We start from the raw sequence: 144,179 nt of genomic DNA, 5'->3' as shown, positions 1-144,179 counted from the left end.
CAAAAGACTATAATAAATAATCAAGTGTGACAGAGATAAGAGAATGTGATTCTTTACAGTGCCTCCATTACACAAAAATATGGTTTCTAATTATATTAACATAATCTATATTGACTTTATCCTACATTTTACCTATGATAGTTTTAAATCAACATACTAACAATAAGGCTACCTAAATGGAGTTTTAGAGAGGCTTTTTTTTTTTTGTCTTTGGTTCTATTTGTCTTTATATCTTACTAAAGTATAAAATTAAAATACTGAGTATTTAAAATAGGTTGAAGTAATTTTACCATGTGGTTCTGACAACTTGATATACAATTAGATTCGTTTCCATTGGTTTCCAATTTTTATTTATTTTTTTTTAAGATTTTATTTATTTATTTGAGAGAGAGAGAATGAGAGAGAGCACATGAGAGGGGGGAGGGTCAGAGGGAGAAGCAGACTCCCCGCCGAGCAGGGAGCCCGATGCGGGACTCCATCCAGGGACTCCAGGATCATGACCTGAGCCGAAGGCAGCCGCCCAACCAACTGAGCCACCCAGGCGCCCCGGTTTCCAATTTTTAAAGACTGGTTGTTAATTTTTGTCTTTAACTATATAAAATTATTAAAAAAAAAAAAAACAACCCACGCATACCCCTAAAAAAACAAAGTAAAAGAAAAAAATAATAATAAAGTGCATACACAAATGCCTTACTTAATTCCATCCTGTTTCCTCTACCCTGTATCCTTCTTTCCCTCCTACAAAAAACAATTTTATTACATTTTAATTTATTCTTTCATTGTTTTATTCTGAAAATATAAGCAAATACATACATATATTAACATTCCTCCCCTTCTTTCCTCATATATTTTCAACTCTGTTTTCACTTTTATTTTTTCATCTAAAGTTCATCTTCAGGATCATTCCTTATCAGTACCTGGGGATATTCCTTGGTCCTTTTATACTTGTACATATTTTATGCTGTATGTTTACCTCAATGTGTTCAACCAGTGCCCTACTTATGGATATTGGATGTTTTCAGTCCTCTGCGCTAAGGTCACAATATATAGCCTTAAGTATATTCTTCTGAACACATACATTCATAACCACAAACAGAATCATTTCACATTGCATATTTTTAAGCTCAAATATGTACGCAGCAAGTTCAATAAAGTGCTATTGTTTCTTGCCCATAGCTTATATTTGGAAATAAATTCATCTGGCAGAATACTTTTTAAACATCCATGAGCCCTAAGCACTGAAGAGAAAGACAAAAGACACTGGGACCAAATCAAATCAAGGAAAAATTTCAAATGGAGAGAATGGAAATTAAGCAAGTCCATACCGTATGGCTTTTCAATAAAGAATGGTCAACCACAAAGAGTAATGTGGGGTTTTTGTTGTTGTTTGTTTTGTTTTGCGTTTTCATTTAAAGGAAATAGGAAAGAGTTTGAAAAGAATTATTTGGAAAATTTGATTAGGAAGCAATCAAATGTTCATCTTTAATAGAGAGCATAGTTGAAACCAAAACTTACGCTTCTTTCTCCTTTTTTTTTTAAAAGATTTTATTTATTTATTTATTTGAGAGAGAGAGAGAGTACAAGCAGGGGAGCAGCAGACAGAGAGAGAGGGAGAGCAGGCTCCTGCTGATCAAGGAGCCCAATGTGGAACTCGATCCCAGGACACTGGGATCATGACCTGAGCCAAAGGCAGATGCTTAACCAACAGAGCCACTCAGGCAACTCTATACTTATGCTTCAATAAGTCAACCTAATTCCCTCATGTTCTCAGCATCCTGAAGCACCATAAAGTACATAAGGTGGTACATAGGGCTGTATGAAGAACAAGACAAATGTGCTGTACTGACAAAGACACTAGGGAATCATGGAGGCTTAAAACACATGACTGAGAGGTTGACTGTGGAACAAACTGAGTGGGAAAGAATTAGACCAAAAAAGGACAAGTGGGTAACACGAATCAAGAGATAAGTACATCAGTGAAAGAAAGGAGTAAAATAATAGTTAATGATTAAACATAACTTTGAAATTAAGAGGACATTTTTTTCGTCAAATTAAAACTACTCTAAATGATTGATTTTACTTCTAAAGAAAGTAGTGGAAGACTGTCCAGATTGGAAGGTGTACAGTTATATTCAGTTAATCAGTGTACAATATAATATTATGCTTCCTATTGCCCCATATAGAACACTCCTCACCTTACAAGTCATACTTGGAAGCAGGCCCACTTTCCCACTTCATCTCTCTATATTTAGTATTTAATAAGCATCATGACAAATTTCCTTAATTTCCCTTTTCCAGCCACCACATGGAGCCTGCTTAAGATTCTCTCTCTCTCCCTCTGCCCCTCCCCCCACACACTATCCAGCCCGCAAATAGTTTCTCACTCTTAAAAAAAAAAAAAAAAGTGCTATTTTATGCTAGAAGGCAATTTGATAAATACAGATTTTTTAAATCAAGATTTTAAAGCAATCAAACCTTTGAAAGACAAAATATCCCATTTGGCTATTTTATTATCCATGTCAATTGCTGCATGTTAAATTTAGGTGTTAGATCTGACAGAAGAGACATTAGGCAGGTCTTCATAATTTAACTCATCATTTTTGTTCAGGTATGATTCAGCTGTCTGTTTCTGAAACAATCTTAACTGGAATACGTATTTACATGTAGAAAATTACTCATTCAGAATATTTCAACCTCAAACAGAAAGAGCTGCCATATTCAACATAGATATGTTGGAAATGTGATTATCTTAAAAAGCAAGTATTTTAATCTTACTTGAAGAACATGAAGATGCAATAAATTGAGTTCATCATAAGAAAATTAAAGAATTTCTGCTTTTGATAAGGTAGAAGTTTATACTCTGTCCAGAAGTTACAAGTCCAGAATAGTAAGACAATTCCATAATAATCAGGGACCCAGACTTTTTTAATATTGGTCTGCCATCTTAAATTTATAGCTTAAATCTCAAGCTCTAAGATGGCTGTTTGAGCTCCAGGTAGCATGTCCACATTTTAGCCAATGGGAAAGAAAAGGAGAAGAGAGAAGGAGGATATGTCCTCTTTTTAAAGGTCATGTGCCTGAAATCCCATTGGCCAAAATGTAGCTCCACCTAATAGTAAAGAAAGCTTGAAAACAAGACTTTTCTGACCATGCACCCTGCCTAAAATCTGAAGCTTTATGGCCAATAAAACAGGGGAGAATAAATACCAGGGAATAAAAAAAACTGTTTTTGCCACCACTCCTTTACAGAGGCTCAGACTATTACCAGAGAATCCAGACTGTAAACTTTTTCTTTCAGTTCATGGATTAAGATGATTACCAGGAAGAATACAGTTTTGGAGATGAAAAATAGCTGGGTTCAAATCCACCCTTTACCACAGAGAGAATTTACCAACTAACAATGGACTATTTAGTTGAAGAATATAACATGGTAAGAATAAATTAAAATGTCAACATTATAAATAATTCTCTGAATACTTCTATTGTAGCTAGTGCAGATAACACATTTCTGACATTTTTTTTCCCTCAGGGGGCCCAGAATTTAATCTTTTATCTTTAAACACCAATGAATAAACCCCAAAAATGTTGGCCGGTGGACTACCTTCAGAATCTATTTTTTTAGTTGATCAGAGTATTTATTTGTCTGATTCAGACACTGATATGTTAATAATTGCAATTCTTCATAGGACAGTTTTGAGCTTCTAAGCTTCTTGATTATGTGTCATGCCATTGAATACCCAATTCCAACAAAAATGACAGGACACTGAAATATTAACCTTATTTTTTTAAGTAAGAAGCTAGATCTGGGAGAGGCTTGTTAATTTTCTCAAATTCACACAGATATTGAAATCATAGTTCAATACTTTTTAAACCATACTGAATCCAAATGTAATACTACTTATGTAAAATCTACTGCAAAACTAATGTAAAGAATACATGTGTCTGTTTACTGATATTTTTCAAATGTCATGGTAAATTATGGATTTGTGGATTCTAGAAAGATGTACATAAAATTGGGGAAAAGATATCATGTTTTGTTTATGATAATGTATATTCTATGTGATTAAAAAAATAAGTGTAGTTAAAAACTACATTACATAAATAGAATGCAAGATGTAAAAGTGATGGGAACTAAATTTATTGGGAAACAAGAAAAAAAACTCAGCAGATGACTAATAGTTTATGGCGCTTTTGTTATGAATAATTAGTTCATTATAGTAATTAAAAATTTTTGAGTCAATAATCAGTTGCATGTAAATAAGCAACTACAAAAATGTTTAGCAAATGAAACATCCCTTAAACAATTTTTCATTTCTCATTATATAAAATCCATATGCAAAAAGAAATAAAGTCATAAACATAATCAGTATCCCATTAGCCCAAATGTTTAAAAAAAAAAGTTATGAGACCAAGAATAAAGAGAGCAAATAAAGAAATGCAGTATCTGCCTGGATCCTGGTTTTTCTTTCCATTACTTTTAGTCCCATTGTTTGAGCAGCTGTTTTCAAAGAAATCTAGATTTCATCTATATAATAGGCAATATTTATAATCCTAATGTAGTTTTGGTTACCAAACTGTCCTCTACTCCATTCCCCCACGCAATTACCAAGAGGAGCTTTCTAAAATAAAATTTTCAGATTTTAATATTGTTCAATATGAACTCATAATTTTCATAATGAAATCTAAACATGTTGCCATGGTGTTTATTACCACTTGTGATCTAGTCCTTGCTTATGAGTTTAGCCTTATCTCTTACTCTCTTTCTCCTACCCCAAACACCAATTATATTTATTTTTCTTCCTTCATTTGTTCAAATAAGTGTGTATAGAGTACCTAGTACACACCAGACAATGTTTTAGGTGTTTGAGAAATAAGGGAACAGAGATACCTGGCCTCTTGGAGCTTATATTCCCTTCTCTAACCCTGATTAAGTGACTGAAAGGTTCAGATAATTGCAAATGAGGATAATAATGGCAGTCCCCTCATCTATATACCACCTTATTTGCCAAGTGCTCTCTCATACAGTATACATTTGATCATCACTTGAACCCTCTGCTATAGCCACACCTTTCATATTTTGGACCTTTGAATGTTCTATTTCCTATGTCTGAAATGGGTTTCCATCCCCACTTCTCAGTCCAATTAACTCTTCTGGCCCTTTAAGACTCAGATTAATCATAACCTAATTTAGTAAGGACTACCTGACTGATTCCAAACCCCTGTCCTCAAGACTGGCTTCGGTGTTTCTCCCATGTGCTGCTATGGACATAAATCAAGTGCTACACATTTAATAAGACCAGTTTATATATTGAATTTATGTTTTATTTGAAGTATATTGGTATGATTTGGTTTTGGGGACCTGTAAACATAATTGTCCAATTCTGTAAAAATACCCAGTAAATACAAATCTTTTTCTGCTTTTCAGATTCAAAAACATAATTTTATAAGAAAAGACAACTCCTTCCAATATGAGCCAAACAAAGATATGCTCTTTTGTTAATGTATCTGTGTGCTGTTATGAAAATTGCCAAAAGATGTCTTAATTGTTTAAAATTCTTCAAAGATACATCTAAGGTTATGCACTGTTTGACTAATGATTCAAATAGTACTTAAAGATAGGGAAGTATATATGAATACGTTCTGGTGTAAGTGTGGGCAGTGATTTTTTTTGAATAACAAATTCATATGTGAAATAAACAATCATCAGGCCTAATTTTAGAAAGAAAAATGGGAGTTTCATATATGTTTGGCATATGATTATATATAAAGAGCATATTTATTAAATATTGAATCCAAAGCTGAGATACGGGATGAATGAGTCATCACAGCTTTTGGGGGGGGGGGAAGCTCTGAGAGTTTGAGTATGAGTAAATGAATTTAAATCTAAAAAGTTAACACTATAAACTGATATAAAGTAAAAATCACCTAATGATGGGGACATCCAAAACAGAAGCAGATTTCCTATAAACTCTAGAGTAATTGTGTTATATTGAGCTATCAACTGAAGGTTTGTGTCCCCCAGAATTCAAATGTTGAAACCTTATCAACAATATGATCATATTTGAAGTTGGGGCCTTTGAGGAGTGATTAGATCATGTGGGAGGAGTCCTCATGAATGGGGTTAGTGCCTTTATAAAAGAAACCCAGAGAACTCCCTCATCCCCTCCTGCCATGTTGAGGACACAGCAAAAAGATGGCAGCTTATGAACAGAGGAGTGGGTTCTCGCCAGACACCAATCTGCCTGTTCCTTGACCTTAGACTTTCCACCCCCAGAACGGTGAGAAATATATTTCTCTTGTTTATAAGCCCCTCATCTATGGTATTTTGTTACAGAAGCCCAACTAAGATAGTTGACAATGAGAAATATAAAGAATGTGGTCCCTGTGATGTTATAATCCACAAAAGTAATTTACAAATCTAAAGATTATGGTATGTTAACTTAACTGGAATTTAAATAAAAACTTGAAGAAAAAAAAATGTGTAGAAGCATAAAAAAATAAAGATTATGGGATTATTTAATGTAATTTTATATTCATTAATGTTCCCTATTCTTGACTCCCTTTAGAGTCAAGTGACTCTAAAGTCAACAGTGACTCATAGTCTTTCAAAAAGGTGGATCCTCTTTCTCTTCTCCCCTATCTGTTGACTTGCTTACTTGGCTTCATTTTAAGTATGATTCCAAAAAAGAACAGTTTAATCAAAAGATGATCTCTAATGTGAGTGACAACTGCTAGTCAAACACTAGAAATTTCTTCATGCAAGTCAAGACCACCTTTAAAAAATAAAGCTGCATGAACAATATCAACATAAGCATCAAAATTCTTCCTGGAGGAAATTTCAAGCTTCTATTTCATGACTTGCTTTTATGGGTTTAAGCACAAGCTTGACATTATGTGAATGCAGTTTGCTGTGTTTAATTACTATCATTATTATTATTATAGATACAGTAGTAATTATCTCTTCCTACTGTCTCATTATGTTTTGATCAATTCACATAATAAAAGTTTACTATAAATATAAGGTTAGGTAACATTCAAGAAAACATGTAATTATGGAATATATAATCATATACAATCTAAACAGTTGAACATTTCCCAACATTTCCAACAATTAAATGTTTAGAACGTAAAGAATTAGCTGCTTTTAATAACATAGGTACAATTCTAGAGGCAATGGCTACAGAAGGCTTTATTTGTTGACCTAAAATTACTTTACTTCTGTTATATTAATAACATCTAGGTTTCTCAAAAACCTGCTGGCAAAAAAAAAAAAATCTTTCCAGCTTTATTAATGATTCATATGGCAGTTTCTGAAGAGACAAGTCCCACAGAGAAGGAGCACTTGATTAATGACCTGGAAACACTTTTCCTTTTCAGCTGATTAAATAAAATTGACTGGATTTTTACATTTTTATAATAAAATGACCCGCAGGGCTGAGATGACACAGTGAAAGCAGCATGTTCACTCTTCAGCAGATTTTTATTTTGTCACTTGTAAAAATGAAAGGGCTAACCACCCAAGCAGAAAAATGCACTTTATCATTGTCCATGGCTGCCATGCTGACAAACGCTGCATACAAATATAAAAACATGGAGGAAAATAGATAGTGTTTATATTCAGCATGATTTTGTCTAATGATGACTAAAGTCTTACTATTCTTGGGCCTAGAAACTGTATTATTAAATTATTATTTAAAAATGAAAAACTAAGAATTAAAAAAAAAAAGAATTCCAACCTTTACCTGCAATCTTTAGAGGCATTCAATGTGACCATAATTAAGATTATTGGATGTCATTACTGTAATCTTTCTTGCTTCTGGGCCAAGGAGATTCTCTTTGGAGACCAAAGTCCTGTCCTTACTTTTACACTAATGGGCTCCCAGACGGCCCCAGGCAAAACTGTGAAGTAGGAAAAATGTTTTTTTTTTTTTTTCTTGCATTTCCCACAGCACCATCTTTCTTTCTCTCTCTGGATCCTTTCCAGAGCACTCTTCAGTTAGGATCTGACTTCCCTAACTTAGTATTCCTTCGTTGTTTCTTTGCTCCCTAAATTCTTTCTTAGTTGCCTGTACTTGTCTGCTCCCTTAAAGTGGTAGTTTTGTTATTTCCCACTTCCCTCCTCCAGACCTATGGCTACTATATCTGTATTTCTGTATTTATTTTTTGAAGTGTAGTAGTTCCAGGCCCATTGCCTCAGGGGATCTCAAAAGGAACGCTTCCCTAGCTGTTAACGGGGTAAAGGGAAAGGCCAGAGGAAACTCCTCAGGGGTAATTATCTTTTATACCAGAAATTATTCAATAACAGCCCTGTATTTAGCCAAAGATGTATGCTGTTTGACGTAATAATTAAATTCAAGATATTCCAACCAAAACCCATAAATTGTGGGTACTTTCAAAAACTCCCAAAATTTTTCTGCACAAGACTATCTTTCTTATATGGCAATGGTTATCTGAAGATGACTGAGATAGGATGTCTAAGATGAGCACAGGCTTACCACATCTTCCCTTCTCCCTAGTGCCACTGACACTGAGGCTAAGTGCCATTCACTTTATCTCATTTATGTCCAACCTACCTCTCTCATTGATACTACCTGCCTGATCTCCAAAGACCTTTGGTTTGAGTCCCCCAAGATCTAGGAGTTCTTTTAATCTCCAAAATGAAATTTTGCAATTTGCTCTTTCTATCCTCCTAGGGAGAAAAAAAAATGGAATCGCTCTTGTCATTTAACCCAATGCAATAATGGCAGTGGGATAGTTTCTAGCTAAAAGGAGCGGTATACTGGCTGCACCAATGAAAATTAAGGTGATAGTGAATATTTGGGGACAGGTAACAGTTTTCTGTGTCCATGGTAATACTCTGGCCTCTTAACTGGCCTGATAGTCCTGAAATCCAAATCAGTCAAGAAAGTAAGTGGATCATTTGAATTTGAAAGTTATTAAACTCAGAGAAGAACAGCATTAGATAATATACTTGATTTCATATTGTGTTTATTTTGTGAAGTTTCAGGATAATAGTGCAGGTGTTGGTGTCTAGTCACAAGAAAGGGAAAAAAAATTGAGAAATACTACCTGTTGACCTTGAGTTGGACAAGTATTCAATAAAAGCCACCATGCTGTGGTGCTATGTCACTCTTACTACCTCTCTCTTTTTTTTTTTTAAAGATTTTATTTATTTATTTGACAGAGAGAGAGACAGCGAGAGAGGGAACACAAGCAGGGGGAGTGGGAGAGGGAGAGGCAGGCTTCCCCGCGGAGCAGGGAGCCCGATGCGGGGCTCGATCCCAGGACTCTGGGATCATGACCTGAGCTGAAGGCAGATGCCTAACGACTGAGCCACCCAGGCGCCCCACTCTTACTACCTCTCTTGAGCAATCTATTTCTTCAGTGAACACATAAGAAGCTTTGAGGTTGACATACTGGAGTTAGAAGGGCTATATTCTTATTCTTACATCTTTATGATATAAAATGATATAGAAATGATGTGGGCAGTTTTATTATATAAAATTTACAGTACCACTAATTCAGTCCATGTTAACAATATAGTTTCATGTGATATATCTCTAGTTCTTACTACTTTCAGTGCATTTTGCCATGCATTAATTCCTCCAGATAAACACAAAGAAAAAACAATTTAAACCCTTGATGGCAGGGATTTAGTTCTACTTTGTAACCTCTCTATGACTAGCCCTAGAACCATACTGGCAAAATAGCCAACACCCAATATTTGTTATTTAGTGAAGATAGTGGCTGAATTTAAGGCAAATTCTCAGACTTTCCAATCATGAAGCATTTATATAGTCACTAGTATATTTTAAGCAACCTGATTATTTTCTCCCTTTCTGATTTGGTATGACCAGGTCAAAATCTTAGTTACATTTGGAAGGACAATTCATTATGAGTGTTCAGTGTTATGTACAATTCAAGAAACCCATCAAAATCATTGTATTAAGATCTCTCATAAGTATTACAGAGGTATAAAGAGGTGCATTAACATTTATTCATGAGTTTACCATCTCGTCATATTGGTAGACTTCTTTTACTTTCCCTTTACTTAGAACATCACTTAAAAAATACTAAGCTCCTGGGACACCTGGGTGGTTCAGTTGGTTAAGCGTTGGCCTTTGGCTCAGGTCATGATCCCAGGGTTCTGGGATCAAGCCCCACATCGGGCTCCATGCTCAACAGGGAGACTCTTCTCCCTCTGCCTGCCACTCCCCCTGGTTGTATTCTTGCTCTCTCTCTCCTGCACTCTCTCTCTGGCAAATATATAAATAAAATCTTTAAAAAAAAAATTACTAAGCTCCCACATAGAAAGCTATTTATGTAACTAGCCTTCATGCTATACTCTTGCTTCCCTACAATCTTTTCTCTGTTTAGTCACTAGTATATATATGACTCATTTCATATTTATTAAATATATTTATATAAATAGATAATATATAAATATATTTATTAAATATATGTGCACAAACACACACATACACACATGTACATGCACGCGTGCGCGCATATGTGTGTGTGTGTGTGTGTGTACAACCTTAAGTAAGGTTGTTGCTAAATCTTCCCAGGGTAATTGAAGACTGTTTCATTTCTATTCATTGCAATATCAGTTTGGCTGTTTTGAGTTACATAATGATTTTAGCTTTGAAGTTAAAGGTCAATCTCAGGGCAAGGAGCACTTTACTGTGAAGTTGGAAACATAAAGAAGTGTGAATAAAACTGTTCATGACCCTCTGAGTCTCTATGAGCCGGGACTTAAGCAAGAATTTGAAGGATGTCAAATGCACACTCACTTCAACAGGCCATTATAAATGCCATACAACTCTCCATAGCATGCAATAAGCCTGGTGACACTGGACACATGGTGGGGTGCCTGTAGCAAACCATGAGATAATTGCATTTACATGGAGATCTCTGAGCAGTGCAAAGCCTTTTATGGATTTCATTCTGAATCAATTTGTACAATTCCCAAATGTGTTCTGCCAAATTAGAAAGGGTAGATTATGTCCCAAGTTTTATAGATAGAAAAATGAGGCGAAAGAAAAGGTAGGTATCTTACTGAAATCCTCAGAAAACACTTTTAGAACTGTCCCTTTTACAGGACATTTTCACGCTGCTGCTTGCTCTTTAATCGAGAGCACGCCACCACTGGACAGACACTGAGGGAGGCCTCGGAAAACAATTTCATGCAGCTTTCACTCTCAGGTTTATAGGCTCTCAGAAAAAGTTCAGAAGTTCAATTTGATGATATAATAAGAAGTTCAAGGGTTCACAGTCTATCGGTGTAAGTAATACCATGAAATTAAAACATGTAGATTATTTTTCCCTTTCACACGCTAAGAAACATTTCTGTTTCTAGATGGACAGAAAATTCAGGAAGAACTCTGCTTAGGAATATTCCCATTTTTATCTTGCATAAAGTTTTCAAAGGAGGAATGAAAATGGAAAAATGAAAAAAAACAAAGTGAAGAAAATGAGAAACTCCTGGGCTACAGGGAAGTGAAAATGCTGATTCCACTGTCCTCTGGGTGTGAATCTTAAAGGACACGATCCACACAGGGATCTCAGGGACCTCAGGATTCAGCTTTCTGAATTTCTTTTGCTGGAGAAACCGTCTCCTGTGAGAAAGCTGCTCTTTCTCCCAAATGAGGTCAACACTGTTTCTGTTTTCACAAGTAAAAATTAAGTTTTGAACATTTCTAGGTATGCTAGTCACGGCTTTTTGGAATCCCTTGTGCTGTCACTGGCAAAACAGCTAAAGTCAAGGGAATGGTATGGAAAGAACTTCACTTTCATACTTTTCAAACACTAAAAACATAAATAAAATGTACTCAAACTTTGAGGGCTACTTTCTAAACTAAAATTAAAAGATAGGATTCCTAGTAACTTAGAATCTAAAAAAAAGATGATGCTGTTACCTTTAGACTAGAAATATAATGTGGATGAGTACTGGAATCAATCTCAGATTTATTTACACTTCAGTAATACATAAATTTCAATTTTTAGAACAAAATATTCTTATTGTTGGCTATTTTTTAACAGAGATTTCTGTTCCTACAGCATCTAGATTCCTGATTTTTGAAACTTAGAATACACGATGAAGTGTATTGCAAGGTCCCAGATCTTGACGATGAGCCACGATATGGACAATGAGACAAAAATGAATTATCTCCCTAGATTTGCACCAGGGTGGGGGCACAGGTTGATACTGAAATGATTCTGCATAGTCAGAGAGCCCACTTAAGCAACTAGAGAAGTTCTCTCTCCTTAAATCCTCAACTACAATTATAGAATGTGGGATTTAGTTATCCAGGACAGGCTTTTGTGAAATTTGGATGGGTACTATTTCTCCCCTGACAATATATGCAAAGCTGTGTGTGTGTGTGTTTCTTTGTGGAAAGAGAATACATAATGAAACAAAAGTAAGGCCAAGTATATGTGTTTGCCTGGAGGCAGCAGTGCAGTCTAGTGGAGCTGAGCTCCACCAAGGGGTTGAGGGATCTGTGCCTTAGTCTCAGTCTATCACGAAGCAATTGTTTGACTTTAGGCAAGTTACCTAATCTCTTCATGTTTCAGTTTTCTCAACCATGAAATGGGGGAAATAATACCCTGCACCTGCCTTTCTTAGTTCATATGGCTATAGTGAGGATCAAATAAGAATTTGTAAGAGAACCCTTTGCATTTAAGTGTTCTACGGACGCCTGGCTTATGGGGATTAATCCCTCTTGCTCTTCCCTATATGCCCTCCCCCTTACCTTTAACCCCCTCATAAATGCACAAGAATCCAACCCTTGCTTACAGACAATTCCCCATCTAATACTAAATAACATTGGCTTCATGTGCTAAATTCAATATTTTATAAAATTTCACATTTTTGAAATATGGAGACTATTATTAGGCTCTGCCCTCACTGGGTATTCCCATCTCTTCTTTATTTAGTAAATTTTCATCTACCACCCAGGACAGCTCCAGTCATTTCTTGGATATAGTCTTTTCTCCAAGGCCACATGAGGAAACTCTCTTTGTGCTTCCCCAGAATTCTGTTCAAGATCTGTATTACAGATCTTACTAAGTTGTAATGTGCTTATTTATCTACTGGGCCATCTGCCTCGCTAGGCTGTAACACCTTCTCTGCATTCCTCTTTAAATAAACCCCCAACCATTGCACAGGGCCACATCCATTGCAGGCACATGGTAAAGTAGTTGTTGAATAAGAAAAATTGATACTAACTGCACTTCTATGGAAAAAAATGTACATAAAATATGCTGAAATTTCCTCAGAAAATACAAAAATTTCTTGCATTTTTGCTATGTGAGCTACAATGCATATGCTACTAAATGGCATATGATTTTCCAGTAGGGAACATCTTGTGTGTTTATTTTAACTATACTTTATTATCTTTTGTAGCAGATTGTCTAATGTTTTTATTTTTTAAGAAAAAAACAATTCCTGGGGCGCCTGGGTGGTTAAGCAACTGCCTTCGGCTCAGGTCATGATCCTGGAGTCCCGGGATCGAGTCCCGCATCGGGCTCCCTGCTCGGCGGGGAGTCTGCTTCTCCCTCTGACCCTCCTCCCTCTCGTGCTCTCTGTCTCTCATTCTCTCTCTCTCAAATAAATAAATAAAATCTTTAAAAAAAAAAAAGAAAAAAGAAAAAGAAAAAAACAATTCCTTAAACTTGTCATATTCATCTTATTTCAGAATGGATCTCTTACAGATCTTACATGTACTTCCGTATATGTATTATTTCTGTTTGAGAACATTATATTCAGCCCTAGTGTCAAAGCATCCATTATACCCATTCTAAACATTACATATATTCAAATTTAATAAATTCAAAATCATGTCAAAAACTTTTAAATGAAAACAAAAAGCAGACTATCTTGATAATTTAACCTGCCTAAAATTGTCAAATGTAGACTAATCCTTATATTCTTCTCTCCCAAGAGTCTTAGCCTTCTCTTAGTCTCCCAAGAGAAAATAAGAGTAAAATTTGCCTCAATAGCTTGCTAAAAGACTAAATAGTAGTCTTCTCACCCCTAATTATATACTGATTAGAGCCTAATTTAAGCTACTCTACTACTAGACTCCCAAAGACCAGTCAGGAAAAATGGGCAGTCCCTCTAGGAGGATAAAATGGTAAAATTCTTCAAATGAGATCTGCATTGTCCATGGTTTAGCCTTCAGGACCCTAACAAGTTGTATCATCCTACCCACCCCAACCCCACTACTATTTTAGTCCTATTTACCAATCAGCAGGCTGATCCAGATATGCTCTCTTGAGGTCTATTCCTCCAAACTTAAGCTTCCTATTAACAGTGCCCCACAGTCTTATTGCTAGGATGTAGAGAAGCAGCTGTTTTGAGCATCTCAGTTTAAGACTAAGTGGCAAGAAATCATATGTATTGACATATTGCTGTAACATTAGATATACAGATATAAACTATATTCATATAAAAATTTAGCATTTCCAATTTGTTCCTTATTCTATTAAGCATGCCTGGTTTTTACAAAGAATCCTATTCTATAAAAAACTCACCATGACCCAAGCCTTGCTTTGAGGTAAGAGAATACTTACAAAGAAATAACTGTTCAGCTTTGAGGACTGTGACCCCTTTCATTCTTTCTGATTTTGAGGATAGATCCAGCCCATGTAGACTAGAAAATGAAGTGGAGAATGGAAATAAATCCCAGGACTTAAATCTAGTATAAGCAATGGGAGGTCAATTTAGTAAACTTAACTCAACAGCATAAGACTAATTGATTAAGGTATTCCAGAGTTGAGATGATAAAAATACAAATCCATCACTTAATCTCATAAGTGGCCACATTTCACTTCTTTCCTATGAAGTTAGCAAGAATATTTAATGTTCTACCTCAGTCTAAAGTTTTCTCTTACCCAACAGGGGAAGACATTTTCCTTCTACTCCAAATTTGTTCTAGCTCTAACTTTCCCAATACCAAATCAGTTAAACACTCTGATGTTTTACCCACTCGAAGTGCTGCTTTTGTCTCCATGTCTGGTGTCTTTGCTCAGACTATCTCTATTGCGTGTTCTCTTGGAGAATAACAACAATCTCCCCACCCCCACCCTAACCCCGGGTCCAAGACAATTGTTTAGTATGAAGACAACCTCAATATAACAAATCTAAGTATATGTAAGAACTAGAATTTGCATGTATTTTAATTTGTCGCAGAAATATTAAGAACTGATATTACCAATTTAAAAAGTATACCTTAATACTGAGCATGCTATAACTTTTAAAAAATTCTATTGAGTTTGATTAGAAAAACATCTTAATTTTAATGTCATTTAGGGCACTACTGTGCATAGTATTATTTTGGTCATCATGCATTACAAGCTCTGTGATGCTGTCCCTCTTTTTTTTCAAAATTAGTTTGTAAATCTCTGAAGATCACAGGACAATTTCAGAACTATACATTTTCCACTCTTGTTTTTTTATTTAGTATATTCCTGTATCCGCTTCAGCTAGAAGAGCTGTGTTTTCAAACCTCAGTGGTGAGCAAAAACTCTTCTGGTAATCTCTATCTCAAATGTTATTTTATGTCTAATAAGAAGTAAGATTACAAAGTAGTAAATTGTAGATGACCTTAAAATGTCGCCAAATATGATTAGAATTTATCCTGATGAGGACAAAGACCCCAGTTCTCTTCATTCATTCAGAAATATGTATCAAATATATACACAGAACCAGACATAATTCCTTCCTACATGAATCATACAATCTAGTGAAAATAAAATAATCACATAAAATATAAAATTATAATTATGGAAATGAAGAAGAAATACATAGTGTGATAGGAGCAAATAATACAAATTTGAGTTACAAAAGAAGGTTGAAGAAAGCATCCTTAAGGAATTAACATTTGAGATGATATCTGAAGAATGGCTAATACTTTATCTAAATAAAGAAGACACTAAGGAAAGTGTATAAGGTCCTAAAAGAAGACGACTATGGCTAGAGAAGAAAGACTAAAGAGAGACATGATTCAAGATGAGCTTGGGGAAAAAAGATTTATGCCTTATAGCTAGTGCCTTGTAGGTCAAGTTCAGAATTTGGTGTTTGTATCAAGAGCTATGAGAAATCACTAAGGGACTGTAAGAAACAGAGAAAGGGGATGGAGCACTAGGAGGAAGGGAGAAGATAACCATACGATTAGAATTATACTTTTAAAAAGATTCTTTCAGTTGTATGTAAACAGCCAACTTAAAGATGAAAGGCAAGAATAAGTGAGGTAGACCAGTTACCTGGTTTTTATAGTATCTAAAATAGGAATCATTGTAGTATGTATTAGCATTATTGCAATAAAATTGGAGGGAAATAAACAGATTTAAGAGATACTTAGAAAACAAAGTTAACAGGACTTGAAAATAGATGGTTAGTAGGTAAGTTTTAAGGAGATGCTTTAAAGAGACAGGTTTCTGGGCGCCTGGGTGGCTCAGTCAGTTAAGCAACTGCCTTCGGCTCAGGTCATGATCCCAAGGTCCTGGGATCGAGTCCCACATCGGGCTCCCTGCTCTGCAGGGAGCCTGCTTCTCCCTCTCCCACTCCCCCTGCTTGTGTTCCCTCTCTCGCTGTGTCTCTCTCTGTCAAATAAATAAATAAAATCTTAAAAAATAAAAAATAAATAATAAAGAGACCGGTTTCTGACTTGAGCTGTTACAGTTCAGTTCCATTTCCCCAGATGAATAACACTGGAAGAAGAACCAGTTTTCATGAGAAAGACCATGAGTTAGGAGCTATCAAGTGTGAGTTTTAAGAGTCACTGAAAGTAGCAGCACCAAAGTAATGGTCTTTTATGAAGATTAATTAAGCATAGGTTTGCAGGGTGCATTGAGGATGGTAATAATGGAAACAATAAAAGCAGATAGAAGACTATTGTAACAATCTATGTGCTAGATATCAAACTAGAAAGAACAGACTAAATAAGTAAAACTAATGAAAAAAATTTCATTATAAATTAAAATGTGAATGCATTTAGTAGATGATTTGCAAAGAGGAAAGGGGAATGGACTATTTAGATGAAGATCAATTGGAAATTAATTCTTCCTTTTCCTTTGGAATAGGATTATCTTATGGGAGAAATGGAATTCTAAAGTGCTTTACTGGATAATAGCCAATTTAAATTTTAGCAAATTAAAATGTAAAGAATATTTTAAGCATAGGGTGTGGTTTGAAGGCCAAGACAGAGAAAAATTTTGATCCAGTCGGTAAAGTCTGTTTCTGCTGCCTCTTGCTTCCTAGGTTATCCACCTTTTTCACCCCACCTATTCTCTTCTCCTCCCCTTCCCTCACTAGTCATTTCTGGTGACTACTGCAGCCTTCTAACTAAAGATAAACTCAGAAACAGAAGCAAACAAAATGTGTTTACCCAGTGCATCTATGAAAGATCTACTGAATATCTGATATTATATGAAATTACTCATATATTTTTAAGTTAAAAAAAATAAACTTGTGACTTCTTCCTAGAAGTGGAAAAGGTGTTCTCTCTGACTTAAAAAAAAAAAAAAGAACAAGATATGACAAATTGCCTTTTTCTGACTTTTATGGGTCCATGTGAAACAATGATGCCTGTAACTGTGGAGGCCACTTTGTAGTCATAGGGGCAGGCCTTGCAGTCAAAGCCAGAATGCTGAAGATGACTGAGAAGAAAGATTGAAAGAACACAGGTGCATAGTTATGACTTTAATTTTTAAACCCTAGAATGTTTTACCTCCCAATTACTTGTTTTGTAAGATGACAAATTTCTTGTTTTAAGTAATTTTAGTTGCTGCTTCCGTAAGTACCCTGACAATTTGATTCATATGAAAAGGTACTTTTTATTCCCTTCCTACAAACCTCAACCTTCTAATAGTGATAATTTTACCACTGACTAACTACTGAGTAAAAACCTAAATTACTTATAAATTATTAAAAAAAAAATAGCTATCTTTAATCCATATAGGATATTTGGTTTACAAAAGAGGAGTATGAACATATGTGGAAAGCATATTAAAAACCATAGCTTATACAGTTAAAAATAACCCAGTGAATTTATTTAACACTAGAAACTCAGTTTCTAATCTCTTATGAATTATCATTACAAAAACACACATCTTGATGGCGTATCTGTATCTATGTTTATATCTGCTTTAGCAATAAAGGTATGGATGATTTGTTTGAATTACAATGAGTTAACATCTTAAAGTCTAGTCATTGGTAAATATAGACCAGTAACACTACTAGTAAAAATGTGCTTTACTATATACTGTAGATTTAATAAAACATCCACAAAAGGCTAAATTTAAAAATAATGGTATTCAAATCTTGTTAATTAATGATATAAAAAACTGAACAAGAAGCCATTGAAGGCAAAGATTAATTCAAAATACAATGAAATCCCTGGGGCACCTGGGTGGTTCAGTTGGTTAAGTGTCCCCCAGGATCCTGGGATCTAGCCCTGATTTAAGCTCCCTGCTCAGCGGGGAGCCTGCTTCTCCCTCTCCCTCTGCTGCTCCCCCTGCTTGTGCTCTCTCTCTCTCTCTCTCAAACAAAATCTTTAAAAAAAAAAATACAATGAAATCCAAAGATATAAGCAAAAAATAATGATCACAGATGAAATGATACAACAAGATGAAACCACAGAAAGCTGAAGCCATACTCAAATTTATAATATGCAAGTTAACTTGCTTATCAACATTGACCCATAATTTGTACAATTTGCAATTGATACTGATGAAAGAAAACACGAACTTTGAACCTGGATTAATCAAAATTTTTTCAACCCCCCCCCCCCCCCAGAAAGAGAATTCTATCTCATACCTATGTTAAAAAAATTATATTAAAGAAAATTACATTCTATCGTTACTTTTAAAATTTCATCAATAAAATATCTGTGAAAATCTGTTCTCTTCTTTTTTAAGTACCTATATGATATTCTCTATTTTGCCTGTTGGCCTACAAAACATAAAACATTTACTATGTGGCCCTTTTCATAAAAAGTTTGCCACCCCTTCATTTAGTACAATGCCCGGAACCCTATTTGGTATAACTAAACAAATAAACAAACAGAAAACCCAATAGTTTAAACTCCTTAGGATCTTGCACAAAGCCTTTTTGACTTAACTGCTTTCTACTTTTCTTATGGCAGGTTCTACCACTTCCCACCTTGGACTTCTGCTCTAGCATACCTATACATATACATGCACAAATAATAAGATATGAGAAACCTAATGTTAATAGAGTCACATTATGTAAAAAATAATAATAAAGCAAAGTTTTGACTTCACAGGGTGTAATAGTTTCCTTATTGCTGCTGTAAAAAATTACCACAAATGGAGTGTCTTAAAACAATGTAAATTGATTTTCTCACAGCCCTAAAGGTCAGCAGTCTGAGATGACTCTTATGGAGCTAAAATCAAGGTATCCACAGCATCAGTTCCTTCTGGAGTCTCCAAGAGAGAACCCTTTTCTTGCCTATCTCAGGTTTTACAGGCTGTCAGCTTCCTTGGCTTGTGGCTGCATCATTTCAATCTCTTCCACTGTCATATTGCCTTCTACTCATTTTTATCCCCATCTCCCTTTAGACTCTTTTGACCATATTGAGCCAATCCAGATATTCCAGGATAATCTCCCCATTTTAAGATCCTTTCCTTAATGACATCTGCAAAGTTTCTTTACCCATACATGCTAACATTCTCAGGGATTAGAATATGAGCATCTTGGGGCACCTGGGTGGCTCAGTTGGTTAAGCGACTGCCTTCAGCTCAGGTCATGATCCCAGAGTCCCAGGATTGAGTCCTGCATCAGGCTCCCTGCTCAGCAGAGAGAGTGCTTCTCCCTCTGACCCTCCCCCCTCTCGTGCTTTCTCACACACTCTCTCTCTCTCTCAAATAAATAAAATCTTAAAAAAAAAGAAGAAGAAGAACATGGGCATCTTGGGAGGGCCTATTATTCAGACTACCACACAGGACATCTGAGCAATGACTTGTTTTGGATAGATAGCATTTTCTAGATAACTATTATTTTATCCTCTTACCGGCAAAGATCTCTTATTAGTTAAATTACATTGAATGGATATATTTCTGAAAATAGTAACTACTTCATGAGTTTTTATGCATTTGACTTTCTTGATAAGTTAGAGTTAACCCTCTAGATGTTATTTTACTGTGTAAAATATGATTATGACCACAGAGTCTGCTGATATGGGCAGGAAATTTTCCCCTAGATTTAATGGTCCCATCCTAGTTTTTTTGTATAGAGCTTTCCTCTATTCACTCATGAATAAGTAAAACTTTTCATAGTTTCTATATTTCTCCTCCTATTGTCTATCCCAATGATATTCAATATGGTGTCCCTGGACCAACAGCATCAACTGGAAATTTGTTAAAAATATAAATTCTCAAGGACCAACTCAGACCCGCTGAATCTGAAATTCTGAAGTTGTTATCTCAAGTTTCTGATAATCCTAGAGATACAGAGAACCACTAGTCTATCAATTATAATCATTTCCTGCAACTCTATCTGCTTGTAGTAAACTTTCTGCTCTTTGTACTTTGTTGTTTGTAATCTGTTGGGGGATTGGGAATCAGATGATTACTCTAGCTATAACTATCTTCAATATAAGACCACAGAGACTCTGAGTGAAAACTAGAAATTTCTTCTGTGAGTAAAGTCCCTAAACTTTTATAAATAATCCATTAACTGTCAACTGTAGTTACTTTGAATATTTTATTTCTTATTCTTCCATTAAGTCACTCCTAGACAATATTTTGTATATTTCATTAAATTCCATAAAGAATGGTAAAATTGAAGAGGTGAGATTAAAGAAATTCTACAGATTTTCCAGAAAATTTCCAAGTTCATGACATTATTTTTTAAAGGAAAATGAATTCTCAAATATATGACCAAAGACATACGTTTCTGTATTTATTCAAATGTTATTAAATATTTTAAACCCTCAATTATTTTATCCTAGGAGAAATAGGCCAACCTGAAAATATCTCATCCTAAAATGTGTCAGATTTTTGGAAAATGTGGTACTACAGACAGATAAATAACTGATTAAATATTATCTAATTGTATTGTTTCATGACTATAGCAACAACTACAAAAAAGAAGAAGTTATAAACTCTGAACTATGTTTCTGGGTACTAGAATTAAAGAGAATGAATTATGTTGGTTAGACAAAATGTTTTGAGAAGCGTATTATTGCATGCCTATAATAATTCAGTTTCCTTGTCTCTCAGAGAAATAACTCTGAGGCATATCCTATACAAATCATCAATATCTGCAATAGAAGTAAGATCCAGTTGCCTACAATGGAATTGGGATGATCATTCACCCTTCAATGGCTTTTGTCTCTTCCTTATCTCTCTTCTTCAGTTGTTTCCCAGCATCTTCAAATAAACTACTTACACCCATATTCTTGTCTTAGTGTCCATTTCTGGGGAAAGCCAACCTAAAGCATCACATAATTTGGGCAGAAAAGAAATTGCGGTTTTGAAATTTAAAATATGGCTTTTAAATGAATTAGTCTTTAAAACAGTGCCACTATAAGAAGAGATAAAAAAGAAGTAAGGCTATAGAATGAGGATTGAGGTATGACAACATTGGAGTGAAATTAAGCAAAAAATAAATTTCAGATGAATTTAAAAGAAAAAGACTGTTTCAATAAGCAAGTCTTTTAGACAATAAAAGAAGATATTCTTGGCACAGTGGTAGTCGTCCTATTGTTTGAGGCATTTAACTCTAGATCCTACAATGTGTTGTAAATAACAATGCCAAATGGCAGTAGATGGACACGATAACATAATAGGTCTTTTCTGGCTCTAATATCTATGATCGTATGATTCAATTCGAATACAGTAGTTTACTGTATCTCAAGTGTGTAATACACTTCAATGGTGAAGTGCTACAATTTCAATACTAATATGTTTGAAGTGACAGACATGTCACCTAAGTACCTAGTACAGTTGTTTGAAATGCTATAGAAAACAAACCTTCCCCTTGAGGATATATCTATATACATCTCCACCAGGCAGACATTATACCCATAAGCAGTTACTGGTCATTAACAAGACCCATATTAAATCTTTTAAAGCCCATGTGTGTGAAATTATTCCACAAAGAAATAAAGAAATGGGGTCTTCCTAGTTTCACGGGAAATAATATTAATCTGCACCAAGACACTGATCAAAAGGCATGTAGATCATTGCACTTTCAAGGGAAGTCTGTCTCCATCAACATCAAAATCACTGAACTGAGAAATCTACAATGTCTAAATGACGTTGGTAGTTTCGCTGTTATGTCTCTATTTAGTGATACAACACATGTGGCTAGCTTTTGAAACATGCCAGGTATGCCATTCCCAGTTGAAATAGGAACAGAAAGTTCTCTAGTAATCCTCTTTTTGATTCAGTCCACATATTGTTGCTTTTCTTTTTTTATTATGAAATGTAATTCTTGAATTTACAGGTCACCTCCTGACTACAAATGAAGATAAAGTGAAAGGAATAGTGGCTAAGTTGCATGCGCTCCATTTTCATGTGTGAAGCTTCCTTTGAATGAAGTGGGACCTCCCAATTCAGATTATGGGAAATGAGGTCCATTGACAAATTAACTTCAGAGAAGCCAGGATATATATACTACAGGTGCAGAGAAATGTTTCCCTATTAATGCCAACCTGTTTAATGCCAACCTATTTCACTATTAATGTTCCAGAGTGTTTAGAAAGAATAAAATTGAAATGTACAATGCTTGTCGGATAAATAGGTTTATTTATTAACCTTTCACCTGAACAAGATCTTTCACTTTACTGAAATAAATGAGTTAATGGTCTCCACTTGCTACAGGGAATGTTAGTTCAGGCTTCATTGAATATATTCTCATGGCCAGTTATATGCACAGGCAGATATGTAGAGGAAGTTTCAAGTCTCTTCAAAGAAAGGAAGTGCAACTGTTATAAAACATGACTGTGATTTTGTTGACCCTTCTCTCATAGAGAAGTGGGGTCTTTATCTCCTCTCCATGAATCTGAGTGAGCTAATGACCAACCACCTCATCCAGGAGAATGTGGAGAAGTAATGCTATGTGACTTCTGCTGCAGTCATAAAATTGCATTCATCTTCAGTGATGTTGCTGGCACACTCACTCTTGCAGTCCTGAGACAACTTATAAGAAGCCTGACTATGTTAAAGTGTCCATGCTGTGAGGAAGCCCAAGCCATATGGAGAGGCCACATTGTAGGTATTTAGTCCCAGGTATGGCCAACTTGAATCATACCAATACATATGTCAGACAAGGCAGTTAAGAAATCTCCAGGTTATTCTAGGTTCCAGTCATTTGAATCTTTCTAGTTGAGGCCCCAGAAATTGTGGTAATGAGACAAGCCATCCTTATTATGCCTTTCTTCAATTCCTGACCTACACAATAGTGAACATAAAAAAAAAGGCTGCTGTTTTATACCACTAAGTCGGAGGAAGTTAGCTATGCAGAAAAAACAAAAACAAAAACAAAACAACAAAAAACTGACTGGAAGAGAGATTAGAGTCAGAAAGGAAGAGAGAATGCCAGCAAGAGGAAAGGAGAAAAGAAAGAAGCAGAAAAACAAACAAAAAAAAACAAACAAAAAAGAAGATGAAAGAAAGAAGGGAGTGAAGAGAGGAGGGAAGAATGGAGGGAGAGAAAGGGAAGGAGGGAGGGGTAGAGGAACTGAAGGAGTAACCGGTCTTGAAGTATTGTTAAGCCAGGCCTTCTCCATATTTAGCACAGATGGTAGTCATGGAGAATTTCTATTATATGATTTAGTCTTGCCTGCCTCAGAGAGACTGTTCAACTTAAATGCAGGTTAGCTGATTAATCAAATAGGGATTCTAAAAAAGTGGGGGGAAAGGAGGAGAAAGAATTCCCTTTACTGGGGAGAGATCTTTAGATTGAATAATGTGTATTAACTATAGAGTGATTAAAAGAAAGTAGCAAAATTAAAGGTAAGAGAGAAGACAAGTGAAAATGCAGGCATAAATTATTTCTTCTACAAAAGCAGAGTCATGATTAGAACTTAAACTTTTAAGTAGGTTCATACCACCAGAGCCAATGAAACTCCAAGCAGGACATATTTCGGCAGCACTCCAACTGATCTTAAGGGTTAACGTTCCTCAAGCTTATGCACTCCTTGCTTGCTAATGTAAGTCCTTTGGTTTATAGCAGAACTAACTTACTTTCCTTGAGATTTGGAGACCACTGGCCTTGAGGATGAAGGACCAAGTTTTCCCAGAAGATAAGGCTTCATTACATTCAAAAACAGCTGCCATGGATGTCAGCAAGTCTGTTCAGGGTCTTGTTGACACAGGACCAACTGCATGGGCACCTGTTTCTCATGCATGGAGCACCCCCTCCCTTTTCCTGTGCCTTTACCATTAAAACCCTCTGGCTTCTGGCTTCTCTGGGACAGGGAAGATGGTCCACCATCTTCCCAGGTTGCCACCTTCCTAAATAAAGCAACATTTCCTTTCCCACATCACTTGTCTCTCAAGAATTGATTTTCAGCAGAGAGCAGCTGAACATGAGTTTGGAACTGGTTCTCCGTCTGGTAATAATATGAGAGGGGTTGTTTCTTGTTGACCAGAACCCCATCAAGGTAACATGATAATCACTGTAGTAGATTATCATCTACTGTGTAACTCATTACTTTAGAGATTAATTGGGTGTAATTATTCACAAACTACAGTTTTAATTATTTCAAGAAATCTACAATAGATTTTTTTATTTTAAAAAGATTCCTTGAAAACTGTGACAGAATAAGAAATATGTTTAGTCTTCTTCCCTGTTTCTGGCTAAGAGCTCTTAAAACTCTTGGATTTCCTGAGTAATAGCAGTGTCTTTTGTTTTTCATAAGGAACCCCTTTTGAATATCCCTGAGTTCATGCTAATGAGTTTACTTAGGCTGACTTAGAGGGATCCTAGATAGCCTCAGGAGAGAGCTGGTCCTAGAAAGATGAAGTGATTAGAGCATTGGAACTTTTCAGCCCCACTTCTGGGAAGCCAGAGGTGGGACTGGAAAATGTGCTCTATAAAAATTCTTGAATAGGGGCGCCTGGGTGGCTCAGTTGGTTAAGCGACTGCCTTCAGCTCAGGTCATGATCCTGGAGTCCCTGGATCGAGTCCCTCATCGGGCTCCCTGCTTGGCAGGGAGTCTGCTTCTCCCTCTGACCCTCCCCCCTCTCATGTGCTCTCTCTCTCTCTCTCATTCTCTCTCTCTCAAATAAATAAATAAAATCTTTAAGAAATAATAAAATAGGGGCTCCTGGGTGGCTCAGTTGGTTAAGCGACTGCCTTCGGCTCGGGTCATGATCCTGGAGTCCCGGGATCGAGTCCCGCATCGGGCTCCCTGCTCAGTGGGGAGTCTGTTTCTCCCTCTGACCCTCCCCCCTCTCGTGCTCTCTCTCATTCTCTCTCTCAAATAAATAAATAAAATCTTTAAAAAAAGAGAGAGAGAGAATAAAATAAATAAAAAATAAATTCTTGAATAATGAGATTAGCTGAGCTTTGGGGTTAGTGAACATATTAAAGTGCTTAGAGGGTGGGGTGCCCAAAGAGGGCTTGGAAGCTTTGTACCTCTCTCATCCCGCATACCCTGTCCTATGTATTTTTTTAATCCGGCTGTTCCTGAGTTATATCCTTCATAATAAATCACTAACTGTAAATAAAGTGTTTCTCTGATTCTGTGAGCCATTCCAGCAAACTTTGGAACCTGAGGAGGGGCTCTTGGGAACCCCCAGTTTATAGCTGATTGGCTAGAAGTATCAGTGACAACCTGGGACTTAGGACTGGCATCTGAAGTAAAGGCAGTCTTGTGGGACTATGCCCTTAATCTGTGAGGTCTGCACTAACTCTACTAAGGACTTAATGTCAGAATTGAACTGACTTGTAGGACACTAAATTGGTATCAGAAGAGAATTTGTTGTTGGTGTCAGAGAACACGCCAGAAAAAAAAAAAAAACAAGAACAAATCACTGGCCAGCCTTTCGGTTCTCTGAGTCTATTTTTCATCTCATCATTTATGAGACCCCAATTCCTCCAGGGACCTACCAAAAACTTACCCAAAGCACGAGGTTCTATGCTTAATTTCAACCTGAAGAAAAATTTCCCAAATGTTTAAGTTTCTATACCTTGCCCACCCCCATCAAGGTTTTCCCATCTCTTCCACAAAAATAAACAAATGCATTTGTAACCAGGGCTTCCTCAATTCAGTAATTTATTCAGCTTTAGCTCTCTCATAATCTAGAAAATTACCAGATTTCCCAAGAGAACTCTATTGGAGCTGAAAAGAAGAAAGACGTTAAAGAGAGAGAGATTAGGGGCACCTGGGTGGCCCAGTAGGTTAAGCGTCTGCCTTTGGCTCTGGCCATGATCCCAGGGTCCTGGAATCAAGCCTCTGGGTCGAGCTCCCTGCTCAGTGGTGAGTCTACTTCTCCCTCTCCCTCTGCTCCTCCCACTGCTTGGGCTCTCTCTCTCTCTCTCTCTCTGAAATAAATAAAGCTTTTAAAAAAGAGAGAGAGAGAGAGTTTACCAGTGAACTGGGACACAGATGTAGCAAGAGGCAATTTTGACCACATGGAGGATAGGTGGTTCCAGGTCTTAAAACAGTTGATTCTCTTTGTATATGAGGTAGTTTGGGGTAGTTAAAGTCTATTAACCTCTTTTGAGGACTTCTTCCTCTCTATGAGATTAACTCTCATTCTTCCTTTTCTGTCTGTTCTAGTCTGTGCTTATGTGCTTCCTTCTCTGCTTATTTCTCTCCCTGTCTCCTAATCCAGCTTCTCCTGTTTCAGGCTCAATCTGCACTCCCACTCTTTCCTATATCTCTATGTCCCTCCATTAAGTTTTCCCCATTCTGTTGTAGGGATTGATAGTATGTATCTCTCATCCTTAATCAGAAAATCGGTGACAGGAATTTTTACTATTACTTTTAAATAATGTTTAAAAAGAAGCATATATGTGAATTTTCACTCCTCCTGCCAAAATATTTTCATACCTCTGACATACCTTTTTCATCATCAAGCTATTCAGCTCTTTTAGGCCATAATCGTGTACCTTTTCTTATGGAAAATTTCAAACATTTCAAAGAAAGGAGAATTGAATGAACTCCCTTATGTCCATCACCCAGCTCTAGTGATTAACATTTAGCTAGACATCTTAGAATTTTTGAGCTTAAGAGAACCTTAATTTTAGTAAGTCGCTATTACAGAGACTTTTGATGACCCATCATTTAAAACCCAAAAAATATAATTCTCTAAATTGAGGGTTTTCAACCATGTTTAACACATGTTCTCTTTGGAAAATCAAACAAACACATAAACAACTTATATCTTCCTTAATACCCAACTGGAATGATATTTAATGTTTTAAAATAAATTCAATTTCAATTATAATAAAATTATTATACCAAATGTGCTATTCCAAACTATATATAACTCCCCTTCCCAAATGTCCCTCACTTTATTCTTTATTCTTCCCTGACAGGTACTCACCTTCAATCTTACTTGAAATTCAAAATTACTATTCTAAACATTTATTTCAAGTAGCTTTTAAAAAATAATATTTTAACAAAATAGTAAAACTACTTAAATTCTGACTTTCTAAGAACTCCCAAAACCTTATTTAAGAGGGATAAAAGCAGGCACTTTGTAGCTATTTGTAGCTAACTCAAGTAGACAAGTATGTTAATGCTACCATTGTCCAGTGTTCATTGAGGGTGATCTGAATATGTTCCAAAAAGTGTAGAGATCATATGACAAACCAACACTGATATTTCTAGGTTTTTTAACTGTGGATCTACATTTTAAAATTAAGTGCATATTAGAGACATAAGTCATTATTCTTTCCTCAGTAGATCATTTTTCTGCCCTGACTTTATTTTAGCATGAAATAAAAGATGAACTTGCAGTAGCAGCCATAGATAAAAATAAAATCCTGTAAGATATTTCTTGACCAAAATAAATAGGGGTCAAGGGCAATTTATTCTGTAAGAGTCTTCTATAATTACTGGCAGCTTAATTACTTCTTTGGTTCTCTTCAAAATTGCTGGTGTTAGAATGACCTTTCTAGGGCAAGTGAAAGGAGCTGTGACCTTCCTTTCGATTAAACGTGCCTTCTCATTGGAGACTTACCATTAAAAGAGTTTGCAAAGTTGGGGCTTACCACATTCCAACAAATATGCCACTCAAAGGATTTGTTGAAAGTTCCTAAACTTTTAAATATGAATAGTGACATACAAGCAAAGAACCTTTTGCTTCAGGTTTCTTCCTATCAAATAACATCTATTTTAGAAGTTGCCTACTATAGAGAACAAAACATTTGACAAATGTCTAGGATAGAAAGTGGTACCTTCCTGTGGAGGATGACTTGGAGGTCGGGATCACAACAATTAACTTTAAATTTTCCCATAATGGTTTTTAATGGTATCTTGAGATTCAGTATAATATCAAGGGTTTTACAAAGTAGCCCTTTATAAAATGTTATTTGGGTAATGTAAAATAATTTGTTCATTGTTTAAGCCTTAAATTTTTGTCTTTATTCAGTTAAGTGCCTACTGCCCTGTAGTTTTCAATTATCCTAATACCTGACAATCTCCTAGGTATGATTTAGAATGAAGGTCAAATTCTGGCTACTATTAGGATCTAGTACTTGGCTACCTTTAGCACAGGAGCAATAGAAAATACAAATGGGAAATCCCTGCTAGGAATGGTAGTGCATGCTTGTCTTAGCCTTACTATTCCAGCACCCAAACTCTCTTTTTAATTGTGGAGAATGTTATCCCTCTGGTTATGGGGAAAAAAGGGGGGGGTGGGAAACAAGAAACTATCTTCCCTCACTCATAGAAAGCCAGGGCACCATAAGTGACTTAATTTTGCTAACTGAATGGTCTTTTTCAGAATTCTGAAAATAAAGGGAGGTGGAGAAACTGTTAGAATTATTCATAACACTGATCCTGAGAAGTAGTTTTCCAGCAATGTCGATTATTTCTTTTCTTTTTTTTTTAAGATTTTATTTATTTATTTGAGACAGAGAGAATGAGAGAGAGAGAGCACATGAGAGGGGTGAGGGTCAGAGGGAGAAGCAGGCTCCCCGCTGAGCAGGGAGCCCGATGCGGGACTCGATCCCGGGACTCCAGGATCATGACCTGAGCCGAAAGCAGTCGCTTAACCAACTGAGCCACCCAGGCGCCCCAATGTCAATTATTTCTATCCAATTCTTTCTAATCCATATGAAAACAGCTCAAGTTCATCTCATTTAGAAAGAATCAGTGCATTCCAGTGGGCTAGATTTCATGAATTCTCCATCTAGATTATATAACTTAATCATATACATCCAGTCTATTCCTTTCCTTCAACATAGTTATACGTGTTACTAAATGGTTATTCTAAGCCAGCAGTCTCAAAGTGTGGTCTTGTGATCCCTTGAGGATACTTGAGACCTATTCATGAGGTCTGTAGTGTCAAAATTATTTTCATAATAATACTAAAATACTTTTCCTTTTTTTGCTCTAATTCTCTCACAAATGTACAATCTATTTTTCCAGTAAACTGAAGAATATATAACTCTCCAGTAGTCTTCTAAGACAGACATTAAAAAGATTTGCAGATAACTTTTTAAAAAATCAACTTCCCTCTCTTTTTTGAAAATATATTTTCTATGAAAAGTCGGTTATGTTACAATGTAATGAGTTTATATTGTCACTTAATAATCAATAAAAAATAATTCATTAGAGTTTTAATTTCTAATCAGTATAACCAAAGAATCAAAAGCTCCTTGAAACCACAGTATTTGCAAACCATAATTCTAATCACCTTGAAATATGAAGAATAATTGATTATTATACAGATAAATTCATCACAGTTAAATTAAAACAAACAAAGCAATAGTAACTAAATAATCTTGGTCTCCTCAGTAAGCAAATGTGGACAGATAAATATATGGCTTCTAAGGTCCTTTTCTTTCTAATTTATTACTGAGAGAATAACATAATTGGCTTAAAAGATATATTTTTCTAAGCAGCAATCTATATCTACCATTTGGAAAGGTGCCTATTTTATTCACATTTAATTTCAGATACCATTCTATCTACCTATTTGAAATATTACTTGATCTTTCCAGCAAGTCATTTAACAGAAATAGGCAAATATATAAAAACACACAGAGAAAATCATACTTACTTAAAATCTCTTTTACCAAACATTTCTATTAAATTGTTTAATTGGCTGTTACTATAGAAAGAGGAAAAAAAGGACACCTGTAAACATATTAGAGGAATCAGAGATAAAAGTAATCCTAGTAAAAAATGTGAATACCAATGTATTCTCAGTCTGAAGTATATTGTAAAATTCCTTCATGACATACACTAAATAAGCAACAATAACCATATAATAAGACTTTGTATTGAAACAATTATTGAATAAGTCTAAAGTTATAGTAACTAAAATTTGGCATTTTTAAAATTGGGGTGTTTTTAAAGATTTTATTTATTCATTTATTTTTGATTTTTTTAATTTTTTATTATGTTCAGTTAGCCAACATATAGTACATCATTAGCTTTTGATGTAGTGTTCAATGATTCCTTAGTTGTGTATAACACCCAGTGCTCATCACAACACATGCTTTTATTTGACAGAGAGAAAGCACAAGCAGGCCAACTGACAAGCAGAGGGAGAGGGAGAAGCAGACTCCTCTCTGAGCAGGGAACCAGACGCGGAGCTCGATCCCAGGGCCCTGGGATGATGACCTAAAAGGAAGGCAGCAGCTTAACAACTGGGGCACCCAGGTGCCCCTAAAATTTGTTACATAGAAGAATCATTTTGCCAAATATGTATGTGCTAAGTAGTTGCAATTTAAAACATAAATTATTGCAAGTTGATTTGTTCTCTTTTTTAATTATAATAACTTACATTCTGAACACTATATTTAAAATAAAATTAACTAGTATAAAATCATGGCAATTTGTAAAAGTCCTTGAAGATGAAAAAATAAAATAATCTCTCACCCTAGTCCTAGCCATGTCCAATTCCCTGAGAAATAGCTGGGTGTACATACCTTAAAAACTTTATCTGGATTTATACCATAATCAAATGCACACATTAGAACAGCAGGGGTCAAGAAGTGAGTTTTTTGTTTGTTTGCTTTACAAAAAAGTTGATCACACTTGATAAATTACAATTCATCTCTTTTTTTTATAATTTTTTTATTGTTAGTCACCATACATTACATCATTAGTTTTTGAGGTAGTGTTCCATGATTCACTGTTTGCATATAACACCCACTGCTCCATGCAATATGTGCCCTCCTTAATGCCCATCACCAGGCTAACCCATCCCCCCACCCCATCCCCAAAACCCTCAGTTTGATTCCTCTTTCTTTAAAGGACATCACGAACATCCTTTCAGGTTAACAGGTAAAGCTTTCATTCTTTGTTTTAACAGCACTGAATTTCTGTGCTGCACCATGATACAATCTTTTATCTCCCTATGAATGGCTGATTAGATTGTTAACAGTATTTTTATCACTACAGACAAAGCCGCAATAAATTCTATTGCTACATTTTATCAATTGTTTTTATTTCCTTACAATAAATTCCCAAAACTGAGTTCATCGAGTCTTAGAAGATTTTTGTATTTAATATTTTTATTATGTTATGTTAATCACCATACATTACATCATTAGTTTTTGATGTAGTATTCCATGATTCATTGTTTGCGTATAACACCCAGTGCTCCATTCAGTACGTGCCCTCTTTAATACCCATCACCAGGCTAACCCATCCCCCCACTCCCCTCTCCTCTAGAACCTCCAGTTTGTTTCTCAGAGTATTTAATATTTTAAATATTGATAGCTATTGGTAGTTCCATTTCCACTGAGATCACAGTCATTGATATTGCCACCAATGTACAAGACCACGAGTTTACTTGTATTCTTGCCTGCAGATGGTGTTATCACTATTTTACATTTTTGCCCATCTTTTGGATAAGTGCCATTTTCTTATTGATTTAATTTGCATTAGCAGTGAGTTTGAGCATCTTTTCTTGTTTATTGTTCATTCAAAATTTTTGTGTGTGTGAATTATCTTTTCCTTTGGATTATCTATTACTTTTCTTATCAAACTATAGGAATGAATTTAAATGATAATTATTAACCTTTATTTGCCATTTACTGGAAATATCTTTTATATTCCACTATTTTATGTTTATGATTCTCTTTCAATCTAACTCATTTACAATTCTTAGGTTACAATTATATCTGTGTTTTTGTTTTTCCCTTTGTTCTTTATGTGTTTCCTGTCCTGCTTAAGAATATCTTTTTGCATTAACTAATTTTTCTAATGTCTTTTTTACTTTATTTCAGTAAATATTTTAACTTTATTTTACATTTATGGAAATACATTTAATGATGTAGAAAAAGTACATAGATAAATGAAATAACAAAATAATATTAAGACTTAATACTCCATATGAAGAGATGTAGAGAAATGCTCTGTTCCTGCACATGAGATGATATTACATAAATATTAATTCTTCTGAAGTTAATAATAAACATAATTCAACTGTAGTCAGAATCCCAGAAGAGTTTGTATTTTTATATTGGGGAGGGGGTTGTTTTGGAAACTGGTTAGAGTGATTTAAAAATTCATATCAAATTTAAATATCTCAAAGAACCACACAATTTTCATAAAAGTAAAAAAGTAAATTGCCATCATATGATTCTGTAAGGATTGTCTTCTGAGCTATGCGGCAGGGAGTTTTGTTTACTTTTTTTTCACAATGATATATCACCAATGATTAGACCTTTGGTAAGCACTAAAAAGTGTTCATGTTTGGAATAAGAATGAATGAATGAATGAAGCAGCAGAGATGAGTCATCAAAAATCTTTTCCCTCTCCTCTTCTGTGGTTCCTCTCCTTCCTTTTCTCTATCACTTGTTCTTTTCTCTTTTCTCAGAATAAGGACTCTATTTTGCAGAAGTTGGAGAATGGTATACTTATATTACAGGGTAGAAAAAGCATTTCAAATGGGGGCTTATATATTAAATTTGTTTCTAACTTTTCTCTAAATAAGATGTAATTCATAATCAATTCACAAATTTTGTTCCTATGTTTGACTATTTCTTTGAGATAAGTTCCTAGAATGAGGAATGAGAATGAATGAGTCAACAATGAAACTACTAAACCTTGGATAGCCAATGTTTTCCAGAATGGCTATTATCAATTTACATTGTCATCTGCAGTTTTCCTCAAAAATTTTTCACTGAAGCCTCACCAATATTAAGATTAAAAATTAATTTAAAAAAACTTTCCAGGGGTGCATGGGTGGCTCAGTCGGTTAAGCATCTGCCTTCAGCTCAGTTTATGATCCCAGGGTCCTAGGATCAAGCCCCGAGTTGGACTCCTTGCTCAGCGGGGAGCCTGTTTGTCCCTCTCCGTCTGCGCCTCCTGCTCATGCTCTCTCTCACTCTCTCTCTCTCAAATAAATAAATAAAATCTTAAAAAAAAAAAACTTTCCATAAGAAATTGCAAACGTTCGCTATCTCCTGGGATAGAATTAATGGGCTGAGAATAGGTGAGAGGGGCACATTTTTTTTCTTAGAGAAAGAGAGAGCACATGAGATGGGGGAGGGAGAGCCAGAGGGAGAGGGAGAGAATCTTAAGCAGGCTCCATGCCCAGCCCTCACAACCCTGAGATCATGACCAGAGCAGAAATCAAGAGTCATATGCTTAACTGACTAAGCCACCCAGGCACCCAGGGAAAGGCACATTCTTACCTTTGAATTTTAAATGATATGAATGTATTAACTTTAAAATATTAAATTTAAATTAAATTTTAAATGATATGGTAAATTAGGAAGAGGAATATGTTATCTGATAGCTCTTTTAAATGTATATTTTAATTATTATGTGGATTTTTAACTTGTGTGTATCTCATCTTCCTGGATTGTTTTTCTCCTAGGCTAGTTTGGAATACTATTGTTTTATTACTGAGTTCTTCATTAACTAAAGCTATTCAATCTTGTCTTATTGTTAATATTTGCCATCTAGCCTCTGGATTTAGTTTAAATTTTTATCATAATAATTTTTTTATATGGTTAAATCGGTTTTTCCTTTATTTGTATTAATTTTATGTTTAGAACGTAGTTTTCTTTACCAACATTAGGTAATAACCTCTATTTTCTTCCCATTTTGTTTGTAGCCACTCTGCATGTACTTATATAATCCACTTAGAATTCACTTGCTATGACATGGGAATCTGCAAGGCTATTGTTGTGATTTTTTGTTCAGTCAGTTAATTCAGCATCACTTATTAAATAACTAATTATTTCCACTCTGATTAACTACATACTACATGGTCACATATACTAGTTCAAGGTTGTTCTGTTCTTCTGATTTATCTGTTAATTCAAATACAAGTTGTAAACTATTTTAAATATATTAGGTTTCATAGTTTATTCTTTATTATGATAAAAATCCCCTTGTTTGTCAGATATACCTGCCATAGTTTTATTAATTTAGCCATTCACATAAATTTACAATTATGTCATTAATCATCACCCCAGCCTTCTCCCAGACGATTCTCCCTTCACCCAAACTGTCTTTTTGATCAAAACCTCTAAATCTGAAGCCATCCAAAGTTAAAACATTTACTTCCATTTCCTTGATAAATTATTTTAGAAGTAACTGACATCGTAAATATAGTCAATTTCCAAATACACACCTAGTATATATTTCTGGTGTATATTGTTGAGGTTCAAGATTTAGTGTGTTTTAAAAAACTAAATATTTAAAACAGTTAAACTGCAATACGAATAATAGTAAGGATAATAATTTATTGCCTAAATCACCATAGTTTACTATATTTTGAATATGTTATTTTAATCAATCTTTATAAAATCCTCAGGAGTTTTTGCCCTATTTTACATGAAGAAATGAGCTCTAAGAAGTTAAGTGATTTCTGGATAGAACTAATAATTTATAAATTGCAAAACCCAGTAATTCAGACTTCAAACTTTATTTTCCTAGAATATAGTGGGCTAAAGAGATATACAATTACTAAGTCTGTCTTCTTACTTCAAACAAGACTCTTCAATAAACATTAACTTTCTGTTTTATCCATAGAGTTTTCATTTAATAGGACAGGAAAGAAGTATATACATGAGATCTGGGTGGAACTACATTCAAGTTTAATGGAAGTAAACATAAAAACTTGAAAATCACATCAGCTTTCTCAGAAATGTTTGGCTTGACGGGTTAGGAATCATAGAAACAACCTTTTTTATTACAAGCTGCTATTAAATTTAACATATTGATTTCAACTGTTCCCAAACAAATAATTTGATAAAATACTCACTTAATTGCTCTTATTATTAATTTACTTTTAAAGTCCTTCTGCCATGTGGCATCGAAAAGCACAACAGATCTCTCCAATTATAAAAAAAGTTTATTGGTGCATAGCAAGTGTAAACCACTAGGGTCCCTGGCAACAGTAAAATGGCAAATTAAACCAAAACCACATGCAAGTCAAAGTGAATCACTGGTCAATGAGCATTTAGGAAGGGATGCCAAGCAAATAAACAGTCAGTCCATTAGTTAGTTATTGCCAGCACTAAATGAATAAAACTCTTGAGAAAAAATCATGGCAAGGTGGTGACAATCTGTGTTAGGTTTGTTGAGTCCTGTGGAAATGGCTGAAATGTTCACACGGCTGCTGTGAAACAGAGGAATGTAGGTACAGTGGCCAGGCTTAAAGATGCCTCTTATTTGAGACCCGCTGATGAGCTCCAGTCACTTAACGGCATCCTGAAAAACAGCTGGTACCTAACCTTCAAATATTGATTTAGTGTTTACAAATCTGGTTCAGTTTCTAGGCAAACAGCTTATATAAACATAGGGTGCCATCTGGTTTTATAGCTTAAGTGTTTCAACTACACTTTTCCCCATGTGTGGGGATTATGATTAATTTGAGCAATTTATACTACCCCTTCACTTCTTGTAAGATAGTTTAGGATTGGCTTATATTAGATACAAATTTTGGGTTCTGGGAACATGGGATTTTTCAGTTAATGGTTATTGTCAAGAAATCACTGCCACTTATTTATGTGGCTCTACTATGAAGGTGATGAGTCTAAACCCTCTTGAGCATAAACTTGCAGGGCAAGAAGGAAGTGGATTTTACAGGCAGTGTGTACTTTTGTTATGCCACATTTACCACACATTATCAAAATCAAACATGGGAAAGGAGAGGTTTTGAGGAGACAAACAAGTTTTGGACCTTCTGCAAACAGCCATAGTGGCTCTAAGGATAGTAGCCAAGCAGAGTCTAAAAGTAGATTTTAGGTGGACCTCAAAGTGTGTGGAATTCAGGCAGTAAAAAACATTGTCATTAAACCTTGCATTCCTTCCTCACTAATCTGACTTGCCCACAACACTGTCCTCCCAAGGGGGCTTGGTAACCAAAATTCAACTAGCTGTGCTTTTGCTCAGTTGAGTCACGCTAACTCCTCTATTGTTAAAATGCTGAGAGATATAATGACTAAGTAAGATGAAGCAGGTTTATTCTTTTTTTCTCAGATGACCATCTACTCAAAAATACATTCATACTTGGTATAAGTACAAGAGTACAACTTACTTGTGCTATTGAACTTTAGGTGAACTTCTTACATAATCATCATGATTTTCATTTTTCTCTTTATTTTTCCTACTTTAATTTTTTGTACTCTATTGATAATCCACTAAAAATGCTTTTTTGGAACAGTGTAAATTTTAAATAAATAATAAATGTATGAATAACATTCCAATGCTTCTCACAAAATCACCTTACCTTTCCTCCTGGTGATGCTGTATATAACTGTACTCTTGATATTTGATGGTATGTATCTACCAGTTTGTAGAAACAGTAAGTAAGTGGATGGGAAATTCTTCTAAATCAAGTTAATTTGTTTACTGTATCTTTGACTTTATTTATAATGTGAGACCAATTGGCCAACTGGATCAGAAAAAAATATTTTAAGAAAAATCACAGTTCTCTTTGAAGAGAGTAAATATGAATATTTTATTAGATAGTCATATATCATCAGAATTATCAAATAAGCAGTAAGGTGTTCATCATTTCTATGATAAATTTTAATTCCATTACTGTTAATATTTCTTTTTTTTAAGTTTTTACTTAAATTCCCATTAGTTAACATACAGTGCAATATTAGTTTCAGGTGTACAATAAGTGATTCAACACTTCCATAAGTCACCCAGTGCTCATCACAAGTGCACTCCTTCATCCCCATCACCTATTTAACACTTCCCCCCATCCACCTCCCACTGGTAACCATCAGTTTGTTCTCTATAGTTAAGAGTCCATTTCTTGGTTTGCCTCTTTCTCTTTCTTTTTTCCCTTTGTTCGTTTGTTTAGTTTCTTAAATTCCACACATGAGTGAAATGACTGAATTATTTTGCTTAGCATAATACACTCTAGCTCCATCCATGTCATTGCAAATGGAAACAAAAACAAAAATAAATTATTGGGACTTCATCAAAATAAAAAGCTTCTGCACAACAAAGGAAACAATCAACAAAACTAAAATGCAACCTACAGAATGGGAGAAGATATTTGCAAATAACATATCTGGTAAAGGGTTAGTATCCCAAGTATATAAAGAACTTATAAAAACTCAACAACCTTATTTCACTCAGCATAATAAGTCAATCAGAGAAAGACATGTATCATATGACCTCACTGATATGAGGAATTCTTAATCTCAGGAAACAAACTCAGTGTAGGAGGGTTGCTGGAGTGGTGGGGGGTGGGAGGGATGGGGTGGCTGGGTGATAGACATTGGGGAGGGTATGTGCTATGGTGAGCACTGTGAATTGTGTAAGACTGTTGAATCACAGACCTGTACCTCTGAAACAAATAATACATTATATGTTAAAAAAAAAAAAAAAAAGAAGATAGCAGGAAGGGAAAAATGAAGGGGGGGAAATCGGAGGGGGAGATGGACCATAAGAGACTATGGACTCTGAGAAACAAACTGAGGGTTCCAGAGGGGAGGGGGGTGGGGGGATGGGTTAGCCTGGTGATGGGTATTAAAGAGGGCACGTACTGCATGGAGCACTGGGTGTTATACGCAAACAATGAATCATGGAACACTACATCAAAAACTAATGATGTGATGTATGATGATTAACATAACATAATAAAAAAAAAAGAAAAAGAAAAAAAAAATAAAATCTTAAAAAAAAAACCTCAACAACCAAAAAAGGAATAACCCAATTAAAAAATGGGCAGAAGACATGAATCAACATTTTTCCAAAGAAGATACACAGATGGCCAACAGACACATGAAAAGATGCTCAACAGCACTCATCCTCAGGGAAATGCAAATTGAAACTATCACCTCACACCTGTCAGATTGGCTAAAGTCAACAACACAAGAAACAACAGGTGTTGGCAAGGATGTGGAGAAAGGGGAACCCTCTTGCACTATTGGTGGGAATGCATACTGGTGTAGCCACTCTGGAAAACAGTATGGAGGTTCCTCAAAAGGTTAAAAACAGAACTACCTTATGATCCAGCAATTGCACTACTAGGCATTTACTCAAAGAATACAAAAATACTAATACGTGCACCCTGATGTTTATAGCAGCATTATCTACAATAGCCAAGGGCTTAGAAACAGCCCAAGTGTCCACAGACTAAAGAATGGATAAAGAAGATGTGGCATAGGGCGCCTGGGTGGCTCAGTTGGTTGGGCGACTGCCTTCGGCTCGGGTCGTGATCCTGGAGTCCCGGGATCAAGTCCCGCATCGGGCTCCCTGCTCGGCAGGGAGTCTGCTTCTCCCTCTCCCACTCCCCATTTGTGTTCCCTCTCTCGCTGTGTCTTTCTCTGTCAAATAAATAGATAAAAATCTTTAAAAAAAAAAAAAAGAAGATGTGGCATATATATATATATATATACACACACACACACACATATGCATACACACTCACACACACAATGGGATATTACTCAGCTATAAAAAAGAACGAAATCTTGCCATTACCCTTAATAGTTCTAATGAATTACTTTTTCTTTTAAAACTACATTAGAAAAGTTGGGACACAACTAATAGCCATACACTTGTAGTTATTCTCCTCAAACACTACGCACTTCCCCAAAAGGACTTTTTTTATACAAGGATGTTGTCAGCCAAGATAGTTCTCCAACTGTCCATCAACACATGGCAGAAATTTAATTAATGGACTTAGGACTGTATGTCCTAAGATGTGTTTGATTTATGCAAGTTAATTATGACTAAAAGTGCAATGATGCAGTCAGTCATTCAAACATTTGTTCAAGATTAACAATGTGTTCTAATCTTGGAATCGAAGGGTTATTTAGATATAATCTCAAGGATTTAAAGTAGAATTGGGGAGACACCCAGGTAAGGAGGCAGTTATAAGACAGTGTGATAAGTGAGATGGCAGGGAAATCCAGGGGTTATTGCTTCCCAACTTGGCCCTGGGGGAGGAGGAGGTTCAAAAAAAGCTTCCCAGAGGAAGTGACACTGGTGCCAACTCACACAGGAAAAGTGAGTATTAACCAAAAGAAGAAAATGGAGATGAGATTTCCAAGCAGGGAAAATCATATGTGCAACAGTGTGGAGAGCTGGGATATTCAATGTGGCTGAAGGTGAGTAATAAGGTCCAATACAATGAGAGATGAGGTCAGAAAGAAACCCAGGGTCTGAGGAGCCACTGAAATGCTTTAAACAGGATATAATCAAATTTGTGCTTCAGAAAGCACATTTTAGAAGAATAGAGGTAGGGAGCTTGGTAGCAGAGACCATCAGGAAGTGATTATATTAATCATAGTAACCTAGTTTTTATACTGCATAAAATTATCAGAGTCCAAGAAAATATTATGGGTATTTTTGCAATGCCCCACTAAAACTTCCATACTGATATCTGAGTTGGGACAAGAGATAAAAACCAGTGTAGGAAAGAGCCAGGCATAAAGAACATTGCATGTTGCAAGTGCCCTGACTCTATTTACTCTCAGGGTCCACATTCTGGCTGATATTCCACCACTGCTTCTTCCAAGTCCTAGAATCAGTCAATGAACTTCAATCTCTACATATTCCCTGAAACAGGTGCTATATTCCTATGTATCCTTGGACAGAGCATGGAAAATCCAAGTAGGGTGGGATTTCCAAAAAGAAAACTCGAGGAAAATCAAAAAAATATATAATGATAAAATAAAAGCCACAGCATTTAGACATTAAAGAGCTTGCTAAGTGTAAAGTTTGGGCCCTATCTTTGATGTCTAACCAAAGATTAGTTGCCTTAGCTGTAACACCTTTACCTTGTCCCTACCTTATAATGTCAAGGCTCTAAATATATGCATCAGTTAAAATATCTTGGTTCTGAAAAAATCATTTCATTTGGTAAAATTCAGGTAATTGGATATAAATTATCCCAGACTGCGATTATAGATTATAAAATCTATAATTTTGCCATCCACAACCACACTACCTTGCCTTCTATACACATATACGTAAATGGTGTCCTAAGCTGCCATACATTCCATCTCTTTTTTCAGCAACCATTAGCCCCTGTGCACCCTCTGGAGTTCCATAACCTCTGGGTGAGACCACTGTTACACCAGCTTCTGTAACATGATATCCATAGAGCTCAGAAAATCCTTTCCTGACATTGTAATCACCCCCATTATCACACTCCTGCTATTCTCTATGCCCACAGAGTGCTGATTCATGTTCCTGAATCTCTCCTCTTTTACTATTGTATTTTCTTGAGTAATATTTAGCAGCTTCCTCTAGTAGAGGCTATTGTTGCCCTCTCCATATCTCTTTTCCTCACAGGGTCACTCATCCTCCAGCTGTTGGGAATACTTAATACTTTACCTTCTCCAGAGCATTCCCTTAGCTGAAGGGCGCCATCTCCCTCAAGGATGCCTGGATGGCTAACCTTCCTTACCCCTCGTAGCCAAGGACTGATGCATATAGGGTTGCAAAAGGTCCTAAATCCCAGCCCATTACCTGAAAGCAGGCCAATGTTGCTGTGCAATCTATGCATTAGCAAGAGGCTAGACTTTACCTGAGGCCACATCCTTGCTCTGTTCTTTCTCGTTCCCTAGTATTCTTCCCGTTTTCTCTAAAACCCTTTCCTCCAAAAATCATGCACCAAAACCCTGTCTCAGTCTCTGCTTCTTAGGAAACTGACCCAAGGCATCTCATATCAGGGTAGACGTTATCATTGTTATTCTCTCCTATTGTTTTAGTTAGGTTCTTCAGTAGGTGCCTCTGCCCATGCAAAGGCAGTGACAACAATTTTAATGTTTCTAGAAACACCTGTACTGCATGAACAATTTTAGATGTTGAGAATCAGGCTGTCTGCCTCTGTGTTTTAAAAGTATGTCCCAATCTTTATTTGTTCACGAAATTCTCAAGTCTTCATTGTTGTCTGAGAGCATTGCCCTCAGTTAATTTTCTCAAACTCTTAGATATTTTATAGAGCACTAGTGACCAACAAATATGGAGTTCATTCACAACTTTCATTTCCTGAGCCCCTATAGTTACTGCTCACAAACATTGGACTAAACATGGACATGGTTAACCATACAAAGATCCTATGGGATCTAAAACACCATCACTTGCACTTAAAGATGAGAAAACAAAGAATTAGAAAAGATAATACTCAAGTATATGTAGAAGTCAGGATTCCAAAGCCCAGACTCTTAACCCATGGGCTGGCCTGTCCAAGTCTCTTCTAACCCAACTATCCGCTCCACCTACTAATCTCTGGTAAGAGAAGAGTATCATGCTTTGGAACAGGAGTACACTGTTGTGGTTAAAAAGCTAGCTTCACTGCCCTTGAATTTAAGTCCTGATTTTCCTACAACAAATGCTGTGTGATATCAGTTAACTAGTTACTCAGAGCCTCAATCTCCTCCTCTCTAAAATGGGATAACAGTAACACCTACCTCAGCAGCTGTCGGGAAGATTAAATGAAATAATGCATCTGGGGCGCCTGGGTGGCTCAGATGGTTTAGCGTCTGCCTTCGGCTCAGGTCATGATCTCAGGGTCCTGGGATCGAGTCCCGCGTCGGGTTCCCTGCTCAGTGCAGAGCCTGCTTCTCCCTCTCCCTCTGCCACTCCCTCTGCTTGTGCTCTTCTGTCTATCTCTCTGTCAAATAAATAAATAAAATCTTTAAAAAAAAAAAAAAGAAATGATGCATCTGAAGTTCTTAGTCCAGCGTTTGTCATGTAGCAAGCACTCAACCCATGTTGGCTATTATTATATCTATAAAGCCCATTTCAGATGTTTTTGGTTACAACTTTATTTTGTACATAAATAATTTCCTTCTGTTTCTGTCATTCAACAACAGCAATGCATTCTACTTTCAAATTTGGTTTACATTTCATTTTTGCTGTTTCTCTGTCCCAGATATCATTATGTAATATTTATTCCATCTGGAATAAGACCTGCCCCCCTCAACCTCAATTCTTCACTATTCTTCTCCAGATTGAAACCAGATCCATACGTGTTTCTTCCCTGAACTTCCCCATCTTCAGAGCAGCCAGCAGAGGCAGTGGGGGCCCCAGGCCTTCCATTATCTTGCCCGCTCAGGTTGCCATTCCAGTCTTATTCTCAACATGGAATTATCTCTATACACAACTTCTGCCCCAGAGCGCTTATCAAAAATCCATATAGACATTAGTAAAAGAGAAACAGTAAGTGTCTCATGAAAGTCCAAAATTTCCAAGGCTTCTCTTTTAAACCACCTGCCCCACTTGACTTCAGAGCTGACTCGCCTCTACTGCAATGCTTCGCAGGCGTGGCTGGTTGCCTTACTCTCTAGGTAGGGGAGCATTAAGCTCCCGGGCAAGTAATGCAGCAGTAATCTCTATTTGCTCTTTGATTTCTCAGGCCCTCTCTTCTCAGTCTAAGCTTTTTGGTTTAGCAAACCAAAAGTAATTTTTCAGGCTTGGCCAAATCTTCTTTCTTTGTGTCTGTGCTGTGAAAAGTAAACATCTTTAACTTACAGCCAAAGAAATAAGAGTCACTATATTTTTTTCACCTTGGGATCTGTTGTTTGATGAGGTCTGCTTATGGAGAAGAAATATAAATTTACCTGGAGAGTTCTTAAGGGAAGTTCAGGCGGGGCGCCTGGGTGGCTCAGTCGTTAAGCGTCTGCCTTCGGCTCAGGTCATGGTCCCAGGGTCCTGGGATCGAGCCCCGCATCGGGCTCCCTGCTCGGCCGGAAGCCTGCTTCTCCCTCTCCCACTCCCCCTGCTTGTGTTCCTTCTCTCGCTGTGTCTCTCTCTGTCAAATAAATATTAAAAAAATAAAAATTATAAAAAAAAAAAATAATAAAAAAAAAAAAAAAAAAAGGGAAGTTCAGGCACAGTGCAGACTTAATTTTTCTTTTTGTCATGAATGTTCAACAGTTATTTGTTTCCATCTTGCAATTCCAGGAAAATACCGTGCAAAAGGCAAAAATGGAGTGCTTATGTATTTTTTACTTCAGGCTTCGTATCTAAACTATACCTAAGGAAATCGCTCTTTTGGCTTTCCATGTTAGATAATTCTCTGATTCTTTTCATATGGTAAAAGACAGTGGAGTAAAGGGAATCAGAACAAGTTCAGCATTTGTGCTTTGGAATTCCCCAAGAAATGTGTGTTTGGAATTCCCTGTTGGGAACCTTAGGATACTCCCACGTAGGAGTGTTCTCGAGTTGGACAACACAAGATTGTTTTCTTCTCTCCAGTGACATTTTAAAATCTCCTTCAAGAGTTTAAGTTTACATTTTATTGTCATCTGCCTGGCAGCAGGCAGTGCAGGTGGCAAATGGTGTCAAAGGGAAAATTTGACATCTGAGTTAATTAGTAGATGGCAGTTTGGAGTGTTGTCAAGCTGCCAGTGGGATGGTAGGTGCTTGGGTAAAGTACGCAAAGACGTTCTCTAAGGATCAAAATATTTGTATTTCTCACATTACTTTGATTTTCTTTGTAAGAGCATCTATACCTTAGGGAAGTGTATTAAAATTAATCAGTAAATGTTATTTCTAATCATAGATAACTGGCATTTTCAAAACATCCACACAATTTTTCACTGTCTCATCAACTTTTTCATGTATGAGCACTTGTTAGAATAGAATTTACATACTGCTTCAAAGATTTTCATATAATCCAATAGGTCTTTTAAGATAGAAAAGGCCCTTCTTTTCCTGCTGATTTGCATTGGGTTATAATTTTGGACCTGGAAATACAATTTTCTATTGTGTCTAGAATTTTTTTTCTCTCTTTGATGTCTCCTCCCCCCACCCCAGGCTTTTCAATACAATTTTCCCATTAGGTACTATTGCTAAAAGAAAAAAAAAATAGTTCTTATGTATCTTCCTTTAAATTTCCTCAGCTGGTTATAGATGGATGGATAGATAGACAGACACATAGATAAGAGGTAGATAGAATATAGATCGATATACTTTATAAATAGAATAAAGTTTCCCCATGTTCCTTGCTCTTTGTGAATAAATGAAAACAGTATGAAAGAAATTGACCATTTTGACAATTTAAAAAGTGATTTCATACTATAATTGATTTTTATATATATCTACTCTATCAATAAAGAGGTTATTCAGAATAAACTGAAAGACAGAGCATGTTCTTCATTACTCCTATCAGAAATATAAAACCTGCATTAGAACGGCCACAGATCCTCGAACTATTTAAACAGTCTCTGTACTCTTTCAGTAATATTTTCTGTGTAGACCATGGGTTTAAATTCTTCAAGCTACTAATTTGGCAACATTATAAGACAAATCCATCCTATACTCATTCATTTCAGATATTTCACACAATAGCATATAACACATAATTAACTTTGGCCAGCTATTACATATTTAGTAGGCCAAATATTTTTAATGTCAATTTGTTCAAGATAGAGATAATTAAAATTAAATAATATTAGTACTTGTTATATTTTTTATTCCATATACCAAGGTAGTAGCTAACATTATAAAATTTAAATAAAACACATTCAGGGAAAAAAGTTTTTGTATCCTAAAATTAAATTATGTATTTATGTTTTAGAATTCAGTCAGCTCCCTACTAAATAATTTTATAACACATGTTTGAGGCTTTCAGTTATATTGAGACTGAGATACACAGCTTGCACACATAAATGGCAATATAAAATAACCAATATTTATTGAGTTTCTATTCTAGGGTGGTACCATACTGAACCTTGGCCCTGAGAAATGAAAGTCACAGTCATCTCAAGTAGTGTTTATTTAAGGGGAATCAGAAAAGAAAACAGAGTACTAAAATACACTGCAATAAATATTATGATAAAGATGTGCTCCAGAAGCTATGGTAACTCTAATTTAGATTGAGAGGAAAGTAAACTTCCCAAAAGATGTGATACCAGAACTGAATTTTAGACAGTAATAATAACAATGCTACCAAAATATATTAAATGCTTATTAAACAAAGCAATTTATATGCATGCATTTTCTCTTGCTATCTTCTCAAGCTATCATCATGTAAAGAAAAATGTAATGAGATACATGTACTATTCTCATTTCATAAACAAAATATAATAAACGGGTCTGAGCCATACAACTAGTCAGCTGCAGTGCTGGGACAGGATCTCAGGTCTGGCTGATTGTCCTTTCAGATGCCTCTCTGATAGTAACTCTACAAAGGAATCAGTATGACTAAAGCACAGAGTGGAAAAGCAGGGAGTATTTGGGGAACTTCAAGTCATTTAGAATAAGTGGACTCTTGGATATATGAGGGAATAGGGCAGGGAAATGAGGATAGAGGGCGAGAACAGCTTAAAGAGAGTCCTACCAGCCATGGTCAGGAAACTGAATTTTATCCCACAAACTATAAGGAACTAGGGAAGATATTAATTCATGGAGTATTAAGATCACAGGTGTTCTTTTGACCCATAAATTTGTCAACAAGAAATAGGGAATCAGGGAATAGAGAGTTCGGAATCTAAGTTGATCTTCAGATGTTTGGATTGGGAGGGTGCTGGAAGTGGTGGTGTCATTCAGAGAAAGGAAGTACAACAGAGGAGAAATTTGGAGGGGAAGTGAAGAGTCTGATTTGGAAAGAGGGAGTTTATTACTTATTTAAGTAGAAATGGATGTGGAGCACATTGGCTTATGTTGATATAATGTGAAGTGCTGAAAGCGTATTAAGAATAAGTGTTTTAGGTGAAATAGGTGAAGGAGATTAAGAGTACACTTATCATGATGAGCAGAGTGATGTACAGAATTGTTGAGTCACTACATTGTACACCTGAAACTAATATACACTATGTATTAATTATACTGGAATTAAAGTAAAAAAATTAAATAACACCAGATAAAACCTGAAAAAAGAATAAATGTGAGTTTGGGGGGGGGTTATATATTTTTAAAGAATTTATTTATTTATTTGTCAGAGAGAGAGAGAGAGAGCACAAGTAGGGGAGTGGCAGGCAGAGGGAGAAGCAGGCTCCCTGCTGAGCAAGGAGCTCCACGTGGGACTCAATCCCAGGACTCTGGGATCATGACCTGAGCTGAAGGCAGATGCTTAACTGACTGAGTCACCCAGGCATCCCAAAAGAATAAATGTTTTTAAAAAGGAAATATGGGAACTATTTCAATACAAAAATGGCAAATTTTGGAAAATAAATCTTCTCAAATTGAGCAGAAAACATATTGGAGGTCTAAGATTACCTCTGTTTGGGAGACAATCCTTATAGAAGGATCAAGGGGGTAGTTTGACAAGTAAACCCTCTACTTGGAATTCCTTTGTCAACCTAAAAATTTTGTCACATTGATTACTGTCTTTCTATGCTATTCAAATGTATACACTCAGGGTATATTCTATAGATTTACAGAAATAAGTAAAGCAAGAAATCGGTTGATATAAAGTTTTCTTTAGTACATTTTATTTACTTTATTTTTTGTACTTTATATACATAGTGTTGACATTATATTGGGCATTTTGCTAAATTACTGCCTATGAATTATATTTCCATTTATATTTAAATGCTTTATTGTCTTTAAACCCAGAAATTGGAACTGGCTTATAGACCTTAAGCTATGTGGCTTGTGTATTAAGATCCAACTCAATAGATGTTTAATGAGGGTATACAGTGGTCTGTCTTTAAGGAGCTGACAATATTTTAGAACCCTTTTTGTTAAACTTCAGTGTGCATATAATTTGCTTGGAGAGCTTGTTAAAACATAGTTTCCCTATTCAGTAGGTCTGAGGTGGGACATGAGATTTCATTTTACTATCATAAGCCTAGGTGTTATCAGAGCTGTGGCTCTGTTATTCTGTGAACAGCAAAGTTTTAGAGAAAATCAACATGTCTCTAATTGAACACACTAACATTTGAAGTATGTATTAGCAGAATGAACAAAACACTATGAAAGCCCCGAATTACAGATTATATTTCTTAGGTCTAGACTCATGCTTTGAAATGGGAGATTGCACTTATGCTGAAACCAGCAAATGGCTGTTGACAGACGGCTCAGTTATCTTCAGAACGTGTTTCAGATCTTTAGCAAGAGAAGCACCCTGGTCTCTTTAAACATCAGAATTTGAAAAAATACATGTCTGAAAAGTAGCAGTTTCATAATTTGTGTCAAGAGGAACTAACAATTATAAAATGTAAACTCAAATAAGTAAATTATTTTGGTGCTGAATCTCTAAAATCAATGGAGCTAAATTTAGGAATAAAGGACAGCACAAGAAAGGATGATAGAGAATCCTAGAAGTTTATTTATTCAAGTAAATGTACCTTAATTCCAAATTGAAAATAAAAGGATTTTCGGATAAATCTAAGAATTGCCATGTGGCAAAGGTTTCCTTTTTTTTTTTTTTTTTTCAGTAATGAACATGGGAAGAAGCAAAAAGAGAGGGATACGCTGTGTTTTAAAGGCCAGGCTGCAGTGCAGAAAGAGCATAGAGACGTGGCAAGGGAGCCTCTGGGGTCTCCTGTTAGTTAGCTGGGGTGGGTTGCAAGAAAACGAATTAAAGGTAATTAACCCAGCAGTAGCTTTCACGTAAAGGATAATTCAAGCAAATTGGAAATAGCTGGAAGTGGAGCCAGCTTGATAAACTATGTGTAGGCCTCTAGCGCCCCAGTGGAAAGTAGGCATGGGGTGAACTGAAGCCGTGGCTGGCACGGGGCATGGCGGTGAAGCAGAAGCTTTTCGATCACACTCCAAAATACTATCTTTGCAAACAGGCGTCTACTCTAATTCTGCATTTTTGTTCATTTAAAAATATGTAGTAATCATTTTCTAATCAGTCTTAGCAAAATCATACATATATGGTATATACACACATGTACACACAACACACAAACACACTCACAGACAGGGTTTATTCTATTTTTGTTTCTTCTAAATCACTTTTTTTTTTTAACTGTAACATGGAGGGTCAGAAGCACAGATGCTGAGTCTGTTTAAAATGGCCTAGAAAGCAAAGCACATGCTTTAATCTGATGTCTAGGATGCATTTTAAAAAATTGGATTGAAAAGGATTAGATTAGATTAGACCTCCTGGATTTAAAAATGTTAAAGCTCCATTTATGCTTTAACATAATCTCTTTCTACTCTCTGGAGCCATCAAACAGAACGCTGTCTTGGGTAGCTTTTTTATTATTATTAAATTTTAGACCATTTTTTTTTTAACATCCCACTCTCGTATTTGTAATAAAAAGAAATCCTCAGAGACTGAGCTAAAAGTTCTTTTGACCTGCTGCTAAAGGGAAGGCTGGGTATGTACATCTTCTGATTTTAACAATGACTTTTATGTATCTGTGCAACACACAGACACACAGGCACACATACGAATAACTAGTTTTTAAATCCAAATAACTGTGAATGCTTTTAAGTACTATGCATTTTTATGAAGTTATAGTTGCTAGTACAAAAATTCATCATATAGCTTAAACAAAAAACCTTTATAAGATTTTGTATACTGTATCCCTATTTGACATAGTCATTAATTCCAATCTCTGTAAATAAAAAAAAGACAACCCTACACCATTTTCAAAACTACAAATAGACTTGTTTTAGTTTTGATGTTCACAAATAATAAAACAGAAAATGTAATTATATCTGAAATTATATAATATCTTCTGAGGTAGAAAGTGGGAAAATCTTTGTATGAGCAATATATAACTCCATTAGCAGGATTTTTTTATTTCTTAATATTTAATTAGTGTTTCTCATTCACAGAAGAGCTGAGATTGACTTGTAAAAACTTTAAGTTTTGTTGCCACTGCACTTGGATCACATATCTCAAAATTACTGTGGATACAAATTACCAATTATATTCATGTAGCATCAAAGATGTAAGATGTATAGCTTATCCCAGGTAAAAGGTTTTCATTTATCTCAGACATAAACAACACTACTATCTAACCAAAAAGCCCTGAGGATATAACAAATTTTTTAAACTAATTATTTAAGCAAATTATTTTTAATGAAATTTTTTAAGCTGGAATATGAGCAATCTTAGCAAAAGAAATATTAGTTTCCTTATTGTCCTCCATGGGAAGTTTGATAACTATTTGGTGTAAGGTACCGCAGCACTGCCTTATCCAGACAGAAAGCAGTCACCCTCATACAGCAGAATCATCAACTAAGGATGAAAATGAGATCTCACAGGAGATTCTAAAATCCATGAGGTTTCACCTCATGAGGTCTGCTTTTGGGATTTTGATAAAAATGTTAATTATTATTTGAAGGAAAAGAGGAATCAGATTCGGTATTTCCTTCTCAATTTAAAAAGAATCCAATGGTGTTTTAATCAGTTAAACTTTAATTTTTAGTAAATATGAAACAAAATCTAGCATTTATCCTTCCTTTTCCATAACATTCGTGCCCATGGGTAATGAAATAGTTAATGAGAAAATTTTTCTTTTTACAGAAATATTCCAGCTAATAATGAAGAAGGAATTACAGAATTAGAATATCTTCATTTTGCAGCTGCTAATGAAAAAAAAGAGAGATGATGCATTTAATGATTCCCAATGGCTGCTAGCATCCCAAAATGAGAACTTCCAAAAACTGTGGTCCTTCTGATAAAATCCACAACACCACGAATGAAGTTCTTTTGCCTTTTTAAAAACTCCAGTCTGAATCTGATCAAGCAAATATCTACCAATTTACAGGAAAGATAGGGGGCAATAGCGCATATCAAACAATGTAACTGGATGGGGTCAGCACAGTTCTGGCTCTAGGAAACTTGATGACAAACAATCCAGTCTCTTCAACAAATAAACTGCAAGGAAGAGACAAAAAGAAAGAGAGAGAGAGAATGAGAAAGGATGAGGAAAGGAGGATGAGGATGGGACAAAAGGAGAGAGAGAGAGAGCGCGCAAGAAAGGGAACACCTACAGAAGACACTTAAGAGCTGCATCAACCACTTAGAACATATGGACCTTACCTTCAACAAATACACTGTAAAAAAAGCTAGGTATTACGTTCTCAGCGAGAGGTGACAATTGTCGAAGTTAAGAAAGTTGAAAAAAATATTTTGAGAACAATTTCACAAAGCTACAAGCTATTTTTCAGTCCTTATGACTCTAGGAAAACAAAAATGGTAATGTGTCTAGTGAGGACTTTAATTCAGTTAAGTTAAACAGTCTTTCCCAAGCTTTAAAAGAAAAACACAAAGCTCTTAGCAATTAGTATGTGAAAATCACTTTCAGAAACCAAACTCTCACAATTCAGTAAACTTGGGCCAACAAAAAACATTATGCTAGGTATCAGTAATGTTTCATCTAGCAGTTAAGCATGGCCATAAGTAGGTTCTTTTCTGAGAAAACAGGTTAGCTTTCCATATAAGAAACTTCATTATTTTACATTTATATGATGAAGATCTAATATTAAAAAGTATAACCAGGTTCTAACTCTTGAAAAGAAATTAGAAAGAAAATGAAAACACTAAAATATAAATCTAAATTGAGAAAATATGAAAGCTTTAATAGACAAATATATTGTAAAAGGAAAACAAAATATTAATAAGATACAATTTGAACAAGATGAAAAAAAATTTCAACAAGAACAAGGGAGAGAAATCCCAGAGCAGTGGGAAATGAAATACTCCCAACAATACATTATGCTAAAAGGTACTTACTTCATTTGCAACTTATATTTATATTTTTTAATGTGGAAAAAGACCAGCAAGCAACACATTATGTTAAAAGGTACTTATTTCTTTGTTATTTCTATTTAAAGAGGTAATAGTCTTATTTCAATTACATATAGATTGAGTGTGAATCTATACTATTAAATTGTACATTTTTTTTTTAGCTCAGCGATACACACTTACAAAAAACAACTAAGGTAAAAGGACTGTAATTATTTTGTGTATTTTGGGGTTTTTTTAAATGTTGAGTTCTAAGGCATTATTTTAATATCAAATTCTTAAAACCTGTGCTTCCATCAGTTCAAGAAGGTCTTTGAATATCTAATTAGATCTCTATCATAGAGACTTAGTGCTTTCTCCATTTGACCACAGTGAAATAAACTAATATTCTAAGCTCTTAAACATCCTAGGGATAGTACATATTGTTATATAACTGATTTATGTAAGGCTAAAATTTCCTCTTCATCAGTATTAGAATGGCTGGGGAGTTGTTAGCAAGAGATTATACATACCTATCAGCAAGTCAGAATGGAATTTGCCAATAGCAAAGTCACTCTAAAGAGTGTCCTAATTGAAAGATCATAGCAACAATGTGTTCTTAGGTACCCCAAACTTCTTGAAAAATCATTTTCACACTGTAAACATCACTATTTGTTGATATATATTCCACCTAATATTGTGGGCTCGAAATACTAACAATATTTTCTTGACTTGAACTCTTTATTTCTAGAAACTAAACTAAACCAATACAATTGAATACTTCTTTCAGTATGTTTTAAGAGATAACTATTTCTTTGCAAAATTTCTAGTTCTCTCTTTGTTCATACATTAGCACAATTTTAACTGTTCTTTCTGCTTCATTTCTTTTAAATACTAGATGTAGGTATTTTACAAAAGGACACCCCACAACTACCACTTCATCTCTTAATTTTCTTCTTTTCCACGTTAAGAAAACTTTCATGTATTTGTTCAAATTTTTTATTTTCTATCAATAAACATCAGTATTTTAACAAGTTTATTTTTATTATCCTTCCTTTATGCAGATTACTTAATTATGTTTTATAATGGGCAAACTTTTACTATATTTCTCAAACTTTCTTTTCTTTTTTTAATTTTATTTTATTATGTTATGTTAATCACCATACATTACATCATTAGTTTTTGATGTAGTGTTCCATGATTCATTGTTTGCGTATAACACCCAGTGCTCCATTCAGTATGTGCCCTCTTTAATACCCATCACCAGGCTAACCCATCCCCCCACCCCCTCCCCTCTAGAACCCTCAGTTTGTTTCTCAGAGTCCATAGTCTCTCATGGTTCATCTCCCCCTCTGAATGCCCCCCCCGCTTCATTTTTCCCTTCCTACTATCTTTTTTTTTTTTAACATATAGTGTATTGTTTCAGAGGTACAGGTCTGTGATTCAACAGTCTTACACAATTCACAGCACTCACTATAGCACATACCCTCCCCAATGTCTAATACCCAGCCACCCCATCCCTCCCACCTCCACCACTCCAGCTTTATTTCTTTTCTTGCTAAAAGATTATAAAGCAGATACAAGTATTTCTAGACAGAGGAGTCCACAGGGATTTTCAACTTGTATTTGAAGTTTCTTGTAGACAGCATATAGTTGGGTCATATTTTGTTTTGTTTTGTTTTTAATTCACTCTGCCAATTTCTGACATTTAATTGGTATATTTAGAACATTTACAATTAATGTAATTATTGATTTGTTAAGGCTTAAGTCTGCCATTTTATTTTTTGTTTTCTGTTTTTTCCTCTGTTTTTTTTTTATTCCTCTGTTTTGTTTTTACTGCCCTTCTGTGGGCTATTTGAACATTCTTTAATATTTCATTTTGATTTAACTATAGTGTCTTTGAGTGTATTCCTTCATACACCTTTTTAGTGGTTGTTCTGGGTATTATATTATATATACATAACACAGTCTACTGTTATCAACATTTAATGGTTTCAAATGAATTAACTCCCTTTGATTTCACTTGTCCTTTCTTATTTATAATGTAATTGTCTTAAATAGTTCCTCCTCATTAAGAACCGTATCAATGTTATAATTTTTGCTTCAACCATCAAACATAATCTAGAAAACTCAAGAGAAGGAAAGTCTATTGTATTTACTCTTTTTGTTCTTTCCATTGTTAATTCTTCCTTATTTTTCAAGATTCCTTCTTTAGCCATTGTTTTTGGGGAGGTCTCCTGGCAACAAATTTTGTTAGTTCTCCTTCATCTAAGAATGTATTGATTTCCCTTTCATTTGAAGGATACTTTCACTAGATACAGATTTCTGGTTTGACAGTTCTTTTATTTCAGTACTTAAAAATGTTGTGCCACTTCCTTCCTAATTTTCTGGTTTCTGATAAGAAATCCATTACCATTCAAACTACTTTTCCTCTATTGATAAAGCGTAATTTCTCTCTTGCTATTTTTAATTTTTTCTTTGTATTTAGTTTTCAGAAGTTTGACAATGATGTGTCTTGAAATGGATTTATTTGGGTTTATTTGGTTTGAGGTTCAACAAGCTTCTTAAATCTGTAGGTTTATGTTATTTGCAATTTGGGGAAGTTTTCAGACATTTTTTTTTTTTATTTAGTACTTCCCACTTTTTTGGGCACTTTTTTGAGTACTTTTTAGGACTCCAATGACATGAATGTTAGATCTTTGCTTAGATCCCCACAGGTCTTTGAGATTCTGCTCAATTTTTTTTTCTATCTCTTTTCTCTCTGTTATTCATAATAAGTTCTGCTGTTCTATTTTCAAGTTCATTGATTCTTTTTTCTGCCTCCTTCAGGCTGTTGTGCCCATCCATATTTTTTTTTTTTGGTTATTGCATTTTTTTAAGTTCTAAAATTCTCATTTGTTTCTTCTTTATATCTTCTATTCCTTGGCTGAGACTTTTAAATTTTCATTTCTTTCAAACATTTCTGTAACTGCTCATTGAAGCATTCTTAGAACTGCTGCTTTAAAATCCTTGTCAGATAACTGTAATATCTGCATCATTTCAATTTTGGCATCTGTTGTCTTTTTTCATTCAAATTGAAATTTTCCTGGTTGTTGCTACAAGTAATTTTCTGTTGAGATCTGGACATCTTGCTATATGAAATTCTGGATCTCATTTGAATCTTACCTATTATCAGGACTTCTCTGACAATGTTCCTGTCAAAGAAGTTGTATTCCACCTTATTAATACCTAATGAGATGAAAGTCTAGATTTCTTACTGGTCTTCCATTAATACTACCCTGTCTGGGAGGGGAAGGAGTGTCTTATTACTATTCTCTGAATGGCCTCTACAGTTACCAAAATGGCTGGTCTCTTTACTCCTGGATTGTAATGAAAGACCTCAGACACCACCCCAGCAGAAAGTGTGAGTGATGGCTCATTACCACTGGTTGAGGGAGAAGTTCAAGTTACTCACCTGGACTTCACCGACACCAGGGGGTTTAAGGCCTCATTATCACCTGGCTAAGAGGGTGAAAGTCTAGCTCTCCATTTGGACTTCTCTGACAATACCTCATGGAAGGTTTGAGCTAAGGTGGGAGTCTAGGTTCCCCATGAGGCCTTTGCTGGTGGAGGTGGGAGTGAAACTGCAATGTTTTCTATGATGCGTAGCTAAAGTAGAGCAGTTACTATCTAAAAGTTTTCTGTCTTGCTATGCTGTCCTTTTCGTGGCTCTTTTGCTAGGAGAGTAGGCTTTCCTTGATTTTTTTTTTTTTCTCACTCTTGTTAGCATTTCTGGATTGCCAACTTTTATGGCACCCAATCTGAAACCTGAACATTTGGGGGAGTAAGGGAAAAAGAAATCCACATAACTCACTGCTGTGTCATTGCTCAGGTTTCAAAACCCTTAGCCAGTCTACATACTTCTTTCCACCTCTCAGAATCTTCTTATTTCTGTTTTATGTAATGTCCAGGGTTTTAGCTGTTCTTTGTAGGAGGATTAGGTAAAAGAACATTTACTCCATCTTCCTGGAAACAGAAGTGCCTGTTAATATTTGTATAGACAGTACTTTAATACCATATCAAGGTGATGACCAAAAAAGCAACTTCCTAGAACAGTAAGTTTGTTTTGATCATTTTTTATACCATTGATAAGTAACCAGATGTTATGAAAGACAGCAGTACAGAATAATAAAATGCAAAGTTTTGAGATAGGTATCTGTGTGTTTGAATCCTTGATCTGTATTTTAAAAGTTGTATGGTATGCCTAAAATTATTTAACACTTTTAGAACTAATTTTCCACACCTACAAAATAGAAACAATAATAGCTGCCTAATATGGTGGTTGTAAAATTCATAAATGAGATTCTATTCTCATTCATAAATGAGAGCTATTATAATCTTAGCATATGTGTTTCTCTTTTAAGGCATCCTTATATAAAATGATAAACCACTCCTTCCCAAAATGCTAACTGGTACTTTGCTGCCTTGGTATGATGAAGAGGAATGAAGTTTCTTTAAAAAGTATTTCTTTTCCCTGGGTGCATCATAGGATCAGGTTATAGAAGGCATCTGAATTGTTTAACAAGCAGGGGTTGCAACAGATGAGCATACTGTAAGCTCTAAGAACACATTTGAAAGTATCTTATATTTTGGCCCATGACTCACTCCTTGACATTAATTCCTCTCTATAAGGGATTAATGTACTCAAGAATCAATATGCTTTCAGACAGATCCTACATCAGTGAGTTTCTTTGCTGGTCAGTATTTTCATTATTAACAACTTATGTCAGCAATATTCCCTATTCGTCTAGGAGTATTTGAATTTATTCTCTCATTTTAGTCCTGATTGTTGAACATGACTCTAAAGGTCTTTTATAACTTGATTTACCAAGAAAACAGATTAGAAATCTATATGAAGACTCAGAGGCCTAAAAAGCGGAGCAATTAGAAAGAGTATACTGTTCAGTTCTACTTTCCAAATATAGGAGGTATTTCTGTATTTTTTAAGGTTTACATTTAAAAATACTATATCCCCAAATACCCCAAGTTATTCTATCCACATTTTTTTGGTATTTTTTCATCATGATGGACTTCTGTTATTATTTTCCCATTTGGATCTCATGTTTCAATAAGTTTGGCCTTATCATAATTATAATCAATATTTAACTATTTTTGCACTAATCCTATTTTGTACTTTGTGACATTGTTTCCATATAATGCTTAAGAATGGTTCTAGCCTGGATCTGGGCTTCTAAATGCTGTTACCCACTTGGTTCTAGCCTGCATCTGCGCTTCTAAATGCTGTTACTAAAAGGAATCAGGATTTCTTGAAGAAGTGGCTGACTCTAGGGCTAGGGTAAGGGAAGTATGAGATGAGTGTCAAATATATATTTGTTCCAGACAGTAAGGTAGGGCTGAACAAATTAGGGTGTCAGATAAAAATGACACTGGAGTCAGCTTGAAAGTTTTCCCACAGGTCAAATCTGGAACAGTTATAGCCTGAAAATGAATAGTGATAATAATGGATTATAATCCATTAAATGGAAAAAGAATCCATAAGTCTCTACTGAGAGCATATACATATGTATACATACATAATACACATGCATAAACATAAATGGGGAAAATGAGGAAGCTCTTTCTTACAGCAGACTGCTACCTAATACATATAGAATAAATGATAGGTATTATGGGCTGACTTGTATCCTTCCAAAATTCATATGTTAAATCCATAAACCCAAGTACCCCAGAGTGTGACTGTTCTTTGAGATAGGACCTTTAAATAAAATAAGATAAATGAGATAATTAAAATAGTGTTGTTAGGGTGAGCCCTAATCCAATATGACTGGTGTCCTTATAGAAAGAGATTAGGACACAGATAACACAGATAGACGGACAACCATGTGAGGACATGGCAAGAAGGTGCCATCTGCAAGCCAAGGAGAGAGATCTCAGAAAAAAACCAAACCTGCCTCAGAATTGTGAAAAAATAAATTTATTGTTTAAGCCACCAAATCTGAGGAATTTTGTTATGGCAGCCCTAGGAAACAAAAACAACTGATTTTTTATTATTATTATGTTACTCACCATATATTACATCATTAGTTTTTGATGTAGTGTTCCATGATTCATTGTTTGTGTATAAACACCCAGTGCTCCATTCAATACAAGCCCTCCTTAATACCCATCACCGGGCTAACCCATCCCCCAACCCCCCTCCCCTCTAAAACCCTCAGTTTGTTTCTCAGAGTCCATAGTCTCTCATGGTTCACTTCCTCCTCCGATTTCCCCCGCTTCATTTTTCCCTTCCTACTATCTTCTTTTTTTTCTTTTAATCCTACAGTCATCATAGTAATAATCTGAGCAAAAATTATCAATGGATACATTGGATTAAAGTTTGATGCTGGATAATATTTACATGGTATTATTGTATGTCCTGCATATTACTTATTAGTTCTAAAGGGAAAAAAAGAGTAACTTTACAGTGAAGAAACCTGGCAGACACCTCAAGCAAATGCTCAATGTTGATATCAGTAATAATGAGACAAACTGACTTCAGGTACCTCCTGATGTGATTCACTGAGAAAGATACAGTTATTAGGTATTCAGTGCTCTTAACAAAAGTATATAACTTGAATTAAATCATGAGGAAACAATCAGATAAACCCAAATTAAGGAATATTATGAAAGCAACTAGCCTATATTCTCCAAAATGACAACGTCATAGAAGAAACACAAAGTCTGAAATATTTTTGCAGATTAAAGGATTAGTCTAGAGACTATAAATATTTTTTTATGGACAATAGGCACAACTGGAATTTGAACTATACATTAGATGACAGTATTATGTCAGTGCTAAAGTTCCTGAACTGATAATTTTTTTAAAGATTTATTTATTTATTTGAGAGAGAACTAGAGAAAGAGGTAGGGAGGGGCAAAGGGAGAGGAGAGAGAGAATCTCAAGCAGACTCCCCACTGAGTACAGAGCCCCACACAGGGCTTGATCTCATGACTCTGAGATCATGACCTGAGCTGAAATCAAGAGTCAGATGCTTAACCAACTGAGCCACCCAGGTATCCTAAGATTTTTTTAAGTAATTTCTATACCCAACACAGGGCTCAAACTCATGACCCCAAGATCAGGAATGACATGACCAACTGAGACAGCCAGGCGCCCCCTAAACTGATAATTATATAGTGATCATATGAAAATGTCCTTCCTAGGAGATACCTGTTGAAATATTTAGGGGTAAAGGAGTATAATGTCTGTAAATTGCATTCAATTGGTTAAACAATAAATATTTTGTATATATTATAATTTTATATATATTTATTATATATCACACACATACATATGTATGTATATATATGTATGCATACATATACATAAAACATATATATAATAAATACTACTGATATATATGTGTGTGTATGTGCATCTATTTAAATATGACAAAATTTTAATAACTGGAGAATCTAGGTGAAAGATATTTGTAAATTTCTTGCATTATGGTTACAACTTTTCTGTGCATTTTATTTTTCCAAATTATAAAGTTAAAATTCACATTCCAGAGAAAGACATCTTGAGTCTAAGTGTTGGTTTTGTCACTTGTTGTATAATATTGGGCAATTTATTTAAATTATTTAAACCTCAGGTTTCTAATCTATAACATAAAATAAGACAGTACTATTCCTGCAGTATTGTAAGGATTAAAGGAGACATTACCAATAAAACTCTCATCACCTGGAATTGAATAACCTCTCAAAAAGATTAGTTGTTATTAATGTCATCTTGGTGTTAATCCATGATAAAACAGTAATCCATCAACATCAATCATATAAAATATAAATTGAGGTTTCTTAAATTTTTATAGTAATTATTATATATACATGCATCAAAGTGCTGTTTGCTGTTACCAGTTGATCAGCTTGAGCTATTACTGAGGACAGGCAGATAGTATACTTAGGCATACCAAGTCAAGCTCTGTAACTCCTTAACATGATAATCCAGTCAATATCTGGGGTTCCCCAATCAACAACTAGAGTTTTCTATTATCCACAAATAACTGTACATATTCAGCATTTCAAAATATTTCTTCAAGTAGTTGACATAATATCAAACTAGAGAAAGAAGAAAAGAAAGTTGGTGTTCTGATGTTAGCTTATCACAGATTATTCTGTGATTTGCCATGCATTTTCTTAAAACCTTAATTATAACCCTCAGAGACTGCAGAACTAGTGTTCTGCAAACAAGCATGATACTATGGACTGTATTAATGAAACCAGAATAGTAATTCACCAAATGATACAAATAGGAAGAATCCTTGCACTTTATATTAGTAAAGAAACTGAATGTATTTATTTTCCTTTGATGATGAAGAAAATATTTCAGCAGGAAGCAATATGCACATTTGTATGTTGAGGTATATAAAAGGTTCATTCTTAGAGAATGGGACTCTCAGTAGAACGATCTTGGGTGGGGATGCACAGACTGGCATCTCTGGTTTAGTTTCTTAACTGGAAAAATGTATAATTTACATGGAAAGATAGATCATATTAATAACCACAAACAATAGCAGCATTTTGAGCTATTTTAAGGAAAGCAACTATGAAATTAACCTATACTAATATATAAATGACTGTTTCTAAATCATCTCTAAGAATAACATGTACGTTTCTCTCACTGGAAGTTAAATTTCTGGCATCAGAGACACATGTCATAGCCATATTATTATCCTTTGCAGCACTTAGTAGGATGCCTTCCTCATACCAGGAACTCAATACAGTTTGGATGAGCAAAAAACACAATTGGAATTTTGGAATATATAAAGAAGTGAGGTGAGAAGTTTACAAAAATAAGCAAATTTGTTTAGTGACAGAGGTTGACTGGGAAGACAAGTTCTGCCTAGGAGACTAACCAAGTTCAGCTCCTATAATTTTAACTTAATTTCATCATTTCATTCTTTTCTCCATTCATGAATGTTAACTTATATAATCTCAACAAAAAGTACTTTTACTTTGTCCATGTACTTCTGACTTAGGAAGGGCTCTTTTCACTCTCCAGTGATATTCCAAGTGTAGTTCACAAGAGAAGCCCTACACTACAAATCCAAATGGGAAAATTGTACTGATATAGTATTGAACATGTCATTAGTAACAGAAATATATTCCTGCTACTATCGCTGGCAATATGTGAATAATGTATTTATAAATGTAGCTTTAACATACTAAAATGAGTATTCTCTCTCTATATAAAAATATGTCATACTCATTCCAAGAATGTTCTCAAATTTAATGGTGTTTGACACACATATATTTTAGGTGTTAGAATCCTTTTTCCAATTTAGACAAGTCACTTTGTATTTTTAAAATTTCCTTAAGTATCTTGATAAGAACCATACTAATTTATGACTCTCATTTCTGCATTTGAAGTCTACTTAATTATTTTATACATAGTAACTTCCAAATAAATGTAGATTATCTTATTTTTTGTGTGCAATTGATCTAGTTGTAATGGTTTTTAGTTTTCCATTTACACAATGTTTTAAAAGCTAAGCAGCTATTCTGTATTAATTCACATTTTCTTTGCATATATACATGCAAATGAGGAAATGATGTATGTGTGTACATGTATATATAAATGAAATGACAGATCAATTAATATTTATGAACATATTTGTAATGATTCAACACAATAGTCAATCCCAGAAAAAAATGGTGCTATTTTTTACTCACCATAAAAGGGACTTTTTTTTGCTCTCATATTAGAAACTGCATCACTAATTCCCATGGACGTTGTTTTATTAATTGTCTTGAAATATGTTAGTTTCAAATATCTGGCCATAAGCTTAAGTTTCTGCTATTGAGCGGCATACAACACAGTTAGAGTCATAAAATAAGAAGGCCTGATTTTTCACTGGGTTGATCAAAGTAGAAGAAAGCTTTGAATCACTGAAGTTCTATTTTTTGGGCTGCCAGAGTATCTTCCTTAGGAACCTTTGACAAAATGTTTGCAGGGTTCTTTACTTATATTTCACATTTTCATTCCCCTGACAATGATGTCTCAAAATGTGGTGAAGTATTATTTTCATTTTTATCCTCTGTTTAGATGCATTCTCCTATGGCAACTGGTGATTACCATTTAGGAAGTATTTCTATGCCACACAGTAAATCATGAACTACTAACCTGTTTTCTGTCTCATTTGTCTTCTTCCAACATCCATTATTATTCCATTTATTATAGTTGAAATCAACATACCTAATTGTTTCTCCTCTTGCCTCTGGCATTTAATAAGCAATAGTGACACAGTGTTGCATTTGTAAAATGCAGCTTACTGCATCACAAACATGTCAAAAATAATATGTTCTTGAATTGATGGTGTGCCAGATATATGCCAAGCCTCTCCTGAATTCCCTTGGCCTTGAGAAGCCCTGGTCTTGGTCTATATTGTTTCATGTCCTCCTAATACTATCAGCTGTTACAGGTTCCCTGTGGGCAAGGGGCACACTTTGTCAAAGTCTCCATCTCAGCCAACATTGTGGGAGCTGCAGCAATTCTAGTGCTCGGCAAATTCCGCCTTAGCTGACTTCCACTGAAGCTGTAGGATAGCGGGTTGGGTTGGGCTGGGTTGGTGCAGGTGGAGTGAGGGAGGGAAGGTAATACAACTCCTATATGCAGGAGAGTTAATTTTGACCAATGAGAATCAAGATACAGGGAGAAGGACTGTTCAAAGTTTCAGGTATCCCGTAAGGACTTTCTAAAAACATATGTGTGATCCAGCAACAGGTCTTTCTACTGTAGTCCCCCCTTATCCACAGTTTGGCTTTCTCGGGGTTTCATTTACCCGGAGTCAACCATGGTCAGGATCAGAACCATCCTTTTGACAAGTCATCTGAAGGTCAATAGCAGCCTAAGGTATGTCAAAATACCTGTGTCATTCCCCTCACTTCATCTCACCGTGAAGGCATTTTATCATCTCACATCATCACAAGAACAGTGATGACAGGGGCGCTTGGGTGGCTCAGTTGGTTAAGCGACTGCCTTCAGCTCAGGTCATGATCCTGGAGTCCTGGGATCGAGTCCCGCATTGGGCTCCCTGCTCAGCAGGGAGTCTGCTTCTCCCTCTGACCCTCCCCCCTCTCATGTGCTCTCTCTCTCTCTCTCAGTCTCACTCTCTCAAATAAATAAATAAAATCTTTTTAAAAAAAAAGAATGGTGATGACAGTACAATAAGATATTCTGAGAGAGACCACATTCACATAACTTTTATTACAGTATACTGTTCTATTTCATTATTAATTATTGTTGCTAATCTCTTACTGTGCCTAATTAATAAATTAAACTTTATCACAGGTATGTATGTGTAAGAAAAAATATAGCATATATACATGGTTTGGGTCTATCCAGTTTCAGGCACCCACTGGGAGTCTTGGAACATATCCCCCATAGAATTGGAGTACAATACAAGTACTAGACTTGTACAATCCTGGCCAGCTCAGTAAGTAGTATCTTGTATTTGTTTTCTCTCCTTTCTTGCCTCACTTCCATTCATTTTCCACAAAGCATTGACACATTAGCCTTCTCTCCCACTTTTATAGAAAATTCAAGCTAGTATGTATGTGGAATGTTTTAAAACAAGGAGCCCAAGCATATAAAGTAAGATTTCTAAAATCTCTGTATGTTTGTAAGATTATTGAGCACTCATACCACTTTCTGAAGATAATTTCCACTATCACACTTTATTAGGTATATGACCCGGAGGGAGTGATTTTTATCTTTCATACAACTAATAAATGATAGTACAGGGATTTAAAGTAGCAGGACTTGGGTGCCTGGGTGGCTCAGTTGGTTAAGCGACTGCCTTCGGCTCAGGTCATGATCCTGGAGTCCCTGGATCGAGTCCCGCATCGGGCTCCCTGCTCGGCAGGGAGTCTGCTTCTCCCTCTCCCACTCCCCGTTTGTGTTCCCTCTCTCGCTGTGTCTTTCTCTGTCAAATAAATAAATAAAATCTTTAAAAAAAATAAATAAATAAAAATAAAGTAGCAGGACTTGCCACACAATTAGATATAGATGTAGGGTCCAGAGGAGTAAAAAGTTAAAGATAGCACTAAAATTTTTAGTCGAAGAGACAACAAATTACAGTTACACCAAAATCTTTGGTCAAAAAACGATTTCTAGAACTGGGATAAAGATAATAACTTAGGAGACTCTTTATAACCTGAAAGCCCCATTAATCTTCATCATATTTTATAATTTTTCCTGTTCTTGGGCAATTAAAAAGATAAAAATATTGAGTTATGATTGTAAACTCCTCTCAATTAACCCAAATCTCTGTGTCCCTTTCTTGAAATTCAATGCTACCAATGGAAATCTTTGCTATCAATGGACATTATCTGTAATTTACTTATAAATCACACCATAAGAATTAAAAAAAAAAAACTACCAACTTGTTTATTAATATAACCAGAAGAACAGAGAAAGACTAGCATCACCATGGAAGTGACCAATTGGCACCATGTCCTCTGCAGGCTCTTCAAAGTGAACACCTGATGTGAGCAAAACTCTTTGATCAATATCTATCCTCAAAAGTGAGGAATCCAGTCTGTTCAGACTTCTAAAAAAAATTAGTATCTGTAAGGTGATAAGAAAGATAAATGCGCCTCAAAGTTGGACAACATTGTTTTGAGTAGTAATTAAGAGAAAGTAAAATAAATCTTTCTGACTGGTCTCTAGATCTCTTAGTATCCTAAAAATGCTGCCTTACTGTTTAGAGATTCATCTGCAATTTTGGCAAGTACCCATCACAGATGATCAGTTTTATTTTGGACACAGCGAATTTGAGTTACCTATTATAATCTTTTTGTAAGCTAACATTTTTAACATACCACATAGATACTATTACCACCGGGAGACCAATGCTTACTGAGAATAATTGGCTCCAAATTATATGACAGTAGTGTTGATATAAGAATTTAAACTAAATTTAAACTCTCTCTCCTCTATACCACACTGAATCCTTACTTTTTTGTAAAGCATCTAAACACATTAGCTGTTTAAATAATGAGTATAAGGGTCATCTAATTATGATGTGCAAGCCACTGAGTGTACTCTTTTAGTAATCTACAAAAATGGAATTATAACATAAGCAATCTTTCTAATTGCAGACTTGATATGAATGCATTGCTTAGTTATTGTTCAAATGCACAGTCCATGTGGCTTTATCCTGTATTTGTAAAAAAAATACTATGCATTTATTCTAATGCTACTATATAGCTGTGAAAACTACCTTGATTCAAATTCAGCCACCATTAAAAATGTTTGGTATGGAACTGTTTCCCTAGCAACTGTTACCCTGTACATAGACAGTTCCTACCCATTCATTCAGCTCTTTTCCAATCTGACAATTGGCATAGATGTTCATGTATGCCAGTAAGGTTGAAAATTCAAATTCAACACAGAATGACAAGTTTGAAGTGAAAATATAATCAGAATTAAATCAGGTGTTTATACCAACACACTGACTAGGGCAACTGAATAGACTGTAAGACAAAGTTGGAAAAGCATACAAATATCACTTTAGGAAGTTGAAAATGACAAGCAAGATTTATAAATGCTAGCCTCCAGATCACTGTGGGTCCACCATTGTAGAAAATAGAGAATACCAGCTAAATTAGGGGGACTTTCAAACTTTTCTGATTTTTCTGATGACAAACTAATTCTAAAGAAAATGCAAATAAGAGCAGGTCAAGAGATAGAGGGATTTGGTTCATATACACTTTAAAAATAGAAAACATCCTCTTTAATTTTCCTTTTTAGCATATTTCTTAAGCACAACTAAAATGAAAATTCGACTCCAAATCACTTTGACATTCACAATTTATCAATCCTCCTAAGGCATTAGGTTCCTAAAATGAAGCACAAAACATCTCCAAAAAAAGTAAAATAATAGTCATCAACAACTGAATTCTTGTAAAATCATAGAATAAAAGAGGCAAAGTCAGGCTATAAGTAATTGTGAACAATCATAATTGAGATAACTTACTACCTTCAGACCAGCCTAAAAGGTATCATGCTAAGTGAAATAAGTCAAACAGAGAAAGACAAATACCACATGATTTCACTTATATGTGGAATCTAACAAACAAACAAAAACCAGAAACAGATTCATAAATACATGGAACAAACTAGTGGTTGCCAGATGGGAGAGGGGGGCAGTGAGCAAAATGGGTAAAGGGAGTTAAGAGGTAAAAAATTCCAGTTATAAAATAAAGAAGTCATGAGGATAAAAACTGCAGCATGGCAAATATAGTTAATAATATTGTAATAATATTGTAATAATTGTAATAATATTAATAATATTGTAGTGTCAGGTGGTAACTATACTAATTATGGTGAGCATTTCATAATGTATGTAATTGTTGAATCACTATGTTGTACACCTGAAACTAATAAAATGCTGTATTTAAATTATACTTTAATTTAAAAAATAAACAAGTAAATAAATAAAAGAGGCAAAATCAGGTCTAGTTTACCATCTTCAGGAGGAAAACTTAGTGTGTCAATTATGTTAGTGCAATTCAAAAGGGTACTAATGTGACCACCACCTCAGACCCATATATCTTCATCTGTTATTTATTCACCCATTCATTTATTCATTCAACATGTATTTATTGAGCTCCTTCTATGTGCCACTCTGTACTAGATACTGGATCAAATGTGGTAAATAGATCTGGGAAGAGAGACGGCTTGGTGAAAGTAAAGACGGGTAGTCAGATGAGGCAGCTCACTGAAGCAGAGAAAAACTGCACAGGAGTCAGACATCTGAGCTTCTCTTCCCATTATCACTGAATGCCTATGGGGCATCGGACAAACACTAAATCTTTGTAGGACTCTCCTCTTTACTTAGAAGTGATGATTAAGAGGTGCAAAAGGATATAAATTTTACATTATCATGCAAAGTTGTGTGCACTGTAAAATAGTCCATACATGTTAAGTGTAACCATTCCACTGCAAAACAACACTCCCTGGGATACAGCCTCAACCAACCTAATCTTTTTCTTCCATTGCAGGTTCCAACCTGTTCTTTCCAGCTAGTTCTTCTCTGCCTCTTGTTTGAAATCTAGAATTGGTCCCAATCTTTGCAGTACTCTCTCAGATAATAAATTTTTTAATAACATTTATTCAAAAAATCTTCTCATTTCATTAATTTAAAAATGTCTAGTTTTCTATACAGGAAATTATTAGCATGTCATTCAAATTCTGTCATGGAAAGAGTGCATGATTAGATTCTTGTCTATTCCATACTCTCTTGTGTCTGTTCTCTTTTTTTTTTTTTTTTTTTACCTCCACCAGACCACTATGTTGTGCCTACTGAGTTGTAATTGAGGAAGAGGGAGAGACAAGAACAAGAAAGGTCTTAATTAAGACAGCACTGTTGGGTTCTGGCACTGGTGCTCCAAGATCATTCACTACTGGATCTTCCAGATAATAGGGTCTTCAGGAACCTACTCATGTATGCAGATTTCTCAACTGCAGATTTCTTCTCTAGCAGGCCACTTAGATTCTCTTCTCTGCCTCTGGTTTTCAAGGTCTAGCCCACAAAGAAGCTCCCTGTTTGAGTACTGTAACCCCTCTAGTGTTCTCTTGTTTCGCAGGACCCAATACTGGTCCACAGAAAATCTCAGGCTTCCTGAGATTCCTATGTGCTACAACAAACTCTAGAAATGTGAGGCATTCCCAACATAGCTTTCTCTCATCAACCCACAGTCAGGCTAGCCTACATCACTTCTGGCTAGGTAGGATATTCACATTCATTGTGTCTGTCTTTTAGACTGTGTCAAATTTTACTAAAAATAATGGTAAGTAATGACCTGGACCACAAGCTGACTAAAGTCACAGTTACTGTAACATGTCAAGAATAATGATTTCAGTTGGCCACTTATGTCAAGGACCACAGATAGATGTGAAAATATTTTTCCTAAAATACAATCTGTCATTTTCAAAGTAGATGAGTGCCAGGTGTAATATTTTTAAATAAAGTACTACACTTTTACATTTTTAAGACAGCATTATATAAGAAATACAATGACCTCTCATTGCTTGCCTGACTCCCTGTTGCAGCAAGAATCTAAAGAGATGGGCTTTTTTTCAAACTAGTGCATGCTCACTGTCAGAAATAAATAAATAAATAAATAAATAAAAATAAAAAGCCTAATTTCCACTAGCAATTTTGCTTGGCTTAACTAGTACATAAAAGCTGGAACAATAATGACATTGAGATCCAGTATTATACCACTAAAACTAAAGACAGCCTTTTCTAATTGTAGGATAGATTCTATGTTGTCAACTCTTGTTTAATAAGATGAAGGCATCAAGGCAGATTTTTCCTTTATCTCAAATGTTAATCTTAGTTCAGTTAAACCAGAAAAACTAAAATGGATTTGATTCATGTAATAAAATCCACTGCCTTTATAGGACTTTCACAAGGTTTTTTAATATTAGTTTTTTTCAAAAATAAAAGTAGTTTGCTCTGTCTGGTACATACACCATAAACATAGTGCCATTTTTGACAAGAAAACCAGAATTTGGAAATTCATCATTGTATTTCAGGGTGCCATTTACAGAACAAAAGTAAGTATGTGAATAAAGCAAAAAGTTCTAAATCCTCTATACAAACCAAAATAGATATATGGAATCTCATTACACAAATACCACCCTAGAAAATGACAGTGTTTCATGCTATCTCAAATTATCATAAGATGTTCTCAAAAATTATGTTGTCTTCTTCATAAAAGAAAGGTATTTCATTTAACAAAAAGATGACAGTGAATGTATCCTAGATGCATTTCTTTTAAAGTTAACCTTTTACATAAGCTTATGTGTATTAGTCTTACCATATGAGATATTAATTAGCAGAAACTAGCCATGAAAACCTTAGTTGTCTTCTTTTTCCCCATTAGCATTTACCCTTCACACTGAAATATTATTTGTTATATGAGACTTGATCAAGTGTAGTCCAATCCCATGTTAAGTGACTAAACATAGAAGATCTTCCAAATTTCCCTTGAAAGAGTACATTCTAACTGAACAATCTGCTTGTCAATAATAACTTGCATCCCAAATTACTCTGGGGTTGAATTATAGCTTAAACTATATCTTACGAAGAAGCCATTATTCTTAAACAAATGTTTATTGATCTGATTGTGTACTCTCAAAATTAATATAAATCTGGAGATCACTTTACCTCCAAAATCTGGCTGAAGTAGGAACATGCTTTTCACTTTTTTCCTCCAATCTTTATAAAATCATAATCACAAGACTTCTTATTGTAACAAGAAATTATAAAGACAAGAACCCTGATAGGTAATAAATGTTCCAATTCTGTCTGTGCAATTAATGAAATCGACATGACAAGGAGTGTGACCTCCTGTGTGATAATCAACTTCCCAGAAGATCAGGACCTAGGCAAGCTCAGTCAGGTTCATAATATCTCATCAGTTTATTTACTTGTGTTCACATCCATTATAAGTGGAGAAAGGAGGAAGAAAAAGTCACAAACACATGCAGTAAAAGATTATCCAAATAATTTTAAATAAGTTATCCAAACAATCTTAGTATAGTGGTTTCAATAAGAAAAACTCAATTTTTTTTTCCAAATGAATGTTATTCTTTTGTGATTCCTTAGAATCCTTGCTGGTCCTAGATCACAATTGTAATTTATATAGGGTTCTGAGGAATCACAAAAGGAATAACTGCCCTCAAGATACTCACAGTCTTAATGGAAGATACAGATACATAAGAAAGCAACTCCCAACTCCACTGGAAAGTGATGAATTCTATCAGAGTAACAGAATGTGCTGTGACACATATGGAGAAGCTAGCCTTTCAAAGGCAACTGTTTTGCTATCAAGATGAAATTATACAACTGATTTTATAAAAATTACAGGTTATGTAATAAGAAGGTAACTTATAAAATATTTATTCTGAGCAAGTATCAAATTAACTGAACAACCTGGAACTCAAATAAAGCTTTTCATTATGAAAACAACCATTATTGGAAGCCTGTTTTCAAATGTTCGTTTTGTGGCTTTTTTTAAGGTTTTTATTTTAATTCCAGTTACTTAATCATTTTGTGAATTTTTAATGTAAATTCAAAACCAGAACGGAAAGTTCATACTAGAAAATCAACAGTTTGAATTTGCATTAACTCACAAATAAATCAAAAAAGAAAAAAGGTGCTCGCTTTGGCAGCACATATACTAAAAAAAGAAAAAGGAAAATGTAAGACAGAATCAATATCATTTTGCCTGGCTCAAGCTCCAGGTCCCAGAGAACGACTTGGAGGAATCCAAGAATCCCATAGTCCTCTCACAGCTGCTGCTCAAAGAGAAAGCACAAAACAGTATGCATAAAATACTCAGGAATAGAAATATAATGTGGTAACACTGGGCTGTGACCCCCTTCTAGGGGATTTAAAACCAAAGACATATCTGCTGGCATGAATTAAATAGAAGAAGGAATAAAAACATTTAACCTAACAAAATCATGACTAAGTATCACCATAAGATAGAAAAAAACACTTAAATCTCTATTCATGATAAAAATGAGTCAGCCTAATGATCTGGAGGGAAGAATAGATATATTCTATATATTTGACACTATATATATATATATATATTTAACTCTCTAACACAAACTAGTATATGTTAAAACCTCTTACAAACTATAAGGTACGCAACACTAAGTTTATGATCATCAACTTTAGGCAAAATGATTTTGCTGGAGTGACTTAATCTTCTTAAATAATCGTCTTTATTCAAGAACCAAGAAAGATGCAGAATAGTAGGCTTGAATCTTATGGAAAAGAGAAAAAAAGAGGATTTTGAGCAATGGACAAGCATCAGTTTGGTGAACCTTCCTCATGGATGGAACTAACTTAATCTAGTAACTAACTTAAATCAAGAGACCACTGGTCCTATGAGAAAGTCTTCTTACTGTGGCCAATGACTGACTTGTTCAATCTGAGTCAGTGAGGCAGAGCTGAAGGGCACTGATCCTACCTACTGAGATAGGATGCCTCCTCTTCAATCACAATACAAAAATTTGACTGAAAGCCAATGAAGCCTTTGCCATATCTGTATCCCTATTATCCACAATAATAACCCAGAATTAAGAAGGGAGTGCATGCATTATATTTTCTGTGCCACTAGAATTTCCACATGAGATGATTTCCCTTAGCAAACGATTCCCATCTGTCACCAGTTTCATACAGAGCTCCCCTTTATGCTTATTAGACTTTTCTTTATTAAAAAAATTTAAACATATTACTCCCTGATAAATAATTCCTCCCTAAATTTGCATATGTTAGTGCAAATTTAGCAAGCATATCACTCACACTGTCATACTGAATTTAAACTGCCACTTTGTAAAAGAAGGAATGAAATTACCCCTAAGTAAATTCATTTGTAGCTATCCCCAAAGTGAGAAGACCCCCTGGAAAAAAATAGTTTCATTCCAAAAAACCACATAATTCCAAGCATATCAGAGAAGACTGATTTTGTACTTAAAACTAAGAGAAAAAAAAAAAAAAAAAACCTTGGTAGCATAAAACTCATTACCTTGATGGGATATAGCTTTTGTTCAAAGAAAAGGATTCACACAATTTTCCTGTTTGAAACTCTTACCAATACATATGTTGTGGAAATATAAACACTGACTTGCAAACAAGCTTTTAAGAGACTGAGTTGATGTTGAGTGGTAGTTTTCTATCTCTTTTAGTCTTTCCAAATAATATGGTGTTTTTTTTTTTCCTAGCCCCCCTCCACCCTTATTTCTGATTTGCTCTTAGATACTGAAAAAATTACTGTTTATAGATGCTTCATGGAGCCTTGAAGGAGAATTTAATACAATTGTTTTCATCCACCATGAAACTCAGGATCCAGAAACCTAAGAATAGTGTTACCTATATATATTCATATTACACAGACACTCAGCATACCGCAGCATCACACTGCATTTGGGTGTAAAGGAAAAAAATGTAACCAAATGCTAAATTAAGATTTTTTTTTTACCTAGATAGGTCAGGGTGACAGCCTTTCAATGTGTCCTCCTAAAAGATGGGGAGAGGATACAGGCATTTGGTTCTGTTGAAGCAACGCAGTAACAAATCAGTCAAATTGAGAATAAAATTATATAAAAAGTCATGATTTAAGGAACTTAAAAAAAAAAAAACATAAATCACACAGCTTTGTAAACACCTAACAGGACACACTGAATTAGAAAATTCTTTATTGCTGAATGATTGTAATTATTCAGCCTGTTTACTATCCACGAGTGAAACTGACCCTGGAGACAATCAGAACACTTTAATAGAGTTTCAGTTCCTATGATGGAGCACTTATCAGTATTAGTTCATAAAAGTAAAAGGAATTGTCTCTATTCTGAGATAATCCACCTGCTTCTTTTTGCTTTATTTGAGGCTGCAAATATTCATTTAATAATAGAAACTGGTATGCAGTCTCGAGTTTTAGTAAGCTAAGGATTTTCCAAAACTCCAATTTTGTTCAGATCTCAGTAGGTAAAATTCTGATCAAGATATATTGTAAAGAGCAAAACAAACACACTTCCATTCCTTAAAAACAAAGAAAAAAATCCAAAAAACAAAACAAAACAAAACTATATGCTTGGAAGTTTTAAATAGCACAATGAAATTATTCTTCATCCTTTCTAACCCCTATGTTCATTTAAATCCAATTATCCATCCACTTCACTTTAGATGGAGAAACTGGGCATTTAAGAGAAACACTTGTTTTAAGACAAGCTATTTTTTTCTGTGTCAAAAACAGACTGAAAGCTTTTCATGCTTGATGAACATTCTGGGCTCCTGGAAGAAAAGAAGTGGCTGTGCAGAACATGGGGCTGAAGTATGCTTCTCTCACATACACCTGTTCCATTTTTCGATGCACTGGCCCACAAATCACCTCTTCATCTTTGTCAACCCCAAAGCCTCCATTCTTCTCCAGTGACCTGAGGTTGATGCAACAAAAGGAGGCAATTTCACAGCAATGTCAGAGGCCCTTTGCTACCGAAAATAACACCCTGCTAAAATTTGATAGCTAGAAAATGAAAAGGTAATGTTTGTATTGGTTTTTATGTAGGACATCTTAAAAATAAGACAACTGAAGCATTGTTAATTCAAATTCCGATCTGCTAATCCAAGGAATGGGGCTATAAGTAGCAAGTGCCATGGATAAGGCAGAAGAGAAATATAATTATGGAGCTTAAGGCTCCAGCAAGCTGCAGCAGAATCTCAACTCAGAACACTAGCACTGCCTCACTAGCTGCCATTAATCCCTTCAGTACTCCTGCTTTCTGCTTCCTGGACAGGAGCCAATTCACATCTCCTCTCAGTGACTTAAGCCTTTCCTTTGCTAAGGCATACATATCTCTTACTGTCTTTACAAAAGATACCAAGTTGCCTTCTATTGCATTTACACACACGCCGCTGCTGCCAAATGGTATTTAAAAATAAAATTTAAGTTCCAAGTATGGAAACATGTATATGAAAAAAGGAGCTTGGAAAAAAACATTTTGATAATTACTTTGTTGATACAATTTGAAAAAGTATGGGAAGGGTTTCCTGATTAGAAATAGCTAAATACTACCCATGGCCTCATAGTTTTCCAGATTTAAATGTTTTCTGATTTGTACAGTGCCCTCAATGTCTTTTCCACATAGTTCTATTTTATGCTATTGTATTAATATGGCTTTTTGCCTCCCATTTTTATAGATACTGTGGGTATATAGAAAATTCCAGATAATATCTAATTATATCTATTAAGCACACAAAAGATTTGGTAATATTTAGGAAGGTACAGAGGAATTACAACTATAACACAAATACACAATCTTTTTTTTTCTTTTTAAGATTTTATTTATTTGACAGAGACACAGCGAGAGAGGGAACACAAGCAGGGGGAGCGGGAGAGGGAGAAGCAGGCCTCCCGTGGAGCAGGGAGCCCAACGCGGGGCTCGATCCCAGGCCCCTGGGATCATGACCCGAGCCGAAGGCAGACACCCAACGACTGAGCCACCCAGGCACCCCCAAATACACAATCTTAACTATGTGCCAGGAATTGTGCTAAATCCTTCCCATGCATCATTGCATTTAATCTACCCAAAGACCCCATGAAACAGCTAGAATGACCACTGCAATTTTATAAGTGAAAAACAGGTTTAGGGAGGTTCAATAGTATAACAAATATCTCATACCTGTAAGGAGAGAGTCGTATTTGAAACTCCTCTTGTCTAAGAACTTTGAACAGTTTACAATCCAAAACACAAAACTCTGTATCTCTTTTCCATTTCCTCCCTCCCTATTTTGCCAAAATATGTCTCCAAAAAATTTTTTTTTGCACCAGCTTCTGTCAAACATTGGAAAAGATCACATAACACAGTAACAAATATCAAAGGATAATGATGGGTCACCTGGCAATGTTTCCTTGTTATGGGAACAGCAAAGTCCTTGTCAGCAAAATTATGTCAGCTGGTTGCCAAAGCAGCCTGTCTAGACACTTTAAAAATCAACTACAGAATCAGATAAAAATTTGTATTTGTTTGGGAGTAGGAGGGTAGGGTTCATAAAGAGCAACCTAAGAGTACAGCCCCTAGATCCCTCCAATTCCCCCACTAATGTGGATGGTCTTTATCAACCAGAATGTGAACTGCTTGAAGGCAAGAAGGAGTTCTTTGTATATGGATGGGCTCTGTGGCCCCACTGGTGCCCAGTATTTATTGAATTGAATTAAGTTAATTAATTTAATTTATCAGGGCAGATAGGGTCAGATTATTTTTAAATTCTAAATAATGTTGTCAGGTTTCAGGCATGCATAAGATAGCATTTCCCCCTTTTTACTTAATAAGATATTTCACCTGGGAAAAAGTTCAGTCATCATCCAGCTCAACTTATGTTACTTTTCCTAAATGTTAAATCTCAAAATGCTCTTTTTTCAGCTAGATGACTACTTTCTTTTGTCACTTTTTAGGACATCTGAAACTTACATGGATTGGAAACCCATCAGTTAGGTATTCCTTTACACAAGGCAGTGGAATCAGTAAATTTAAATTAAGGAAATGGAAGTAGAGTGACCACCTGGCATAGTCTGTTCAGGACTTCCCTGGTTTTAGAACTGAAAGCCCACGTCCTAAGAAACTTCTCAAGTCCTGAGCAACCTAGGCTGGTTGGCCACCCTAAAAAGTCAAGAACAATTTCTATAAAATAAAATTTCAATTGGAGGAACCAATCAGATAGTATAAATTTTATGAGCCCTCGGTTATTATTTAAGTTTTTATCTTTGTGTTTCTTTGTATGAGAACTGGATAAATTTCATAATCTTAAGGCCTCTAAAGTCTGTAGACAAAATAAATTCATGCCAAAATCAAATATGTATATGCTCAGTTGAAGAGGACTTGGTGAGTTCAGGTTTAAAAGTAAGCTGGCTTTATGCACCAGTGTATTCTGGGCCACAGAAGAAACATATCTGATTAAATAAGAAAACATAATTGAATCTAAGCATGGGAAAACTCAAGAGTGCCTAATGCAGTGGTTTTCAGACTGGGGATCTGTGAAAAACTAATCATGTGAACTCATGGACCCCATCCCCTGGGATTCTGATTCCATTGTTCTGGGATACAGTCCAGGAATGGATATTTTTGCACAGTTATCCAGATAAATTTAATGTCTACTGCGTTATCATCTCTTGAATTATTGTATTCTTGTGGAAATAAATTTAACAAAGGAGAGCAAAACCAGAGTTGAAATAGACCTTTGGATTAATAATTTATCATTTTGTGTTACTATAAAAAATGAAGAAATGCCTGTGTATACTTAGGTCTTCTTTCTGTCTGGTTAGGAGTTGAGAATTTTTTTTTTTTTTTTTTTTTTTAAGATTTTATTTATTTGCGAGAGAGACAATGAGAAACAGAGAGCATGAGAGGGAGGAGGGTCAGAGTGAGAAGCAGACTCCCTGCTGAGCAGGGAGCCCGATGTGGGACTCGATCCCGGGACTCCAGGATCATGACCTGAGCCGAAGGCAGTCGCTTAACCAACTGAGCCACCCAGGCGCCCCAGGAGTTGAGAATTTTTAACTCTCTGTTGATAGAAAATTTACATGTTAGCATATTACTCAGATGGCAAACCAACTACTGGAGACAATGCTTCCATTCCATGTGTTTTGCAAAGCATATACTATAACTTATCTATGTATACGCATACATGTGCAGGAAACTGCATCACAATTGATTTTTTAATCAGATAAAGAAAGGAAACAAATTATCATCAGTAAAAGTCTTTCTCTATAATGAAACCCAAGGACATTTATAAAGAGAAATGGTCATCTGGAATCAGTAATAGGATATAAAGACAATGACCTCTTAAATGCTATTTTAAAATTTCTTCAGGTCAGTAATAGCTAAATGTTCTAATATACTGATTTCTCAGTGACCCATGTCAGTTGACTAGATAATGTGCATCTTATACTAGTGAAAAAAAAAAAAATCAATATTTTAGAGACCAAATTGCATGAATAGGTACTTCTGATGAAGAATTTTAAAAATCAGATTGAGAAATAACTTCTTTACATTCTGAAAGATTTCTACTCTAAAACACATCAGATCCAGAAACTCTAGTATGAGAATATACATTGTTAATAAAATATTGCTTGAATTGATTTGTCCAATTCATACAATAGTTCAGTGTAAATGGTGAAAGGAAAATGGAAATTCAAGCTAATTTTGAAACAAGAAATTGAAAGCAAATTGGGATTCTACAATAATGAATAGATCAGGGACAGGAATTTTAAGTCTTATTCCATGTTCTTTTAGACAATTCACTTTGCTGCCTGTGACCTAGTTTTACATCTGAAATGCTGACTTAAAAAAAAAAACAAACAAACCCACAAAACTTGCTATTAGTATTATCTACAATGGTTTAGGTCAATCAGCTAATAAAAACCAGGTCACTCATTTGATTATCATATTGACCAACCAACTTAAAATCAAAGTCAGAAGTCACAGGCTAAAGTTATACTTTGAGGAGACATTTCTCAAATTTGTACTATTTATCATAATGACGACAGCTCACAAAACATACATTTTTCTATGGCCCATCCACAGCAATATCTTCATACAATAATTATATAATAATATGGGGTCTAAAATGACAAGTACTTTTCAAATACAATATATTTTCAGAAAGAAGACCCAATACTTGTGTTCTTATAATTTAAAAAAAGAATATTTCAATAGAAGATATTCCAAAATGATAACCATTTGTTTCCATCTTTGCAGCTGAAATAAATATTTGGTTTAATGTTATTAAAATGCCCAAGTGCCTTGCAAATATTTCTGAGAGTTTCCTTTCATCAGATAGAAATTGTCCAGCTGTTTCAGCAGAGGTTTTGTGCCGCAAACATGACTGTTTTAACCCTGACTGGAAGCAGGAAAAGTATTTTTTTCTCAGATATTAATATATCATGCTGCTTCTCAACCAACTTAAAGTCTGCAGAGAATATTATTCCTTTTTCTACCCAGGTTCTAATGATGTGATCAAATGTTGCAGGAAAACACAAAACTCCATGTCCCCAGTCTTGACAGGCACATGCCTCTTATTTAGCTGCATTTTTTTCTCTAGAAATAACCTCTTTCAGTTGTCACATGAAAACCGTAGACAAACTAAGTAGCAAGAGCATCCAGCTTCACTTGGTAAGAACTTTAGAAAACCATGGAACTCATACTCGAAAAAGTTTGTCAGGGGAAGAAAAGGAAATGGTTGTCATCTTTTAATATATTTAGGTATTACATGTATATGATATAAAGTAATAATTTATGTTGCTCTTAGCAGAAATGGGAAAGCTCAGGTGGGCCTGCTAGGTCTTGAGTAAAATGAAAATGAATTCTGCTCATGAAAAAATGTACTGGAAGCAAAAAACAAACACACACCAGTCATATATATTGTTTTGCCTATCATATTATAATTAGGCAACCATCTCTTTAAGTTTTTATTAAAATACCTGGAGGGAAATATATATGGGAAAGAATAGCAAGAGCTCAACTTTTCTAAGAGATCCATTATGTCTAATAAAATGTTCCTCATGACTATTAGTAGTAAAGTAAAATGAAAAGATAATTATTGTTCCACTGTTTAATCATAATCCACAAGATAACACTCCAACAGGGTACCTAGAAATTCCTAAATACTGCCAAGGGGCTAGCCAACTATACCACACTGGAAACACTTGTTTTGTATGCTAAAAAGAAAAGAGAAAGGTAGCATTTACTGCAGTTAGTCCACAGTGCAGCTCAACCAGAAAACTTCACAGAGGAGTGTTAGAAAAGAAGGTTTCTGTCTTTTTTGCAGCAGTTAATTCTACTTCACCCATGTTCAAACTGCAGATTCTTTGGTGAATGGCTTTTAGCTTATAATTTCTTAGGGTAGGCAGCAAGATCCTTAATTTTTTCAGAATTTTAACTGTACCAAGTTAACCTAACAGCCAGAAGTTCTTCTTGCATTTTTATGGAAATGAAACATTGGGACAAAAAAGATTAATTCTGTTCTCATCAACAGCATTAGTAAAAAGGCACAGAGGCACAAAGCTCTTCTAGCCTTCTGAAACTCAACCTCTTCAATGTATTTCAATCATAATTCTTTTATTCTTTTCTAAACTTTAACCCAAATGAAAAGGGAGGTTGTTAATCACTATCTCATCATTTATATAAGTAAAAAATAACTCATATGTGGTCCTACTCACCGTTACCTGAGAAAATACATATATATACATATACATTATATACAAGATACTTCATGTATGATACATTTTAAAAAATAAATGCAATTTATTTTTTAACATAATTGTTTAGGGTTTTTATCTTTGAAAGTACACACTTATTGCCATCTCTTTTAATCTACTGTATAATCTTGAATAACTAAGATAGGTATTTATAAGATTAAAGAAATAAACAAAAAACAGAGGCATAGGGAGATTATAATTTGCCTAATGTCTCAAAATCAGTTAGTGACAAAGGCAAGTGATCTAGAATCCAGGTGTTCTGGCCCATGGTTCTTTCCATTAAGCAAGAGATTAACAAGGTTCAGAGAAAATCGCATTTTTCAGCACTTATTCCAAAATATCAAAGATGCTGACCTAGTAAAAATTTTAAAATATAATGTTGTTTACTAAAAATAATGTTTAAAACCATTTTGAAGAGAAAATTCAGACTCCAGATAAATCCAAGTGTTAGAATTTTATTTAAACTGAACTTTTTATACATAATAATGCTTTTTAAATTTTTGAAATCACATACTGTATCTCCTTCACCAGATTATAAATTCATGGTCATGAAGAATCATTTTATTCAGGATCCCCTCCCCCCAACAAATACACAAACTGACAAGCATACTTCCTTGCACATAGTAGCAAACTCAATAAACATCTGTTGAATGACTGCATGCATTTCTCAAATAAATGACCAAATAATTCCAATAAACATCTGGAATAACAGTTGATAATTATATACTATTTCTGGGCTTATTTAGAATTTGTTTCACTTTCATCATTATTTTATTTACAAGCTCAGATTGCTGGGTAAACTCCTTATCTCACAGCTAAAACGTGTAACTTATATACTCATATGAGCTTTGATTACAAGCATCATCTACTAAACCAACCAAGATGTGTCAGGGACCATACTGGGTAATGGCTTCTCTCTATGGGAATATCCCATGTTTCCTCCTTCCTTTCCCTCTTACTCTCCTCAGAAAAGTCAGATTTGGACTGTGATACAATGGACTCTATATTGGTTCAAATTTTGTTAGAGGATATGAGAATCTCCTCTGATTCACCCAACCTCTCCACCAACAGTCAACATCAACCTAATCTCAGATAAACAACAGGGCAACTCAGACCAAACTAAAGAGTACACAATGATTAAAATAGCAACAATGTATCATTGCATTATCAACATTACCAAAAAGTTGCATTGTCACTAAATCCCTTCAGGATCACCACTGATATATCTGCTAAATCCATATATTTTGTTCTACCCATCTCCACTATCTGCACTCACTTACATAATCTCTCACCTAGACAACTCAAATAGTCTCATAACTGACCTCCATAGATCACCATGATGTTTCCAATACATTCATCACAGTACAGTCACAACAGCCTTTTGAAAATGCAAATCAGATCTTCTGACATTGTTAAGGCTTCCCTTTACAGTTTAGATCAAAACAAAAGTTCCTAACATGGCTTTAAAAGGCTTGCCTTACCTGACTTCCCTCTATAGTGTCATCTCCCACGGTTTCAATTATCTAATGTTGTATAACAAGGCACCCAAAACCTTAGTGGTTGAAACAACATGATCATTTATTTGTTCATAATTTTGCAATATGATCAGAGCTTGAAAAGGACAGCTCATCTCTGCTGCATGAGCCATCAGCTGAGGCCATTCAACTGGGGCTGGAGGATGTACTACCAAGATGGCTTACTCCCATGTCTGGAAAGCTGATTTTGTCTGTATGCTGGGAGCTCAGCTACGACTTATCCTCCATATAGCACCCCCTCCTTGCTGCTCATTGGGTTTCCTCACAGCATGGCAGCTAGGCTTCATGAGGCAGAAAATCGAAGCTGTTTGTCTTTCTAAATTCTACTATCAGAACTGGTAGAGTATCATTCCTGCCATACTTTATTCACCAAAATTGTTATGGGCAGAGCTCAGATTCAAGAGAGGCAATATTTAGGACTCATCTATCAGTGGCTATAGTGAGAAAGAATGTGCAACAATATTTAATCCCTCAAGCCCATTCTGTTCCTTCTTTCTTTCTTTGTTCTAATCTTTTAGCACCTATCAGCATCATGATAGAATATTATATGTATAAACAATATAAGACAAATAGATCTAAATTCACATGTGTTCTCCATAAAAGTTATTCAGTTTTATATTGATACTGTGGCCATATCCTTGATGACAGGGTTTGTAAGATGTTGTTAGGTTAAATTATCAATCTTAACATTACTAATGAAGATTGATCTAAAAATATAGGCCTGAGGCATAACTTAGGTTTGCTCCTCCTGTTCTTTTTCTAACCTTCTTCTTACACCCCTGACCTCACTTGTTCATCAGCCAAAAAATGTGGAAAGATGATAGACAAATAGAGAGAGAGTGGGAGAGAGAAAAAGACACAGAGAGATGGAGACAGAAAGAGGATATGGAGTCCTCAATTAAATGTTACTAATTCTGCAAAATCTCTTTAGCTCTACAACAACTTTAACTCAAATATATTAAATCAAATGTATTCATTTTGTAAAAATTTCTTCTTCAAAGACAACCACTATATTTATAGCCATAATAAAATCATAATAAATAATTTCAAAAAATAGAGCCAACAAAAATGACCAGTGAAAATTGTGAATATTTAGAAATTAATTGACAATACTTTGATTAAGATCATAGAGTGCCCAGTAAAGAATAAAAAGTAAATGCAACATCAAACTTTATTTATTATACATAGTTTTCTTATCCTAGAAAGATAACCTTCCACATCATATTTCATGTGCATAACTTACATGTTACATAAAGGTGAACTAGAATCTAGTTGTGATATGTAAAAAACATGCAATAGGGATTTGGAAAACTTATAATAAGAGTCAAACAATCACTAATTGGTTTCAGCTCATTTTTAAAGTCAAGTTTTATGTATCCTATAAAAACACTGACAAGGCTCAAAGAAAGAAAAGTGAAGTTGCCTGTATAGGAATGTTTTTCTGGGCACTGGAAAGTTATCTGATCTTAAATAATTTGGTCAACACAACAGTTACAATATGATCTCACTGGTATGAGGAATTCTTAACCTCAGGAAACAAACTGAGGGTTGCTGGAGTGGTGGGGGGTGGGAGGGATGGGGTGGCTGGGCGATGGACATTGGGGAGGGTATGTGCTATGAATTGTGTAAGACTGATGAATCACAGACCTGTACCTCTGAAACAAATAATATATTATATGCTTAAAAAAAAAAAAAGAAGATAGTAGGAAGGAAAAAATAAAGGGGGGGATATTGGAGGGGGAGACGAACCACGAGAGACTATGGACTCCGAGAAACAAACTGAGGGTTCTAGAGGGGAGGGGGGGTGGGGGGATGGGTTAGCCCGGTGATGGGTATTAAGGAGGGCACGTATTGAATGGGGAGCACTGGGTGTTATACGAAAACAGTGAATCGCGGATCACTATATCAAAAACTAATGATGTATTGTATGGTGACTAACATAACATAGTAAAATTAAATTAAATTTTAAAAAAAACTAATGATGTAATGTATGGTGACTAATATAACATAATAAAATAAAATTAAAAAAAAAGAAATGCTCATAAAGCATTTGAGAATTGCTATCTGCCATAAAAAAATAATTTCATTAGAAAACCATTACTTACACTTTTCTATAAAGTTTATACTTCATATTAATCTACTTAATATGGTCAGGGAGACTGAAGAGCTTGAGATTAATAATCCTACAGGTGATGATGAGAAAGAGAGCTTAAGGGATATGAAAATGTTTCACAAAGATGTGGAAGACTTATAAGGAAATCTTTGTCTTTGTCACCATATTTCTAAAACAAATCTACAAGATAAAACCAATGAAAATTCATTTTTTTAGATGCTTTGATTAAATAACAAGAAGTATCAGAAAAGAAGAAAACCAAATATTTGGTAATAAAGTAATGATGAAATTATTAAGATAGAATTTACTAGATTTACTAAATAGAATATTTTGGACTTCATTAAAATTAAGATATGAAAAAATAAGCTTGAAATAAAGTTCCGTGAAAAATATACTGATAAATTCATTCTGACTACAACTATTATACAAATGTATATATGTTACACATATTTACACAGACATATACACAAAAATTTGATTATATATATGATGACACTATGATAAGTAAGCTTTTTTCCTCCCATATTTTAAATTGTTTCAAAGCTAAATTATATTTTTATTGAAAGGAAGAAATTGTGAATATCCAAACGACCATTTTTTAGAGAAAAAATAAACACTAAGAAGGAACAACTTGGAGCAAAACAGAGCATGAAACTGTAAAGATAGTCAGCACTTATTCTTGTTCCATTTGAAGAAAAAGTAAGCATGCCTTAAAAGGAAAATGAAGCAAGGGGCTATGCAAATTATTTGTCAAAGAATTGGCCCAGGATACAGACTTAAAAACTAAAAACTGATTTTAGCCATGATTGTCTGCATCAGTTGGTTTTCTTCAATATTTCCAAATCCACTATTGTTCAAAATATCACATGACATTTTCCATTCAACTAGCATGAAACCCTGTCATATTTCTTCTTCTATCATCCCCTCCCCGTCCCTGCCTGGATCTGAGTCTCAATTTCATGCCAAGGTGCTGACTTAGCAGAAATGCCAAGCATAGTGGCATGGTGACTTCTACCCCTAACCACGAGACACTTTTCATTTATATTCATCAAGGAAGTATTCCAGAGGCATCAAACCATGTACCCAGATTTCAGTTTGTTATTTGATTATCCCACTTAATCCTATTAGATACTGATCTTTTAAATAGCACAAAAACTGCTGACAAAACGCCTCTGCAAACATCAAAAACCCCCTATATGAGAAGTATTCAATTTCACAATAACTGACCTCTTTTTTCCCCATTTAGAAATCTGGGGATTCTCTAGGAGCACTTTCTCCATATATGACTAAATGGTTTAGTTTCTTCAGAGACCTGGATTTAAAGTCTATTCCCACCTTATGGAGACTCTTTCATTTCTGTTTCTCATGAAACCTGCATTTTAGAGGGGATGCATACTGTATATGGTGGTATACACTATATAAATAAGATACATAGAAAATGAAATATCTATTAATGTATAAGAATTTAAAATATTTTGAGAAAAAAGGGACTCCAACACACATACGGAAAGGCAATATAAACAAAAACAGACGAAAGCCAATAGGTTTAAAAAAAAATCATGTAATTATATATAGGGAAAATAATAGAGTGATTATGAGATAGCCGGTAAAATGTTCATCTAGAGGAAGACACAAAAAAATCTTCTTAGGTGACTGATATTAATAGAGTACCAGATCAAAATCCAAAAAGCCACATCATGAACAAATCATATTATTTACTCATGCCTCCATTTCCTCATCAGCTACATGGATCTAATGAGAGATCTCATTAGATCTTTCAACTCACAGGGAATTTACAGAAATTATTATATTAATATTACAATGTAAGTGCACTTGTGGAAAGCACAGCTCTATAAATGCTGAGAATCTTCTTTTTTTAACCTTCATTATATTCTTTACCAAAATGATCAGGAAACAGAATAAAACAATAATTTAAAAAGTATACTTCTATATAAAAGGTTTCCATAAACTTAACAGGTTCTTTTTGTTTTTGAAAGACAAATAATACAAAGATGAAAAGTTCCTAGAATCAAAATAGTGTATCAATTGGTATAAAATATTCAAAATATTGAGGAATTTTTCCATGTAAATTAGTAAATATTAAAAAGCAACTTCCTGGGGCACCTGGGTGGCTCAGTAGGTTAAGTCTCTGCCTTCTGCTCAGGTCATGGTCCCAGGGTACTGGGATCAAGCCCCATGTCAGCCTCCCTGATCAGTGGGGAATCTGCTTCTCCCTCCCCCTGCTTGTGTTCCCTCTCTCGCTCCCTCTCAGTCTCTCTAATAAATAAATAAAATCTTTTAAAAAAAGAAAAAAAAAAAGCAGCCCTCCTAAAAAGACAAATACAATTTTTAGTTCTGGCCAGTGGTTTTGGCACTATTTCATGGGGGAAGAAAAGAAAGGACAGCTGGGGCTAAATTGAAGTCATTCTGTAAGTTGAATAACAATTTCCTCAGTTGCCTTTACTATCCATCTCTATGTTCTTGATGTTTATCTTAATTGGTACTTAAACTATTGCATATTTAATCACCTACTATATACTAAGCTTTGAGCTAGGTATTTGATAATGGGGAGAGTGAAATATAGTCCCTGACTTTGAGGGTTCACTGTTCATTGGAAAATGCTAGCATGTAAATTCTATAGAATAAAGAGGCAATGTCCACTGTTGATGGAAGTGCAAACTGATGCATACATTTGGGAACAACTTGTTTTTTCTTCTAAAGTGAACAGGCACCTATTCTATCACCCAATAATTCCAACCCTAAGTATATGCCCAAAAGTAATTCTTGCACATGTTCACTCATGCAATGCTCAAGAATGCTCACAGCAACATAATATTTAAAAATTGAGAACCAAAGCATTAATCTTCAAGAAAATAAAGAAATTAAAAATAAATAAATGTAAAATCGTCTCACAATGGAATGCAATTGTGAAAATAAATTACCTTCAGCCCATGGGCAATACCATGGAAGAATATTAGGAATACTGCATTGAGTGAGCAAAACAAACTGCATACAGCATGATACCATTTTAATAAAGTTCAAAAACAAGATATGTATGCATTACATTTTTAAAAATACATACATATCAGGTTACATTACTGTAAAACACAAAAGAAATATAAACCCTAAATTCAGCATAGTGGTTTTATTTAATAGGAGGCAAGAAGGAGCACTGGGGAAGTGCATCCGGGTAACTTCAATGGAACTGTCATAATCTAGTTCATAAGTTGTTTGGTGGTCTCACAGTTCAATTTATTATTATGCTTCTTATTTTCTTATATGTTAAGAATATTTTTGTTTGCATCAAATTTCTTAAAATAAAAATTAAATAATTAAAAAAAAACTTTTCATATCATGAAATTGCACTAATTCTGTCTGAAGAAGTTCAGGAAGGAAGCCATGACATTTCAACAGAGCTAGAAAGCTTAATTCATTTTCCAAGAGGAAAAGGGCATGAGCAAGGGCCCAGGGATGTGAAAGAGCAATGGGATAAGTGAGAAAAATGTATTGAGGCTGGAGCATAGGACACATGGGAGAAGAGGCAGATGATGCTGACAAAGGAACTCATCACTTCTGTGGAAAGCCATATGTTCCAGAAAAGGAAGAAGTTTATCATGTAAGCAATGGAATGATCCTGATGTCTTACTTTAAAGCAGGTAAGTTACAAGATCATTTTTTTCAGAAGGATAATCATCGTGGCAGAATTGTGGAAAACAATCAGTAGAGGAAAGACAAGTGATAGCCTTTCAAGGGGTGATGCAGTGGTCCAGGTGGCACAAGATGAAGATTTCAACAAAGCTTTCAGTAGAAAAGAAAAGAGATGGGCATAAGGTATTTAAGGGTCAATTATAGCTCAATAAATCTGGAATTTTAAGAAAAGACATTTACAGGGTAGATTTGGCATTTAAACAGATGTAGGGGGTTAGGAATAATTAAGAGACACAGACAACTGTAAATTTTGATATTCCTTCATAAGTTCATGGATGATGAGGCTTTTAAGCAGCTAACATGATGGAAGAAATGGTTTGGCAGGGGAGATTATTTAAGTTTGGGACTTGCTGGGGTTGAAAATGTTTGGGAAATCCACTTGCATATGTTGGTAGGCACTTGAAAATACTGTAGGAAGTTAGTATAGAAACTCAAATTTATGTACCCTAACTAGTAGCTGTGACCAACAATTAAAATAACGTCCTTTATAGAAAGAGCAGCAAGAAAAACTTGAAGAGTACCAAGGATGGATGAAACTTGGGAAAGAAGAAATAGAAAGAGAGATTTAAAGGAATAGAAGTAGTAGTAGTAGTAGGCCTCCTCTCTCTAGAGCTGTTCACCTTGCCTAGTTCACTCACTCCATTTCAGGTGCCTTCTACTTTTCTTCTTACTGCTTTCAACTATGTTCTTAGGAAAGGATCACCCTTAGGAAAGGACAGTCCTTTATTCTCCTATAAATTTGTTGCATAGATTTAAGCTACTATGTTAATTTTCCCATACTCTGCATTTTAAAACTTACTTAGTATTGTGGATTTGAATGCCTCATCATCAGTAAAGAAGGTTTCTTTTTTTTTTTTAAGATTTCATTTACTAACATAACATAAGAAAATAAAATTTTAAAAAAGATTTCATTTATTTATTTGAGAGGGGGAGATTGAAAGAGAGAGAGAATAAAGGCTGGAGTGAACATTCAACTCTCTTATTTTGCACTGAACTAATTCCTCCTGACTTAAAAGTTTTGGAGATCAATGCTTTTCTGTCATAACAAGAAGTAGCTCTACTATTGAACCTCAGTTTTCTTCTGTGTGGATTAAGTGGTAAAATTTACATAACATACTTAGCATAGTGCCTGTCATAAAATACATGTTCAATAAATGTTGTCTCTAGTGATCTATGCTTCAGGCTGCAAAAACTTCTGCTAATTCACAGTAACCCTATCCCCCATTCTCTCCCAGTGATGTGACACAAGATTGTCAAGAAATGCTCTGCAGGATGACTTATGAAAGTAGATTTCTGTGCTGGAGAAAGAGATGATCGTTATAAAGGAATAATAATAAGAACAAGACAAGAACAAAACCAACAATAATCACAGTATTAATAAAGAGTGTTTACGTGTGCCAGATACTTTGCCATCACATTCCACACAATACTTAGTGCATAAGGTATTTAGTTTGTACATTGCCTTTTTCATTTCCAAATATTAGTTTTGGCTGAAGACATAGTTATTAATGAAAGTTGGTTCTAAAAATTTGTGAAAGTACCAAATAAAAAATCAAATCAACAATAGGAGGAATTAATATGTGAGAAATGTGTCACTTCATTAACATTACCATGGAAAACTGCACAGATTATAATTGTTAGGAAGAGAGTAAACTTCAGCACAGTACTCTCCCTTTTACGTCTTCATTTCCTTCTGTTCCTCCTGAAAGTGGTAGTCATTGACTCTAAAATTCATGTTGCTTCTCAGAAAGTCAAGAATAATTGACATTTTCAGATATTTTGTTGCTCTCCTCCTGTTTCTCATTAGTTGCAATCCCAAGATTTTTAAACTATCTAAATGCATGCTTGATATTTTTAAGATTAACCATTCTATAGTAAAATGAAAGGACCATTTTTTCAAATGGCTAAAGAATAGAAATTTGAGTCTAAGAAACTGTGTATAAAGAAGGAATAAGAAGGGAAAAAAACAGCAGTCAGCTGCTTCCTCATTTGGTGTCAGTTCAAGACTGAATTTTTTTTTTAAGGAGAAATGAAGATGAATAGGCAGAAGCATACTTCAAATGATAATTATTAGACCAATTATTGAACACACCTAAACAAAGTTTGCCTAAAATCATATCTAATTTCTCAGTCAAAAGGTTTTCATTTTTTAGTCCCAAAATTTTGTTAAAAATTATATTCATATATTCATTCACTTTTTTAAAAAATCCATATTTTATGTGGTGCCTAAGTGGCTCAGTCAGTTAAGCACCCAACTCTTAGTTTTAGCTCAGGTCATGACCTCAGTGTCCTGAGATGGGCCTGCATCAGCTACACACTGGGCGTGGATCCTGCTTAAGATTCTCTCTCTCCCTCTACCCTTCCCCCTGCAAATCCATATTTTATAATAGAATGTTGATGCTTTATGTACAACTGATGAATTTTTTCATCAATTATGTATTATAAGGATGGGAACATAGAATAAATGAGGGAGAAAACAATTTTATTCTGTTTTTAATTTAATTTGACAAGAGGGAGACAAAGAAAGCCATGGCATTAAAGAGATTTCTCTCTTTTTGACATCTTAAATTTCCTGCTTTAGGTAAGGTCATGTTTTTTATTTTCTTCTAAATATTTTTCACAATAAACTTGCTTTTATTTGTTGAGTATTTATTTTCATTTCATATTTTGCATAGAAGGAATCAATATCTGATTTTAAAATAAGAATGGGTTACTCAGAAATAACCACTGAGCAGAAGATATCAGCACACAGCAGAGAACTGATATAAAATAAGACTTCTGCTGCCCTCTTTTGGAATAAGTAAGTGAACAAAACCACTTCTGAGTCTATGTATTTTACTATTGTCTGTGTCCTACCACAGCCACATTGCTTAGGAAACAAAGGGCTAGGACTCAGTTATCAAATACCCTGTTATTTAAAAATTGGAGATTTCTTTTTATGGATACAAAAAATGTTACTTAGCAAAGGATTATTTAATAGCATACTGTATAAAAGTATAACTGCTTTAAATACATTAAATCCAATTCAATGATAACCCCACAACCTAAAATAGTAATCTTATAATCAATATTTTGGATTTCAAGTAGGCTTATAGTTACAATTTTCAGTATAAAATTTAAAAAGTAATGGATTTAATTATGAAAAACATTAGGAAAGCCTTTATTTAGTCTACCATAATTAAGAAAAACCTCTGGGTATATTTTAGTTTCTAATATACTTATACCCATTTTGGCAATAATATTGAAACTTCACAGTGATATTACTATCATTCAAAGGTAGTTCTCAAATGTTTGGTAAGCCTGTAGAGATTTTTAGAATTAGATAAATTCCGACAAAGCTCAGATCTGATCCTACAATTCATCACCCTTCCCTTCTTCCACCAGAAAAACTACCACAAAAATGTATGAGCCCTGATATTAAACTTCAGTAATAACTGTAAATTACCTCTGATACCAAGCAGAAAAAAACAAAATCAACAAAATATGCATATGCTTTTGCTGAGATGGACCAAAACAAACAAACAAACAAAACAACAAACCACCCATCAAGTACAGTGTGTATCAAAGTCACAAGAATGTTGAAATCTGATAACGTTCCCCAGCAGTATGAGCTCCTTTGGAAAGATGCATCTTGAAAATATGACAAAATAAATGACTGCATATAATAATTCTAGGCAGGAACAACCTAATATTTCAGGATACTAGAATACACCATCAACAAACAGAACTTAAAACAACAGCAAACAAAACAAATAAGTGGACTTGGGACAAGGTAAATATGTGGCCAAAATCCTCACGATAAAGGACCATTTTTTCCTTGAGAAAAATTTGTTTTTGAACATATCAAAATGAAGTTTTAGAGGATTTATTCATAAAATTAAATTCTTCCACTATGGCATACAAATACCTGACAGCAGCTTCATGTGTGGACAAAAGCCTTGCTCTCATCATTCCATGCAATGAGAAAATTTAAAACTCTTGGCTACAATATAACACATCAAGAGCTAAGATCAAGAGTTGCAGACATGAGTATAATTTAGTATATAGTTTGATGTAAATAAATGATAATCTATAAAATATCTATGTAATATATGGAATCTTATAATCAGTAGTCTTCTTTCCTTTTTAGATATTTTTGTTATCTTACTATTATTCTATGATATTTAGATGCCTAAATCAAAACACTTATTAACTGAATTAACACTAATAATTATAAATATGGGTCACCAAACTTCCATCTTATTTTAAAACTACATAAATTTGAATTCTGTTATCATTCAAAAGTGACAAGATATTTTAACACAGATGGCAAATAAAAATTATCAACTGATTAACAAAGATTATATTATTAGAAGTAAAATCTCTGGATAAATTTTGGACTAGAAGATGATCATGGCAATGAGGTATAAAGAAGCTAAATTATGTTGTCTTTGCAGGAGTCCAAACACCCAGGTGCAACTAGCCATATTGGATATTGTAGAGTAAGCCTAGATCTATAGATAAGTAATTTGTTTGATTTGGGGTAAGAAAATTAAATAGACTTTGTCTAGACGGAATGACCTCACTGCATACATTTGCTCCCACAGAAGCCAGAATCTAATGAAAATTCTAAATTACTTTATTAAATAAATGTCTTTAGCTATGCATATATGTTGCTTTCTATTGAGGTCCTAGCAATTCTACTGTGGCAGTAGTAAATTTCATACTGCATTAAAATTGTAGAAAATTCCTGTGACATGAACATAACAAATTATACAGAATTCACTACACTCTTATTTATTACATTTTTGTAGTGTGGGTTTCTATTTAAATTTACTACTATCAAAAAAAACTACTACTATCAGCGAATAACCATGCAGTCTTAATAGGATCCTACAGACTAAATTTGGTGATTTTAGGATATAGTATATAATTATTAAACAAACAAGAACTGGCAGAAATGAGAACATAAAGAAAATCCCAATTTGCTTGCATTGTCTATCTCTAATATGGGTGTGTCTGTGTAAGTGTGTGCATGCATGTTGCTTTGTTTTAAATTTAATTTAGGTTTTTATTATTGTTCTTTTGATTGTGGTTTACTAGGTTGGGGAAATTAAATATTTAATTGAAGGAAGATATAGGGAAAGGTATGGATGGAACTTTAGAATTAGGGGTGAAAATGCTCTGATTGGCTGAAGGTGTCAATAACATAACTTTCAAGAGAAGTTAGCTATTTCAGAGGAGGTAGGCTGGCAGCAAAACTAAACTTCATATTTGAACCACTCATACTATCTTTTTATATAACTAATATTTACTGATTCATATCACTATGAAAGGATCACATCCTTTAAAATCAATTTCAAGTGCTGACAATTATTTGGGCTACTTTAAAATACAAATACAGTAATGAACAAATGGCCATGGTGAATAACTTAAAGGAGATACAATAATTAGTATGGCTATTGGAGTTCTGAAAAAGATACATGGTGAAGTAAATGTCTTGCAATTTTACAAGTTATATGGATTAGGTATCATGTTTATGAAGTGGTTGCAGGTTCTTAGAGCAATAGTAAAACAGTTTCCCCTGTTCCATAGTTTGTAAAATAAGAACAAAACCTGAAAAATAGCTGGCAAGATATAAGTATGCAGGTCCCTTTATTTTAAAACAAAAAATTCTGCTGATTTTGCCACTTCCAGCAGAGCTGAAAAGTCTGTGAGTGATCAGCATTTCAGTATTCCTCAATACTACAACTACTTAGTCATTGTGGGTTTTTTTCCTCAGTTATTGCCCGCTGGCTACAATCAATTTCGACTGCCACTGGCAAGTCAAACTTACAATGCATCCATCTTTCAAAGCTTGGCATAAAAACCCAATTCTAACTTGGTACAGAGTGACTCAATCAGTTCCAATTCTTTGTCTGCTACTTGTGTTGAGAAGTGCAGAGACAAGCACAGGGGACCAGAAGCCAGGCTGGTGATGATGTGGGAAAAGATTGTCTCTTTAGCGCCAGAGGAAATAGATTCTCACCCAAAGGGAAATAATGCAAACGGCTGAAATGGGATAAGTATTATATACCACGATTTCCACACCAGTACTTAACATGAGGCTGCCAAAATTTAGCTCCTTTCTTTTGAGAACTTGGGTTCCCCATCTTGGGGCATCAGATGGATTACAGGACTTCACAATTAAAAGGTAGGGTTTTGGGGGTGCCTGGGTGGCTCAGTCGTTGGGCGTCTGCCTTTGGCTCAGGTCGTGATCTCGGGGTCCTGGGATCGAAACCCCGCGTCGGGCTCCCTGCTCGACATGTCTAAAAGAGAGGTTATAATGCATGAAGGGCAGCAGCTATAGAAAAAAAGGGACTAAAGGCAAAAAGGAGCTCATGGAACTTCACAATGTGAAGAAGTTACAACAACAGTCCTCCGGTCCTAGCATAGGCTAGTGGAGTTTTTGGGTCAGGAAAAGGGTAAAAAACACCAGCCCTATTTAGGTCACTCTTTATGTTGTGTGATGCCCAGAAGGGTGTACTGGCAGCCTTATTACACCAAACACATTTTGCCCAGGCAATGACTAACCACCAGCATCTGGCAAGCACTCAATCACTACGCAAAAAGCATTATCCCTTTCTTCCTTGCTAAGAAAAATCCAGTTCAGATTGTGTGATGATGTAATCAGTCCCATGGATAAATCATGTTTAGTAATTCTATTCTCTTTTCCCTGACGATTTGTGCAGGGTTATATGTAAAACCAAAGTATAATCAGTTAAACTAAATAGAAAGTTGGCTGGATATACAGGATAATAGATGTAATTAAGAATACGTTCTTTTTTCCATTTTTACCTTCACTCTTTTGTTTTCTACCTAGGATGCTGCTATAGGAAATTATGATGCTTAGAGCTCTGGCTACCACTGTGACCAAGAGTGGACCACTGTGATGCTGATCCACTCAGTCGGAAAGAGTACAAAGACAGAAATAACCTGGATCATTGTAATATCACTGAGCTGTTGTGACCATCTTGTACGCCAGACCTCTAGTTACTTACAATAATCAAATGTCATTATTATCTAGCTATTATTGTTAGAGCATTCCATTACCTAAAACAAAATTTAATCCTTACAGTTACATAACAGTGGTGCTGGAAGCTCAGGTAAGGTAGCATAAGTAATTGTTTTGAATGGGAATATTCTGGTTTGGGCAAACAACAAGGTTGTTGCAAGCCAAGTCCTCAGCAAAAAATTGGCAGAATTGGGTGCATTATTCTTAATGAGTCTAGAACACTGCCTTCTAACACCAGAATGCAAGTTCAAGTCTGTAAAAGGAAACTAAGTGTTAGGGCAACCTGTGGACATGGACTCTGTCATAAGCAAAGGAGTAGCGATGGGACATAAGGAGGCCCAGGTATAAGATGAAATCTGCCACTCTAATAAGGAATCCACCATTATCTACTGACAGATTCATATGGAGAAAAAGTCAGCAAGTAATTGCCCAGACCAAGTTTTAGTGAACTAAATTTTCTCAGGTCAAAGGGTTTACCAAGATGAAGAAGCCTCCACGGACTTCTCATGTTTCAGCCTTGGAAATAATAATAGGAATAAAAAGAAAAACAACAATAGTCACTGCTACTATTTGTTGAATAACTAGTATTTGCCAAACATTAGATTAATTATTATCTTGATTAACCCTAATAACAGCCACTACCCAGGAAAACACTAGGCATATAATAGGTCTTCAATATCCTTACGTTCATTGTAAAAATGAACATATGAACAAATGATATAACTCTTACTAATTCCATTTAACAGATGTGAAATTAAGACTCAGAAAAGATAAGCAAATAATGCAAGACTATATATCCATATATCCACTTACTATCCAGTAAGTGGAAAGACTAAAATTTAAGATCACGTCTTCCTAATCCCCAAACCCATGCCCTTAAGAATCTGGTCCATAGCATTGTTTCCAAGGTGTTCAGTGGATGACCAATTTTTTATATTTAAATGTGGTCAGTGCACTTATCTTGTTGTGGGGTTTCCTGGGTTTGTATTAGATGTCTAATCTCTGAGGTTCTGAGCACTCATTTATCTGGATTATGGATGACTGAATATTGGACATTATTTTCTTGATATATTCTTCTTTCTTCCACTTAGATGGAGCAGGGTTCTTAAATGGCATGATCTCCAAGAGAGGTATTAAGTGGGAAGTGCCCTCTGCCATAATGATGGACATTGGTTACATGGATATTGTAGTCAACTGATCATGGATTTGTCCATTAAAGTCTAGAAATTAGAGCCTCAAATTGGAAGCAAGAGTCCACCAGCCCCAATTTCTTAGAAATAGAAAATATCTCCCTGTTCCATACCTCTAATTATGGCCATTAGGAGTAAGATTATAGAGTTCTGTGGGCCCTGATTTGTCCCCTAATATCTTGCTAGCTTGGTTGAGTTCCCACAACCAGAGTTAACATCAGCTCTGGCCTGAAAGCCAGTTTCAGAGGGGTCAATACTATTATGTGCAAGTCACCTGGGCTTCTATCTGCTCTAAGATACTTATTGGGAGTATCTATTTATGATTAGCTCTTTTATAACCAACTGGGTGACACCTCTCACTGGGAAACAATTGACATGTGAAACACACAAATAATTAATACTACCCCAGTTCTTTAATATGAAATGCATTTAATGTAGTTGTTGATAATTTTGTACTGGAAAATTATATAATCTTTGATATGTGCAATACATAAATTTTCTTCCCTATGGAATATCTTTGGAAAAATTTTATTGTTGTCTGAGAAAAAATCACATTCACCATAAAAATAATAATCTTTATTGGTTATTAATGGTTAATTATCAGTAATTAATTTTAATTAAAAACAAAATACTATTAATGGTGACCAATAACCCACTATTAGCTACTGGTATGAAAAATTCCAATAACTAATAATTCTTACCTACTTAATATGAAATACATTTAACATAATTGCTGATAAATGTTTCCTGGAACAATCATGTGGTCTTTAATTTCTTTATGGCATAAATTGTTTCCTTATCACACAGTATGTCTTCATAAAATTATTATTTTATTCTGAGGGAAAATTCTGCTAATCATCAAATAGTAACCAGTGAGTCACTTTTCATTGAGTGTAAGGTGTGTGTCTCTTGAGCTTACTTACTAGATTAGTGCTAGATTTTGGTCTATTTATCTATCTAATGACTGAATGAAGACTCCTTTGATTCAGAATTGCTGAGAATGCAAAATTTGAAACAATTTCCAACTTTGTAAAGTTATGCAGTGGCTTGACCCATTTATTCATCACAGGTGGAAGAATTACTCTCTTTCAACTGACCTGAATTTATGTAATGATACTGATTGAGCAATCAGCAATGCTTTTATTTTAAATTAAACAAATATTTATTGAAAACCTTCTATGTACCAGACACTGTACCAGATCCTAGACTTGTAAGGACAAATCATGGACCCTGGTATGGAGACAAGATGTGATGTTTAGTAGCAGACATTTTTTAAAGTATTTTTTTTAAACTAAGTACAAAGTTCATATAGAAAAATGCAAAACTTATATAGATTGATGAATTTTTACAAAATGAACAAACTAATATAAACAGCACCTGGAACACAAAATGGATCATTATCAAGACATGTTTCCTTTCACTCATTGTACCTTCAAGGGTAAACACTATTCTGACATTTCATACCTTAGATTGGTTTTACCTCATTTTAAACTTTATAAAAGTGAAATCATATAGTATATGTGTTTGATTTTTTTTAACATTTTGCTTTTAAGACTCATCACATCCTTGCATGTAGTTGTAATTCAGTTCTTCTTACTGCTGTATGGTATTTCATTAAACGAATACACCACAGTTGATTTATATATTTTACTGTAGACAGAAATTTGGGTTGTTTCAAGTTTAGGGTCATTATGAATTGTAAGGCTATGAAAATTCTTGTTTGTGTCTTTTGATGAACATCTTACATATTTTGAGGGAATATATATACCTAAAATTAGATTTACTAGATCATAAATTCCACACAGGCTTAGTTTTAGTAAATATTACCAAACATTTCTCGAATGTGATTGTATCAATTTACAATCCTACCAATAATTTATAAGATTTCAACTAACTTCAGATCCTCAACAATATTATCATTGTTCATTTCCATTTTAGGCTTTCTGGTATATAACAGCATCTTAATCAAGTTTTAGTTTGCATTTTCTGGTGATTAATGATGTCGAGCACTTTTTTTTTTAAAGATTTTTTTTTTTATTTATTTGAGAGAGAGAGAATGAGAGACAGAGAGCATGAGAGGGAAGAGGATCAGAGGGAGAAGCAGACTCCCCCGCTGAGCAGGGAGCCCGATTCGGGACTCGATCCCGGGACTCCAGGATCATGACCTGAGCTGAAGGCAGTCGCTTAACCAACTGAGCCACCCAGGTGCCCCTGTCGAGCACTTTTTAACATGTTCACGGATCATTTTCTTTCATAAGTACCTGTTCAAGCTCTTTGCCTATGTATCCCTCCTCCCTGACCTTATTTCTATTGACTTTTAGGAGTTCTTTATATTTTGTTGATATGAAACTTGCATCAAATATATTCTTCACACATATCATACCCTCAATTTGGTAGCTTGCTTTTTCACTCTCTTAATTGTGTCTTGTGACAATAAATTACTAAGAACTTCTTAATTTTATAAATATTCCAATTTTTCAAAACTTCCCTTATAGTTAGCACTCTTAAGTCTTATTGAATACATTTTTATCTATTCCCAAGGTCAGGAAGGTATTTTATTTTTTTTCTAAAAGTTTTATCTTTAAAAAATTTTATATTTAGATCTGGAGTGGATTTTGAATACAGTTTAAGGTCAAGATTTATTTATTTAGTATTGTATTCAGTGGCCAAACACCACTTCTTGAAAATACCATTTTTTCCCCTCTGGTCACAGAGTCACCTTTGGCATAAACTAGGTGCCTAATTTGTGGGTATGTTTCTACACTCCTTATTTGTTCCTTTGTCTATTCATCTAACCTTACATCAATACCTCACAGTCTTAATTACTATAACCTTACAATAGTTTTCTTTATTGAATTATAATTGACATACAATATTATACTAGTTTCAGGTATACAACATGGTGAGTTGATATTTTATACATTATAAAATGATCAACATGATCAGCTAGTTACCATCTGTCACCATAACATTTATTACAATATTACTGACTATATTCCCTATGCTGAACATTACATCCCCATGACTTACTTATTTTGTAACTGGAAGTCTGTACCTCCTAATCTCCTTTACCTATTTCACCTGTCCCCAAACCTCCCTTCTCTCTGGAAACTACCGGTTTCTTCTCTGTAACTATGAATCTGTATCTATTTTGTTTTGTTTGTTCATTTTTTTTTTAGATTCCACATAAGTGAAATCTTCTTTTTTTAAAGATTTTATTTATTTATTTGACACAGAGAGAGAGAGAGAGTGAGAGCAGGAACACAAGCAGGGGGAGTGGGAGAGGGAGAAGCAGGCTTCCCGCTGAGCAGGGAGCCTGATGTGGGACTCGATGCTAGGACCCTGGGATCATGACCTGAGCCGAAGGCAGACGCTTAAGGACTGAGCCACCCAGGCGCCCCACATATGTGAAATCTTATGGTAGTTGTCCTTCTCTGACTTATTTCACTTAGCATAATACCCTCTAGGTCCATCCATGTTGTCACAAATAGCAAGATTTGATTCTTTTTTATGGCTGAGTAATATTCCATTGTGTATGTAAACTACATTTCTTTATCCATTCCTCTATCAATGCATACTTAAGTTGCCTCATAACTTGGCTATTGTAAATGATGCTGCAGTGAACACAGGGGTGCATATATCTTTCCAAATTAGTGTTTTCCTTTTCTTCAGATAAATACCCAGAAGTAGAAATGCTGGATCATATAGTAGTTCTATTTACAATAGTTCTTGGTCTGGTGGTGTAAGGTATAGAATTCAAACTCTGTTATTCTTCTTCAAGGTTTCCACAGTTCTTCTTGGCATATTATATAGCAGAGATTTTCTTTCAATACTTTGACAGCGGGGCAGAGGGATTAATTAACTGCCTTATGTTACAGGAAGGTGACACAAAGGTGAGATCTGAGATGGGACTTGAAGGTTGAGTAGCAGTTTGGTAGATGGTGGATTTTTTTTAAAGTATAAATGCATGATTGTAAATTTAAAGAAAGTCACATTGCAGAGAGAAATTTCAAATTTCATTTTCAAATTTCATTTTCAAATAATGCTCCCTAACAGAGTTTGCCCTGTGGACTTCCTCTAATATTAACCAAACTGAAAACCAGAATCCAAATGATCATTACAAATATGCCAAATGATATATCCTGCAATATGAGAAGGAAATTTCCTCTGACCTCGCCATTCTTTCTTAGAATGTCATTAGACACTTATGGCTACTAATTTCCTAAAATAGACATAGTCTAGAAAAATGTGGGTGAAGTAGCAGTTACTTAGTGACTAGGAGAACATATTTTATCCAATCCTGCACTCTCTTTGGTTTGCTTAGAAATGGAGGAGGTGATCACTGAGTGTGAAAGATGAAGAACCTACACAGTTACACTTTGTTCCTACTTACACACAAAAAAGTTTAGCAAATGCAGGTGAGATTACAAAGACATCAAATCTGAGATTTCAGATTATTTGTAGATGGGATGACAAATCAGGAGAGGCAAGATAAAGCCAAAAACAAAAAAATAAGAAAAACAAAACCTATATAGAAAAACTCATTAGATTCTGATTTGGGCTCTGATTTGGGCTTCTTCAGATCATTTGTCCAAGCCCTGATTTACATCAAAGCCCTTATCCAAGACGGTTTCTAGGAGTTGGAGGGAAGGTGATCAGTATATCATCTACCATTCAATAGACATTTCAATTATCTACAGTTCAGGGATTGGAGGACCACTCAAATGCACACCAAGTCCTGCACAATTTAAAAAGCATGAGAAGGTCTATTAAGAGCTTTAGAGAGGAAAGTTCAGACGTATCTATAAATTTGAAAGCTAAAGTTTTTTGTAATACCTACAATACTCAGAATGTATTCAACTTTTGTAAATAAAAGTTTTAAAACTCTCACTAACCTGATTATAAATTATATGATTTATTTAAAGCCATTCCACTTTAAATATACTATAAAATAAGGGATTGAAGAAAGTGATTTAATATACTATATAGTTAAAAACCGGAGCAAGGTTGTTATAAACTTTTTATGAACAGTAAGAAAATGAAAACTTTTCCATGTTATTTATTTAGAAAAAGTCTCTTTCACTGGATAAATCACAGTTTAGATAACAGGTGTGTTCATGTACAAAAATAACATTTAGAGTTGACATTAACGTTTTTGAGCATAGGACTAGAACTGTACTTAATTATGGCAAATTTAATTATCTTTAGAATTTGAATTCCATTTTTATGATAAAAATATTAATTAAAAAGCATAAAATAGATTCTAAGCCTAGAAAAGATGCACATAAACAAGAAAAAGATTCTCAGAGTAAATTCCCACATCATGAAAATTCTGTATTTTAATGTTCTGATATAACTTTGCTGAAATGTTCTTTAAAAAGCTGAGTGGTTGGTGTGAGGCAGTAACGATATCACATCTGTCCAATTAGAAATTTAACTTTCCACATTGTAGATATATTTTAAAGGTAAAAGCATGTACACACACACACACACACACACACACTCCACTTTGCTAGAATTATTAAAAAGCTTTCTAAACATTCATATGCTGAATAAGCTTTCAAAAGCTATACAGAATTTCTAAAGATCAAAGAAATTATATGGGTCTTCTGTCTTTAAGGCAAAAGTTTAAGGACTAGGATTCTGGATACTTCTTTGTCATGGATTAATTTTATAAATAATACACTAGCATGATATTAGGCGTTGAGTATTTAGAAATGAATACAGCACAGTTTCTACCTTCAAAAACTCTCAAGTGAGTAAGATAAGTAGAGATAAATTACTAGGCCAAATGGCAAGTGCTTTAACAGAATATAAACCAACCAAATTGTGCTTCAACAGACACAGAACCACTAATTCAGCTTGGAGGGAACACTTCACAGAGGAAATGTCATTTAAGCTGTAGTCTCAAGGGTAAATAGCATTTGCAAAATAAAGAAAAGAGGTGATAATTTCTGGTTCATGATGGAGGCTGATGGTATGAGTTTGCTCCACTTCCCTCCCAGTATCTTATCAAATGGCAGTAAAATGATTTTTAAAAACCAGCAGGCCAGAAATTTTTACATATTTCTGAATGGTGGAGAGTTATTCCTCTTATACTTAAAAGTAACATAGAATAAAGGAAACAATGTTAGGGGCCATTCTTGGCAGAAGACTTCTTCATAAGTAAGTTCTACCCTGGACTGATCTACAAAATATCCACACCTTAAATTGGCAAGTATGGTACAAAAAATTCATTGTTGGGCATCAATGATGGTAGTTAATTAGAAAATGTTTAGACAAGGGCTAGGTTAGTTACCCATTCTCTTCTGCTAACAGAGAAATTGACTGCAGTATTTATTCCTATTGGGAAATTGGAAGCAGTGATCTCATGGTTGGTACCTGGCTGATGAGAGAGACAGAGTGGAGCCTAAAATAACTTTAGACTTCTGCAATGTACCCGGAGAAATAAAAGGAAAGATATACCCAATTAGGAGTGGAAATCCGTAAGGTACTTTAACCCCAGAGACAAGGTGTCCTTACTGTGAACTAGCCTGCCTCTGCTTTATTATCAACAGTAACTATGCACTTCATAGATTCTACCACCTCTTTGGGAGAATGGTATTTTAGGTAAACAGATCTCCCAATTAATACTTTGCTAATTAATGAACACTTCCTACATTATTTTCTTTTAAATTGGAAATAAGAAAGAAAAAATGAATGGAAAGAACATTTTAAAAAAAAGGACAATAAATTTACAAATCACATCTGAGGAAAAGTCAGTAAATGAAAGAAATGAAAAACAAAATCACTCACTCCAGAGGAAATAGATTTAATGCAAGAAGGAGATAATAACTTAAAAAATATTTTTAACTGATATCCTCAAAGAGATGTGAACGGATAATGTATACAAAAAGAATAACAGGCTGGAAAGGAAGCCACTAGAAAAAAGAAAGACTTCCTAAACATTAAAAAAAAAAAAATGGTATTTTTTAAAGGGGCATTGTAGCTTGGGCACATTGGAAAATACTTCAGAAAGTAAATCCAATTCATGTTTAAATGACGCTAAAAAGATAGTGATGGGCTTTTTTTAGACATACTCTCAAGAGATAATAAAAGAAGACAATTTTAGAAGTTGGAAAAGTCTATAAATGAGTTGTGACAGATTTAAAAGATCTGATACCTAAGCAAGAAATATGCAGAACCCAAAGGCAACCCTTTTGTCCTGCAGAGGCCCCAGAAACTCAAGAATTGGCAGCAAAGTCGGGTTGAAGGTGAGGCTAAAAAATGGGCAGTAGTTGTAAATCTAAAGAGCAGAAACTAATGATATACTTTATGTTGGCTAAGTTGAATTTAAATAATAAAAAAAAGAGCAGGTAAAATCTCAAACTTTCAACCCTATGCAGCTGTGCGATCTTCCCTGCCTCTCTCTTTAAAACCCGAAGTTTTAAAGTTTATCTCCTAGGGTGGAAAAAGCAGAGGAATGCTTACTGAATGAATTCTTAGTTCACTCAAATAAGACAGTTCCAGGAAATGAGGTATTCCAGGTTGCTACCAGACAGGTCAAATAGTGACAGTTGTCTCGGTATGTAGTTTTGATGGGCCTCCCAAATCCATTCTGTCCTTTCCAGTGGCTGTTAGGCTAAAAGGAAGGGTTCCCAATCAAACAAACAGAATGGAATACCTGTTTTAATTGGAATGCAGAAGGCTCCAAAAGGCTTCAAGATTCCAAACTAGCTGCATTGAAAGATTCAGTGTAAAAGGCTAATGCAAAATTAAAGACACAAGAACTACCTACAACAAAAGACTTTAAGGATGACATGACTCTTGGGGCGCCTGGGTGGCTCAGTTGGTTAAGCGACTGCCTTCGGCTCAGGTCATGATCCTGGAGTCCCGGGATCGAGTCCCGCATCGGGCTCCCTGCTCAGCAGGGAGTCTGCCTCTCTCTCTGACCCTCCCCCCTCTCATGTGCTCTCTCTCTCTCATTCTCTCTCTCAAATAAATAAATAAAATCTTAAAAAAAAAAACAAACTGAGGTTCAGCCAAGTAAGTTACTCCTAAGGTCACATGAAGGAAGTGTCAGGCCTGGGATTCTGACCCTGGAGCTCAGGCCCTCGATCCCCACACTTCTTTTCCCTGAATTAGTGTATATCCCTAGAGATTATTAGATGCAAATATGTACTTTCCCACCTATTGACAAATGATTTTTTTTTTATATTATCACATAGTCATTAGACTCAAGAAAAAAATACCATTTAAGTCTTGTGAACCAGAAGCTGAATTACCACTAAATTCAATATGATGAATAATCACAGGGACCTATTTGGTCACCAGGATTTCAGCTCTCAAATTATTTTTCATTTGATGGAAATAACAATGTGAAATGTTGGTGCAAAGTCCTCTGTTTGGAGAGTAGCAATTGTGGGTAAATGAACTGGCTAAATGGCTCTCAGATTCCTCATGAAGTGATTGCACCTGTTTTATAGTATGATTATGAGAAACAAGTAACAGATGTTATTTAAAAAATGCATCATGCTTTATAAATATCAGCTATAAAATGATTACTAATACCTTATTTACAGGATAAGGATTAAATGAGATGATTTTCATAAAGGGTTTTGCCTAGTGTCTGGGAACTAGTTAAATGCTTGAAAAAGTAGCTATAATAATTTTTGCACTTTTTGTAAGCCACATCTTGCTTCCTTTCTGTCTTGCTTTCAACTTTCCTGATTTAATATAGTCATTGTATGCATTATAAATATATTTACTTCTAGTAACCACCCTTACAAAGCTTTTACAGACTGTCCTGTCAAATAGCCTGATTTAAATAGATGAGTATTTTAGTTACATTTATGAAATAAAAACTTTTACACACAAAACCATCACCCTATTCCATAAAATTGCCACTGTTACCTAAAGGAAATGCTAATATTCAGTATAATTATTTTTTAAAATATGGTCTTGGAAAAGTATATTAGAGTGAAGGCAATGTTGGCTAAAGTTAAACAAAAGAAGGGCTGGTATGTTTTAATTTTTTTTTTTCATTTTAGTAGCAAAAAAAGCAGCACAAATAACTGACTTATTTTTTTATATCAGTAAGAACTTACTTTTCAAAACAGATAAACTTCATAAATGTTCATGATATATATATGTATATATATATATAGATTCTTTTATTTCAGTTTAGTTTTTCCAGCTTTATTGAGGTATGATTGACAAGTAAAAAGCATGTATATTTAGGTTAAACAACATGATTATTTATAGGTGTACAATCTGAAGATTTAATATATGTATACATTGTGAAATGATTACTACAATCAAGTTAACCACACTTCTATTACCTCATAGATTTTCTCTCTCTCTCTCTCTTTCTTTCTGTTGTTGAGAATACTTAAGATCTACTTTCTTAGAGAGTACATCAAATTTTAAGTATATTATACAGTAATATAGTATTATTAACTATAATCACCATGCTGTATATTAGATTCCCACACCTAGTTCATCTTATAACTTAAAGATATAGCTTTCTATAAGACAATATTTCTTATATGTCTTTTGTTTATTTGTTTTGTTTTGCAAACATTTCTGTAACTATAAATCATATAGGTTTAACAGACTATCAGACAAGGGTTTATAATTTCACAATGCTTTATCATTGCAGGTTACACCAATTATTGGAGAAAGTTAAATTTTTTCCAATTGGCATTATATTTCACCTTTTTTTTTTTTGTTTTTTTTGTTTTTTTTGTTTTTTTGTTTTTTTAAAGATTTTATTTATTTATTTGAGAGAGAGAGAATGAGAGAGAGAGAACACATGAGAGGGGATAGGGTCAGAGGACGAAGCAGACCCCCCGCCGAGCAGGGAGCCCGATGCGGGACTCGATCCCGGGACTCCAGGATCATGACCTGAGCCGAAGGCAGTCGCTTAACCAACTGAGCCACCCAGGTGCCCTCACCTTTGTTTTAATATGAGCTACAATTAATTCTATAAATATCTGTCTTCCTTTTTAGCTTTGACACTTACCAGGGAAGTACAGATTTAATCAGAAGATATGACTTCATTAATGCCTATTGCTTATAATTATTAACTCAAAGCAGAACCTTAGCTCTAAGTATATAATAATTTGTATTTGAAATAATAAAACTCCATGAAAGCAAATGCAAATAATTAGGCAGGTATATTTTATTCAATCTATTTATAAAGACATTCTTATATTTAAATGAAAAATCAGAATTAACTCTTTTAGAATAAAAAATAACATTTTAGAATATATAAACTTTCAAAGTATCTTAGGACATGTTTATTAGCTTCATATTCAGGCCTTCATCATTCACCAATTCCTTAAGCAGTGTTAAGACATTTCAGAAAAGCAACTGTTCTATTTGCTTTCATTTAAAACAAAAAGAAACAAACAAAAAAAGCCATCACTGTAAGGGGTGGGGAAAAGACTATTTCTAAATATTGAAAACCATATACCATAAGTCTGGTAAGGCTAGAAACAGTCACTGTAAAGTTGCCACACTGGGAATGATGCCCCACTAGGCCCAGAAATTCATGTGAGTACAGCTCACTACAACACAAGTGCTATTTTAATATTATAGCAGAAAATCGACTTTCTCCTGCCCAAGGTTGTCATAAGTGCTTAAATCTTTGAACAGAGTGTCAGTTTTAAACCCCTTAAGGAAACTAGAATTGATAGTAAAATAGCTGATGCCCAGGGATCACCCCCCACCCCAACTCAGGCTTTGATTCTTACCTTCCTATTATGCTAACCCCTTGAGCATTACTGAACAGAAACTGAGCATATACTACACAGTGTGATGAAGTGGTAGGCATTTAGAAACCCTGTATAGAAAGTTACAGGTTTCTGTTAAGCTTTCACTCTGCCATTGGCACCAAATAGACAGGCTCCTAGTCCAAATTTGGAATTTGCCCAGATAAAAAAACTTGTAATGCTATTCAATATGACAAATGTCACCCTTATTCTGCATTCTCTTCCTTATGAAGGAAATATTTCATCCTTTATAAGAAATGTTGCAGAAAACTAAAAATCTTGATCATTTTCTCCTTTGTTAAATGTTGGCAAAAAAAATAGCATTAAATGTTCTGATTGACACACTGTAGAGATTTATAATGTATATATGAGACATTCTAAAATCCTATTTTTGAATTGTTATGTTTTAGAATTTGTGTAGATTCAATTCACTAGTATTTTAACATTGCTGTAGCTTGGCCAAATAAACTTCACATAACTGGAAATGGCCTTGTTGGCCTGCACCCAGTACTGAGGGAAATTTATTTATTTAAAAATTAATCATGCAGATCATGTTGCACAATTAGCTATTATATCAGAAGAGGCTAGATCCTGTTGCTGTCTTAGACAAGCCTCCAAATATAAGTTGCTTAACATGGCCAGTGAGTTCTTATTCATGCAAAGTCTGCTATCAAACCAGGTAACTGTCCAAAGCAACTAGTTACTCATGAGGTGGGCTCTTTCCTTTCTCCGTCTCCCCCCACCCACCTCTCCCTATACATACAAGTGTAGTGGACCACCCTGAATCTGTGGCCTTCTTAGTTGATGCATCAGAAGAGTCAGGGTAGTCTTGCCTTGCTTTTCTATGTTTTACCTTGGAATTCATGTCACTTCCACCCACAGCCTATTGCCCAGACCTAGTCTTGTGACCTTGTTTAACTTTCTGTAAAGGGAGGAGAACTGGATAGTACTGAATGACACCACGGATTAAAGAAGAGGTGCAAAAGATACTATCCTCCCAAGATCCAGAGCCACTCTCAAAGACAGTCAAAAGAAAGGCAGACAGACAATTTCCCAGAGAGCTGGCAACAGTGCGTAGGACCCTAGTCACAAATGGGGAGCAACCCACATTTCTGTCTGGCAATAATTTTGTATCGCCAACCTCATGGTTAAGCTGCCTGTATAGGCAAGAACTGACAAACTGCATGCCCCAGGCAGGCTGAAAACCAAAGTCTCAGACACAAAACAAGAAGGCAACAGCTATCTCTGACAGAGAAATTATTGATAACCAATGGGCATCCCAAAGCCAAATTCACAAGAGTCTAGCTTTGGAAAGGAAGGGACAACAAGAAATTTATACCTTGTGAGTCTCCTACTGGCTGCCACCCATTGTTGACTTCCCATATGACCACACTGGTACATTTCCAGGACCCCAGAACCTTTCTGGGAATTTTAATAAATCCCAGAATCTTTCTGGGATGCAGAAGATTTTTGGGAATTTTAATGAACTCTGGAACCTTTCTGAAACCCCAGAACCTTTCTGGGAACTATGTATAGGCGTATATATAATTATAACATAACATTAATATAATATAATATAATATAATATAATATAATATAATATAATATAATATAATATAATATAAAAGTTTGCTTGAATCGGAGAGCTGCACGCAAGACTGAAGCCCAAATCCGACAATGACTTACCCACAGCCCGGGGTAAGGACGAGAGGAGCCTGAACACAAAGGGTTCAGCAGGTGCCTCGCAGGCTGAGCAGTCAGCTTTAGAATCCATTAGTCACCAAAAACTGTTAACAAATGATTTTATTTATTTTTTTTAAGTTTTTTTTTTTTTTATTTTTTATTTGCGAGAGAGAGAGTGAGAGAGAGCACAAGCAGGGACAGTGGCAGGCAGAGGGAGGAGCAAGGCTCCCCGCTCAGCAAGGAGCCCAAATGGGACTCGATACCAGGATGCTGGGATCATGACCTGAGCCAAAGGCAGCCCCATAACCAACTGAGCCACCCAGGCACCCAACAAATGATTTTAAAAACACAATTTAGGTGGTACAAACAGACTTCGTTTGACACTTCATGAAGTGGACATGAAGTGTGGAATCGCAAAATGGGGCAGAAGGCAGACAGCTTTCATAGGGTCAAAAAAAAAACAAAAACAAAAACAAACCCACGATGACGAGAAAAATGGAAAATATCTGATTGGCCGGAACTCTCAGAACGACCTCGTGACCTTTTTGGGGTGAGAAGGCCCAGCGTTGGCTTGGCTTTTGGGGATTGGCTGACTAAATACACAACAGTTCTGGTCAAGGGGGGCATTTATAGGGACCCGAAGTTATCTAAATTTCGGTTTGCTGCGGTGACCTACCGGCTAGGAGCGGCTCCACGTTGGGCTGAGAAAGTTACTTTAACAGACTCATCGGCAAATGAAGTGCAACCCACATTTCTGTCCGGCCACATCTAGCTGCAAATGGGGTGCAACCCACATTTCTGTCCGGCCACATTTTTGTGCCCCAGCAGACGGTTGGTGCCTGCGTTAGCAAGAACGACAACCCGAGTGCCCGAGGCCGACAGAAAGCCAAGCCAAGTTCTTGGAAACAAATTGAGACAAACAAGAAGGCAATATATGTCTGAGAGAGAGAAAAGGATAGATAACCAAAAAGGAACAACGTGACACTTGACCTTCCTTTCTCAACCAGGCACTACAGAAATCCAAGAGAGCTGACTTAGGTAAGAATTCTCACCCTTCGCTGGCTTCTGCCACTTTCCCCAGAAGCCCGTTTGAAAGCTCCTCAGTGAGCGGTGTTTGAAGTAGAGAATGTAGTCCTGGTATCTACCAGCATTTGGCAACGTTTTTTTTTTTTTTTTTAAGATTATTTATTTATTTATTTGACAGAGACACAGAGAGAGAGGGAACACAAGCAAGGGGAGTGTGAGAGGGAAAGCAGGCTTCCCGCGGAGCAGGGAGCCTGATGGGGGGCTCGATCCCAGGACCCCGGGATCATGACCTGAGCCAAAGGCAGACGCTTAACGACTGAGCCACCCAGGCGCCCCTGACAACGTTTTTAATTAATTTTAATTTTAGTTTTCCCTAGGCTGGTGAAGGGAATACCTCCGAGCAGTTAACCAGAGAATTCCCAGGAGTCTCCTCAACCTGGGAGGGGCCCTCCTTTGAGGGTATATGGGGCCGTTGCAGTTGGTGCAGAGGATTTTGTACAAAACCTTGAAGGACAGTCATTTTTTTCCAGTGTGCTTGTTGATTGCAAAGGAGGCCTCAATTTCTGGGCCAGTGTTCTGATAATGGACCCCTAGGAGGATGCAATGGGTGAGGTGGTGGTGGGGGAGTAGGTGTTGTTTTAGGCTTCTGGCCTTGAGACATTGCTGTTTAAGGCCACTAACTTGGTGGACTTTTGTTTATGGTCTTGTGGCCTCTTCAGAGTGGAAAGGCAATTCAGATAGAGGAGTAGTAGACTTTGAGTACTCAAGGAGCATAGAGAGGACTAGTAAGAGTCATGTCATCCTCAGTTTTAATAGTACCTATTGCATAGGGTTCCTACAAGGATTAAAAATATTAATCCATTCAGAGAATTTAGAACAGTGCACTTCCAAGCAGTTTCTCAATAATTCTTAAGGAGCCCTGTGCAAGTAGGTGGATATATCAATACATGTCAATCCATGTGCTCAGCTTCTGCTCTCAAGGACATTAGTAGGAAAGATTGACTTATAAAACAATTTCTTAAGACAGTGTGGTTAAAATTTTTAGTGCTTCAAAGACACCATGAAGAAAATGAAAAGATAATCCGCAGGTTGGAAGAAAATATTTCAAATAATATATCTGATGAACAATTTGTATTTAGAATATGTAAAGGACTCTTGCAACTCTATAATAAGATGACAAACAACTCAAAAAATGAGCAAAGGTATAAATAGATACTTTACCAAAGAATGCCTAATAAGAACATGAAAATAATGTTCAACAACATTATCCATTAAGGAAACGCATATTTAAACCACAGTGACATACTACTTCACTCCTAATAGAAGAGTTATAATTAAAAGACAGACTAACAACTATTGTCAAAGATGCAAAAACTGAAATTGTCACACATTGCTTGTGGAAATGTAAAATCATGCAGGCATTTTGCTAAACAACTTGACAGTTTCTTACAAAGTTAAACATAAACTTACCATACAACCCAACAATTCAACTCCTAGATATCCACCCAAGAGAAATGAAAACTCGTATCAACCCAAAGATTGTATGTAAATGTTCATAGCAGTATTATGCACAATAGCCTCGAAGTGGAAATAAATGTCCATCTTCTGGTGATTTGATTAAAAAAATGTGGTATAATTATGTAATGGGATACCATACAGCAATAAAAAAGAATGGACTACTTATAAACACTACAACATGGGTGAACACCAAAAAATGTTAAGTGAAATAAGAGAAATGCAAAAAGCTTCATTTTGTATATGAAATGCAAGGGGGGGTGTCAAATCTATAGAGACAGAAAGAAATCAATCTAGACCTGAAGGTGTGTCCAGAAATTGACAGAAAATGAGACAAAGGAATTTGGGGAGGGGGGTAAAAACGTTCTAAACTGGATTGCAGTGATAGGTGCACAGCTCTGTAATCTACTAAAAATCATTGAATTGTACACTTTAAATGGGTGAATTTTATAGAAGGTAAAGTATACCACACACACACACACAAAGCTGAAGAATGTGGTAAGTGAAAAGTTATATGCAGGATATTACGAGTAGGATATTAGAAAAGTGTTGAGGCATATCATCTCACCCTATCAAAGCTTTTTGCACAAGATGGTACCAGCACTGATCGTACAAGTGACCAAGAATCAGCAGCTGGAGTAGAAGAAGGAAATCTAGGCAAGTAGGCAGCCTGAGAAAAGGCATGAGTGTTAGAAATGGATGTGCTAAGATACATGGAGATTGAGGCCCGAGATCAGAGACCAGAAGGATCGCCAGAACATGGTGTGCAATGCTCCCTGTTAGGAGTTTGCACCTTGGGTTGTTAGGTGAACTGAGGGATAACGAAGTTATTTTTCTTTTGTTTGTATCCAGTTTTGAAAGTGGATATATTAATAATGAGACCAAAGAAACTCAACTCTGCCTTCAAATGACCTCATGTTGGAAAGTTTAGTGCTATACTAAAGATTCAAACACATGCTGTTTGCAGCCAAGATACTTGTGATATCCTAATCACAAGTTAGTGAAGAGCTAAGGCTTTATTCTTAGCTTTTATGACTTTATTTTTTGTATTGCAAGAACTGCCAAATCAAAACGGCCTTACTAGAAAGTGAGAAATGACTACCAACATGTTGACATTATAGGAATTTTTTATAGGTATTTGGAAACTCTTGGTGAATACACTAATGGTTTTTCAAATAACACTTTCTTGCTGCATTTATTATCTGGGTAATAATTCAAAATTATTTAGAGATATGCCAAAAATAACTACCTAAGTAGAGAGAGGCCTTGAGCACATTTTCCCTGGCCCTACCATATCTCAGTCACTATTATTTCACCAAAGACCTCATGAGAACTGGCAGACCACCAAGAATCTTGAAGAATATTTGTTTTTACCGTTGTTGCTGTGTGTCTAGTTCCCCAAAATATATCTGTCAAATAAATATGGTCCACTGAGTGCAGTGGATTTTTGCTGGAAACATATTTAAATTAAAATGTATAGGAAATTTTCTGCCTTCTTTTTAATAAGATGTAAGTGCTTTTGAAAGGCATAAGACAAGTGAAACATTTACTTAAGTAATTCAATAAACAAATCTTGAGCATCTTCAGTGTGTCACCTCTCAAGGCTCCCATTAGGTCCTAGTATGATAAATAAAAAAGATTCGTAAGACTTGGCCCATCAGTCTATTTCCCTACTGGAGTTTAGATGCAGTGAAGGGGGTCAGGAAATGGAAGGACTGACACTAAATTATGACAAAATGTGATAAGACACCCGGTCCTATAGACCTGAATTTTAGAAGTGTGTCATGGAGTGTCAAATGCGGGAAACACTAATTTTACTTAGAGTAGGTCAAAGAAGGCATTAAGGGATAGATGCTATTTGAGTTGGGCCTTAAGTAATTAAGTCCCTGGGAATAGGGAATAAAGGCAGAACACATGTGTCTGCAGTCACTTGTATGTTTGGCAGAAAAATCATTCTCAAGAAGCAACAGTAGTATATTTTCCCTAAAATTGCTTTCAAAGACCCTACATGTTGTACCAAATTCTGTCACTCCCATCCTTCCCCTTGATACTCACTTTTATGTGCATACCCTCAGCTTCTTAACTGTATATACTGGACTCTGTCTGAAGACTTTCTCTGAGCTCAGGAACACATTAGGCCTAAAGCAGAATGAACAGGAATGCCAACTCAGCCCCGCCAAGAGCCCTCAACCTTGAGCTGAATTCTACTTGGGGAATTGAAGCTCAGTTATCCACAGAACCTATTCATTAATGGATTCTATATATTGACCTTCCTTCCTTTTCCTGTCCCACTTCCCTATGCCCCTACCAGTACTTCCTTTGATCATCACCTGTTTGAGTTACCAGTCATCGTGTAACAAATTACCTCAAAACATTGTGACTTTAAAATAACAGCCACTTTGTTTTGCTCACAATTTTGTAGGTCAAAAATTCAAGCAGGACCCAATTGGGTGATCCTTCTGTTTTGACTCTGCTCAGCTGGTGGATTGGCTGGTCTGTGGTATCTGAGATCGTTCCACTTGCATGCTTGATGAATTGGCAGGGATGACTGAAAGGCTGGACTTAGCTGGGACTGTCAACCAAAATGCCAACTTCTGATCTCTCCAACATGATGGTCTCAGGGTATTCAGGCTTCTTACCTAACATTGTAGGACTCCCAGAGGGAGTGCTCTGAGATTCAGCTATTGGAAGCTGTGGATCTCTTACTTAATATCTGGGTTCAGAAACATATACAGTTACATCTGCAATATTGAGTTGACAAAGAAAACAACCTGATTCAAGGGGGCAGGGGTAACAAAAATTTAAGACCAACTTCTAGGGCAACACAGCATAAAACATGGGTGTTTGAATTATGCACTGTAGAAGTACCACATCTCAGTGTTCACAATTCACGTAATAGTCGTATACTATCCTATTTGAAAGCACGTGGACAAGCAAGCATGGAGATGGAAATTACACACTTCTCAGAGGAGTCCTGCTCAGTTGGGGAGATCCCACTCCTTTATAATCCCACACCAACCCTCTTGAGAAGAGAATGCACACCTGTTTCCTAGTGTACCCATTAGCATGCCAGCACCTTGCCCCAACCATGGTCCAGGAATGTCCTAAGGTCATTTCTCTCACTAGCCAAGGAGTGGCTTTGAGAAACTCAATTCTCATTTCTACCTCAACTCCGCAGCTGACCTTCTCATCTCATTTTGGGGGAGCCATTTGTCTCTGCTTGTGATTACTATGATGTGAGTGATCTGGGGTGTGGGGAAGTGGATGAAAGTACAGGCAGATGTGTTCAAAACTTGTCTAGGCAGGGCTCATGATTCAGTTTCTTCTAATATATTTCTCCTAATCCGTCTACTACCTATCTCACTGGGGTGTGAAAAGATTAAATGGAGTAAGACAAATAGAAGCGATGTGAAAACTAGAATGCACCTTAAATGTCTAAATTCCTTGAGAGCAAATATCAGTACTATGCCTGGATCATAATAAATATGCAATAACTATTTGTTGAAATGAATAAATGCATTGTCATTAGTTCTGCAAAAAAAATAATAGTAGCTTGTAAAATTATACAGAAAAGATGCTTTGATCTCATAGAATAAAAACCAGCAAGTAATTAGAACTAGTAAGTAATTAACTTCAGCAGGAAGTATTATCAATTGTCCCAAACTCACAAGTTAGAAGAAATTACAACTATACAACTCTGAAAAATACAAAGAATCCTTGCATAGTGCATTTCTAAAAAGGAAAAATTTGGTTGCATTGGAAATAGGAAAGAGTGAGGAGAGAAAATTTTTCTGTGAACCAGATGGATTATTTTTTAGCTCTTAGGAAATACTGTAGCCAGCCACCATAAAAGCCTCCGGCTGAGATGTTTAAAGGTGAGCAGTTCCAGCCTTCAACCAAGGAGTCTGGGGGAGGGGTGAGTCACTGTGCAAAAAGAACAGGGAGTCATGTGGTCCAACTGTAAAATAAAAAAATTGCATGTAATTATTTTACAAGCAGAGTGAGATGATGTGAAAGGAAGAACTAATGATGATGCACTCAGCTTGTTAGAGGCTTTTCCTTCTGGGGAGCTCAAGGTTACAAGAAGTGCTGCTCACTGGAATTTTTTTTCCTCCCTTCCCCTGGATACATAATGTTACAATAAACCCTGCACACAGGGGGTTAATGCTGCAAGGATGTTTTTAAATAATTTCTGTGACCAAAGCCGGAGATACAAGCCTAGCAATAATTCTCCCTGACTTCAAGCATCCTGTATTGATTGATTAATTATTCCACCAATGAACTAACAGGTATTGACCTTATCTGGTTGAGTAGCATTTAGCCAAAAGTCAGTAATCTACATCGATCACTTAATGGAACATCAAAGCTCAGCATTCTGACAGGTTTGTGTCATTCAGCAAAAATCTATGTTTTGCTGATACCTTGACCTTTTGTATCAAGCAGTCTTTACAGAAAACAAAAAGCAATGACAAAATTAAATCTTGGAAATAATGCTTTGTTATGTAAAAGGAATTTCTTCTTGGACTATTGCAAATAGCTTCTGCTAAGATCTCATTGAGGGGTTTCTTTGCAAATTGAAAAGCTGTTTTCTGCATGCTTGCAATGCATGGTATTCTGCTGAAGCGTGAAATTATCAAAACAACGAACTCTGAAATAATTAACACCATAGCAGAGCTTCACAGAGGTAACACTGAACAAATTAGATTCTCTAGGGAAGGTCCATGTGAAGAAAACTTGGGCCAGTGAATCAGAATGGGCAGGATGGGGTGCTGCTACCCTTGCCCATTCTGAGTATCAGAATCCTGATTCAAATACTCAGACAAATGCACTGACCCAATCAAATACCTCTATATCTACCTCAAAGATGAGAAGTTTGTTATTAAAAAAAAAAAAAAAACAGAAGGATCAGTTGATATATCTAAACCCACTTTCACAATGAGAATTATATACTTTGATATATCTATGTACGGTGAATATGACAAAGCACGGTAGATTCTTATTACAGTTCCATTTCTTCCTCTCTAAGGAATTGGTGATGAAATTCTTAACAAGCATGGCTCAGGCAGTGGTCTCCAGAATAGCCCCTCTTGAATCTTCTTCTGAGATTCCAATACTAATGTCCCACCAGGCCTGGCTATGTAAGGATGCCTGCTTTTCGCTTCAGAACTCTTATTTTTAATTATTGCTTACGCACTTGACTCAAGTATAGTTAACTGAATACTAAGGCTGGCCTTCTAGGAAGATTCTGCTACCCTCTAATAGGTTAAGATGGTAGTTCTTCCCATGCAGTGCTCTATCACAGTGCAATGTACTCTCTCTGCATCTCTGCTCCTAAAGGCTGCCTTGGGTCTGGAGCATTCAGCTTCTAATACCTGCTATGATCCTTGCTAAGTTGTGGGCCTATTGGGTTTAAAGCTCTTTTAGTGTGAAGCACTATTCCTGCTTGGAGTCTCAGTTAAAATGCTTCTCACAATTGCCAAGCACCATTTTAATTCATCATCAGTGCCCAATATGCCTTATCTGTCTGCATTTGAAGACAAGTCATGCACATTGGCTCCCCTACAGTTTGATAAGCTTGGTTTGTGTCCTTGACTTGTTAATTAATTAAAACTAAAATTTACCTGGGGCACCTGGGTGGCTCAGTCATTAAGCGTCTGCCTTTGGCTCAGGTCATGATCTCAGGGTCCTGGGATCGAGCCCCACATCAGGCTCCCTGCTCCGCGGGAAGCCTGCTTCTCCCTCTCCCACTCCCCCTGCTTGTGTTCCCTCTCTTGCTGTGTCTCTCTCTGTCAAATAAATAAACAAAATCTTTTTTTAAAAAAACTAAAATTTCCCTTTACTCATAATGTTTTTCAATGAATGTTGACTATTTTCCACAACTAAGCTAATAATAAGTATCTATAATAAAATGGTAAACGGATTTCAGCCTGGGTTCTTATCTTTCTATTCTATTTATTATTTCCGTGGCACTGAATAAGTCATGTGCCATCAGTTTCATTATCAACAAAATACGGGTGTTAGAACAAATTTAAGGTCCATTCTATCACAGACTATTATGCTTTTTTGAATATTAATCAAAAACTTATTTCCAAATATGTTGATAGGAAAGTTCACCAAAAAAGAAATATACTACGAGTAGCTTTTCCTCTAAGCTAAAATGAGATTAGAAAAGCCATGAATAGGAAAGACACTGCACTGACCTTAAATGACCACATGGAGTGATTTGATTGATTACTAGATAAAGTTCAATGCCTTTTGAACTGAAAGTTAGTTTCATTAAGAATATGACCTAATAGGCACACCTCATGTGGTGTCACAATCATAAAGAAAAGAAAAAAAGGCGTAAGACATCTAGGTTCTCTGAGGAAGGAAAAAGAACTCAGACTTTCACCAGGGCCTCATGTGCTTTTGTGGTTCATTAACAATGACAACGTTCAGAGAATTATTGAAAATCTTAAATGGATAGTTTTAACATTATACTTATGTTCCCTTTAAATATGAAATGATTAAATCAAGGTGGCTAGAAAAAACGTACATCTTTTGTTATGATTTTGTAGAGTGTATGATGTATTTTACCTAAAAATTGTTCTTACTTTTGGCCAAGGTACATATTAATACTGACTGTTGACTGACATTTTAGTCACTTGTTTGGATTTCATGTTTGATTTTGTATAAACTGGAGAATTTTGTCTCCTTATATATTTTGCTCCACAATATAAACCAGTCAATTGAATTTACATTAATGCTTATTTATCTTCATAATATGCATAGAGTCCCTATATGCTAAGTGGAAGATACATTATCCTCCCAGAGAAATAAAGATAAAATTTATTTTTTCAAAAGCACTAACCCTTGAATTTCATATTTTGAAAAAGAAAAACATGTATCTTCTTAACAAAACAAATTAGCAGAATAAACAGCCATACAATTGGGCAGGTCTTGTTTCAGGCAGCTTGGGAAACAGGTATATAAAACATTAGCATAACTAAATTAGGTAAACTCATACTAATTGTTAAATTTTTAGAAGTTCAGTCATTGAAGAGAATGAGGAACAAGGAATCTAAATATATGAAGTTCAGTGAATAATATACACATTTTTGACTAACACGAGAGACATTACTGCAGTTCAGGGTTTCCCAAATATTTTGGTCTCAGAACACTTTTATACTCTTTAATAATTATTGATTACTCCAAAGAGCTTTGGTTTATGTGGGTTCTAATCAATTGATATTTACCACATTAAAAATTAAAACTGAGACATTTTAAAATTTTATGCATTAATTTAATTTTAAATGATGATAAACATTTTACATGTAAAGCAAGTAATAGTTCTAAGAAAAATAACTACACTTTTCAAAAAAGTAATGAAAAAAATGACATTGTTTTACTTTTTTTTCAAATTTAACATGTGTCTTAACTGAAGGTAGCTGGAGTCTCACATCTGCATTTACATTTAATCTGTTGAGTATGTCATTTTAGTTGAAATAAATGAAGAAAATCAGACATCACAATGATATGTAGTTGGAAAATGGAAAAGTATTTTAATAGATTTTTCACATAATTGTGGATGTTCTTCCTTAGTGCTACAGCAAAACTCAGTAAGTGGTAGTTTCCTAAAGATTCTTTGTTATGTGAACTCTGTAACCATATCAGTGAACTTTTTTGTTTCCTGTTCCATTAAAATTCTTTATTATCTGTATGGAATTTTTTATTATGTATGGCATTTTGTATGGAATTTTTACCCATAAGTGATTTTTAATAGATTTTATCTTTTAGAGCAGTTTTAGGTTCACAGCAGAATTAAGCAGAAAGTACTGAGTTCCCATTTAAGTTGACCTTTGAACAACATGGGTTTGAGCTGCCTGAGTCCACTTATATGTGGGTTTTTTCAATAAATATAGTACAGTACTATAAATGTATTTTCTCTTCCTTATGATTTTCTTAATGACATTATCTTTTCTCTAGCTTACTTTGTTATAAGAATACAGTATATAATGCATATAACATACAAAATATGTGTCAGTTGAGTGTTTATGTTATCAGTAAGCATTCAGTTAATAGTAGGAGTAGTTATGTTTTGTAGGAGTCAAAAGTTATACACAGATTTTCAAGTGCTCAGGGCTTCAGCACCTCTCATCCATACATTGTTCAAATCAACTGTACCTCCCACCCTAAACAAGCATAGTGTCTCCAACTATCAACATCCTGCATCAAAGTGGTATGTGTTACAATCCATGTACCCACATTGTCACATCGTTTTCACGCAAAGTCCATCATTTACATTAAGGTTTATTCTTGGTGTTGTACATTCTACATTTTGACAAATGTACAGTGACATGTACCGTTATAGTATCATGCAAAGTAGTTTTATTGTCCTAAAAATCCCCTGTGCTATGCTTATTCATCCCTCCCTCCCTCCCCCATAACCTCTGACAACCACTGATCTTTTTACTGTCCTCATAGTGTTGCCTTTTCCAGAATGCTATAAACTTGGAATCATATGGTTTGTAGCCTTTTCAGATTGATTTCTTTCACTTAGTAATACACATTTAAGTTCCTTCATGTCTTTACATGTCCTTATAGCTCATTCCTTTTTAGCACTAGATAGTATTCCATTGCTTAAGACGGACCACAGTTGGGCGCCTGGGTGGCTCAGTTGGTTAAGTGACTGCCTTCGGCTCAGGTCATGATCCTGGAGTCCCCGGATGGAGTCCCGCATCGGGCTCCCTGCTCGGCAGGGAGTCTGCTTCTACCTCCAACCCTCCTCCCTCTCATGCTCTCTGTCTCTCATTCTCTCTGTCTCAAATAAATAAAATCTTTAAAAAAAAAAAAAAAAAAAGATGGACCACAGTTTATTTATCCATTCACCTACTGAAGGACATCTTAGTTGCCTCCAAGTTTTGGCAATTAGGAATAAAGGTGCTGTAATCATCCAAATGCAGCCTTTTGTGTGAACATAAATTTTCAACTTTTTTGGGTAAATACCAAGAAGAGCAATTGCTCATTCAAAGGGTAACTAAACAGGGGTACCTCTGTGGCATAGTCCATTAAGTGACTTATTCTTGGTTTCGGCTCAGGTAGGGATCTCAGGGTCCTGAGATCAAGCCCTGCATGGGGCTCCACACTCAGCATCGTGTCTGTTTAAGACTCTCTCTCTCCTTCTGCCCCTCCCCTGTGCACGCTCTCTCTCTAAAATAAATAAATAAGTCTTTTAAAAAGAAAAAGAAAAACCACAAAAAAGAAAGCATAACTAAACGTTGTTCAGTTTTGTAAGGAACTGCCAAACTGTCTTCCAAAGTGGCTGCACCATTTTACATCCCCACAGTTATGAATGAGGGTTCCTGTTGCTCCCCATCCTTGCGAGCATTTGGTGGTATCAGTGCTTTGGATTTTCATCAACACAATACGTGTATGGAAGTATCTCATTATTTTGTGATTCTCTAATGACATATGATACAAGCAGCTTCTCATATACTTACTTACCATCTTTATATCTTTTTTGATGAGGTGCATACATGATTTTTTACATCATGAATTAGTCATTTAGAAGCTATTGGTTCCCTGAGTCATACAGATCTTCCAAATGTTGACACATTTCATAATACTGTATCAAAAATTTATATTCATTAATATCAGTACTAATCTCATCAGAGGAATTTTCACATATTGTCAAGTTCATTGTGGCAAATACAAGGCCCTCAAAATTCTAGTTTCCTTTTGAATGCTCATATTTTGTCATTGGTAACATACACCGTCAGTTGTTTTCCTGTAACAGAATCATTTAATTCACTTACTGGAAACTGTGTGTCGGATACCTAAATCCAAATAACCATAGTCTTTCATTCATTCTTTAGAATAAAAATGGTGCTTTGGGGAGGGAGAAAAGCATGTAGTTAAAGCATCTTCGCCAATAACTGTGCAGGTGCTTTTCCTTGAGACAACCACCTTATTTCTACATGCAGCACAACTGTTTTACACATGCTTCCCACTGTGGCATGTGGAATATTAAAAGACACATAGCCAATGGTCAAATTTCAATAAAATAAATTTTTATGCTTCATTATTTACAAGTTGAAGCTTTTTTTCTTTAACTGTGAATGTATGGCAGTGAAAACTATACTGACAATAATAGAGTTTTATGTAAATGCTTTGATTTTGTACTAAAGGGCCATTTTACCCACTGTCAATTTTGTGTCATGCCGTAGCGGAAGGCAGATAATGTCTCGGTATTATTATATAGATAGTTTTGAACTTTGGACCGTCCCCCACCCCAAGAATCTTAAGGACCCCCAGGGTTTCATGAACAAGCCTTTAAAAACTGCTGCTGTGTGTGGGTTTTCTAATTTGAACTTGTGGCTACAGGAGTCTTGAGGAATTACTGAAACTTGTTCATCCTCATTCTAGACATATGTACATATACAAAGACTTTGCATATGGTTTTAGGGGTTCATGGACAACCAAGAAACCACCCACGGACAACTAGATATAATTAATGAACCCTACTTACTAGCTATGAGTTTTATCAGTTGCCCATGTAGAATTTTCTATCACAAAACTCTGAGAACCTTTAAAATATAAGTGCCTGCCTGGGGCGCCTGGGTGGCTCAGTTATTAAGTGTCTGCCTTCGGCTCCGGTCATGATCCCGGGGTCCTGGGATCGAGCCCCACATCGGGCTCCCTGCTAGGCAGGAAGCCTGCTTCTCCCTCTCCCACTTCCCCTGCTTGTGTTCCCTCTCTCGCTGTGTCTCTCTCTGTCAAATAAATAAATAAAATCTTTAAAAAAAAATAAAAATAAAATGTAAGTGCCTGTTTTCAAACGTAAGTTTCTAGTGTTCAGAAATCATGTGTGCTACAGACAATGCCTCTATATTATGCAATTCATTCAACATCCCTTCAGGGGAGGTTCACTTAATCTCTTCTTAGTGTTTGATCTATAGATCACTATATTTAAATATGTGGATCTACTATTACTGAAAACTACACAAAAAACTTTGAACATCATTTGAAGGGTTAAATTTATTGGCATAAATTTATGCAATAAATTAAATAATTAAAAGGAAAATCATTTAAATAATAATAATGACATTTCTACAACCAAATTTACAAGTGCAATTTAGAAAAATCCCTAGTTCTGTCCCTTTAATGTCTTCACTATTAGGAAAACTAAAATAAATTATTTATAAAGATTGTTTAAATTTTGATGTGCACAATCTTAAATGAACTGACTGGATGCTTATTTTCTGATAATTTCTGGTTTTTTTGTTTTCTGTTTTTTGTTTTTTCCCACCATACTCACAGATAAGAAGATTAAATAAAGGTTTTCTAATTTGAACTTGTTGCTTCCAATGAACCCAGAAGAGTATCCCAGTTTATTATACCCAACCCCAAGTCAGTTTCAAAGGTATCACAGAAGAATAGCCACATTGATGCTGTACCCCTGGACCCAGTGATGTAGTAGACCATTATTGGTATCTGCAATTTTTAAAAACTGTCAGTTTGGCACTATTTTTCTCATACAAATAGACACACACATGTATTCACACCTTAATAGATGCATTTTCTGGGGAAAGGGAAGGTAGCCTTTTAGTACCTCATTGCACATAAACTGGGCTTTATGTACAGAAAGTTACTTTACATGGATAATAAACCTCATGTAAAACAGTTATTTCTGGCAGCTAATTTACCTTTTAGTTTATAGAGGTGCCTTCTTCATAATGGTACCTTCTGATTCTACTTTCCCCGAGTTCAGCAATCAGTGTCAATTACTGCTGGTTTCCATAGAAACGAGACAACTAGCGGTTTTAAAATCTTCATTCATGGACTAGTTTTACAAATAATGTAGAGTTTGGAATGACTGCTTACTAAAGACATATTGCTTAAAACAGATGCCAATAAATTTAACCCTTTAAATGATGTTCAAAGTTTTTTGTGTAGTTTTCAGTAATAGTAGATCCACATATTTAAATATAGTGATCTATAGATCAAACACTAAGAAGAGATTAAGTGAACCTCCCCTGAAGGGATGTTGAATGAATTGCATAATATAGAGGCAGCTGTTGAGCAGTCATGAAAACTGACTTGTTAGTGCACATTGACTCCAGTTTGTCAGGAGCTTATTTATTTTTATCAATGTTAAAGAAAATCCAGATTTTCCTTTAAAAAATTGGTATTTAGAAAGACTTTCTATACGCCTTCAAAAATTAGAGAAAGAAATGCAATAATGTTAAATTAATATTATTAATTACATAGCTTTAAAACGCATTCTTGTTATTAAGTAGTGATACCAATTGCTAATCTTTGACAAGTAATTGCTTAGTATGCTGTCTTAGAACTTTATGTATTTGTAATATAAATTGAATGTGTGGAACTTTTTTAGTAGTTATTTTTTATGCATGTTATGGTTGTACATGGATAATGCATTCACAATCTATTTATAGTACTTATTAATTAATTTAGTAATTAAAATATAATCACTAAGAGCAATATAAATCAGAGATCCATCAATTAGTGTGTATCATTAAAGCTAGGATCATTTTTCATCTCTATAATTTCCTTCAAACTATTTGCCAGTTTCTAATTTTGTTTTGTTGCATTGCTTCACATTGTTGAGATTACAGCAAAATGTGAGGTTTTCATATCATCTTTTCCATTAATGTGATATAGCAGTAGAGCACTAATTCATCTCAAACTGTTCAAGGAACTATCTGGTCTTAAGGTACATTATCTTAATGTATCTTATTTGGTACATTATCTGGTCTTAAGGTACACTACGAAAACAATGAATCATGGATCACTACATCAAAAACTAATGATGTATGGTGACTAACAGAACATAATAAAATAAAATTAAATTAAAAAAAAAAGGTACACTAGTAAGGAGAAAGAATACCTGTTTCCTGATTCTTTGAACTCCATATACATCTTGACTTAACAGTAAAGTTTCATATTCCTCCTCTTAAGCACATGTTACCTCTCTCCTTTCAGAACCAAATGTACTGGGGGTCCACCTCACACTTTGTTGCAGGATATAGTTTACAGTCAAAAAGGGTGCTTTCTCTGTGACACTAAAGTTAATCCAAATCTCATTTACCCTTAGAGCAGATTATACCTCTATTTGTAGGTTTGGTCTTGAGTGTTTGCATGGCCGTTATATGCCTTGGTGGGGTTACTTGTCCCACATTTGTTAATGTCAGGAGTTTGCCATAGCTGGAGCTCACTTATCTAGCATTTCAAAGGCAAGTTAAAAAAAAAACCCAGCAGGGCCCAGCTGAAATATTTTCTTTCAAAACAGCCAAGCTGCAGGCATAAAACACAATAGTAAAATATACAATAGAACCAAGTAAAAGGCCTTTATAACAGATCTTTGTCATAACATCAGCTACTGTTTTTCTCAATTGACATCATATAGATCTCAGTTAATGAAAAGAGACATGGAGCATATTGCATCAAATAGATGCTGGACAGGAAACAGAAAATGGATCATGAATCTGGGCCCCCTAGCTAAAGCAGTCAAACCTCTGAATAGCAAAAGGACTAATGTGTTTTAGCTGTCCTCCCTTCCAGCCATAAACCCAAGAGCAACATTGAAAGCGCTTTCTTTTCTAGGCTGCTCACCAACCCCCTACCCACCTCACCTCACCATGAAAGCCAGTCAGCAAGGATCAAAAACATTTCCTTTTAAATGAATCATGGCAATCCAATAAAGATGCAACACGCAGATTATGCTCACATCAATGATGGAACCATAGCCAGGATCAGCAGGCCTCAAGGAACAAAAATTGCTCACAGTCAGGGGGTGTCTGTCCAATAATGAGCTGTGAAACTAAACACAGAGCACATGCTATGCTCTGGGCAAAATCCTTCAAGCTGCTACTGTTCTGGCTTCTTTCAGCAACTTTGGTGTGTTGTAGCATTGTCCTCTTTCTTACCCTTCCCAGATGGGCCATGACGGCTTGGCTTGGCTTAGTTTAGCCTTCTGAAGGGAGGCTTCAATGACACAGTTATATCTGAGAAGCACAAGCAGACAACTGTAATGTTACTATCTAGAAATAAATGTTCACATAAATAGGGAACAGGACTGACTTAAGAGTGAATTACTATGCATGGTTATTTAGAATCCTGAAAAATGAATACAAAAAAGATACTTAAATGTTCAGTTATTGATATTGCCAATAATTACCTGTCAGTTATTTTTTAATTGCTGCTCATTGCAAATATTTGAGGGGAAAGGAGACATTTTTCTAATTGAGAGGGACAAACTTATTTTTTTTTTGCTAGATATCTATCACACTCTTTCATTCTTTTAAAATAGTTTAATAACATCAACCAATCTGCAGAGCTAATTTCCTTATACATCTCTTCCCTGACACTTGCTATTGTTCTTTCCATGTAACACTGAAAGCTTGTTTTAATATTGGCATGGCAAGGAGACAATGATGATACTAGGTTCAGTATGCTAAGGTAAGAACAAAAAGAGAAAAAGATGATCAAGGATCAATCCGCAAAATCACAAATCATGTTTCAGAAGACCCAAGTTTTCATTCCAGAGTTACACCAATTAAACTTCAGACAAGCCATTTATCCTTCCAGAGCTTTAGTTTCTTCATCAGCCACATCTTTTCAGCTTTATTTTTTTTTATTTTTAGATCTAAAAGTGTGCTTTCAATGAAGAGAATAGCAATCCTGAATCTTTCACATTTAATCAAAAGAAAGTTTATGGTCTTCAGACCCTTTTAAGAGCATTTCATGTGTAATATAAAGATTTGACAAAAGTTGGTCTAGGGACTATTTTTATTCTTTCATATTAAAGAAATTTTTACAAATATGAGCTACCTTATTTAATCCATTACCTGCTAATAGCTTCCTTTATGATTAGCTCAAAGGTCTAAAATAATAATGAGTGATCAGCTGCTTGTGAGGAAACTATCTGCTTCTGAGGACACTTACACTTTTTCTAAATTCAACAGCCCATGGTATTTCATGTTCATATTCCCAGGGTTTACTGGTGTCTGTGAACAGTAAGGGCATATGGCCCAGTTATCCTCTCCGAGAGGATGGAACCAGTTTATTCTAAATAGGAAGAACTTATCAGATCTAGACAGATCTCTAAAACACCTGTAAGATAATTTGGATTCACAGCTGTGATAAAATAGCAAACAAATTTCCCTCTCCTAAAAATGATAAATTATTGTATTTCATTGAGCAGACCTTTCCTTATCTGATTTGTTCTAAAAATGATAAATATGTCTCCATAAATCTGAAGGCAACCCAGGAGTCACCATCTACCTAATTGAATCAGAGCTTATAGGATTCAAAGAGATAAGAACACATTAAACAAATGAGGGTATTTTGCCTTGCAAAAGTGGATATAAATTCACCTTTGAAGAATACAAGGTGAAACAAATACTCAAAACAGATGAAGTATCAAAATTGAAGTGTAATTAGTGGAAACTGTCTCCATTTATGAATAAAACCCTGCTCAAAATCTCAGTTTTACTTTTGAAAATATTCTGACCAGTTTTATTATGATTTCCTTGTACATTTACCTGTTGATCACTCAGTTCCTTGAAGTTTATAATGAAATCTTTTGTCAGTAAACTTTCCTTTTTGTTCAAGAGCTCAGTGTTTCCATTTCCAACTATTAAATGTTTCATGGCTTTGATTTTCATCTTTTCAGGAAAAGAAAATCTTCTTTGAGCTACACATTTATTTTTCAATACTTGCTGTCAGCATTTAGCCTGCTTCCTGTCTCATTTTGCTCTCTTCTTGGGCTCTGCCCACTTCCCCCTTCTGGCTGCCCTCTAACTGACACCTGCTTCATTTCCTCTGAACTCTTTGTCATTATTTTTTACTTTCTACTTTCTCTTCAGTTCTTCTCAAAGTAAGACTCTAGCTCCTGTGACCACTTCTGGACAAATGTCTGGCTTTGGAATTCTGCTTCTGGCTCACTGGTCCTGCCACATGGCTGGAGGAAATCTGAAAACTCATGGTGACTTAGAAGAGCTCAGTCTCTCTAGGTAAGCAGAGAATGAGTTTCCAATTGATTTTTATGAACGATGACACTAATACCATTTGGAATCAGGGATCTTTGACACAGTCTCTTAAGATAGAAAACAAAATGTATCTTTGGCATCAGAGTGGCAGGTAATTGTTTCATTTCATATCTGAAGACTTTTCAAACAAAATGAAAACTTTTCTTCTGAGATAGCTTAACTGAATACCACATGAAATCAGTGAATCCTTTTCAGTTTAAAAATATGTTCATATATCTCTTTAACATAAATAAGGGAAAGAAAAGAAAAAAAATAATGAGGTGAAGAAACGAAGTCTGAACAACCTAAGACATATGTGATATATTGGAAAGGGGAGTTATCTCAGGATAGCGAGAAAAAACTTTTGAAAATATAGATGAGATCATAATACTCCCCAGATCAAAGTTCTCTAAGGGCTTCCTATCATATTTAGAATAAAATCCAAACTTCTTGTTATCATCTAATCAGTCCTACATTATCTGGTCCTTGCTAGTATCTTCAACCTTCTACTTCTCCACTCTCTCCACCCCATAATCCAAAACCTTGCTCCCCAGTGATTCCACATGAGATTCACATGTGTCTTTCAGTTTCTTAAGCAAGCTTATTCCCACCTCAGTATGGTAGCACTTCTTGTTCCTTCTCTGGAATGATCTACCTCTAAATCTACTCAAGACATTCTTGCTTCTACTAGTATATAACCTCTTCAGAGACACCCTCCCCAGTTCTTCTATTTAAAAAAGAAAAATGACCACTTTTCCTTACCATTATCCCCTTTTATGCTTCATTTTCTCCTATAACACTATAGAAAATAGTGCCCAGCACAAAATGTATTATCAAAATTATTTGTTAAATAAATGGATAGGACTAATATGTTTGTTTTAAGAGTAAAATGAAATAATGTACACAGAGTACTTAGTACAGTGCCTGGCACAAAATAAATGCTCAAAAATTATCTTTCCCTACGATTATAACTTACATCTATCTTTTCCCACTAGATTACTAAGTTTCTCACAGCAATGACATGCCTTTTTTTTTTTTTTTTTTTGCTTACCACTCTATTATTAGAATCTAGGACAGTTCCCAGCTCATAAGAAATACCCACTAAATCTTTTTTGGTTGAATGGATGGAAAAAAGAATATATATGCTTAACATAATTACTAATAAAACCAACAGTGAAGATATATCTGAATAATACTCCCAGCTCAAAAACCTAATGTATGAATTTAAACAAGCATTTAAATTCCTCTCAGTCCGTTACATTTATTGAGAACCTACTATACACAAAACTTGATGCTAAATGCAGTAGAAAAAGCAAAGATAAACAGCAATAGATGCAGCCTCCACAAAGCTTGGGATAAGGCTACGAACGCCTTACCTGGTGTGGAAATGAGGAAATGCAGTTAGACAAAAATATCACAATTTTACACTTGGAAACCTTGGAGAATTGCAGTATATTAATAATTAAATGAAGAAACAAAAATAAAACAAGTAGATATTGAGCTATACTGTCAATGAGAGAAATGATTTAAAGTCCATAGATCATATTTAATTTTATGGGTTAATTAGGACACATCTACGTTTTAACAATTTTTGGATGCAGTTACTATCACATAGCAAGAAAAGTAGCCATGCCATTTTCCCTAAACTGTTGTCTCCAAGGGTGTATGTAATACCTTCACTAAAATCTTCTAAATAATCAAGTTTAATAACAAATTTCCAGATCATAAAAAATACAAAGATAAAGTATTTTAACTAAAAATTCTAAAGATAGAATCTACAATGTAAAAGACAAAAATATATGAAAAATAATGATTTTAAGGCACCAAGAATAAAATCTTCATGCAGAAATCATAACCTACTTAAAGCCAGAGAGAAGAATTTTAAAGCATTTTTTTGTATGTTTTATTTTTAAAAGCTTGCTACATCAGTTTATAGCACAATAATGAATCCTGGTTTTCAAAATGTATGTGCTGAATTCATGATTTCGAAGCAAGCTACATCTGCAAAATTATTCCAGAAGCATGCACCAAATTTTCCCTTCAACTACAATAAAAACAAATAATTTTGTCTTATCAATCTTTTCTAAATGTGCAAAAGCTTGAGGAAGCCTTTTTACATTAATTATCTACTCTTAAAAACAGGAATTACCTTCTCATGAAATCAGAATAAATTAACTTTTTTATTATTATTATGTTAATCACCATACATTACATCATTAGTTTTTGATGTAGTGTTCCACGATTCATTATTTGCGTATAACACCCAGTGCTATATGCAGAACGTGCCCTCTTTAATACCCATCACCAGGCTAACCCATTCCTCAACCCCCTCCCCTCTAGAACCCTCAGTTTGTTTCTCAGAGTCCATCGTCTCTCATGGTTCATCTCCCCCTCCGATTTCCCCCCCTTCATTCTTTAACTTTTTAAACAACTTTTATTAAAATGAGCTTCCCAGTTAATTACTACAATAGTTTCTTTTCAACTAGTTCTCTTTGAATTATCATACTAAATTATGTTCATTCAATAAATATGACAATTTATAAATGTATTCACAGGACCTAAATTGGAAACTTCTGTAATCAGGTTGGAATTGATATTTTTCTGTAGATAAGGAACTAACTTGCAGCATCACACTCTCTACAGTTCAAGTTTAGTGGTGATTTAAAGACATTAATAAAAAATAGCGCTTTTATTTTGAAAAAACAGAATTGCATATTTCTACATAGTTTATTTACCTTATAGATATCTCTTACATCTGATATTAAACTTCTATAATCAGTTCTGCCAAAAAAATGCACTAGAAAAACTAAAAAGAGGGAAAAAAATTTTTGTAGGTAGTATGATCAGTCCTAGCTTTTATACTAACTTTGAAGTACAGAAGTCTGATTCCTTTATCATGTTGATCACAAGGTAGTGAAAGAAGAGTGCAGGTCATCAGTGCTGTTCAGATGGGCAAGGGATGTCATGCACTGCTAGTTTCATACTCATGGGGTAGACCACTAGTTAAAAATACTTGAATTTGAATAAACTATTTCTCTTTTCATGATCTGAACTTTGCCAAGAATTCACCGTACTAAAACAAAGAGGAAAATACTTTGATGGGAATAACTCATTTTTTAAAAGAAGAAATGACAACTCCTGCAGACTCAGGAACTAATGCATTAATAAAAATTAAAGATTTATAAATACACCAGCAAATGAAAATAATTGGGATGTCCTAAACGAGAGAGCGACCTCCTTCCTAAACAGGTACGGCTGATATTTGCAAAAGCAGGATAGTGCCTCAGTAGACAAAAGAACATGGTGGATCTCCTCATTAATCTGTAATTCCTCATTGACAGTAGTTCTTCTGGCCTCATAAATAACATAGAACAGAAAGAACTTGAGTTCTTTACATTTTAGCATATATTTTATGACTCATTTGGAAATATATATTGTCAGAATACTAAAATGCTTCATGTCAAGTTATATTTTTAATGGAATTACTGCATTTTTAGTTATGATCTGATTATCTCTCACAGAACTTTAATTGAATGTTGCAAGAAAAATTAAAGAAAATGAACTGACAAAGTTATAATTCAAATCCCAGAATTCTATCTGTAGAAAGTATTTCAATAATGAGTGTAACTAGTATGTTAAATAAGTATGCTGTGGAACTGCCATCAAAATGCCTCTAATTCTTTCTCTAATCATTTCTTTAAACTTTCCTCTGTCCCTGTAAGAAAACTTGTCAAGATCTGTAAATTTTCTATTCACTCTTAGGTAATAGACAATCCTATAATTGATTTAGGTTGCAAATAAAGTCAGAAATTAGATTTTTCATCTCTCTGCAAAAATTAAAAAAAATCTAACCTCAACTTGAACCTTCTCTTCTCCTGAAGGTTGAAACTTGAAGTGTGAAGGGGATTCCTGGTTGCCTTCTTCTCTCATCTCCCTGCTTGCTATCTTACCCTTGCTTCCCACTACTTTTGTACTCCTTCGAGGATGAAAAGTGGAAAATTTTGGAGAGATAAGTATAGCACAGGTCACACTGGGCTTAATAAATTCTTTCTTTCCAGTTTGGAAGATATTTAGAGTTGAGCAAATGTAATGGCGAGCTTTCAAGTCTTCTTGGAGGTTCCCTGTTAAAACTCTCTTCCATTCCAGGCGCCTGGGTGGCTCAGATGGTTAAGTGTCTGCCTTCGGCTCAGGTCATGATCCCAGGGTCCTGGGATCGAGTCCCGCATCGGGCTCCCTGCTCCTTGGGAGCCTGCTTCTCCCTCTGCCTCTCTCTCTCTCTCTCTGTCTCTCATGAATAAATAAAAAAAATAAAAAAAAAAAACCTCTCTTCCATTCCCTTTGACTAAGATCCTTAGATCCTGGGCATCCAGGAAATCCAGCCTCCTTATGCTGAGACTTCCATGCCTCTTGCAGACTTTATGGAAGAGAGTCCAAGTTGATTTCTTTCTGGTTGTCTATGTAGTATGGCCCATATCTGCATGGGGAACACCCATGCATTCTTTTATCCAACAAACTCTTAGACTTAATTCTCAATACTACACCAAGTGACTGTCCTGGTTCTTTCCAACAAAGCAGCTAAGTCAACCCTTCCCTTGCTTTTGAATTTCCCCAGGAAGACATCATCCTCTGTGTTTCCCAGTTTTCAGGGGGCCCCTCAAAGCCCTTCTCTCTAAGGTCAGAGTTAGTATAACTACACCCTACCCACTTCCAAAGATGGGTCAGGAGTCTCACAATACCAGAACTGCTCTCAATATATATATATATATATATATATATATATATATATATATATATGTATATGTATATATATATACACACATATATACATATACATATATACTTACTAGTATCCCTTTTCACAAAATCCTCTGTCTGGCCTCCCTTTGAAAAACTTTTGATCTTGCTAAGAATCTAAGAGTTATGGAACAGAATCTCTCTTCATTCCCTTTGTAAACTCTGCATATGTGGGTGGTGGGTAGAAGGGGTTCTTGTCTCACAACACTTTGGTATCTTGATGTCTGTTACATAGTAACCTAAAATGAAACTGAAGTTACTCCATATTGTGAGTTATGGTAGTAGCTTAGTTACGCCATACATGGGCAAATGGAAGAAAATAAACACGAAAATAATAAACTCTCATATGTTTATTAAACAACTGGAGCTGAATGCAGTTGCCCAGTTTAGACAGGGCATGGATTTTTAGTTTGCCACAGTCGCCACCACTCCCTCTTCTCTCCCGGAGGCTGTGGCTGAAAATCATTTCTATACTTGTGCTATTTTTCCCACACTAAACCTCTTTCAGGCTCTTAAGCACAAACCTGTCCTCTAAAACTTTGAAATTTGCAACCTGTGGTATAAAATATCCCCAGATGAAGATACATCTGTATCGGTTGTCAGGCATTTTTCTGTGGAAGGATTGTTTAGAACCTAGACTTCTAGTGTGAGCAGGGACTTTGGTTATGAGCCTCTGCTCACTGCTTTAGCTACTAGATTGTGCAATTTCAGTCAGCAAATACCAGGCCCATGTATGAATTACTTCCTATGTGCCAGGAATTATGTGACTCTAGAATATCTGTGTCAAGAAAATTCTATCCATGAAGACTTTGATAGTGCTCTAGAAATGACAATTTGGGGCTGGGTAACAATAAGAATTTAGCCTTTCCTTCCTCATACAGTTTGCTTATCAACCTGAGCCTCTTCCCATCTTTTGTTGAAGATTGCCACAAGAGTAGAAAGGTCTCTAAAACGCTTCGGAAAATACACCTTGCAGTATATACTTACCTTTATCTTAATTTGAGATTGGATCACTTCTATATTGTAAAAGACAAAATCCATGTCCTTTGGGCAGACTCTATACAAAAGCCCTTTTAAGCCTTTGCAGACTTTGAAAGATCAGGCTGGACTGATCGGTTTGCAATGCAAAACCTCAAGCTTACCAGGGATAAAATTTCATAGATGAAAACCAAATCAAATCAATTTTTACCTGTTCCTTGCTAATCTTGCTAATAGCAAGTTTTTCAAACTCTTTCAACTCCCTCAGTTACTTTTGAGATTTTGCATACCAAAGCAGAAGAAAAGTAAAAACAATTCCATAATCAATAATAATCAAATAATTCAAAATGAAGGCCATTTCCTCCCCAACATGAGAAAAGAGGTTGGGGGAGATGGAAGGAGAGCAGTGAAAATGCAACGTGTTGGGATAACTGGATGCAATATAATTAGTTTTTCAAGAACTTACCAAGTTATCATCAAAGGAACAATGTTTCCCCTCCTTTTGTGTGAACATTGGATAATACTTAAAATGGTGTACACATTATATAAGTTACAAAGTTTTCCAGATGGTAGCAATAGTTAGAACCAAAAGACTTAGCACAAAGTTTATGATGAAGGAAGACAGTTGTCTAAATGTACTATTTTAATGATTTGTATAGCTTGTTCTTCAACTGGTGGAGAAAATATTAGTCTCATAACTTGATAGCATAGGTCAAAAAACTGAGAGTTTTAAAACCACTGAAAGGGTTTCTGACTTCACCAATATTCCTTTAACCTTTGCTGGGAAAGCTACCTGATTCATCACAATCTAGAGAGTTTCCATTACAATCAGTCTTTATCTTGAGACTTCAGACTCCTGGAATGTACCAGACTTTCTCTCCTATTAATTTGAAATAAACTTTGCTGATAAGAAAGATAATAAAAAGAATCTGTATTTGCTCTTGTAATCAAAAATTCATCTTGGCCTATAAATTCCTGACTCAAATATCAACTGTTCACAGTATCCTTCCACTGGTCAAGCTATCACTGTGTTAATTTTAATTACTCTGTGTGTCTACAAATACAAAATATATGTTCAGCCCCCATCTTAAAAAAAAAAAAAAAAAGAAAATAAATATTAATCTCTAGTTAATGGTGTATGTGCAGAAGTACTTAAGGGTGAAGTCTGAAACTTACTTTTAAGAACATCAAAAAATAAGGTGAATTGATGGATGGCTGGAGGGATAATGGATATATGTGTGATAAAGCAAATACAGCAGTAACTGCAGAATCTAGTTAGTGGGTGTATAGATGTACAATGTATTATTCTTTAAACATTCTGTATATTTAAAATTATCATAAAAAAGATTATATTGACATGATATTAAAATACTTAACAACTGAAGCAGTATGGGGATTGACCAATCTGAACAAATGCTGGCATTTTAAACTGGCAGGGACAGGCCAGTTATCTGCATCAAATCATTGTTTGCTCTGAAAAACAAGAACAGTGAAGGATACAATGGTTAGAAGATGCTGGGCCCTGACCTCTGAGAGCTAGCATTTTTATGGAGTCTGAAGGTTTATACAGTAGCATGGTCAAAAATAAAATTAGCACAACATGAATATATTAGTCAGGGTTCTCCAGAGAGACAGAACCAATAGGATTTATATATAGATATATTTATATGAGGAGATTTATTATAGAAATTAGCTCATGAGATAATGGAGCCCAAGAAGTCCCATAATCTGTCGTCTGCAAGCTAAAGAACTAGGAAAGCCAGCGGTGTAATTCAGTCCAACTCCAAAGGCCTAAGAATCAAGGGGCTAATGGTGTTAAGTCTGACTTGAATCCAAAAGCTGAGAACCAGGGGCACTGATGTCCAAAAACAGGAAGGGTTGGATGCCCCACCTCAGAGAGTAAATTCTCCCTTCCTCCACCTTTTTTTTTTTTAAAAGATTTTATTTAATCACTTGACAGAGAGAGAGATGTGAGAGAGGGAACACAAACAGGGGGAGTGGGAGAGGGAGAAGCAGGCTTCCCGCTGAGCAGGGAGCCCAACATTGGGCTCGATCCCAGGACTCTGGGATCATGACCTGAGCCGAAGGCAGATGCTTAACGACTGAGCCACCCAGGTACCCCTCCACCTTTTTGTTCTACCCAGGTTCTCAACAATTGGATAATGCCCACCTGCATTGTTGAAGGTGATCTTCTTTCCTCAGTCTATTGATTCAAATGCTAATCTCTTCCAGAGACATCTTCATGGACATACCCAGAAACAATATTTTACCAGATATTGGGCATCCTTTAAATCAATCAAGTTAACACATAAAATTAACCCATCATAATGAGAAAATAAAATTATTTTGTTTTTAATTAATTTGTCTTTCCTCCTGAGCCCTGAGTTATTGGTAGCAGAATAGAAACAACTTCTGTCAGGTTTTTAACTTTATTGTGATCTGATTATTTAAATGGTTCCTTTAGAATGGTAAAGACTTTTCTTCAAAAAAACAATGTTTTGTCTCAGATTTCTCAGTCTTCTCTCCATCTCTCTGGCTCCTCTACAAAATTACATCTGAATGTATATGCCAAAGAGAAGGAAGTGTGTGTTTCCTACCACCTCACAGCAGAGAGAATAAGGAAGGTAGTCTGCTCTGAGCACTGCCCTCTGGCACTCTGTCCCTCTAGCCTCCAAAGCAATGCTGCCTGCTTTATTTGCATTTACATCTGAATTCCACAACTATGACAGCTCATAATCTCTGCCTTGTTTGTTTAGGGCTCCAAAAAGTTTCCTGTGACAATGAGCCCCATGTTGGCTTTCAGCTGCCCCTCAAACCCTGCAGTAGAGCTTGAAATCCTTGGTTTCACCTATGCACATAGGAACCAACCACTGCCCAGCAAAATTCAACTTCAGGGCCTCCTCTTTCCTAAGCAAATGACACTGCTAAGTTGCCTTTACCAAGAGATAATGCACTGCCAACCCAGTTGGTAGAATACCCTGTGCAGAGACCTCCTTCCAGGGGTCCTCCCTTTTCCAGCACATGTCCCCTTCTAAAGTCTTCAGCCTCTGAGGACTTGGGAGGGTGAGGAAGATGGGTATAGGAGCTGTATGCTTTATTACTTCCTTCAATTTTGTTTTCTTCCAGCAATCGAATTACACAAATTTCCTATCACTACTGTAACAGGTTATCCCAAACCTAGTGGCTTAAACCAATACCCATTAATTATTTCACAGTTACATAGATCAAAAGTCTGGGCACAGTGTGGCTCAGTGGGGGGTTCTACTTAGAGTCTTACAAGTGCTAGATCAAGGTTTCTTTCTGGAGACTCTAGAGAAAAATTTACTTCTAAGCTCTTTCAGGTCATTGAACAAATTCAGCTCCTTGTCGTTGTTAAGACTGAGGTCCTCATTTCCTTGCTGGCTGTCAGCAGGGACAGGTCTTTGCTTCTACAGGCTGCCTATGTTCGTACTCATGTGTTCCACGTGACCTCCCTTCAGCAACAACAGTGTGAGTTTCTCTCTTGCTTCACATCTCTTCCCCTTCTGCTGCATTTTTCCACCTTCCTCTTTTTCTAGTCAGGGAAAGTTCTCTGCCTTTAAAGGTTCATGTGATGAAATTGAACCCACTTGGATAATCCAGGATAATCTCCTTATTTTCAGGTCTGCACATATTCACTTTTCCAGAGATTAGTGTTTGTATGTCTTTGTCAGGGGAGAGTATTCTGCCTACTACAGAGAGTTATTAGTGAGTCTCCTCTTCCTGTATGAACCTATCCTAGGTAAAACACTTTGATCTAATTAAATAAGCCTACAATTGATATATTACATGAAAGCCAAACAAATTGGTATAACAGGTTTGACCTATTGTACAGAGAAGAAAGTTGAGGCTCACAGAATTTGATAGCCCTGCTTTCACACTCTGAATATTTACAGTGTACAGTCCGTGATGAGTCACATAAACAATATACAGGGTTCCCCCGCACCGACATTCTCCCTCCTTCAACAGATGGAGTTTTTTTTTTTTTTTTTTTTTTAGTTCTGATGACATTCCAGAGAGAGTCCCTAGGAACCAGTGATATCTATTTTTAACACCAAGATCAATTTAATTAAACAACATGGGCTTATGGCAGGCACTGACTTTTCAGGCTCCCCCTTCACCTGTGGCCTTAAGATATTTAGGGACCCAGAAGATTTCTGTCTATGATAGGCATAAAGATCAAAAAGTAAAGAGAAGTAAAAAGAGTCTTTATAATGAAGGCAGGAACATTTGTCACAAATCCAACTAACTGCTTCCTGAGTTTCCTCTTTCTTTTAGAGAGAGGTGTACTATCAAGCAAGAGGCTGAATTCTGGAGCATTCATCTCCTAACCTATTTTACAATATTAGAGGAGTCAGGCAATATGTAGAAAAATGTGACCAATTTAGACAGTATAGCAAAACATGCCATTTAGTCTCATTTATCATAATAGGGATTTAAAAGATACTCATGAGCCATTTAGAACCTATGAGTTAGTTGAACAGAAAAAGTGGTTTTGCATAAAATCTACCCTTAAATCATTTAGTGCCTTGAGGCATCATTAAAAGCATTTTTTAACTGCAAGAGTCATAACAATTAACTTCTCAGAAAAACAATTTCACCACTTCTTAAACAGCTTGCAAGGGTCAAGAGGACCACTTTATTCTAAGTCCCAATCCCTTTGAAACACCTCAGTGCAATTTTCTCCTGTCTATGTGACAGGAAAATGGAATCTGCTTGGCCACCTCCCACTTCCTTTGTAACAGTCTCCAGCTATAGTGTATTAACGGACTCTAGTACTCTGTCCAGCAGAAGAGAAGAGCCTGCAACCAATTCTGAGAAAAGAACACTGAAGACAGAGCAAAAACAAAAGACAGAGCAGTGGGCTGGTCCACACACTTGGACATACTGGAACCAGATCTGGCCTCCAGATCACAAGCACTGTGCCCTTTCTTGGAAGTATACAATGGAAAGGGATTCACATCTCCCACATACTGCCCAGTTGACATCAGACTGAGATCTCTTAGTGGGTCATGAAACAGTGTTCTGTGAGCATAGGAGACTGACACCCAGAGTGAACAGACTATTCTGAACACCAAGCACAGTCTGCCAGACCGCTCCTAAAAGGCAGAGACCAGAGACCCTACTAATGGAATTTCTCAAACCAATAAAGACAGTGCCAACATCCTACTTCAGGATCCATGTGCTCATATTATGAACCAGGGGTACAGAAGATACTGATGGTACTTGAGAATTTTCACTGGAGTACATCATCACAGCTACCAAAACATCATTTTTGCTGACTGCTATTGCTTGTCACAATATATTAAAGGGGTGCCTGGGTGGCTCAGTTGGTTAAGTGACTGCGTTCAGCTCAGGTCATGATCCTGGAGTCTGCTTCTCCCTCTGACCCTCCCCCCTTCATGCTCTCTCTCTCTCATTCTCTCTCTCTCTCAAATAAATAAATGAAATCTTTAAAAAAAAACCAATATATTAAAATTATCTACTTTGGGGAGGCTGGGTGGCTCAGTTGTTAAGCATCTGCCTTCGGCTCAGGTCATGATCCTGGGGTTCTGGGATCGAGCCCTGCATCCAGCTCCCTGCTCCACAGGAAGCCTACTTCTCCCTCTCCCACTCCCCCTGTTTGTGTTCTCTCTCTCACTGTCTCTCTCTCTGTCAAATAAATAAAATCTTTTTAAAAAATAAAATTATCTACTTAAATATAACTGTAATAAGTTAACCTTTATATGTGTTATCTCAGTTGGTTCATATAGTAGCCTGAAGAAGGAGACGCCGTGATTGTCCTATGTTATAGATGAAGAAACTGAGCGGAGGTGAGATTAGGTCATTCCCCCTAGATCACACAGCAGCTGCTAACCCAGTCTGACTCCAGAGCCTCGCCCTTGAATCCTATGCCAATACTCCATGCAATGGCCTGCCTTACCTGCTCAACAACAAGCTCCCTGAGAGCATAGGCTGCTTATTATGCATCCCTGTATTTCCTGATGACTAAAATACATCAGCTGCTTAGAAAATGATAAATAAATGCCACATTTAGTCCACATCTTGTACAATACACTCTACTGATACTTCTGGCTAAAACATACTTTATTTAGGGTCATGGACAAAGACTCATTCACAGGAAAGCAGATTAAGGATAGGTAGGTGGAATCTGTTCAAGTGGCGTGTAACACTCCTTGAATTGGCTATAGTACTGGTTACTTGTCCTTATTAAGTTATTGGAGACCATGCTGACAAACTCATTTGTCAAGTTTCTTTGACTCAATATTATTCTATTATATATATCATAAAAGTTATTAAACTATAATTTATTCACTTTTATACTAAAACAGATAAGACCTACATAATCATGGTCTAACAAGTATTACTATTTTCTTTATTACCCAACCAGGAGATGAATTTTGAAAAAAAAAAATCAAATTTAGAAGTATATACAGGAAATGATCAAATCCCCCATACAGTCTCTCAACTGGGTTTTCCTCCCAGAGGTAATTACTGTAAACAATTGAATATGTATCTTGCTTTGCATTTGTATACAACTTTTCTCCCAAATTAATGATACTGGGTAAACTGTTCTTGATCTGGTACACTAAAACTAGATTAAGCCCTGTAACAAAATAAGAAAAATGACGGAGGCCAGCAAAAGATGCCAGTAGAGTAAGTGGGTGGGTCTTTGGGTCTTATGCTCCCACCTACCATCTTCATCATTTATTTCCTATCCTCTGAGATTCCCCATTTCCCATAAATTTTGGGGATCTCCAGGGTTTGTGTAAGCTTCTATTAGGAAATTAAGAGCAGATTCACTGATATGCTCAATCTCTGGTGCATCCTCCATAGTGCTCAGTTGTTGGTTGGGTAGTAAAAGTGAGAATAATTTTAAGTGAGTAAATCCACAAATTCAGAATTCAGACCAATCCTTATGGACTGCCTTACCTCGGGAATCACATGGTACTTGTTTTTTAAACCAAGTAAATCTTGGACATCTTTTTCTACTTTTTTTTAAGTTTTTAATTTTAATTCCAGTTAGTTAACATACAGTGTTATATTAGTTTTGGGTGTACAATATAGTGATTCAACACTTCCATACATGGTCTTGGACACCTTTCCATTCTTCTTAACAATAGACTAGTATTTTCTGGTAAGACTGTTCCATACTACAGTTAGCTATCTCCCTTTTGATGAAGGAGATTTAGACTCATCCTGTTCTTTTTTTTTTTAATTTTATTATGTTATGTTAGTCACCATACAATACATTATTAGTTTTTGATGTGGTGATCCACGATCCATTGTTTTCGTATAACACCCAGTGCTCCATGCAGTACATGCCCTCCTTAATACCCATCACCAGACTAACCCATCCCCCCAATTCCCTCCCCTCTAAAACCCTGTTTTTTTATCAGAGTCCATAGTCTCTCATGGTTCATCTCTCCCTCCGATTTCCCCCCCTTCATTTTTCCCTTCCTTCTCCTAATGTCCTCCAAGCTATTCCTTATGTTCCACAAGTAAGTAAAACCATATGATAATTGACTTTCTCTGCTTGACTTATTTCACTTAGCATAATCTCCTCCAGTCCCATCCATGTTGATATAGAAGTTAAGCATTCATCCTTTCTGATGGCTTAGTAATATTCCATTGTATATATGGACCGCATCTTCTTTATCCATTCATCTGTTCTTTTGCTATTAGAAACACTACTGCAATACATTTTCTATACAGGTAGCTGGACTTAATACAGAAAAAAGGTGTAAAGTGTGTATAAAAATATCCCCAAAATGTAACTGTGATGGGTTGCATAGTTGCCTTCCCCCAAAAAATCATATGTTGAAACCAGATGAGATGGTGTTAGGAGATGAGGCCTTTGGGAGCTAAATAAGTTAAGATGAGGTCATGAAGGTAGAGCCCCCCATGATGGTATTGGTGTCCTTATAAGAAAGAAATAAACTAGAGCTCTCTCTCTCTCCAATATATGAGGATACAAGAAAGCATTCTTCTGCAAACCAGGAAGAGAGATTTTGCCAGGAACCAAATGGACGGGCACCTTGATCTTGGCCTTTCCAAAACTGTGAGGAAAAATTTCTGTTGTTTAAGTCACTCAGTGTATGGTATTTTAGTTTTAGCAGTCTGAACTAAGAAATGAATCCCTCCTTAAAAAGATAATCTCTGATACTATTTTGAAATATTTACTTACTTTGAATAATTTTCCCAAGTGTATAAAATATTATATATGTTTGGCTAATGGCATATATTTCATTATGTTTCCTGCTTTGTATTACACTTAATCTTATATCATAATATTATCTCAATCCATTATTTTTTAAAAAATGATTTTAAAGGTTGTCTACTGCATCACATGTATATACCAAAATTTGTTTACATATTCCTCTATTTTGGCCATTTACATGGTTTCAAATTTTCAGTTATAAATGATCAAATGAATATTATAGAAAATACATTAATGAAGTAGGTAATGTTATAATGAAGATTTTACAGTTAGAGACCTTGAGCCACAGGAAGGCTAAGAAGCTTGCTAAACAGAAGTATACAGAATAAAGAAAAAAAGGAAAGAACAGTAATTGTTGTTTCACACATTATTTACCCTCTCTGCTTCAATTATCTTACTACCTTACCTTAACACCTTAACACTATAACAGTTATTAGGATCAAATAAAAAAAAATGTTGAAATTACTTTGAAAAAATATTATCATGCAAATAAAAGGGGTACTTATAATATCCAGATATTAAGTCCAAAATGCAGGTGAAACTCTACTCTGGGAAAAGAGTCAATTATAATGTAACTGTTACTTAACCAATTTCTATTTTGTGGGAGTTTGCCACACAAAAACTTGTATTGGATAGTCAGAAAATTGTTCTTACTCTAATTTTATACTCCTTGGTAATTCTTTTTTTTTTTTGCATTTGAGTTGATGGAAAAATTGTGTTCTAGAGCTCTTATTGTTTACTTTTAAAAGTAAAATTCATGTTTATATCAGTGTCAATGAGCTCTATAATTTTTAAATCTATTTGAATCATTTATGAAAGATAAGTCTAAGGCTGTGTTCATATCGAACTTAGATATGAGAACACGAACCACCAAAAACATGTTTCTTGTAAATAAAAAAGAAATTAATATACAATGAAATTTCTTGCCCCATACTAATAGTAATACTAGGTAATACCTGTGGCTGCCATCCATGGGCACTATTGTTTGGTAAATTAAAGTAAACAGAATAAAAAGAAAAAGGAAGGAGAAAAACATAACTATAAGAAAATGAACACTCAGTGAGGAGGATTAAGGAGGTAAATACATGAAAGATATTGAAAAAAAAATTGCCACAAGTAACATTTAATGTAACAAGGATTATATGTTACCTATGTTTTTCAGTAAAGATTTTAAGAAATACGTCATTTTGGGTTCAAAATTATAAAGCGTCATAATAAACTGTATCATATCTCTATAAGAAGTAAGCCATGATCCATAGTAGATCTTACAGACATTTTATAATCAATATCTCAACCCCACCTACCATAGCCCTGATAGATCTTTCCTCGATTCTAAGGGTCTTTAGTAGGAAAAGGAGTCGGCTTAAAAGTGGTTAACTCCTACCCATTCCCCAAAATGGTGGTGTAGTCAGTTCTCCCTCTGAGACCAAACATTCTAACTCCCTATCCCAATTTCCACCCCATCTCAACCATCATTTTCCAAATCAGAAAATGATAAGAAATCAAAGCATTTCTGATGCCTTCAGAAATCTTTACCTATAAGATTTTTTTTTTAGTTCCAAGGTATAGAAATTCCCAAACTAGCTTAGAACTGTAATAGGTAATAATTGGCTCATGTAACTGAAAATCCAAAGGTAGTTCTCAACCCACAAGAGGCTTGATCCAGCAGTTCCAAGAAGATCACGAAAACTCAGTTCTTCTCTTTTTCTTTGCTCTGCTCTCCACGGTATTCACTTCATCCTCAGACTCTCCAAAGAGTCGTTGCAGTAGTTTGGGGCTCTGCTCTGGTGATAACAGGTGACATACCAGTTCCAAACCATGCATCCTCGCACCATATCAACCGTGGGAAGAGGGAAAACATCTGTGTTCCAGAACATCAGTAAATATTTCCTTTTATCTCATGAACTCTGATTGGGTTGTTGCCAGCCTTTGAACTGGCCAGAAGAATGGGATTTGTCGACTGAGTTCTGTCACTTAGACCCAAATCTGTAACTTGGAGCAGAGTGGGCACTACTCAAAACAGGTGGCTGTTCCTAGGAGACATTCAGTATCCCAAGCCAAAATTGGGCTATTATTACATAAGAGGGGGGTTGGAAACCAGGCAATAATAGTAGCAACGATACCACGAATGCCTGTTATATCTATTGTGCATGATGTTTTAGAAGAGGGAAGATGGGCAGGAGATGAAAGGTAATAGCAGGATGGCACATAAGATCCAGAAATTGTAAGGTCTGTAAAACAGAACAGGATCCAGAAAGAGTTCATTCATACTACCTCAAACATCAACAAATACAACCTCAGGAGAAGTATCTTAACTTTTATTTTCTGGGTTGCATATACCTATGAGAAATGTGTAATGCCATTTTCCTCATCATTACTGAAGTTAATTGTGGAAAAACACTTATTAAAAGTTACAAAAATTGGAAGAAAGATACTATCTTCAGAAAACATTTCAAACATTAATATAGCAACAAATCTTGTAAAAAGCAGATAGTAATACATAATGTAGACATTCTTAGTCTTTGAAGCATGAAGGGAAAAAACATTCAGACCCACTCTAAATGGAATATGAATTTATTGTAGGAGGCAGGCTTAACACTACTTTGAGTGAGCTGTTAGAGTCTATTATGTCAGCTCTCACACCCCCCATAGCGCAGCTTTGTCACTGCACAGCCATTCAAAATATGAAAAATAACAGACCTCAAAATGTTTAGAGATCTATGGTTTGTTGGCAGTGCGTTAGAAGAAAACATATTTAATAAGATCAGAAAATCCAACAAAAGTCAGTAATTCTCTGAATCAGGAAACTGCAGTGCTTTCCCTGCAGGTAGTGAGAGAGAGGTTGGCATCTCACCAATCAACCCTTAGGCTTAGGTGCCCCCAGGAATTGACTTACAACAGTTTCTATTACACTGCTCAGCTTTTTTCCTATCTTACAAACTGGCAATCTAACCCAAGGGCCTAAACCGTTCATGATACAAGTGTATAGGACTCAGCCCGCTGCCTCAGGGCATGTTGACACAAGAGATTATGGGCTAAAAAATATGTGACATTGACTGAAAAAGATATTTCAACTTATTCAATTATCTAATAGACAATTACTAAATATATTTTTGTGCCACGAATTGTGATACGAATGTAAGCCATAGGTAATAAAGTTTAGTGAAGGAGGTGACAAACCCACTCTGTGATGCAGTTAAGGTTTGCAATTGAGAATTGAGATGTGGGCTCAGTCTACTGGATCACAGAAAAAGAAGCCAGTTGAGAATGGCCAGGTCTAGGATCAAAGACAGAAAGGGGTGCAAAGAATGAGGGAGACTGGAAAATACATCATGATGAGCACGAACTCAAGTTGAATACTTAAAGTATGTGTATTCAAGACTCTTTGTAACTAGTTAATGTAAATAGGTATTTCCTAAAAGTGCATTTTCAAATCTTTATTCAAATAATCAAAAACTATTAGGGATCTTATCTGGGGCAATCATTTGTCCTAGTTGGCCTGAAACAGTACTGATATACACCTGCTATTATATAGCATATTATTAATGGCACCCCTTTCCATCCTCAAAATGGTAACTTGTATAGTAACTTATTCTGACAAAATATCAGTGGGATCTTTTGTTACTCAATGATTTCAGTTAATTTGACTAGAAGTCTCTCCCTTCCCTCACAGTCCTGGACTTTGGAAATCCAAATTGCTCCCTGAGATTTTGACAAATTCCAGGGTTTTACATTAACCCAAATTTCTGGGCTCCCATCATCCGGCATTCTCTCTCTGGGCTATCCTCATGGCCCTGGGCAAAAAGCTCATCCCTTCAAATTCCAGAAGAAATATACTTCCACAATTAACATTGATATTCTTTCTTAGGCACTACAAGTGGACAACAGAGTAGAGATGTGCAACACTCATTGCCCAGAAAACTAATTTGATCTGTGAAGTGTCTCCCTGTCTTCTAATGGAAATGTTTCAGGAGTTTCCTTCTTACCTCTTCCCCCAGGTAATGTCCAATCTCACATTTTTTCCAAATCATCTCCTTCCCATTTCCCCCTTTCCTGTTTTTTACCTTTTCCCTTCTTCCAAGGAGTCAATTTAACCATTTTTCCCTTTATCTTATATACCTTCAACATGATGTCTTGAAATCTGCTAATACCTATTCTTCCCTACCACAAGAGGACAAAGGCATTTCTCTCTAATTATAGTTCTAGTGCTGGTGGAAATAGAGGCAGAAGAATGGGGGAAATGAAAAGAAAATTAGAGATAATATGTCTTGGCAATGACTGGGACAAGAGATAGCACAGAGACCCAGAGAAACATGCAGGTCCTATTCTTTTAGGTTCTTTTAAAAATAAATATCATAAATATCCACCTAAAATTCTTCTGCTCTTGATTTTTCTTTCCAAATATGTTTCCCTATTGGAAAATTTTCTAGGGGCGCCTGGGTGGCTCAGTCGGTTAAGCGTCTGCCTTCGGCTCAGGTCATGATCCCAGGGTCCTGGGATCGAGTCCCACATCGGGCTCCCTGCTCGGCGGGAAGCCTGCTTCTCCCTCTCCCTCTCCCACTCCCCCTGCTTGTGTTCCCTCTCTCGCTGTGTCTCTCTCTGTCAAATAAATAAAATCTTTAAAAAAAAAAAAAAAAAAAAAAAAGAAAATTTTCTATTTTCTTCCCATTGCTGATTATTAAATTGGTTTTTTTTTACATAAAATATCATTGTATAAGCTTGAGTAGCAGGATACAGTCTTTCTTAAGATCTGATTATTTTATGTGTATTTACTTACATGAATTTATTATTTTGAAAAAAAAATCCATGACAACTTCTCAAAAAACAAACAACAAGATAAAATATGCAGAAGGGAACTACAGAGGAAGGAAAAAGGTTTAATTAGTATGTTTTTTTTTTTTAAAAAATGCATTTAATGAACACATCTATATGTACTAGTTGGGCTGCAAATTTGATTCAGTGCTTCCTAGAAATAAAAGCAAAGCAAACAATGAAATAAAACAGTGAAAAAAATTCATGATATCCATAGGAATTAAGACAACAACACAACAACAAACCATCAGAAACAGATGACTTTCTTGTCACTAAGTCATAAAAAGAACTCTCATGAATTTTCATTAGAAGGATACTCTAAGATGTAATGAACCACTTCCTCTGCAATGTCCCTTTGAGAACTTTATGTAAGTTTCCTTTATTCCCTGCAAGTTAATGGCATATGCCCAATGTCATTGATTGAAAACATTTTTAGAAGAGGCTAACACTGCATGGTAAAAATATGTAACATTCTGATGGCTTGATACAAATTTTTTTAAACCATCTACAGCATTTGATGGTTTGCATAGCTTTCAGTCAATTCTCCTTGATTATAATTTCTCAAAACCCAAGATTTTGATACGGACTGAACAGCAAAGAGTTCGAAATTATATTCCTTAGATAGAACTTAAGAGTGTAGGTATTGTGTCCTGCTGATTAAAGGCAAATCTATGTTCTTTGACACGCTGCTGAGCAGGTTCCTATGGCAATTAAATAGCCTAATCAAGACTTGTTACTGAATAGATGGCTTCCCTATCTACA

Source organism: Neomonachus schauinslandi, chromosome 7, assembly GCF_002201575.2.
Source record: "Neomonachus schauinslandi chromosome 7, ASM220157v2, whole genome shotgun sequence".
NCBI classification, from domain to species: Eukaryota; Metazoa; Chordata; class Mammalia; order Carnivora; family Phocidae; genus Neomonachus; species Neomonachus schauinslandi.
The sequence above is the reverse complement of the archived record's forward strand: the minus strand, read 5'-3'. Positions refer to the sequence as shown.